At 53.7% G+C, this 128,633-nt stretch overlaps 3 protein-coding genes across 4 annotated transcripts; 2 read left to right on the forward strand and 1 right to left on the reverse strand.

Moving 5' to 3' along the window:
- The first annotated feature begins 1,675 nt into the window (after window positions 1-1,675).
- Window positions 1,676-94,991, forward strand: KCND3 (potassium voltage-gated channel subfamily D member 3). Of its 2 annotated transcripts, XM_059867557.1 has the most exons (7): window positions 1,676-2,848; window positions 67,498-67,660; window positions 80,980-81,081; window positions 84,142-84,234; window positions 86,662-86,718; window positions 87,515-87,762; window positions 89,621-94,991. In XM_059867557.1, the coding sequence occupies exons 1-7, from the start codon at window positions 1,740-1,742 to the stop codon at window positions 89,808-89,810; spliced, it is 1,962 nt and encodes a 653-aa protein (XP_059723540.1). In that variant the 5' UTR covers window positions 1,676-1,739; the 3' UTR covers window positions 89,811-94,991. The 2 variants fall into 2 exon arrangements, with proteins under 2 accessions (XP_059723540.1, XP_059723541.1); XM_059867558.1 differs by lacking the exon at window positions 86,662-86,718.
- Window positions 94,992-96,122: 1,131 nt separating this feature from the next.
- DDX20 (DEAD-box helicase 20) lies at window positions 96,123-101,598 on the reverse strand. Its single transcript, XM_059867556.1, has 11 exons — window positions 101,392-101,598; window positions 101,224-101,318; window positions 100,892-101,060; window positions 100,583-100,697; window positions 100,359-100,501; window positions 99,740-99,878; window positions 99,430-99,488; window positions 99,003-99,085; window positions 98,391-98,496; window positions 97,807-97,908; window positions 96,123-97,448 (listed from the first exon to the last, which is right to left on the reverse strand). Exons 1-11 carry the CDS (start codon window positions 101,573-101,575, stop codon window positions 96,310-96,312), a joined length of 2,334 nt encoding a protein of 777 aa, XP_059723539.1. The 5' UTR covers window positions 101,576-101,598; the 3' UTR covers window positions 96,123-96,309.
- A 6,570-nt stretch (window positions 101,599-108,168) lies between these two features.
- On the forward strand, window positions 108,169-119,323 carry INKA2 (inka box actin regulator 2). The gene is made up of 2 exons (XM_059867666.1): window positions 108,169-108,512; window positions 117,503-119,323. Exons 1-2 carry the CDS (start codon window positions 108,477-108,479, stop codon window positions 118,463-118,465), a joined length of 999 nt encoding a protein of 332 aa, XP_059723649.1. The 5' UTR covers window positions 108,169-108,476; the 3' UTR covers window positions 118,466-119,323.
- The last annotated feature ends 9,310 nt before the right edge of the window (window positions 119,324-128,633 follow it).

Raw genomic sequence — 128,633 nt, forward strand, 5'->3', positions numbered from 1 at the left:
CCCAGGGCTGAGCTCTGCCTCTTCACGCAGTAAATCCCTCTCTGGGGGGACAGAAAAAGTGGTGGTGCTTTGTGACACCGAGCAGTTCTTTGGAGGGAAATCCTGTGAGATGTTTGCTCCAGGGCCGTGCAGATAAGCAAAGTGTCTCCTCGGGATGAGCAGCACTGGGGGTTATTTATTACACGTTCTGTAATTACCAAAGCTCTTCAGCAGCAGCAAGATGCTCGCACGAGGGATCTCAATTGTCCTTTAGACAGTAAAATTGCATAGGAAGATGCTCCACATTAAGGTGATGAATGTTAATTTGTCCTGAAGAGGGAGAGCATTTCAGTGAGCACTTCAGGCATTTTCACCACAGACTCATTCCATCATTTTTTATTCAGTATTTTGATGGCCCATTGGAATCAATAATGCTGCAGCCTTACTGGCTGGAATGGCAGCTTTCATGGAAGTTAAAAACTTCAGAGTAAAACTGCCTACAAGGATACAATTAGGCTTTGAGGGCCTGAGTCAGTGGAATCAATGGAATTTCCATTGATAAATTGACTTTTGATAGGGCTCCTAATGCATCTTATATGATAATGGCACCTTTCTTCAGATAATTTCATGGTAGAATTAGAAAAGCACTGGGGAAGTGGAAGTAAAAGCAAGTTAAAACAAAAGTTAAAGACTGTAAGAACTCTGACCAAAGACCAAACAGATAAAACAAATTCACGGCTAGATCAGAACACAGAAACTACCCAAACTTCAAGAGATTGTTGGCCTCTGGTAGCTGAGGATCTGGACAACTTGGGATATTCTTCATCTAAAGCTCCAAGAATGCAGTGAATGTATTCGGTTTCAACCTAGGAGTCCTTCAGTTCTTCAGCTGAAAGATTCTGCCCCTGTTAGCCAGGAAATAAGTAAAGCATTTTCCTGCTGGGAAGAAATTCTCCAGCTTTGGGGCCTTCCTTCATTCCGATGTTCTCGGTATCTGGTAGCTTAATCCATCAGCCTTCACACCTGGGACTGAAGCTTACTGGTGCTCAGGTATTCTGAACAATGTTTCCCCAAAAAATCAGAATTTTCCTCTGGTCCACTGGAGGGCTGCAATACAAACCCCACCTCTGAAAGAAAGAGAGCAGCAGAAAATGACTGCTGGGGCCAGGCCATGCATTAAAGATGGACAAGAACTGCTGAAAACCAGATAAAAATTTCCATTTCTTTCCACTAGAGATGTTCTTAGGGCAAGATTCAGAACATCCTGAACTTGTCTAGGACTGGAAATGCAGTTAAGCCCAGTCGTGGCTCTAGTGGTGTGTGATTCCACTGCAGGCTGATTCCACTGGAGTTCCCAGCTCTTTCTTGACAGCTGTAGTTAAACTGATGAGCACGGGAGGCTTACACCTGGGGAATTATGGATTAGTCTTGTTTGTGAGGAAGCAAATATAAATTACTGTGTTTATGCTACTTTTAAAATGCTTTTAATGAGGAATGATTTGCTATTCAAAGTTTCAATCTACAATAATGCCATAACCCCGCTGAGCTGATGATCAGGTGCCCTGTTCAGCATCACTCTCCCCCAGTGGTTGGGAACTCTCGTGTCCGTGCTGGTCCTGGGCTCCTCCACCCACCGGGGCAGGGCGTGACCGTGTGCTGTGTTCTCTTCTCTCCTGTGTTCTAGATGGAACTGGTGTGACTCCCAGCAGGTCCCAGCAGCCTCCCCAGCCCCATCTGCACTAACACGGCCCGGGCTCACCATGGCAGCAGGAGTGGCAGCGTGGTTGCCCTTCGCCAGGGCGGCTGCCATAGGATGGATGCCAGTGGCCAACTGCCCCATGCCGCTGGCTCCCACGGAGAAGAACAAGAGGCAGGATGAGCTGATCATCCTCAATGTGAGTGGCAGGCGCTTCCAGACCTGGAGGACTACACTGGAGAGGTACCCGGACACTCTCCTGGGCAGCACGGAGAAGGAGTTCTTCTTCAACGAAGACACCAAGGAGTACTTCTTTGACCGGGACCCCGAGGTCTTCAGGTGCATCCTCAACTTTTACAGAACTGGCAAGCTGCACTACCCCAGGTACGAGTGCATCTCCGCCTACGACGAAGAGCTGGCCTTCTACGGGATCCTCCCCGAGATCATCGGGGACTGCTGCTACGAAGAGTACAAGGACAGGAAGCGGGAGAACGCGGAGCGGCTGATGGACGACAACGACTCGGAGAACAACCAGGAGGGCTCCATGCCCTCGCTGAGCTTCCGGCAGACCATGTGGCGCGCCTTCGAGAACCCCCACACCAGCACCTTAGCCTTAGTCTTTTACTACGTCACCGGGTTCTTCATCGCCGTCTCGGTGATCACCAACGTGGTGGAGACCGTGCCCTGCGGCTCCGTGCCGGGGAGCAAGGAGCTGCCCTGCGGGGAGCGCTACGCCGTGGCCTTCTTCTGCCTGGACACGGCGTGCGTGATGATCTTCACCGTCGAGTACCTGCTGCGGCTGTTCGCGGCGCCCAGCCGCTACCGCTTCATCCGCAGCGTCATGAGCATCATCGACGTGGTGGCCATCATGCCCTACTACATCGGCCTGGTGATGACCAACAACGAGGACGTCAGCGGGGCCTTCGTCACGCTGAGGGTTTTCAGGGTTTTCAGGATTTTCAAGTTCTCCCGCCATTCCCAAGGCCTGAGAATCTTGGGCTACACTTTGAAGAGCTGTGCCTCCGAGCTTGGCTTTCTCCTCTTTTCCCTCACTATGGCAATCATCATCTTTGCAACTGTGATGTTTTATGCGGAGAAAGGGTCCTCGGCGAGCAAATTCACCAGTATTCCTGCTTCCTTTTGGTACACTATTGTAACCATGACAACGCTGGGGTGAGTATTACTTTTCCTTTTCCTGAGCAGCAGGCAAGCGTGTACGGGGAGCTTGGCTTCAGCTCCTCCTCAGCGTTTTCCTGGGTGCATGTTCGAGAAGGGGCTGGAAGTGTTCAGGGCTTGGTTATTCTTTGCCTTACAACTTCTGCAATTTGTGTGCGGTTGTATGAACCAGAAAAAGCTCTCACACCCACTTGACAAATGCCAGGCACCACGGTAAAGGAGTGCAGGAGGAGCAGAGTGCTGGGTAGCAGGTTCTGATTCGTTCCTGCAGGGGGAAAAGCTGACCCCAGTGCAAGGGGCTGGAGAGGAGCTCTGCTCTCTCTGACATTGGCTCCAGCCATGCGTCTCACACAAAGCTGCTGATGGCTCTCTTGTGTCTCCTTGCAAGGTCAGCCCTTGTCTCTCCCCTTGACTTGCCAGGAGTTACAGATTTGCTGAATTCAGGTGGATGTTGTAGGTCACTGTACTGGAATACTCAGTGGTGGGCAGGAGGTGATCTGGTTTTCACTCGGCTGAGCAGGAAAGAGCTTCCTGTCTGTGCTTAGCTGTGAGTTTGAGAACCCAGCGGGCTGTGGCAGCTGCAGTGGAATTTCCAACATTCCACGGACAGGTACAAAGATAATGAAATCAAAGCAGGGGGAATGCAGCCTGGAGGGCTCTTCCCCCCTGGAATTCCATTTCTGTCTCACAGATGTTGCGACTGAGGTTATAGATTTGTGCTGCTGCTGCTCTGAACTAAAACCCCTGGGAGCAGAATGGCCAAACCCTCACCTTGACAAGGCTGTGTAGAGGAAAGGGGGCACTGCAGGCTGCTGCTTGGGGCACACACAGAATCAGGATGGAGGGCAATCTCCTCATCCCACACATCACAGCAGGACAGGAAATCTAGAGTTACTTTGCAAAGAGTTTTCCCACCGGAGAGTTCACACGGTTTAATACCCAGATGGAGACAATTCTCCTCCTTGTAACGCAGCGACCACTTTTTCTCTAAACTGCTTTTGATTTTAAACACTTCTCCGTGCCTATTATACATGAACAGGCTCACAGTAGCACTTTTCAATTATTAAAATCATAATTCAGCTGTCAGAAAGGCGCCGAATCTGGGCATATGACAACTGGAAGTCTGAATTTCTTCATTAAGTGCAAGTGTAGAACCTGTTTGTCATAGTCACCTAAAGATCTCTTATTCTTCCTTTTTAATATTGAAGCAAAGTTTGCAGGTTTATGGCAAAAGCTGTTCCTTCCCCCAGGGAAGGCAAAACTTAGAAATCAAAGCTGGGCTTTGCATCCCAGCCCTGCCCCAGCTCAGCTTTCCACGTTCTGACTGGTCCATACTGGTCAGCTCCCCCCTCCTGTCCCCACCTGACCAGGGACACCTGCCTTGGGGGGCTCCTTCAGGTGTCTCTGCACAAGGGGAGAAAATCCAGCTCTGTTTCCAGGCTCCCCTCAATAATCATGGCATGGACACAGACTGCCCCCACTCACACTCGGGCTGTCACATCTTTGTGACAGGAGCTGGGGTCAGGGGCTGGCCAGGGTGGGCTGGGAACAGCCCCAGGATGTGCAGAATATTCTGGAGAGCAGCTGGGGCTCTGCTCCCCCCGGGGCTGGGCTGGGTTTGGGTCCCTTCCCTCCCTTTCTGAGCGCAGGGACAAACCCAGAGCTCCCAGGGACCTCAGTGCTCTCAGTTTGCTGCAGAAATCACAGAGGAACGGGTGCTGGAAATGAGCTGACATGGATTTGAGAAATGAGACATTTAAACGTGGCTTTGAAAGGGTTCACTGGGAAGGGACCTAGAAAGAGCTGTAAAGTCTGAAAGCTGAGCCTTCTGGTACTCCTGATTTGGGACTTCCAGGTTGTTTCCACCTTCCTGACTCCCCCTGTGTGGGGTGGGGAGTCATCAGCCCTCCTGGGGGAGTTCACCCTCCAGGGCTAACCCTCCTGGCCCCCTTCATCTCCCCAAAAATCCTTCCAGCTCTGACAAACTGGCACTTTCAGACAATATTTCATATACACCTCTCTTCAGAAGTCTTTTCAATCTGTTTGGAAGGATCTGGTTGCTAATGAGAGTCCTGGCAATTCCTCCTGCAGAGAATGCAGCCAAGGTCTCCAGCGTGCTCCCAGTCCATCAGCCTTGCCCTCCTCAGTGCTGGCCACTTCACTGCTTGGGTTTCAGCAGCACTCAGAGCTTTTATCCAGATCCTAAATATTCCCTGCCTTTTGCCCTTAATAATTCAGCCAGCATTTAAAACAAGAAACTACGAAGCACGACAGTTTTTAACTCAAAATCATATATATATATATATGTATGTATAGTTTGTTTTCACCAGCAGTTCATTTAAACCCAGATAAGTGCAGCTTTCCCTGAGGCTGGAATCCCACCATTGCTGTGCCTTAGAGGAGTGATCTGGAAGGTGCAGGATAACTTTTTTCCTGTTCCTAGGATTAGCTCCATTTGTGTAAAACCAAAGTTTGCTTACAACAAACAAACAAAGCCAACAGCAGACCATTAACCCTCCCCTGTCCTGTGCACCAGCTGCTCTCCCAGATTCCCAAGTGTCTTTGGGATTCAATCACATTTCCAGACTGACCCATAAATAAAATGCAATAAAAGTGCATTTCTCCCTGAAGGTGAAGCCCAGCACCAATAAATGAGCCCTGGTTTTGGTGGGGTTGCCATGCAAATCAGCTTAGAGAAATCCAGGATGACCTGCAGGCTCCTTAGGCAGTTACCAGCCCAGGGAGACAGGTACAGCAGCTTTTCTGGAGTGGGAAACAAAGCAAAGGAATTAAATTATCCTGACCCTGCATCTCCAATCCCTCTGCTGTGCTCATCAGCCCTGCTTTAGCAGGGGCTGTTTTTAATTCAACACAATTTAAATTTTGCTCAGGAGGTTTTATAATGAAAGCATTATTCTTGGGTGCATCTTAAATCAATCTGAATTACTGAAACAACTACTCAAAATTAATTCAAAATCAGCTCTCCAATTCATGCAGAAACACTCTTCTCAAGAGGCCAACAGCTCCCCATCTCCTCTCTGGTCCCTGGGCCCTTCCTGTGTCCTGCAGGGGGCTGGGACCCTGCCCCAGCTCAGGAATGCAGGTGCTGCCAAGAGCCAGGACACCCCAGCCCCTCATCCTGTCCTGGCTTTTGGCCAATTCAATGTGCAGGGCGTTCACATCTCTGCAGGACTGGGTGAATCAGTGACCTTGGCTCCTTGGTGCAGTGCATTGGTTCCCATGGAATCACAGAACGGGTGGGGTGGGGAGGGACCTCAAACCCAGCTCATTCCAACCCCCTGCCATGGGCAGGGGCACTTCCCACCAGCCCAGGCTGCTCCCAGCCCCACCCAAAATTCAGTTTTATTCACTTTTAGGGAGCAGTACGGGTGGGGAAGCCTCAGCTTCTCCATCATGTGCAGCACAAACACGAAACCTCTGTCCCCCACTAAACCCCACGCCAGTTTTGCCCAGAGAAAGTGTTTTTCTAAGCTTTTTACAGCTGTTTTCATTTAATCTGACAGCAGCAGTACGTCTCAGACTCCTAGGCAGTGTCCATGACCTGCAGCAGAGGCATCAAATTGTAGCTGTGAAAACCTGAGTGCCACAGAAATCTTCCTGCAGCTCCTGCTGGGCACGGCAGCCAGCCTGGGAGGGAGCAGAGTCCTGGGGTGGGGGCCTGGAAGGGACCCCCGAGCCCCTCCAGAGCCATGGCAGGGACACCTCCCACTGCCCCAGGTGCTCCTCAATGTCCAGCCTGGCCTTGGGCACTGCCAGGGACCCAGGGGCAGCCCCAGCAGCTCTGGGCACCTGTGCCAGGGCCTGCCACCCTGCCAGGGAACAATTCCTCATTCCCAGAGTCCCATCCAGCCCTGCCCTCTGGCACTGGGAAGCCTCTTCCCCTTGCCCTGGCAGGCCATGCCCATGTGCATTTGTTGTATTCAGTGCAATACAACAAGAATTGTCCTGCATTTCAATTTCAGCTGGTTTAAGGAGCTCTCTTGGAGCTCCTGTAGGCACAGGAAGGTGCTGTAAGGAGGGAACACTCCTGAGGGAATTGTCCCCGAGACCTTAGGGCCATTTCTGCCCAGAGAGCAGCAGTGCCAGGAGGGCAGAGGCTGGTGCTGGCCTTGGTTTGTCCTGGGGGATGCTCTGTGCAGCTTCTCTTGCCCAGAGAGGCTGAGCTCCCCCAGCCTCAGGGTGCTCTGGGGACAAGCTCTCTGGCTGACTGTCACCCTCACAATTTGCACGACCATAATGGCCTGGAGGGCACTCTGGCCCTTTCAGGGCTGGCTGCTCTGCCCAGTGGCTTTGACAGACACAGCTCAGTGCACTTGGACAACACAGGCCCGCCTGCAGAATTCATTTAAGGAGCCAGCTTAACACGGGCAAGTCAATAAACCAGCCCTGCTGGCCTGCTTATGTCAACAGCCGGGCTGGAAGGGCTGCAATCTCTTAGAGGGTTTATTAGCTGAGTGTGCAGGGAGCAGGGGTCTGGGGGCAGGGTCTGTCTGGGTTGTCTTGGCCCGGCTTTGCCTCTGCCAAGGTGGATCAGAGGGGACACGAGCTGGTGGCACTGAGCACCCGCCCTAAAGGCCATCAGTCCCTGTACTGCTATAAACCCTTATTCCTGGGCTTTTCTCTCTTTGTGGGTGTTCAGGGGTGGCCAGGAGGGGGATGGAGTGTGAGCAGGGCCGTGGCACGTGAGGGCTGAGGTGGCAGAGCCGTGCCAGCCGGGCAGAGCCCCGAGCCCGCCAGGGCAGAGCAGGTCCCTGCACAGCCAGAGCCCTGGGACTGCCAGTAACCTTCATCCACCCTCTTCACACACACCAAGAGCACTCTGCAAAGGCAGGAAAATAATAAATCATCTCTGGAGCGCTGCCATTCCCGGCTCCTCGGGAAGGATTGCTGTTTGGGCCAGGGGTGCCTGTGCCTGTCAGGACTCTGGGAGCTGCCACTAAACTGGATCAGGAGAAGCTTCCCGATAGAAACACCACTTTGCAAATTTAACATCACCAGTGGGAGGATGGATGGGATGTGGGGAGTTTCCTTTGTGAAGGAAGGGGCTGGAATTTCACCGCTCTCACCATCTCCCACACAGTCAATTCCTCATGTCCACGGGCCAAAGAGCTGCTTGAATTTAATGCACTGAAAGTCCAATCAAGCCAGGAGCTGATGGAGCTACACAAAGAGGCCATTTCCTTGAGCTTTCATTCTCGTCACTGCAGCCTCATCTCAAACAAAACCTGTATCAGTTTTCTTCTCCTAATGGATTTACAGATATTGTGTGCGAAATGTCTTTGTATCAGAAACTACAGATGGAACCTCTTCCCTTCACTATCTCGATATAAATCTCAGGCAAGCATCTCATTTTTGAGCTATTTGTATTCACCAGAACCCCAGAAGTATTAAAATACCTTTATTCATTCTTAGAGCAAGTAGAATTCAGTGGATTTTTTTTTTCTTCTCTTAAAAAAAAATTATCCGTCCTCACGCTTTTTGTGGCTTTGGATATTTGTAACAGTTGCACGTATGTGCAAACGCACCATTTTTAATGTGCAAGACAAAATAACTTGCCTTTAGGGTAACTCATTGTGTGAGAAGTGAATTATTTTGAATAAGGCTAAGAAATGGTGCTGACTAAAATTGTAACGTGACTGCTAAATTTACCAGTGGAAGCCTTGGCAGGGATGCATCTATAGCAACTGATCTACAGATTTTTTTTCTGATCTCCTCTTTCTTTTTTCCCCCCCTTTTCTTTCTAACCTGCCTCACAGTAAGTGCCTGAGAAATACAGATTAAAGATAACATTGCATTTTCATTGGAGATGAAGGGAAGTGATTGGCGTGCTGACTGGATCTGGGCTATTTTTAGTCTCATAAAAAGATAATTTCATAACGGAGCTGACCCAGTAAAAGTAATCAGTTTACAGACATCAGCTGACAATAAGGGACAGAGTGGCCACTGCCAGCCAGAGAGCAGGGAGGGGGAAGAGAAGGAAAGGCCCTGAGACAAATTGGCCCAAACTAATTAGGCTCCTTAGCTGATCACAGCCCACGGGTGTGAGCAGGGGGAGCTGCTGGGTGCCCGAGTCTTGGCAGCCCCTCTGGCAGGAGCTGGGTGCTGCCAACACCCATCTTCATCCTCACAGGGGCACCTGGGCACCACATCCTCACCAGCCCTGCTCCCCTGGCACGGGATTGGCACGGGCCCCTGGCCAGGTTTGAATGCCAGGAAAATAACAGGAGCTGGTTGTGCTGCCATTTCTTAGGGGATCTGTGCTTTCAAGGATGGAGCGACTGGGCAAGGGGGAATGGCTTCAAAATGCAAGAGAGCAGGTTTAGATTGGACTTTGGGAAGAAATTCTTCCCTGGGAGGGTGGGGAGGTCCTGGCAGCTGTGGCTGCCCCTGGATCCCTGGCAGTGCCCAAGGCCAGGCTGGACAAGGCTTGGAGCAGCCTGGGACAGTGGGAGGTGTCCCTGCCATGGCAGAGGATTACATCAAGATGGTCTTTAAAGTCTTTTTTCCACCCCAGAGCAATCTGTGACTCTGGGAACGGGGATAGCTGTGGCCAAACCCAGCCTGCTTCCAGGCCCCTTCCCAGGCACTGTGATGGAAGCACCTTCAGCCAAGCTCTGCCTTTCCTGGACACACAGCACCTGCAGAAACTGCTTGTGTCTATTTAGCTGTTTACCACTGCTCCATTAGAACACGCTCAAGGGCTGCAATTCACCTCCTAAAGTTACAACTAAGTGTGGAAGAGTTATTTTAAAATCAATATCTAACAGAATGCCATTGTTCCAACATTTAAACCTGCTGGGAAATTACCAGGAGGTATGTGGCAAGTCAAATCACTGCCTGCCAGAGGAGGAAACAATTCATTACTGCTGCTAAAGGTGCAAGTTTGCACTGCCTTTGCATGCAAAGGTGCAAGTTTGCACTGCCTTTCTGTCCTGCCTCAGGAGTGACCCTGGGCAGGCTCAGAGCCCTTCCTGGGCAGGCTCAGGCTCAGAGCCGTGCCTGGGTAAGCTCAGAGCCCTTCCTGGGCAGCCTCAGAGCCCTTCCTGGGCAGGCAGTGACACCCTGCTACCCCTGGCAGTGACCCTGGCACCCCTGGCAGTGACAGTGACACCCTGGCACCCCTGGCAGTGACAGTGACACCCTGCTACCCCTGGCAGTGACCCTGGCACCCCTGGCAGTGACAGTGACACCCTGGCACCTCTGGCAGTGACACCCTGGCACCCCTGGCAGTGACAGTGACACCCTGGCACCCCTGGCAGTGACCCTGGCACCCCTGGCAGTGACACCCTGGCACCCCTGGCAGTGACACCCTGCTACCCCTGGCAGTGACACCCTGGCACCCCTGGCAGTGACACCCTGCTACCCCTGGCAGTGACAGTGACACCCTGGCACCTCTGGCAGTGACCCTGGCACCCCTGGCAGTGACAGTGACACCCTGGCACCCCTGGCAGTGACACCCTGGCACCCCTGGCAGTGCCCCCAGCCCCATCACCTGCTGGGCACTCTGAGCAGCTCCTGGCAGCCCAATCCCCCTCCCAGCACTGGGGGAGCCCTGGGCTTTGTGTTCTGGGCCATTGTTTGTCCCTCGTGCTCCTCGCTGCGTGCTCAGGGCCCTGTGGCTCCCTTTGCCATCCAACAGGCACAAACTGCTGCTGTTTTTCTCATCCTGCCTGTAGATACAGGGTTCCACATCAGATGGGAAAACAGCAGATGATAAAATCTTGAGTCATTTTCAGCCTTTAATATGCAAATGTGCAGCCTTGATAACAAGATTGTACCCCACCACCAGGCAGCCCGTTTCCCCCCTTGTGTACCATGGAAAACACTTCTTACTATTATTTAATTTTGCTTATTTTCTCATGTAGTTAGAATCATGGAATCCCAGAATGGTTTGGGTTGGAAAAATCTCATCAGTTCCCACACCCTGCCACGGGCAGGGACACTTTCCACTGTCCCAGGTTTCTCAGAGCCTTGGGCACCTCCAGGAGTGGGGCCACAATCCCCAATTCCATCTCTGCATGCTCCACGTCCACTCCTGGGGTGTGACTGGAGACAACATGTGCACATCTCCCTCTGTATTTGTATGATCTGGAGCACAAGGGAGCCATCCTCCTCAAATATTAATTACAGCCACTGTGCTGAGAACAAAAATAGCACTTTATTTTTCAATGGGAAAGGACTGAGCAAGCCAGCTCTTCTCACAACCTGGGCAGGAATAAGCTGGCTTCAAAGGGAAAGCTGGAGTGAGGGAAAGCTGCTCTGAGCTGCTTTCTCCTGAGTCCTGAGACTCTGGGGCCTTGGCTGGGATCAGGAATGCTCTGTGCAGCAAGGCCAGCCCTGTGTCCCTGCTGCAGTTTGGCTCCCAGAGCAGAGCACGAGGAGTGACCCCTGGGGATGGAACGCCCTGGCAGGGGCACTGCAGGGCCCCCAGTGTGCTCCCAGTGCTGCTGGGCACTCGGGCACTGGGCCAAACTGGCCTCCAGTGGCTCCTGCCAGGGGGTGCAGGGGTGCCTGGCCTCTGCTCCTGCTGGCCTGGCAGTGCAGGGAGAAACTGATCCTTCCCTGCCATTGAGCTCAAAACTCATTCTCAATCACAATCCTGCTTTAGTGGGGCTTCTCTGATGTTTACAATGTTCCTTGGGCTTTGTCATCAATATTAATGTGAGAAAAGCTCTGCTTGCTTCTCTGTGCCTCTTGTGAGGGAAGATGGAACAGGCTCTGACAGCTCCCTTACTCCACTGCAGCAGAGCCTTTTCTAGTAATCAGTGTCTGCAATGAGTAGAAACAGCACCTAAATTTACCACGTTGAGCACGAATCAATGGAGCATTATTGCCAACACACATTCCTCACTGTCACACATCTCACTTGTGCTGCTGCTCCGGGAAGATTTAAAACCCTGTCTCCCACCCAGCTTTGCACCTGAGGTACCCTTCCTCCCAGCCTCACTCTCTTAGCCCTGCATAATGAACCAAAATATGAAATTCCCAGCTGCTGCCGTGCCTGGGTGTGCTCAGACCTTCCCCCAGGAGCTCAGGATTGTGTGCAGATGGGCAATCACGGGCAGGAGGCAATCACAACTTCTCCTTGGTGCCTCTTTGGTTCTCCTGCCCACCTGCATCTGCCCAACCGTCTGTTCCTCAGTCCTGGAGCATCCAGCACGGCGCAGGATGAGTCCCACTGAGTCAGACACTGCTTCAGTTCATGAAATGAGCTGGCAACACATTCCAGCCTTGGCACACTCCACACAGAAGATTTCAGCCCTCTTAGATGTTTCCCTGCTAGAGAGGAATGGCAGGACAGATGAAATAATAGAAACAGCCATTCAGCAAGGCAGCTGTTGAATGAAAACATGGGAAATGGATGAAATTAGGTGAAAGTCATCCTCTAGCCAAGGGTCAGGGCGAGCAGTAAGCTGGGCTGAAGGGATACAAGACTTTGGGCTGCAGAGGGCTGAGCAGGATGAATTCCACCACTAATGAGCTTAGTGAATAAGCTCATTACCTAATGAGCTCTATTGAACAGGCTGGAATTCCTGCCTGGGGAAAGCCCTGCCTAGCTCCAGCATAGGTGAACAGCTCCAGCAGTTTGCTCACACAGGCTCCTGAGGCTCAGCAGCAAAGCCAGGGTCACAGCAGAGCCTTTCCCCAAGGTGTGGGTGTCAGGAGGGATCAGCAGAGAGCAGAGGCTCTTTTCCAGTGCTGTCCTTTCTGCACAGTTTGGGATCTGGACGAGGATGCACCGACACGACTCGTCAGCTCTCACACGTCCTGGTAACTTTCCTTCAGCATTTACATCAGGTCCCTCCCCCTAAGGCTCTGCAGAGCTGGGCTGGGGATCCTCCAGAGGACCAAAACTGTATCAAAAACTGCTCCTGAAATGGTTCATCTCTGTGAGTCTCCATCTAAAACCCCGGCCTTGCCTTGGTGCCTGGGGAGATCTGTCAGAGCAGATGCCAGTTCTGAGGGTTTGGAAAAGACCCAGAGGAAATCTCACATGCCCACTGCCCCGTGGACAGTTTATTACCCAGAAAGGCAGGAGTGCCTGCAAGGAATGGCCCCTCAGCCCCACCAAGTGAAAGCTTGGTGCAGCTTTCACTTCTCCTGACTTGGAAGTGAAAATGGAAAATGAGATTTCAGAAAAGGAGAAGAGATCTACAGATGAAATCTTCATTTGACTTGACATAGCAACATTTACATTTATTTGGAGCATTTCCTCTTAGATTTTCAGCACATACTGAAATATTGTCTAAAGCACTCATTTCCTGTAGTTGTGCCACTCCAGAACCCTGGCACTGTCCATCATTTGTCTGCTTCCATCTGAGCAGGGCTAAAAAACATTGGAGGAAGAAAAGGGAAGGAAAATCCATGAACTTTCCAGTAACATAGAATGGCTAGTTTGGTGGGAGATGAAGATTTTGAGTAGAAAATCGGTGTTCAGGCTTTAAAAATATCAATCTTTAAAGCTCTGCATGTCCTGAAGTGCAGCCCAGGGTAAACAAACACAGGCAGCTCGTTGGACTTGTCAGGAGAGATTCACACGAGTGCAGCAGGAAAGTCTGGCACCAAATGTACTGTGAACTGAAAATGAATTTCAGCAGCTTTTGTGATCCCTTTTTTGTCAGAAACAAAGGCTGTGGCTGGAGCTGCTCGTGTGCCATGTCCAGGGGCTCCTGCAGCACAGACCCTGCACTCAGGAGAGGCTGTGGCTGGGTGTCCTTCTGGGGGTTCTGGGAACTTTACAACCAAGTCATCACCAGTGCTTAGGACACAGACAAAAAGTTGCTCCTGAAGTGCTGACACCCTCCAAGTGTGATCTGAGAGGGTCAGGAAGCCCTCAAGAGGAATTCAGCCCCTCTGGCAGGCACCTGTGCCTGGCTGGGCTCTGTGAATGGACAGGTCTGGACCCTGCCCTGGGCAGGCACTGGGAACACATCAGACCCCTCAAGGGCAGCAGGAAATGAAGCCTGGTTTCCAGAGGTTTGGCTGATGAAGAGATTGCACTCAGCTGTCAGTGAGAGGCCTTTTCCTGCTCCTCCCCACGTGCCCACAGCTCACTCAGCGGTGTGGCAGGAGGGCTCTGAACTGAAGGGAAATTGGCTTTTTGCCCACTGTGACTGATAGGCTTTGTCAGGAATGATCTATTTAAAAATTGAGCCCTGCCCAGGGTTGTCTTTCAGACTGACAAAACTGTTCTTGAGGCATCACTGTGGGGCTGGAGCTGCCAGCAAGGCCCTGGTCCCACGCAGAGGGGGCTGGGGATGTCCTGGGCTTGTGGCCATGGCCACGGACCCCCAGGGCCAGCCCTGCACACTGCCACGCTGCCATCAGCATTGCAGGGACTGGGGACAGGGGGAGAGCACGGATGTTAAGGACAAATCCCTCCTTCCCTTCCCCAGATCCTGTCACTGCTCGGGGAGACCTCTCTGCTCGCTCCCCACCCGTGCTGTGCTCAGCTCAGGATTGGCAGGGGCAGGGCAGCTCAAAGCTCTGTCCCACTCTGCTGCTCGTGCCAGTGCAGGCTCAGCAGGCTAATTCCTCACTCAGTTTTAGGGAGATAGGGAAGGAAAGAGCTGCTCCAGAAAGAGAAGAGCCTCCAAGGGCTCGTTGTTTCTGCTGCCTCTCCTGCTGCCTCTTTTCATGATAGGCATCCTCCCAGAATGGCATTCTGTCCCTCCAAGGCACACAGGGGTTTTGTGGTGCTGTTTTGGGGCTGGTTTGGAGGGGCAGTGACCCCAGCAGCTGCCAAGGCTGTGCCCTGGGACAGCTCCAGCTGCCAGAGGTGACTCCTGAGATGATGTTCTGCCAGCTCACTATTGACACACGGGCTGGATAAATGAGACTGGCTTTGGCATCTCATTCCCTTCTCAATCCATCTCCTCTTGTGCTTTTCTCCCCTCCAGCACATGGAAAGGTCAATCAGTTTAATTACAGATGTGGGACACCTCAGCACCATTTGCAACCCCAAGTGAGCTCATGCAGCTGGAGCTCCTGCACACTCTCACTCACTTTTGCACCAGCTATAAGAGCAACAGGTTCCTTTGCAGTCAAGAAACCTCTCCACATATCACTGGACTGATAACAAAAGAATAAACAACTGCAGAGAAGTGAATTTTAATGACATTTCTGTACCAAGTCTGTCAGAGCACGCTACAACCATTTATTCAAGTTCACTGCCTTCCTAGATAAACACTGACATCTCTATTTTGCAGGTGCAAAATCCCAGTCAGAGAAAGGCTGAACTTCTCCTGCACAGCCCACACAATAAAGAGTTCCCTGCACATCTCCCAGTGGAGCAAGGGGCCTGTGCACTCCCTGAGAGTGCAGCTGCACCAGAGCCACAGCCTGAGGCAGCTCTGATCAAAGCATCCCCTGCTTCCAGAGAGACCTTGATGTCCTCAGAGGGTGACCAGAGCAGGTCACCTCCTGCAGACAGGCCAGGGGTGGCACTGAGATCCTCTGATGTGTGTTCAGAGGCTCGGTCTGGCACCTCTCCAGCTGTAACTCCCTTGCTCATCTCTGGAACATCTGTAGGTTCTGCTGCCCAGGTGGGTCACTGCAGTTCTGTTCTCCCACACTCACAACCCTTTGAAGAGCAGAGGCACAAATCCATTCAGGAGCTCTTTATTGGGGTCACAGAGACTGGTGTGCTGTTTCTACCCCTTTAGAGAAGCCCACAAAATTCTACAGGGGCCAAAACAAACAGGAATCCACAACCAGCAGCTGCCTCAGCCTTCCAGAAGGATTCTGTGGCATTCCAGGAACTCGCAGTGCACTGTAAACTTCACTTTGAAATAAAGGACACTGGGATTTTTAATTGCCTCCTAACCTTTCATTAATTGGGCTTTATGCAGTGAGCAACACCACAGCAGCAGGGCTGCTCCCAGTGCAGGATGCAAATGGGCCACAATGAGGGGAGGGCACTGAGTGTGCCCCCCCAGCCACACGGGAGCTCCTGCTCTCACCCAGCCCAGCAGAGGCTTCCTACTGATCCAGGGGCCTTTGTTTCACTGGAATTACTTTCAGAGCAAGCAGCCTCTGAGAAGCACTCCTGACACACCACAAATGTTGGCACTTGCTCCTCGGAGAGGCACAGGACAGCTCCACAGAGTGATGGCTTTCTGCAGCTCTGAAAAGTCACATTTGACATTTATTTCCATAATGAGTCTAGGGAACAGTTTTGTCAGAAAGACTTATTTGCATACCTGCCATTTATGTTTTCATGTAGTTTCTGAACTTCCCATAAACAACAGGCTCTGTGGTGATAGAAGCAATAATCCCAAGGGCAGGAATTTGTGGATGGCCTCAGCTCTGTGCTGCAGCTCCCCAGGGCTGATCCTTCCCTGGTGGCCATCTCATCCTGCCCTTCCCGTGCCCTGGAGCAGCTGCTGGAGCCCCTCAGGATCAGGATATCTCAGGACTGGGATCCCCTTGGGATTGGGATCCCCTTGGTGTCGGGATCCCCAGCCCAGCCCGGGGTCTGGGGGCAGCCAGCCCCTGCCAGCCCCCCAGGCCCTGCCCTGCAGAGGGGACACAGCCCCTGTGCCCAGCAGCAGGCTCAGCTGGCCTCAGCAGGGCTGAGGGTCCCAGAGCCCCCAGGTGCAGCAGCAGCACCTGAGCCCTCTCCCTGCTCTCCCCGCAGGGCCTGGCTGGAAACATCTCCCAGCAGAAGCCTGGTGGTGTCTCTGGGGGCTCACAGTGCCATTTGCTCTAATCCTTGTTGGCATTTCATTTCACACGCTATTAAATGACCCCGTCAGAAGGATGGAACAGAAATTTGCTTTAGAAGAGAGAAAAAATAATGTGTGCTTTAGGAGAAAACAAGCTCCTGCTTTATTTCCCAGGTGAAGTTACCACGTGTGGTGCAGAGCAGCCAGGCAGCCTGACCCAGGGCTGCTGTGGGCCACAATCTGTATGTGGGGACTGTGGCAGTCTCTGATGTCACAGCACACTTTCTGCAGTTAGTGGCATTTTCACAGCACCAAGCTGCTCCTACCCAAACAAATGTCTGCCTTTGTTTGTGGGCAGGGCTGAAAAGCTCTCTGTGACAGCCAGGGTGGTACCTGCAATTCCACAGTGCTGGATAACACAAGGACAAGTGTGAGGAACTCCTCTGGAGCGTTTTTTGTGAGCCGTTCAGCAGTGACACCTTCTGCCAGTCACCTCAGGGGGGCCGGGGGTGGGCAGCTCCCCTGACACCTTCTGAACCTTTCTGTGAGGGCTGGGAAATGACCCCAGCAGAGGGAACAGGGCACTGAAGGTGCAGGTGAATCTTTCTGTGGGTGAGGAGGAGAGTTGGTCCTGGCATTCAGGGGACAATGGGGACAATGGCTCTGGGAGCTGCACACTGAGAGCAGCCCCGAGCTGATGTGAGCAGAGCTGGGCACACAGGGAGAGAGAAGGCTCCTGTAAAACACCTTCCCCTGCCTTTCCATGGGCTTTGGCTCCCAACGTGCTGCATTCATCCTCTGTGGTGATTAAAGCTCAGCAAAGTTATTAACACTGAGATTTCCCTCGCTGTGTCACATTCAGCAATAGACTTTTTTACTTGTTTTAGGAAGATAACCCCCTTTCCCAAACAGGCTTTCCTAGGGGAAATGCAATACTGAAACCTTGTGAAGGAGTCCATTTGTTTATGGCCAACCAACAATTTAACGAGTGCAGGAAAAATTCAATTTCTGGGGATAAACAGGGGCCATTATTGGCAGCAATCCCACAAGGCCATGATGGGATGCCCTGGAGCAGCTGCAGGGGACTCCCTCAGCATCAGCCTGGGGGCTGCAGGGGGAGGGAGGGGTGGGGCTGTCCCCACCACACCTGAGCTGAGGCAGGGGCACAGCAGGGCAGGGCTGGCACAGCAGGGCAGGGAGGGCACAGCAGGGCAGGGCTGGCACTGGGGGGCTCTGAGGTCCCTCCCAGCCCATTCCCTGAGCTGTGGCTGTCTGGCTGTGCCAGGCAGGGGCACAGCAGGGCAGGAAGTGCCACAAACCCACCCCGGCCAGAGGACAGAGCCATTCCCAGAGCAGTCACTCTGCAAAACCCAGCCAAGCTGAGGGATGACCTCCAGACAAATCAAGCTGTCAGGACTAATTAAAATGCTCTTTTTCTCTCCCTTCTCTCTGCTGGTCAATAGGATAAACACGGGCCAGAGGAGCACAAAGAACAGGCTCTGTGCACTCTGCTCTCCCAAAGATGCTTTACAGCCTTAGACAGCAGCCACAAAAGCTGAGCTGATGGGTTTCACTCCTGGGTGAATGTGTGTCCTTCTGCTGCCACTTGGAAGAAAACAAATATGCTTCTGCCTAGACATTCCAGAATGGCCACAGGACTTAGAGCAGGTCCTCGTGAAAAGATTTGCAACCCTGGCAGGAGAGATGCCCTGCAGCCTCTCTGGGGAGGTGGGAGAGCCCTTTGCAGTGAAACCTGGGATGCTGGAAGCTGTGGTTGCCCTGCCATGAGAACAAGGCACCAGCTCTCTCCCTGCTGGGTCCACCTGGGTGGGTTTAACCCTGCTGCCCCCTCCCCAGCCCCGGGACAGCCCTGCTCAGCTCTGGCTCCAGCTCTGCCCTGGTGCCTGCCCAGGGGCCAGGCAGGGCAGGCTGCTCAGAGCAGTATCGTGTGCTCCCCCAGGAAACCAAAGTGCTCTTGTTGGAGCCACTTTCTGCCACGGAGGGTGAGAGATGCTGCATTAGCAGTGAAGTGTGAGAGGCTGTGAAATATGGCTGTGCTTTTGCAGCTCCTGCCCAGCTGAAGCTCCCTCTTAGCTCAGGGTAACCTCCCAGTCTGCTCCTACGTTTGCTTTGCAAAGAAAAGGAGAACATTAAAAAAATAATGGAAAAGGCCCTTCCCCCTTTACTTAAGTATCACCTGAAGGTTTAAATGTAGTAATTAAAAGTCCCTCTATGCTTCTGCATGAATTTTTAAATATAGTCATTAAAAATAAAATAAACCCTTAGCATGATCTGCCTTACATAACTTCCTCCACAATTTAAAAATAACTTGTACAACTTTCTAGTACTCAGTGTGCATCACAGCAATTAGAGAGAGGCAGGTAACAGCCAGCTCCAGCCCCCACCAGGAGGGCAGGATCCCACAGGGGGGAGGATTTGGGATCAGATTTTGGCATCTCACTGATGATTTGGGGAGAGACCCCAGCCCCAGAGGCACACGGAGCTGGGGGGCTCCTGGTTCCATGCTGGTCCCAGGCTGGGGAGGAGGCAGCTCAGCTGCACATCTGGAGTGTGGAACATCTGGAGTGGGGGATCCCCTCCTCCTGCAGGCACAGAGCTCCTGAGCCTGAGCACAGCCTGGCTCTGCCCCCCTGCGTGGCCAGGGAGCCCCAGATCTTGTGTCACAGCAGAGAGTGAGGGCAGGGAAAAGCTGATTAAAGGCTGATTGAGAGCCCCAAGAGTGTAAATACAAACCAGAGCTCTCTCTGGAATCACACAGCACATAAAACACTCTGTAAAACCTCCCTGCCTCGGCCCATCCTGCTCTGAATCTGCTCTGAACCAGGCCAGCACAGTCTGAAGGCTCTCTTGGTCCAAAGTTCCTGAGAAATCCTCAGGAGCAGCAGCAGCTGGAAGCCACTCAGAACTGCAGAGGGGAAAGGAGTGACCGTGTGAGAATGATAAATGTGCTGGAAAATAAGGAGAGTGAGGATATAGATCAACACAGGTCCATAAATCATGGCTCACATGATGAATTTGTTATGCCAGCTCTGCCTGTTGAACTGTTAAAGCAATGCTAAAATATGATTGAGGCACATGTGAGAAACTCTAGGCAAGTCTGCCAGGCCTTCAGCCCTGTAAGTTATTACAGCTGTACTCACCTAAGTTTACATTAAATTAGGATCCAGCCAGTTTTAGCTACAGAGAGAATTATTACTGAGCATCCATCAGGCACAGCAGCACCAGGGACTGGGCACGCAGCTATTCCCCATTTCCCAGCTGCATTCCATCCCTAATTTATCCACTGCCACAAGCTTTCTTCCCCCAGACACACCCACACCTGCCTTGGGCTGCAGGAGGAGCCCAGGTGAATTCCTGGGCTGCTGGATGGGCCCAGCAGGAGCAGGGAGCAGCCCCAGAGGGCACAGGGCAGGGTGGGGCCCTGGGACCCCCAGGGCTGGCACAGCCTCCCTGGGCAGCCCCAGCCCTGTCCCCCCCGAGGGGACCCAGGGATGCTCTGGAGGCTCTCCCCAGGGCTCCCCCAGCCCTGTCCCCCCCGAGGGGACCCAGGGATGCTCTGGAGGCTCTCCCCGGGGCTCCCCCTGCCCTGTCCCCCCCGAGGGGACCCAGGGATGCTCTGGGTGCTCCCCCAGCCCAGGCTGTCCCCAGGCCAGTTTGCTGTGTCACTGCAGGGCTATTTATAGTATTTACAGAGCCAGGCCTATGCAGGGAGCTGGGGATGTTGACTACTATTCACCATGAATAAAACATGGATATTTTCCTGGCTGCAGGAGCCAAGAGCTGCTTTGGATTTAATGTTTCACTCTGTGATCAGACTCAGCTGCTGAGGAAGCCCCTGGTGCTCCAGACACAAAGTGGGATTTGAGACTTGGACTGAGAGAAAACCTCACAGGAAACAAACACGTTTGTCAGGCAGCATCAGGCCTGGCAGACACTGCATTCTTGCAGATTTAAATCAGAGATTTGGGAGGAATTCCTGGCTGGGAGGGTGGGCAGGCCCTGGCACAGAGCAGCTGGGGCTGCCCCTGGATCCCTGCCCACGGCCAGGCTGGACACTGGGCTGGAGCAGCCTGGGACAGGGAAGCTGTCCCTGCCATGGGAGGGGATGAGCTGAGCTTTAGGGTGCCACCAGCCCCAGTCCAGTCTGGGATTCTGTGGAGTTAAGGGCATTAGAGCAATAATCCTTCAGGGCCTCCTGGAGCAGCTCCATGGCAGGCAGAGAGAGCAGGCAGGACATTCAGCAGCCTGGGAATGACCTCTCTCTGTGCTGACCAGCACAAACACACATCCTGTCACCTGCAAAGCTCCACCCTGACCCAGTCCCTCTCTCCCATTAAAAATGAATGCCAAGATTCCTACAGTGACATCTGAGCTGTGAAGTGGCAGAGGGAAGGTCAGAGTGGTGGCTGTGCTCCTCCATCCAGCTCTGAAGTAGGTCAGGTAATGTAGGACTTGGCATTGCTCTCAGAGTAATCAGAGCTGGAATTAAATTTAGATTTCAATAATGAAGGTGCTGGAAAAAGTCAAAACTCCAGGCCCGTTTCTGTGGCCCCCCTTCCCTCCTGCAGGAGCCCCCTGTGGCCCTGGAGTCCCCTCTGAGGAGCAGGAGCACACAGATCGTGCCAGCTCACCCAGGAGACTTTTAACTTTGTGCAGAGTTTTTGTCAGCTCCCCTGGACACATCGTCCCGTGCTTATGTAGAACACTTTCACTGTCAAATTTCAGATTATTTATAGCAAACATAACCTTAGAGTGCCTCTGCAGATGAACAAACACCAGCAGCCTCTGCTGCTGCAGCTTGGGAAGGGACAGGAGTGCCCAGCTCTGCTCCAGAGTGACTCAACAACCCAGAGAAAGCTCAGGATCTCCTGGTGCTTAAACCTTCATTACTCAGAATATTTCCCTCTCAGGTTCAGAAAGGCTTGGGTTTCATGTATATTTGTCATGGCTCACGAAACTGCTTGGTTTCAGTTGGATTCGCAATAAAAAAAAATTAAAAACAGTGCAAGAAGTTCATTTCCTAGAGTTTCACCCATCCTGCATCAGAGAAGCTGAGAGCAGAAAGCCTGACCTAATGAGATTAGCCAGGTTACTATTGCAGAGCTAACTGCTCTTGGGAAGAACAGAAAGAAAAGCCCATTACTGACTGATAAATAAAATAAAACTCATTTTTCCAATGTATTCTGTAAATCAAAACACTCAAAGAACCTCTAAGGCTATATTAAAGCCAAGAAAAACGTAACATGAAATCAATGTTAAAGGCCATCTCAACATCCTTTTATCTAACCAAAATTGTAAACACACTGCTCCGTTCCCAAAGCACAAAATCCATTTACACTTTGCATACTTGAAAAGAAGTCTAATGCATTTTGAAAACCACAGACTTAACTGCATGTTTCTCCCATTTAATACAACGCAGCTTAATAAGATTTGCAGGAGGCACAAAAGGCAAATTGAGCCCTGGAGTTGAACACCCGATCTCAGGTTCCCAGCAGAGAGGCAAACCTGTGATGGGGAAAATGCAACAGCAAAGGGATCAAAGCAGGATCAAGGACGACCAGAAAAGGGAGGGAAAATCAGGAAACAGGTTCAGCACCCGAATTCTTGCAATGCTCCTGTGAACACTTGGCAGATGATTTGTGGCAGTGACAGAGTCAGATCCAACCCAGCTCCCAGAGGGATTTGGTTTCTGGTGGATAGCTGCATTCCAGAGGCAGGCAGAGAGGCTGGGGAGAGGCTTTGGCTGCCCAGGTCTGTGCTGCTCTCCCCAGCCCCTCCAGCCATCCTCAGGCAGATTTCCACTTCTCCCTTCTGCTCTGGGCACTGACACCAGGTCAGACTTCTACCCAGTACTGCAGGCTGAAATTTCTGAGCATGATAAGAGAAAAACCACCCAGGCATGAGCTTAGAAGGACAGGTCTGAAACATCCAAGGCCTGCAGCTGTTTGAAGTCATCCCTGGAACTGGCCAGGCACCATCCCTGGGCACGTCCCTCACAGTTATCCTGTGCCTTTTGATCTCTTCACTGGCATCTGTGTGTCCTGCAAGGCTGCAGGAGCACTCAGCAGGGAGTTTCTCATCTTAAAATCTTAAATTGCCCCTTGATTCCCCTAAATTCTGTCCTGCTCCTGTCCCTGTTCCTGCTCACACTCCACAGCCCTGCGCAGCCCCTGATGCTGAAGCACGAGGCCAGGTGACATTGTTCCCTGTGCTCAGAATTAGAGAGGCAGACATTAAGCTGGGTTTAAAGTGGTGTGTGCACAGCAGAAAGCTGAGAGCTTATCCACAAGTGGTCTGAGGCATGGCACAAACTCAAATGACTCAACACAACAGATGCTCTTTATACCTGTCTGACTCTCTGCACAAGGAGTGCTCTGATCCAAAGCTTTTATGGCAAAGCTGGAGCCAAAGCTCGCTGGGAAAACTGAGTCCTGAGGACTCAGGAACCCCAGCCTGGGTCAGGCTGTCAGCTGGAGGAGCTGAGCACTGCTTTGGGGTCAGGAATGTAAGGTGTGCGGGCTCGAAATTAAAAATATCCCTCCTGTGCAGTCACTGTGATGACTGATGTCAATTCTCCCCCCAAAAACACCTCCTAGCCCCGGGCTGGGAGCAGAGAACCCGCTGGGGAATCCCTGCAGGTGGCTCTGGCCCCTCCGGACATCCCACGGGGCCAAGACCATCCACAAGGAACGAGCCCTGCTCTGGCTGCAGGAGGAAAGGGGAAGGGGTGGAGTGGGCTGGGAGCAAATTTCCATGAAAAAAATCAGTGACTTTGGAGGAGGCAAGGAAATTAGCAGGGATAGCATTTGTCCTTTTCCCCCTTACTGCAATGTGCCCACTCCCTGGTTCTGACACAAAGTTCTGCACGGTGCCAATGAACCCCCAAACCCCGGGGTCCCTGCTGGGGACAGCAGCTGCTGGGGCTCCTCCTGCCCTCTGCCTTTCCAAATAAACCCCCAAACCCCGGGCTCCCTGCTGGGGCTCCTCCTGCCCTCTGCCTTTCCAAATAAACCCCCAAACACCGGGGTCCCTCCTGGGGCTCCTCCTGCCCTCTGCCTTTCCAAATAAACCCCCAAACCCCGGGGTCCCTGCTGGGCTCCTCCTGCCCTCTGCCTTTCCAAATAAACCCCCAAACCCCGGGCTCCCTGCTGGGGCTCCTCCTGCCCTCTGCCTTTCCAAATAAACCCCCAAACCCCGGGCTCCCTGCGGGGGCTCCTCCTGCCCTCTGCCTTTCAGCATCCCCAGCATTTCCCTCTCTTCCCCATCTCCATCCCGTCCCCAGCAGGTGTTCCCATGGCAACGCCGTGCAAAGCCATCCTTCCCTCCGACACCGGAGAGATGGGGAATGGCTGGAGAGAACCGGCTCGGGAAAACCTGGAAATTCAGCTAAAAATAGCAACGGCAATAATGGAAGGTGAAGGTGGAAAAGTGCCCGGGGGCTCCAAAGCCCTGCGGGCTCCCGCTGCAGCCAAGTGCAATTCGCAGCTTCTCCTTCCTCGGTGAGAGGAGGCAGGAGCTTTGTTCCCTGCTCAGAGGTGGAGCAGCCCTGGCAGCTCTGTCCCTTCATTCCCTCCTTTGAGCAGTAATTCTCCTCACTCCATTTTATCACATCGGAATGCTTCTAAGGGGCCCAGAGAGCAAGGAGTGAGCAGCAGAGCCCCAGATTCCCCCCGAGGAATGGCTGCACTTGAAAGCTTATAACTCTTCCAGTAAATCAGGGTAATTTGTGCTCTGATGTCCTGCACGGCTTTACAAGTGACAAATCAATCATTATCCAAACACCCTTTGATAATCAGTGTGGTTCCATTAATTATGATAAATGCTTTCAGCAGCTACAGTATGTGGATGCAATGTGTAATTGCTTGGGAATTGTATTACCCTACTTTTCTGCTCACGTCCTCAAGTACAAAGTCTCTGAGAAAGTGCCACACTCCAGCAGCTGAAGGCAGAGTTTACACAATCCGCCCTTCCAAGTGTTTAATTGGAGCAAATGCACAGTCCATTAGTATTACTGTTATTAAATATTAAGTAATATTCCTTGAAAAAGACCCATTACAGCTTTACAAATTACAAATGTGCAGGAGGAGTGTCTGAGTCTCCCGGCCCTGGGGATTAATTGCAGCAGTTGTTGCACAGCAACGCAGCACAGGCCACCAGGACCTCACCCAATGAGTAACACTGCATGCAATTGGAATTGCAGGGAAATGGAGCCTGGCAGGAGGCAATTACCCAGTTCCAAAGCTGGCTGGGCTGCAGCGCTGCTGTGTGCTTGGGAAGGGCATCTGGAGGGAGTGGGGAAGGGATGAGGAACTGTAATTCCCACGGGTCTTAAAGACACGACAGGAGAGGGGCTGAGAGGCTTCAATCCCAGTGACAATCTGAACAAACAGATCCATGGAAGCATCCCCACGGACAAATTCAGTGACAAATTGATCAAACAGACCCATGGGAGCATCCCCACAGGACAGTCCTGGGGATTCAGGGCCACAGCACCTCTCTGGGAGCAAGAGCTCTGCTGCCTTTTCTGAAAGAATCAACACTGCCCCCAAAACCAGAAGCTGGTGTCAAAGTAAGGCAACACGAATTTAGAAAAGGTTATAACTCTTTTGAATTCATAGGGAAATGGCCCTGCTGGCAGGTTTTCACTTGCTCGGGGTCTCTTTTTTGGAGCCATTCCCATTTGTCACTGGGACTGACAGGATGCTGAACTGGGCAGACTTTCCAAGCCATGCCTGTGTTTACATTCCCCCAGCCTCATGATCACAAGGACTCCGATCTTGGATTTACAAGCTTTAAGGGAGTTTTCCTGGGGATTTTGGTAAAGCAGAACAGCATCATTAATTGTCTGGGAAACCAAAAGCACATGTTTGAGAGCTTGTACAGCATCTGTGCTATTCCTGCAGGAGCTGCTGCAGGGGAAGGAGCTGAAGGTCAGCCTTAAGCTGGAAAGGTCTTGTTTGTTGGAAGAGTAAAAACAGTGGGCATGGAATAAATATTTGGACAGGCTAAAGCAGCAGGGAGGAAGGGAGGGAGGTGTGCAGGAGCAGGGCAGCTCCAGCTGCTCCTCACCTGGCACGGGCAGGAGCAGAGAGGATGGAGCAGCCTCACAGGAGCCTGGGGATTTCAGCATCGCGGGAAATCAAGGCAGAGAAAGGTGCAGGAGGGGGAGGAATGGGGACACAGACCGCCCCACCAGGCAGGGCCAGGAGGAGCCCCCACAAGGAAAATCCTGCAGTGCCCAGTTCAGCCCGGGGCATCCTGCTGCCTGGCAGCGAGCACAGCCATCAGCACCGAAAGAGCAATCTTTAAAGCATAAAGATAAGCAACAGCTCTGCTTAAATGACTGCTTAGAGAGGATTTCCCCCCAGAATTTGACTTTTAAAGACAGCAGTTTTCATTAAAATAATGAGGGCTGTTCAAACTCTGAGTCTAAACATCCCATTCCCAACCTTTGTACTTCAAGAGTTCCATTTTGCAGGAAAGGATCTGTGTTTGATGCACATGAAAGGTTTTGCAGGGGGACACAGAAACACTCATGTTTGTGTTTGCAGAACAAAACAAACCACTTCAGAATGAAGGAGCCTGAGCCCGAGGAGGCTCCTGAGGCACCTCCAGGGGTCCTTTCTGCTGCCTTTCACCACTTCACCCCTCAGGCTCTGGCCAGAGCCTTTTCTTGCCTGCTTTACACCAGTCCTCCCGAGGAATTTGTGCTCTCGGGTCCCCAGTGACCCAGCAGTCCCTTTCCTGCCCCAGGGATGTACCTCAGCACAGCTCTAAGAGCTTTCTTAGCAAAGAGGGGTTTAACCCTGTGTTTTCATCAATTTTCCCTAAACCTCTCGGCATTAAAAGATCTGAAAATAAACCCCCTTTTCTATTTGGTGTGGTTTTGGAGTCTAATTTAGAAATGGTTTGAGAAGAGCTTTTTTCCTTTTTAGCCTTTATATCAGTCATTTTATCTGATATATGATAAGCTCAGATGAGTTTAAACTGATTCATCCTATTTTGTAATGTTTAAATGTACTTTGCTGAAGCTCCATCATAATGTCACACACTTTTAAAATGAATAATTCATCCTGCCCACCTTTTCTGAAATGCCAAAAGGATACTGTGCCTTTCCAGAGAGAAGCAAATACCTCCACTAAAGAGTACACAAGGAAACAAAATCATTTAATAGCAAATAGCAAGGCCAGCTGCAGCCCTGCAAATCTCAATCCTGTGGCTCCTGTGGGGTAGCACCTGAGCCCAGCAGGGAGGGGGCAGCCCGGGGGGCTCTGGGCAGCCCTGGGAGATGAAGGAGGGTCTGAGGAGCAGCCCAGGACAGCTGTGCCCAGCCCTGGGCAGGGATGGCACTGATCTGATCCCAGGCTGGCTCTATTCCAGGAAGAGCTGTGTCTATATTCTATATTTACCTGTGGTTATGCACCTCACTAACAACCAGGTAGGGATTTGTCAGTTTGGAGCCCAGCAGGGAGCAGGGAAGGCTCTGCAGTGAGTGGCACTTTGTGGGGAGCAGTGTTTGCCAGCCAGAATAAAACCCGGGTGGAGTGAAAAGAAACCTGGGGAACAGCAAAGGCAGGAGCAGATCCTGTCCCAAATGGGGAACAGCAAAGGCAGGAGCAGAGCCTGTCCCAAATGGGGAACAGCAAAGGCAGGAGCAGATCCTGTCCCAAATGGGGAACAGCAAAGGCAGGAGCAGGGCCTGTCCCAAATGGGGAACAGCAAAGGCAGGAGCAGGGCCTGTCCCAAATGGGGAACAGCAAAGGCAGGAGCAGATCCTGTCCCAAATGGGGAACAGCAAAGGCAGGAGCAGAGCCTGTCCCAAATGGGGAACAGCAAAGGCAGGAGCAGATCCTGTCCCAAATGGGGAACAGCAAAGGCAGGAGAGCCTGTCCTAAATGGGGAACAGCAAAGGCAGGAGCAGATCCTGTCCCAAATGGGGAACAGCAAAGGCAGGAGCAGAGCCTGTCCTAAATGGGGAACAGCAAAGGCAGGAGCAGGGCCTGTCCCAAATGGGGAACAGCAAAGGCAGGAGCAGATCCTGTCCCAAATGGGGAACAGCAAAGGCAGGAGCAGATCCTGTCCCAAATGGGGAACAGCAAAGGCAGGAGCAGAGCCTGTCCCAAATGGGGAACAGCAAAGGCAGGAGCAGATCCTGTCCCAAATGGGGAACAGCAAAGGCAGAGAGCAGAGCCTGTCCCAAATGGGGAACAGCAAAGGCAGGAGCAGATCCTGTCCCAAATGGGGAACAGCAAAGGCAGGAGCAGATCCTGTCCCAAATGGGGAACAGCAAAGGCAGGAGCAGGGCTTGTCCCAGCTGGAGAACAGCAAAGGCAGGAGCAGATCCTGTCCTAAATGGGGAACAGCAAAGGCAGGAGCAGATCCTGTCCCAAATGGGGAACAGCAAAGGCAGGAGCAGAGCCTGTCCTAAATGGGGAACAGCAAAGGCAGGAGCAGATCCTGTCCTAAATGGGGAACAGCAAAGGCAGGAGCAGATCCTGTCCCAAATGGGGAACAGCAAAGGCAGGAGCAGAGCCTGTCCTAAATGGGGAACAGCAAAGGCAGGAGCAGATCCTGTCCCAAATGGGGAACAGCAAAGGCAGGAGAGCCTGTCCCAAATGGGGAACAGCAAAGGCAGGAGCAGGGCCTGTCCCAAATGGGGAACAGCAAAGGCAGGAGCAGGGCTTGTCCCAAATGGGGAACAGCAAAGGCAGGAGCAGAGCCTGTCCCAGCTGGAGAACAGCAAAGGGAGGAGCAGATCCTGTCCCAAATGGGGAACAACAAAGGCAGGAGCAGATCCTGTCCCAAATGGGGAACAGCAAAGGCAGGAGCAGATCCTGTCCCAAATGGGGAACAGCAAAGGCAGGAGCAGAGCCTGTCCCAGCTGGAGAACAGCAAAGGGAGGAGCAGATCCTGTCCCAAATGGGGAACAGCAAAGGCAGGAGCAGAGCCTGTCCCAAATGGGGAACAGCAAAGGCAGGAGCAGAGCCTGTCCCAAATGGGGAACAGCAAAGGCAGGAGCAGAGCTTGTCCCAGCTGGAGAACAGAGATTTCTGCTGGGCCTGGAGGGGCTCCAGGAGAGCTGGACAGGGACTGGGACAAGGGAGGGAGAGACAGGACAAGGAGGGACAGGACAGGTCCCTGCTTTGGCCACAGCCACTCACCTGCCCAGCAGGAACCCAGGAGGGTTTCCTGAAAATGTCCAATAAATCATTTTGCCCCGGGGTAGCACTGAGGGAAAGGCAGGAGGAGGGAGCAGGGCCTCTGCTGGGGAGGCTGCAGCAGAGCCAGCTCCAAAACACCTGATGGGTCTGGGAGAAACCAAAACCAAAGCAAACTAAAGCCCCCAGAAAACTCTGTAGTCATTTTCCACCAAGAGGCCCCTGCTGCTCATCAAACATTGAAGAGCAGTCTGTGAATATCTGTGAAAATGACCTCACTGCCATTCTTCAAACCTTCCCTTGGAGCATGGCAGCTGCTGGTGCTTGCAGAGGAGCACCAGAGGAGTCTGGAGCCCTGTGTCTGCCCCTTCCCCAGGCTGGTTCCAGTGCCAGCTCATTGGTTTGGTGTGGCAGAGCTGCAGAGGGGGGCTGGCAGAGCCCCTGCCCCTTCCCCAGGCTCCTTCCCAGGCAGCTTGGGCAGGGAAAGGGAGCAAAGAGGCAGATCCTGCTCACCTCAGGGCTGTGCTGGCTCTGACACCAGCAGGGACCCTCCCTCTGTGCCAGGCTGCCCCAAACCCTGTCCAGGCTGGCTCTGACACCAGCAGGGACCCTCCCTCTGTGCCAGGCTGCCCCAAACCCTGTCCAGGCTGGCTCTGACACCAGCAGGGACCCTCCCTCTGTGCCAGGCTGCCCCAGCCCTGCCCAGCTGGCCACGGGCACTGCCAGGGCTGGGGTCACAGCCTCTCTGGCATGGATCAGCCCTTTGCAGTAGTGAGCTCCTGTAAGTGATGGGAGGAGAAATTGCTGAGCACCCAAGGAGCCCCTCGGGGCTCTGCAGCCCCTGTTCCAGGGGGCAGGGCTGGTCTGGCCCTGCTCTCAGTGAAAAATGAGCTGTCTCATCCCTCGGAGGGCCAGGACACCCCTGGGAGGAGAATGCAATCTCTGCAGCTCCCGTGGGAGCACAGCCCTGCTGCACAGCTCCCGTGGGAGCACAGCCCTGCTGCACAGCTCCTGGGGCAGCTCAGCCCTGCTGCACAGCTCCCATGGGAGCACAGCCCTGCTGCACAGCTCCTGGGGCTCCACAGCCCTGCTGCACAGCTCCCGTGGGAGCACAGCCCTGCTGCACAGCTCCTGGGGCTCCACAGCCCTGCTGCACAGCTCCTGGGGCTCCACAGCCCTGCTGCACAGCTCCTGGGGCTCCCTACTGAGGAGGGAAGCTCTGGGGACCTGACTTCTGTCCAGGAGTCACAACTAAAAGCGACCATCTGGTGCAGATTTCAGCATTTGGCTTCTGGTTGAGCCTGGGAAGAGGAGGCTGCAGAGAAGCTTTGGATGCCAGGGAAAGCTCAAGGCCCAGCCACAGAAAATCCAGTCCTGGGGAATAAGACTTATTGAATGTAACTGAATTACCCTTCCCCGGCTTCACATTCATTGGAGGAAATTGTGTGTGATGTTTATCTCTATCTCTGTCCATCTGACTGACAGTGTTCCTGTAACCCAAACCTGATCAGTGGGAGATGTCCCTTCCCTAGGAACCCATCCCTCAGAGCCCAGCACTGGGGTTTGCAGCTGGGGCTGAGGGAAATTGATTCTTTTGGGATGTCTGGCCAAAGCCTGGGCACCCACTGGGAGCAGCAAGGCAGAATAATCACCTGTACATAAACAGAAGGTGCCCATGGGGGTCAGGAATTCATTAACAGCTTTGAGGGCCAGAAGGGAAATTGTGCTCACCCTGGGGCTGGCAGAAGAGCCAAACACCCAGGGACTGCAGGTCTGGCACACCCAGCACGAGCTCATGATCCCTCTGCTGAGTCTGGAAATCAGGATTGTTTTCTATGGAGCTCAGCCCCCTTCTACCATCATTAGATCTTGGGTGACTCAGGTGACTCCTTTTGTCCATAGAAGGTTTCCAGGGATCTCTTCCATGGTTTCCAAGAGGTATTCTCTGCTTTGAAAGCCCAAGGGGCAGGAGGAGAGCATTTAGGAGTGGCAGGGCCCCACTGAGAGATGGAGAATGGGCCCCAGGCTCTGAGGGCTGAGTGTCTGAGCTCTGCAGCACAGCACAGCAGCCCTGCCTGGGCAGGCTTACAGGAAAGCTCCAGAGCTTTCCTGGATGATGGCTGGACATGAGGGCCTGCATGGATCCAGCCCAGCACTTCCCTGTGGCACTTCAGTCACTTTTGTTACATTTTGCCATCATTCTGTCACTTTATGAAGAATAGCAGGCTTTATCTCTTACTGGCTGGCTGCAAAACGAAGCCAAATAAAACTCCTTAACGAGGTCTCAGTGATGAAACCTTCCCACAGTGCCACATTTGGGCCCCTTCGACCTCACATGCCCATAAAAATGTCCCTGCCCCCAGCTCAGGGCTGTGCTCTGGTACCACTGAGTTTTACACCGCATTCTTATTCCCTGGAACACGACTTAGAGCTGAGCCAAGACAAGGGCAAAAGGTCTGAAAAAATCCAGTTAGAGCCTCTTTGTAATGATGATTCCATTTAAAAACTAGAAAGTCTATTCATGAGAGAATAAAAGAGCCCCTCCATGGGAACACACAAATTTAGAAAGGGGACACAGTTTCCCTGACTCACGGGAGGATTTACCATCCCTGTGGTCTCTTGTCACACCAGTTTAAGGCTCATCTGTTGCTAATGGCTCCAAATTCGATTTTTGGGGTACAGATAGGCAGGAAATGAGCCCCAGTGCCAAGGCAGGCTGTGAGTGGGAGCCCAGGCTCTCTGCTAGGAGCCTCGCTGAGGTCTGTGAGTCACCCAGCTGCTGCTGGGGTGAGTTAATAACAGAGAGAGGGCAAACATCCTGCTTTGTTTTAATTCCTGTCATTGACTAAGATGCAGCCCAATTAACCAAGCCCTGTCCCTGTAGGACAGTGTAAAACACAGATTCACAGAGTGTCCTGAGCTGGGAGGGACCCCAGGCAATCCCCAGAGCAGCTCTGGCCCTGCACAGACACCCCAAAATCCCACCTGGGCATCCTTGGGCTGCTCCAGGAACTCTGGCACCTCTGGGGCCGTGCCCCTTCCCTGGGAGCCTGGGCAGTGCCCAGCACCTCTGGGGGAAGAATTTTGCAGAACTATCCAAGCTGGCCCTGCCCTGGCCCAGCCCCAGGGTTCCCTGTCCCTATCCCAGAGACCAGAGCTGCCCCTCTGCTTCCTCAGGGCCATTAAATCCTGCTCTTGTTACTACACAGACATTTTTACATTTTTGCAGCGCCACTTTTACAGTGCCACCTCAGGAGCTGCTCTGCTGTCAGTGGTGTGGCAGAAATGGCCCAGCCGAGGTGGGCAGAGCCTGATTCACCCCTGACTCTGCCTCCCTCCCTCCCTGAGCCCTCAGTTGTGCCCAGGCGGGGTGTGTTCAGAGCTTATTCCTGCTGAATCATTCTAAGGCTTTTTCCTGCCTCTGAGTTATCTCCACCCAGCTGCTGCTGCCACCGGCACCAGCCCACAGCACTTCCCACCCAATGTGGAGCTGCAGGCCTGCTCTGGGCCTGGGCCTGGGCCCTGCTCTGGGCCTTGGGGCCTGCTCTGGGCCTTGGGCCCTGCTCTGGGCCTTGGGCCCTGCTCTGCGCCTGGGCCCTGCTCTGGGCCTGGGCCTGGGCCCTGCTCTGGGCCTTGGGCCCTGCTCTGGGCCTGGGCCCTGCTCTGGGCCTGGGCCTGGGCCCTGCTCTGGGCCTTGGGCCCTGCTCTGGGCCTTGGGGCCTGCTCTGGGCCTGGGCCCTGCTCTGGGCCTGGGCCTGGGCCCTGCTCTGGGCCTGGGCCCTGCTGCCAGCCCTGCTGAGGGGCAAGGGGACAGCTCTGAGCACCCCTGAGTGCCACAGACCCGTGGGACACACACTGGACTGGAAGGGACCCCAAAGGCCCTGCGGTGCCCCCCTGGCATGGCAGACACAACTCCCACTGTGCCCCCAGCCCTTCTAGCTTGGCCCGGGCACTGCAGGGATGGCCAATACTGCCCAAACTCTGTCCAGAGTCCACAATCCCTGCCCAGAGTCCACAATCCCTGCCAGCATTGACAAACCCCACCTCAAACAGCCCCCTCAGCAGCCTGGGGCAGGTGGGAGCACCTGCAGAGGTGCTGCAGTCAAGGAGAACATCTCAGGGTGTCAGGTGCTTTATCTCAGGGTGTCAAATGCTTTATCTCAGGCTATTAAATCCTTTATCTCAGGGTGTCAGGTGTTTTACCTGCTGCCCCCCACTGCCAAGGGGGTGCTGGGACCTGCCAGCCCTGCCCCACCAGTGACATGAGGGAAAATGGGGAAAGAAGGAAGGAAAAAAGGCCCCACAGCAGCCAAAGCAAGAGAGGAGAGGAGGTTTTTGTGCTCCCAACTAATGAATAATCATCCCCAATTCCCTGCTCTGCCCTAATCCCCTGCTGAGTCACTGGTCCCTGCTGGAACCCGGGCTGGGTGACTCCTCTCTCCCAGCCTGCCAGGGAATTCTGCCAGATGGCAACAAGATTTGATTAGTTGACTGTTTCCTATTTGTTTTAATTAGTAGTTTATTAGCCATATGTTGAATTGCACATTTCAGCCACTCTGCAGTGCTGCTGGAAGTCAGACTGGATCTGGATGGGTTTTGCTGTCTCTGAGCCATGTGGGGTTCGCTGTGGGTGTGAAGCCACCTGGGCAGGGCAGGGCTCTGTCCCTTGCTCTCCCCGCCTGGTGCCATCTGATCCCATCTCTCCTCTGGTTCATCCCAGGGGATTACCCACCTCTGCCAGTGCCAGCAGCTCCCAGAGCCGCTTGTCACCCCAGCCTGCCCCTGGCACCCCCAGGCTCTGGAGGCCCTGCTGGTGCTGTCATGTTTTCTGAAAAATCTCTTTGCCCAGGATTTCCCTCCTGGGAAGCTGAGAAGCCTCAGAGAAAAAGGAAAACAGTATTATCTCATTTGCTTCTCCTGTGTTTTTCTGCTTTGGGATGTGGTTAGAGATTGTTTATCCAATATATGAATTGTTTTACTCTTTGGCCAACTGGGGCCGAGCTGTGTTGGACTCTGGAGAGAGTCCCGAGTTTTCTTTAGTATCTTCTGGCCTTCTCTAAGTGTCCTTACTGTATTCTTTAGTGTAGTTCCGTATAGCATTCTTTAATATAATACAGATCATAAAATAATAAATTAACCTTCTAAAAACACAGAGTTAAATTCATCACTCCTTTCCTCCCGACGACAGGAGTCCCTGAAGGTACACCACCCTGCTGAGCACAGGGACCCCCAGGGACCCCCGGGAGGAGCCCCCTCCCCTCCCCGAGGACGGTGTGGTGCTGCTCGGTGTGAGAGGCAGATCAGCAGAGCCTGAGAGCTCGGTGCTAATCACCCTTTGTGATTAGCACACCTCTTTGTTCCTGCACAGCTTTGTTCTGCACTCCCATCAATCAGCCCAATAAAAGTTAATGGGAAATAGATAGAGAAGGTCATAAACAGCAACAGCAGAGATTCATTTCAAACCTCACTACAATATCCACAAGGACCTGAGAGCAATTTTCCCCCAGCACAGGCTTTGATTGCAGATTCTGGCACCAAGGGCTGCTGCGTGTTCCACAGCACACAGCTCCTTCTAGGAACAGCCAGCAGCTCTTGAACAAACCCCAAACACATCCTGCTTCTTGAGGGGAGCCACTGGAGAGGTGCTTGCAGCAGGTGACTGAAAACGCCAGCAGAAAACACTGGGCAGCTCAGGAAACACCCCAGAGCCACCAGATTGCACAGAAACATCCTTACACGAGGATTTCTCGATTCCCATGAGTTAGAAATGCAGGTTCCTGGGTGCTGGGCTGATCTTGTGCCCTTTCTTTCCCATCAGCTCAGGGTCTAAGGGGCAGTAACTCCCCTCTCCAGTGTGTGTTTCATCAGCACCTCGCTCCCATCCCCTCCATGCACCTGCTCCATCTGCGGGCTCACATCCATTTTTAGATTCTAATGAGAGGCACATGTTAAAAATAACATTTCAGCAGCACATTTCCACCAGCTCCAGGCACAGATCTGCAGGTGCAGGTGGACACAGCCCCGACCCTGTGTGCCCATCCTGAGCTGGGAGCAGGGGAAGCTCCAGCAGCCTGCAGCAGCCCTGGGGCCGTGGAGATGCCTCCTGCTCCCAGGCAGCCCCAGAGCCAGGGATGGAGCACAGCAGGGCTGGGAAAGCCCTCCAGGCTCCCAGGCCATGGGATGGAGCACAGCAGGGCTGGGAAAGCCCTCCAGGCTCCCAGGCCATGGGATGGAGCACAGCAGGGCTGGGAAAGCCCTCCAGGCTCCCAGGCCATGGGATGGAGCACAGCAAGGCTGGGAAAGCCCTCCAGGCTCCCAGGCCATGGGATGGAGCACAGCAGGGCTGGGAAAGCCCTCCAGGCTCCCAGGCCATGGGATGGAGCACAGCAAGGCTGGGAAAGCCCTCCAGGCTCCTCCAGCCCTGCCCTGGTGAGTGCCACTGTGCCCAGGGCAGCAGCTCCAGGTGGAACTGAGGTTTTGGGGGGTTCACAGGCGCAGAGCACAGCCCAGCACAAAGAGAACACTCCCTCCAGGAAGGGATGAGGAGCTCCGTGTTTACCCAGGCTGGTGCACAGGGATGATAATGTCACTGCTCGTTAGTAAACACTGACAAATGTGACACAAGGAGGGGCTGATCCTCGGAGCTGCTGGAGCCAAGCACTCGGATCTGGTAACAAGTACAGATAGAAACATGCTCCCCGGCCTCCGTGTAGTATATCAAATATTTAAAGTTACTTACTGAACACACAGGCTCTGAACTTGCAGCTGATCACTGGAGCAGGTTCTGGGCAAGGATGTGGGAATGCAGCCATGCCAGCAGCTCCAGCTGGGAAGAGCCACCCTGCAGCTGGAAAGTGAGACAAATGAGACTGGCTTAGGGCATCAGATAAGAAAAGATGTTCCCTTTATTAAAAAATAGCAGTACATTCTTTACATTTAGCATAAAACCTGCTGTAATTACCTAGCAGTTGGAAAGCAATTTGCAACAGGCTTTATTGTTCAGCATCTGAAGCAAATTCTCAGGGAAACATCCACCAGGGAATAAAGGAAAATGAGATGTGCCACAGTAACTACAACATTCAAACGCTTGCACAATGGAAATTTCAGGGAGCCTTAAACGAGCTCCAGTGCAATTCCACTTCTGTGCTTCTGTTTTTGTTTGTTACTTAAAGGGCTCTGGGTTTGACTGCAGCTTTTTCTGCCCTGTGTACACACACCCACCAGGACTGCCATAATCCTCACAGAACAGAGGGGTTGTACTACAAAAGAAATATAATTGTCAAAAGAAAAACCAAGTCTTTGAAGCCACAGGAGAAGAAACACTCTGGCAGTACCACCCCAGGACTCCACTGCTGATCAAGCACCAACCTCTTTGGGTTAAATCTCCACATTAAAGGGAAAAGGCAACGACTGATGGCCTGCAAATCCACCACAGCATCCCACAGCAACTGCTCAGCCAGGGGGAAAAGTGGAGCTCACACAAGGTTTTGGGGATGAAGGAAGGTACATTTCACTCCTGCTCAGCCTGGAATAAATCCAGCCTCACTTCCCCACAAGTGGGAGAGTCGGGAGAGCTGTGATGGAAATAAATCACTCCAAGTTTGTACTAGTCTTTAAAAAAAGACAGAAAAAGTTCAAGTTCTGCATCATCCTGGGGCAGGAGCTCACAGGAGCTCTGGCCCAGCTGCTCACACCTGGTTCACACCTGGCCATGCAGGGGGGACACGAGGGGACCTCCCACTCCACACAGGGAGAGCCAGGAATTTATCAGATTCCTGGTTATTCCTTCTTTCTTTCCTTTCTCCCTGATTAAAGAACATTCCTCCTGATTTCATTTCAGACCATCAAATAAGACAGGAATGTGTCTTTGCAAGGAAATATTCTGCTCTGCTCTGTTCCAGCCCAAGCTGAAGAGCAGAAGCAAACCCATCCCTTTGGTTAGAGGAGTGAGCCAGAGTGCTCAACCAGGACAATTAACCAGTTCCTGGGCAGAGTTTAACCAGTTCCTGGGCAGTTTACCCAGTTCCCTGGGCAGTTTAACCAGTTCCTGGGCAGTTTACCCAGTTCCTGGGCAGAGTTTAGCCAGTTCCTGGGCAGAGTTTACCCAGTTCCCTGGGCAGTTTAACCAATTCCTCCCATGCAGAGTTTCAGAGCTCTGCCTTGCTGGCTGCCCTGCCTCTCCCTGAGCCCCAGGCAGGTTTTATTCCCTCCAATGCCCAGGATTAGATGTGCACATCTTTGTTTTGCTGGTGTGGTTGCTGGGTGCAGCTGAGAGCAGGGCTGGCCCAGCTGGGGACAGGACCCTGCAGTTTGCTGCAGCTGCCTTCTGATGGAGGTGGTCCCACACCCAGAAGTGGATGGCCGTGTCCCCTCTCATCAGGAAAATCAAACCCTGCTCCAGCAGGGAAATCAAACCAAAATCATTCCCTCATTCAAGAGAGAAAAAGAGAAATGAAGGTGACGTTCAAAGCAGTGGCACGATCAGCGAGTGAAGGGGGGCAGAGCAGATGTGGTGACAAGAGGGATGAGGCTCTGTGCTCTATGGGCTGGTACAAAAGCCAGGCATAATAAAGAGCAGGGAGGATCAGACAGACATTTACAGAAATCCTAGACTTTATTCAATGAATTATTTAAAATCTATTTCTGATCTGGCACAGGAGGTCACTCTGGAAGGGAGCACGGGAGCCCCATCACTTCTGCCACCCAGAGCACTGATGAGCAGAGCCAGGACACACAGGGCCACGCTCCCACACAGAATTCCAGGGGGAATCTGGGAACACTGGGATCCCAATGCAGTTCTACAGCCCCAAGATCATCCTCCCCTCCTGCTGTGCTTCAGTGAGCACTGGCAGACGAATGGAGAACATCTCCCGCACCCTGAGAGCTTCCCAAACCTGCCAGCCCCATCAAGAGCCAATTCCCAGCACCTGAGGGAGGGCAGAGCACCTGCACAAAATGGAAAGTGCATTTCAGGAGCGAGGTTAACACCTGCAGCCCAGTTCTCCTGGTCCTCTGGGTGAGGAGGGATTGGTCCCCACCCTTCCTGAAGTCATGGAGGTGTTGATTCACTCTCTGTCCATCCTCTCTTTGCATCCCTGTCCCACAAACCCCCTTGATCACAGAGCTTGTTGTCAGAGAGGGATCTGAAATCCTGCACTGGTTTGCCTTGTTCAGCACAGTGCCCAGGCTGGGGCTGCCCTGGCGTGCCCCGAGTGCCAGAGGAGATGAGGGGCAGTGTGAGATGAGGGCACACAGCCTGAGCCAAGCCCAGGAACAGAGCTCTCCCATTCCTGCTCAATGGCAGCAATTCAGGGCTCTGGGAAGAAGGGAAAAAGCTCCAAGCATGGGATTACTACATTTTGTACATTACACCCTGATAGCAGCTAAAAATAGCCTCTGACGGTTGCTAAGTGCGTTCCAAATGGCTTTCCTTGGAGTAAAAATGGGATTTATTTGAAAAAGCAGAAGGTGGGCTTTGTAACATCACATCTTGGGAAGGAGCTGAGCATTGGAAGGAACTGTGGGAAGGGAAGGAGCTTTGCCATCCCTTTTCTCTGGGCAGGGAAGGCAGGAGGGGCTGGCAGAGTGTCCGGGGCTCCTGGGCACTCTGTGAGGAACACCTGGGAACTCCTGGCACCCCTCACCCCTCCCTTACACAGAGCCTCAGAGCTCCTCCTGCCCCAGCCTAGGACCAGGGAAAGTGCTGGCAGTGCCTGCAGGACCAGGGAAAGTGCCTGCAGTGGCTGCAGGACCAGGGAAGATCCTGCAGTGGCTGCAGGACCAGGGAAGATCCTGCAGTGGCTGCAGGACCAGGGAAGATCCTGCAGTGGCTGCAGGACCAGGGAAGATCCTGCAGTGGCTGCAGGAGTTTCACCCCGGGCAGGGAAGGGAGCACAGGGCCCCCAGGAGCCAGTTCCCCTTCCTGCTCCTGCTGGGGGCCCTGGCACAGGAAAACTCAGCTCTAGCAAGGCTGGGGCTGGAGCTCAGGGGAGCCTGGACCAGGCTGGGAGCATCTTTCAGCAGCCACTCAGAGCAGCCCCAGCCCAGGATTCCCTCCTGGTGTCCCTTGGCACCAGCCAGGCTGGGCATGCAGCTGGCACAGGGCAGGGGAAGCCTCCTTGCCTTTCCCAGGGTCTGAAACACTGCACGGCCATTCTCATTAGAGCACCCTGGTTATCATTTCCTAATTAAGAAAATGAACTGTTTTTATAAAGATGAACAGTTGTAATTGAAAGACATCTGATGTCAGAACAATTTTTGAGACACACTCCAGGTATTGAGAGAGCCATTTCCTGCAGCAGGACTGAGCACTTGCTAACAAACCTCCTTGGAGGGAAATAGCCTCGAGATGATTGGAATTACAGCCCTGCAAACAGCACCAAGATGCTGCTGCAAGGTTTGGGTGCTGCTGAAGCTCCTGCAGAAACAGGCACATGCAGACAGGGAGGGATGAGCTGGGGAAGGACAAGAACCAGAAGCTTGAGCATCCCAAGCACACTTTGGAGCATCAGATTTCTCTGAGACCTCACAGCTCCTAAAAATGAGAATTACTGTCCGAGGGGGATTAAAATGTGGAGAAAAGTACAATAATGGTTCAAAGAAAACAGATGTTAAATTAATAGGTACTTATGCATTGATGTGAGAGCCCACGTGCTGAAGGAAAAAGGAAAAGATTAGAAACCTCATTTATTTTCCCAAATAACTTTTCCATTACAAACTCACTGTGTCCTTATCAAGACAATTTAAAAAAAAAAAAAAAAAAAGCCCATTATCATGGCTTAGAAAGGAAGACTATTTTTAATCAATTCTGTCAAGGGAGAGAAACTTGGTCAGGTTTTTTGCAGGTGTGGCCAGAGAAGGAACCAGAGAAGGTACCAGGTACCTTGTGCCAGGTGTGACACCACAGCTGGACTGGCAGAGAGCAGAGGGGGTTTCAGGGACTTGCCCTGTGCCAGTCAGAGCTGAACTTTCCCTTCTCAGCTCCTGCACCCTCACTGGCACCTCGGTGCCATCCCCCTCCCACTGGATCCAAAACACCATGGGAAAAGAGAGAGGAAAATCTATTGCCACAAAATGAGTTTGCCTCCAAGCCTCCCATTATCAGATCAGATTTATAAAAGAAAAGCAGGCAATTAAAGCCAACTGAATGTTTCACAAACAAAATCAGCCAGGTTCAGAATTGGCTTTAAAATGACAAAACCCAGGAAATTACAAACTTGTGAGTGACAATTCATCCCAAGCACCTCTGCACAGAGGCCTCCCAGCATTATTAATGACCCACTTTGTCAGCAACTTCCTCCTCTTGAACACACTTTCCTCTGGTGTTTAGAATTTGGGGCATTTTCTGTGGAGCAGCAGATAAATCTCATCAGAGGAAGGTCAGAACGTTGAGGGGGAGGGCAGCCGTGTCTCTGGGGCAGGTCCTGCTGCCCCGGGCTCCAAAGGCTCCAGGAAAACCCCACTGCAGCAGAGCCCAGGCAGCCTGAGAAACCCACTGATATTTATTTTTTTATTGAGAGAGAAAAGCACGGTTACTTTTCATTCCTGACAGAATTCTCCATTTGCTATGCAAGTCAGCAAATGATAAAATAGCAGAATATTCACCAGTGTCAAACAGAGGATTTCAGCAATAAGCTCCAGTGCAATGTGAAATATTGTAACAATTATTCCTTGTGATCAGGATGTTAATCTTCCTTTTTCAAACCAAGTCTGAGGTTATCCAGTATGATCTTGCCAGATCTTCTCAAAAACGTCCCATTTTGGGTCCCTGTGTTCACTGTGATCCAAAATCTGTGACATCATTGAGCTCAGAGCCTCCCATTTCCACTCTGTGCAGCTTTCTGACTAAACAAAATCAGAATCTGTGGGTGTCTAAAGATGCCTAAGCAATATACATATATACATAAATATATATAAGTGTGTATGTGTTTGTGTCTGTAGGAATATGTACAAGCTTACATCCAGAATCATGCAACAGTTTGGGTTGGAAGGGACCTTAAAGCTCATCTCATTCCACCCCCTGCCACAGAAACACCTTCTGAATAGACAATAAATGCAAATTTCATGTAAAAATGCCATGGAGCACATCCCCAGCTCTGGTTCCTTAAACTGCAGGTACTTGGGGACAGTGACAGGACTCCTGCTTAAGCCCAAAGCTGTAAGAAAAATACAAATGTTTCAAACATGTCCAGAAATAAATACAGATGAAGAGTATTTTTACTGTTAATACCTCCTGCATCTGGATTTCAGAGTCTGGATAATGTGATGAATTATTAACATGCTAATGTAAATGTAATCAAATCTCCTGACTCGAGTGTACAGAGATCACCACAGGGAAATAAATAATGAAATGTTTCATCTTCTCTGCTCTCAAGTACCTGCTCTGCTGCTGGGGTGTGGATCAGGGGGGGACAGGAGACTCTTTGGAGTGGATGTGGAGAAACAGAGAGAAACCAGCGTGCTCAGCCTTGGCTTCCCAGCCTGCAAACTCTGCCCAGTCCTCCAGAGAGCACAGAATGGACAGGGCTATTCCCAGAGCCTGGAGCTGCCCCCATCCCATCCACCCCATCCCATCCATCCCATCCATCCCATCCCATCCCATCCCATCCCATCCCATCCCATCCCATCCCATCCCATCCCATCCCATCCCATCCCATCCCATCCCATCCCATCCCATCCCATCCACCCCATCCATCCATCCCATCCCATCCCATCCCATCCCATCCCATCCCATCCCATCCCATCCCATCCCATCCCATCCCATCCCATCCCATCCATCCCATCCATCCCATCCCATCCCATCCCATCCCATCCCATCCCATCCCATCCCATCCCATCCCATCCCATCCCATCCCATCCCATCCCATCCCATCCATCCCCTCCCATCCCCTCCCATCCCATCCCATCCCATCCCATCCCATCCCATCCCATCCCATCCCATCCCATCCCATCCCATCCCATCCCATCCCATCCCATCCCATCCCATCCCATCCCATCCCATCCATCCCCTCCCATCCCATCCCCTCCCATCCCATCCCATCCAATATTTCTTTCTGGAGCCTTTGATGACCCGTTTCAGTGCAGTTCAGAAGTTTTGGCACAGCAGAAGCACTACAGAGCTCAGCAGAACTCGTTACTCCTTTTATCCCTCTAGTTCCACGAGCAGCCCTGCTGGGAATGCCCAGGGCCAGCCTGCAGGGAGGGGATGCTGGGCCAGCAGCTCCTGGGGCACAGAGCACTTCCCAAGGCCCCTCAGGAACTCCTGGCAGAGCACTCTGGGCACACTGAGAGCTCCAGAGTCACCCCAAGCCCAGAAATCCTGCTCAGGGCAGGAAGAACAAGAAAATCTCTGTTTGTGGCAGAGCTGAGGAGATGTTTGCCCCTGAACTTTGAGCACTGCCAGACACTGGAGACTCTCGTGGCACAGACAATGGATGGAGGAAGGGGGGAGCTGGAGAGAGCCCAGAAGATTTCACATCTCAGTAAATCCCTGCAGGAAGTGGTGACTGCTGTGTCAGTCTGTCCTGTCAGCACTTTGTGCTGTTGCCTGGCATGGCCAGGAGGAGCTGGGGCTTTCTGTGAGTGCCATCCCTGCCCAGGCAGGGGATTGGAGCTACAGGAGTCCCTTCCAACACCAACCATTCTGTGATTCTGTGCTGGGGGAGGTGAAATCTCTGCAATCCACCTCTCTGGCTGGGAAACTGCTTTTCTGCAGCACCCCTGGCCACAGGTTCTGCTGCCCCTGTGTGTGCCCCTCATGGCAAATCAAAGAGCAGTGGTCACACGGATGAGGAGGTGATGATAACACACACAGAGACGGAAATGCAGAGTTTCCAACACCCCCAGTAATGCCTCAGTCCTGCCTGAGGCTCAGTGAGACGTGGCAGGACTCACATTCTGCTCAGGCTGCCTCCCTCCTTGGAAGGACAGAGATTTGGTACACCTCACAAGGGAGGTGCAGCAGAGCTTTAAATAACCACTTACAGACTCCTTCCAAAGAAAATAACCAGTCAGTTAATGCCAAGAAATCCCAGGCTAAGATTGATAAAATAGGACTGCCTTCTGCACTTGTGGGAAAGGAATTAAGGAGCAGTGGAAGTTTTTGGCAGCCAGGAGGAGAGGGAATTCTCACTCCTGCTCCTGCTGAAACTGCTCCCAAAGCAGGAGCCATGGTGGGTCCTGGGATAAGACAGGAGACACGGTTTGCTCAGGGTCACATCCAGTGCAGTAGGAAGAATTCAGCACAGGGGCTTTAGAGCCAAAGGCTCCCCCTGAATTCCTGAGGGAGGTGAATTTTCCTGCTGGGTCACAGCAAGGCTGGAGGACGTCAGGGTTCAAATCAGGTACCCACAGCTGCTAAGACATTTCACCTCTCTTTGGCCAGTTAATTTAAAACAGGATTAATATTTCCAGCATGATTAGAATTTTATGAAGCTTAATTAATTAAAGGTCATAAAACACAATGAGACCAGCATATGACAGAGCTCCGATAAATTCAGACTCTTAGTGTGGAAGTCCTGCTGTGTTTGAGATGTATAAGCAGCTCTGCAGGGCTGCAGTGGGGTGGGGGCTCAGCCAGGAGCTGAGAGCCCCCAAAATAATCCAGAGGGGAGAACAGGAAACCCGCAGAACCAAAACAAGGATTCCCAGTGGGAATGAGCACAAAACAGGGGCCAGTCTGATTCCTGAGGAGTCTCCCAGGACCAGCCTGGGGCCAGGGTTTAGGGTGAGCAGGGCAGTGCAGGCTACTGGCTGGATTTCATGGTTTTAAGGCTTTTCCCACCCTACTGAGTCCATGGTTCTGTGAGTGTGTGGGCACAAGGAGCTGTGCACACACATCACTCCCTTCAAAGGAGCTCACTGTTCTCCAGGACCTTTAATTACTAAAAAATGCAGCAAATCCCCTTCAATATTCCAAATTAGGGTGGGCAGAAGGGGCTGTTTGGGATTGAAGGAGGATAAAGAGAATAAAATGCAAATCTCCCAGCAGTTTATCCTTATGACTAATACCTATCACAACAGATTCGTTTGGGAACTCGCCTGTGACGTTCAACTTGTCAATCCTCCCCACCTCTCCCAGCTCTGCTCAGGGACAGCCTGTGCAGCTCCAGCTCTGCCCAGCACTGCCTCAGGAGATGCTGCATCTCCCCAGCTGTGGATCCTGTGGTGGGAGTCAGGGAATCATGGAATTGTTTAGGCTGGAAAAGACCTTTGAGGTCACCCAGTCCCAGCATCAGCCCAGCACCACCACGGTCACCACGGAGCCGTGTCCTCGAGTGCCACATCCACACCTTTCTGAGCACTTCCAGGATGGAGACCCCCCCACTGCCCAGAGCAGACTGTTCCAATGCCTGACAGCCCCTTATGTGAGGAAATTTTCCTGAAAATCCAATCCAAACTTCCCTGGTGTACCCTGAGGCTCGAGGTCCTGCTCTGCTCCGCAGAGGGGCTCTGGCTCAGCCCATCTCCTGTTTAAAGAAGCTCCTTGGTTGGGAAAGGCTCCAAACCTCTGAACAGACCACTTGTGTCTCAGTGAAATTATCAGGAAGGATAAGAGTGCAATTTATAACTATAAAACCAGCCTGCATTTGAATAAAGCCGAGCCAAATCCATGGCAGTGTGGATTCCCTTCCCCAGGCCAGGTAGCAATGGGCATTTGGGCATCTGCTGCACTACCAACCCTAAAAACAGCTCCAATCCTGTGAATCTCTCTAAGTACATTAGCCAGAGAATGAAAACCTCATTGAGATTAGGTTTCCATCTCCCCACATCCCCGCACACGGCAGCTGGGATTAGTAAATGACCAGAGCACTGAAGGAGGGAGGAGGATTAACAGTGGGAATAAAAAAGGTCGATGATCAGCGGCAGCTCTTTGGAAAAGAGACTTAGGACAAATGGCTCAGGCGGCTCCCGTGGATTGCCTTGGGCAGGGAGAGCTGCAGAACACGAAAATGGAAGAACAATCTTGCCCTAATCTGGGGGGGCAGCAGGGCCAGGCCAGGCCATCATCCCCAGCCGAGGGGAGCCCTCTGCAGAGCCCCTGCCAGCTCCAATCAGCCCAGGGCCCCAGGCTCAGAATCCAATTCCAGCTCCAGCTATTATTGCAGGAGTTTTAATCTCGGTTCTTATGCAAACAACTGGAGGGACTGATGGACAGATAAATAAAGAAACAAATGAATAAAGCCAGGCTGACACACAGGAGCAGCACACGCCTGCACGAGCCTGCCCATGGCAGTGGGGGGAGATGAGAAGGACAGGGGTCACCCCTGCTCTGACCAGCTCAGATCAGCTCAAATTTGATATTCCAGACTCAGCAGCACAGAGGCAACCACTGCTGTAAGAGTGAGCACAAATGTAAGGGGAAAACGAAAAAGGAGCTGTTCTTCATTGGTGTTCAGACAAAGGAGATGTGACCCATGAAAAACTTCAAAAAACATCAAAACTTCAGCTGGAGATTCCCAGCACAGCACTGGAGGAGGGAGAGGTTCACCTCTATTAAAATTAAAATCCGTGTTCAGTCTGCCATCTGCTAAACCTGTGTTTAGGAGAGTGCAACTCCTGCACTGATCTGAATCCCGTGGGAAGGAGATCCATCTTCCCCCACTCCCCAAATACCCACGAAAGCCTCCTTTGGAACAGTCCCCCCCAGAGTGCCACAGCACGGATAGAACAGGAGCTGCTCGGTTTGCTCAGCTCATGGAAGGTGCTTCCCGGCTGTCAGGCTGGTACCTTGCTGATATTAAATCATTTCCTGCACCAAAAGGAAATTAAAGATTATTTTATGCTATTAGCTTTTAGTCCATTTACAACTTTTCTGCATTAATATTAAGATATACAATCTCATTTTTGTTCAGGCTGTAAAAACTACATGAATACAAGATATTTGAAAATTATTTAAGAACTGTGCCCTCCGAGCAGCTCCCTCAGAAGGTGAACTATGAGGTCTTGGCCTCCCATTCGGAGCCCTGTCGAAAACGCATTTGCTGCTTGTTAGCAGATTAACAGATGAGACAGAGGGGAGTTAAACACGGCCAAGGTGTGAAAACTAATTACAGGCTGCTGCACCAGGCTGGCAATAAGAAAAGGCAGTGTTAAGTGCCCGTCCTAAGAGGTGATATCCATCTCCGGTGCAGGAGGAGCAAGGCAGAGCTGAGCCTGGTTTAACTCCAGGAGCTCACCTGAGCCTGGTTTAACTCCAGGAGCTCACCTGAGCCTGGTTTAACTCCAGGAGCTCACCTGAGCCTGGTTTAACTCCAGGAGCTCCCCTGAGCCTGGTTTAACTCCAGGAGCTCACCTGAGCCTGGCTCTGTGTCTGCGCTGAGCAGAGCCCACCCGGGCTGCAGGCACATCCACTCACTGCCCTAAAGTCGCCCTTTCTGGGGCAGCATGTGCAGCCAGCTGCAGCACGAGCTGCTGGAAGTGTGAGCCCAAATAATAAATATTGTTTATTCACCAATTCACTCCCAGGAGTGAAGCTCCCCACCCTTCAAGCCCTTTGAGGCACAAACCGCCCTGGGTGAAGCCCTGAGTCTTTTCAGTAGTTTGAGCAAGGGGAGGGAGCTGCAGCACACCCAGGCAGGATCCCTGGCAGGATCCTCTGGAATTGGGAAAAACACCAGTGGGAAACAGGTCCCAGCTGTCCTGGGGCTGCTCCCTGCTCCTCCTCTTTGTGTCTCCTCTTGTGCTGTCCCGAGGCAGCAGCTGGAGCTCTGTCTGGCTGAAATCCAGGTGTCCTCAGGGCCAGGGGGGTTTGTCCCATCCAGAGGCAGCTGCTCCTCCCCTGGGTTGGTGCTCCCTGTTCCCCTCTAGGATCCCTGGGCACCCAGCACTGCTCCTGCACAGGTAACAGCCAAGGATGGAACATTACAGGCCCTAGACTGTAATTTTCTTCATTATTTACGGGCTGGAACAGGATTTTGTTGCTGTGAACACACCAGGAATGGCAGTGTCTGTATCAGCCAGTAATAGTGCTCAGAATTTCTCCATCTGTTTCAAACCTGCAGAAAGAACTGCACAAACTGCAGAGGGTGGAAGATCATTCCCTCTGGGGCTGTCTTCCTTTCCCTGAGCCATCCCTCTGGTTCCTCAGGGACAAAGCTCTAGTGTAGGAGCTGTGCACCAAAGATCAGAAATAGAAGAAAATGGGGTATTTCCCTTTCTTTTGAGCACCCCAACCTCAGCAGCATTTCATGATGACAAAGCCACTCCTGCCACAGAGGTGCAGTAGTTTAGCACCTGCAATTCCACCCCTCAGAGGTCAGCACTTGTGCATTTTTGGAGTTCGGGGCTGATTCTTGTGCATGCACAGGAGGTAATTGCATCCAAGAGAGCTGTGTGCCTGTTGGTCTGGAGGTGTATTGCCATATGTCTGGTGTATACTCAATTAACACAGCGCAGCTGCACTGCTTCCATCTGCATTCCAGATCAGATTCCCATTCCAGACCCAGGCAGGAGTCCCACAGTTTGCAGTTACTGAAATCATTGCCCCAGGATTTAGGTGGTTGGAAATACTCAGTCAAGCAGCCCAGCCTTGCTTTGCAGGAGGAAAATGATCCAGCCAGGGAGCCAGAGGGAGTGGGATGGGGACTTGAGGGGCTGCCACGTGCAGGCTCAGCCTGCAGCCAGAGGTTAAAGCAGAGCATTTCTTCCAGGGACTGCTTCTCCTGCTCTGAGGTTTATTGAAGTGTGACTTGCTGGTGTATTCATATTCACCATCAGATTCAGGGCTTTTTTTAGCTCCCTGCAATCTTTTTCTCTAGGCATCGGAAATTTAATTTTAAAATTAGTTTTGTGTAATGAAGGCCTTGGTCTGGAGTGTGTGTTTCTGAAGCACCTGTGTTCAAAACTCATCTGCCTGTGAAAATCATTACAGGTGTAGGAGCTGAGTAAAGGTGCAAACTGCACAGATGGATTTCAGTCAAGTTTCACTGCCAGGGTCTCTTTCCCTGCTGTACAAAGCAGCTTGCAGAAAAGCACCAAAAATACACCGAGGTACCGGAGCACAGGGAATGCAAACACAAACACACAAATACACAACCAGGTGTGACCTAATGGCAATGTTTACATCCAGGACCTAATCACAACCTCTCAGGAGACAAGTACAAGGGCCCAGAGGTGTGGCTGGGTGTGATAAGGAGAGGACATTCAGCATTTTCTGTGAATGTTCTTGCCTTGTGCAGCCCTGCACTGAGGCAGCAATCTGACTAATTAAAGTCCAAATCTGGGCAATTACAGACAGACACGCGAGGCTGAGAAATAATCAGATTTACTTCTGTCCATTCATGAAAGCACCAGCAGGGCTGTGCAGGGCTGGTTCAGACCTGCCCGAGGGCAGGGCCAGCATACAGCCAGAGCTGCTGCCCAGCCCCAGGTGCCCCCTGTCCCCAGGCTGTCCCCAGGCACTGCCAGCCCCTCAGCCAGGCTGAGCTGGCACCAGCTGGCACTGGCACTGATGGCACAGACCCTGGGGCTCCGTTCCCTGCTGAAGGGACCAGGATGGACTCCCCAACCCAACCCACTCTGGGTTCTCAGCCAGGCAGGGCTTATGGGAGCTGTGGGACTCCCAGGGCAGGGCAGGCAGCAGCAAAGAGCATTCCCTGCTTCCCTGTGTGGATGCCAGTGCCCTGACAGAGCAGCCCCAGGTGCTCAGGGCTCCAGGACCTGCAGCAGGTGCCCGGAGCAGGTGTTGGTGCTCACAGCAGATCCGTGGGATCCAGGTGCCCCCGTGCCATCCTGTGCCAGGACAGACAGACACCCTCTTGGCCTGGCTGGGCCTGCCTGGGAGGGGCAGAGCCCGGCGTGGGGGAGTCCCTGGGGCTTTGTCTGGCCCAGGAACAGCAGCTGGGGGCAAGCAAAGCCTGCTCCCCCTGGCCACAATTGTGCAGGGCCAAGTGTCACCAGGGCTGTGAACCTGGGACACTGGGGGAGCTGGGGGGAACTGGGGGGGAACTGGGGGGGAACTGGGGGGGAACTGAGGGTCCCCTTGAACCAGCTGCTGCCACAGCCCTTCTGTGCTCCTTAGCACAGGCATTTCAAACTGTCCAGCTGGAGAACTTGGCTGGTTTATGGCTGGATTGGAATTGGAATAGCCCTGCTGTTACAAGGAGGGCAGAGAAAGGGAGGGGGCCAGGAAATGTGCTCAAAGAGCTCACGGATTTTCTTCTTGGGGGTTTTTTGCCTGCTTTAAGGGGGCTCTCGTTGGAAAACAGTGAGCACAGCAGCAGTATTATCAAAAATGAAATGGAAACTCCAGGAGAGGAGGCAAGAGAAGGAACATGGCAGCTTTTGTTTGAAAAGTTAAATGCAGTTGCATTGATCCATCCACAGCTCAGAGGCTGCTTTGTGCATTTGAGCTTTACAAAAATCTCCAAATCCTCAGGAGCAGGCTTAAGGGACTTGATCCATGTGTCAAATCCCCAAGCTGGAGCAACACCCTGACAGGCCTCAGTTATCCTGAACAGCACACAGGGTGGTTACTGTCACCCCAGACGGCAAAAGCAGATTTGGAAGGAATAATAATTTAAATGTTTTTCATCCGCCCCCTGCTCTGTGCAGACACCAGACACTGCAGCAGCAGCAGCTCAGGAGCGAGTGCTGCTCTCTGGACCAGAGGGGTGGGCAGGGATGTGCTGGGAGCCAGAGCATTTCTGGGCTCTGTCCCTGGGCTCTGCAGCAGCTCTCTGGGGCTCTGGGGTGGATTTTTGGGTTTTGTCTTTGCTTTCACATAATTCAATGCACATCAGCAGCAGAGCAGTAGAAACCTGCAGCCTGGTGTGCCAAGGAACTCCAGTAATTTGGAGTGCAAACTGAACCCTCCCCTCTGGGGCAGGTCTCTGCTCCCTGGGCTCCCACAGGCAAGCAAACAGAGCAGGCTGGTTTACACTGTCATTAACTTGCCATTTTAATGAACTTTTCAGCCTTTAACCATCCTGGTGCTTGTACTTGTGCACTGGCAGAAGCAGACTTACATCTCACAGCAGCAAACAGAGATTTGCAAATGAACCTAATCCTTTCAGAGCTCTCAGCACAGGGACACACATTCTCTTGCTGGCCAGTGGGTTGGTTTTATACCTGAATTCTCAGGAAACTCAGAATCCTGGTAGGAAATTTCATGCTGCACAAAGCTGCTTATCAGCATCCAAAGAACCAAACTAAGATGGCTGGGAGAGGGAAGAAAAGAAATAAAAATGTTTTTCAAGTAATGTTTCTGTTCCACTAAAGGAGCATAGGAGGTGGTTTTGCTTTTCAACTCCAGGAGAAACTGCTCCCCTTTCCTGGCCCCTTTGAAGTGCACCTGAATCTCCAAGGCTGAGGAGGAATCACTTGGCTGTTTGTACACAAAGAAGTGCCTGGGAAAGTTTATAGCAGTAATCAGCAGCTCCTGCAGGATGCTCAGCAGAGCAGCCTTAATAAACATTAAAGAGGAGTGTAGGCTTGGCATCTTTCTAATTAAGAGTGGAGCAGCCTGGAGATGAGGTCAGTGCCCAGATGGGGTTGAAGGGCAGTGTAAGCTTGAGAGAATAAATTCAACGTAAAGGTCATCTATATGGATTAAATGATCTGAACAGCCAATTCCAGAGCCCTCTTCTGCAATTAATATTTAATTAAAAATAGAAACACTATAAAGTTTAGCTTTTAACCAGCAAAATTATTTCATGTCCCATAAAACCTTTAAATACCAGAGCCTGCATCCTCTGTGTGCCCTGTTCAGAGCAGCTGTGGCTGTGAGTCCCTGGGAAGGGCATTCCAAGGGCAGCACCTGTAAAACACCTGGGATCTGTTCCCAGAGACAGCATTTGACAGCTGAAGGTTCTTTCCATTCAATGGAGAATTGAATGCAATTTCTAATCAAATCCAAACACATCATGAATTAAAGGACTGGGTTAAGCCGTGGTCAGCAGCAATTCCATGTTTCAGAGGGGAGGGGGATGGAGAAGAGGCACTTGGGGGTGGTCCAAGGGCAATCTGCTGATCTCCAGCCCAGCCAGGCCCTCCCCAGGAGCTGCAAACCAGCCCAGCAGCAGCAGCTCCCAAAGCCAGTGGTGCCTTTTCCCTTTGCACATCTCCCTGGGCCTCTCCTGAAAGTGCCTCCTGCTCTTGTTCAGTGGGATTTGAAATGTTTGTCTCCTCTGACTTTGCTGGCCCAGAACTAGGCCACCAAGACGTCACCAGAGGAATATTTGTTCTTCAGCACTCGAGTCCTTTGTAACCTGCTTTGAGTGTTTCACCGACACCACCAGCAAGGAGCTGGGAAGGCAGGTTCAGGCTGAGAATTCATCATGTGAATTCTCACCTTTGGAGAACACAGGGAAAAGTCACTTTGTTTCTACAAGGTCCTTTCACTGGGCTGAAGCTGGAGAAATTTGGTTCCCAACCCTGTCTCCCATTTCCTGCTTGCTTTTCCAAAGGCTCACACTCTCCCAGCTTCAGTGCCCTGGAAGTGCAGATAGCACTGACTTGTTTTCATATGAGCTGGAGATATTTTTACAGTGCTATGAAAATAAGAAGTAATCCAGTTCAAAGACTTGTTTTTGCTTCCCTCAAAGTCAACCATAAAATTCCCTCTTCTTCAGTAGTGCAGATCTGCAGGTTTTTCTCTAAATGTTTGATAGAGCTTCCTCCCTTTATTCTTGGGACTTGGGGCCCTCCTGTTTATTTTCACTTATTGCAGGAGATTTGTTTTTGTTTTCAAGGGTACAGAGGTGTAAGATCTGATTGCCTGGAGCTCTGTGCCACCCTGCTTTGGAGCAGCATTGCTGGGAGCCCTGACCTTCCCCAGCCAGATTTTCTGGTCACCCACAGCTCAGCTCAGGGACACTTCTCAGAGGAGCCTTTGGCACTGCAGTGGTTATTCCCTGGCTTGGGAAGGTGTTGTTAAACCTCTCTGAACCCAGAGCAGCAGCCTGGGTGATCCTCTGTGGAAGGAGGCAGAATCCTCCACTCACGGAGCATCCATCCATCCATCCATCCATCCATCCATCCATCCATCCATCCATCCATCCATCCATCCCTCCATCCATCCATCCATCCATCCCTCCATCCATCCATCCATCCATCCATCCATCCATCCATCCATCCATCCCTCCATCCATCCATCCCTCCATCCATCCATCCCTCCATCCATCCATCCCTCCATCCATCCATCCCTCATCCATCCATCCATCCATCCATCATCCATCCATCCATCCATCCATCCCTCCATCCATCCATCCATCATCCATCCATCCATCCATCCATCCCTTCATCCATCCATCCATCCATCCATCCATCCATCCATCCCTCATCCATCCATCCCTCCATCCATCCATCCCTCCATCCATCCATCCATCCATCCCTCCATCCCTTCATCCATCCATCCATCCTCCATCCACCCATCCACCCATCCATCCATCCATCCCTCATCCATCCATCCATCCCTCCCTCCATCCATCCATCCATCATCCATCCCTCATCCATCCCTCATCCATCCATCCTTCCATCCCTCCATCCATTGTCCATCATCCATTATCCATCCCTCATCCATCCATCCCTCCATCCATCCCTCCATCCATCCATCTCCCATCCATCCCTCCATCCATCCCTCCATCCCTCCATCCCTCCATCCCTCCACCAGGAGTGAGAGCAGGCAGGCAAAGGCAATCAGCTTTCCTCACTCTAATAAGGCAGCACAATTAATCTCTTCACTTCTTGGCCAACCCCTGCTGCATGTATAAATTGAATTAGCAGCCATATACATTGAGATATTATATATATACAGATAGAGATATCATATATACACACAGAGGTGTGTGAAATGCCCCCTGGCTGGAATGGCTCTTCTAACCTGGAGGTAGAAGGTAAGAGGTGAAACTGCTGAAAATCTCAGAAAACAGCACGTCCCCATCACTCCTCCTGTGACCCAGGGATGGTTCCCATGCAGTCACATGCCTGTAAAAACCCTTTTGAAGTCTCTCATATTTTGTTACTAATTCTGGTTTGCAAACAAGTGCCTGGTGTTACTGCTGAAATATGTCAGAGCTGTTAAATGCTTGTATAAATAATAAATGGGAGGGCTTGTACCAGGACTAAGGTCTCTCTGCATCAAGACCTAGACTGTGTTATGTTTTATTAATAACCATTTGCAAACCACAGTGAAGCAGGGAAATGGCTGCTGCGCCAGGATTTTAAACCCCTGGTTCACAACCAGCCCAGCCCGGAGGGTTCTCTGCGTGATCCTCACACCCTGAGCCCCTCCCTGAGGTGGGGAAGGTGCAGCCCCTCCCTGGGGAGCAGCAGCACGGCGGTGCCAGCCCCTCTGCTGGGCTTTGCCACCTTCCCCAGGGCTTTGGCTGAGCTGGCACCCCTGTGCCAACTCAGTGTTCTGATTCTGCAGAACTCTAAAATACCAACTTTCCATTCAGTCTCTAGGACAGCTGTAAGAATCATCCTTGATTTCTATCCGTGGGTAATTGTGCTACAATTATGGAAAACAACACAGTGTCATGGAAGTGCTTACGGTGGTTATTTCAGCAGAAGCAGCCTCGTGCATTTCTAAAAAAGCATTTTCCAGCCCCTTTACGTACAATGGGCAGTGACAGACGGAGCAGATTTACATAAAACCACACCAGCGGCGAGTTCTTTTCAAGGCGGCCAAAGACTCCGGAGTGGCTGCAGAGCAGCACCGTGGGCAGCGCCCGGAGGGATGCGGCAGGAGGTGTGTGCCACTGCCAGGGGCAGGGCTCCTGCACCTCTGCCCTCCCAGGTGAGCCGGGACCCTGCCCAGGTGGGCCTGCAGAGCAGCCAGGTTCCTAAAAACAACAGGTACAGCATGGTCTGAGCACTCAGCCCTGCCCAGGTGGGCCTGCAGAGCAGCCAGGTTCCTAAAAACAACAGGTACAGCATGGTCTGAGCACTCAGCCCTGCCCAGCTGGGCCTGCAGAGCAGCCAGGTTCCTAAAAACAACAGGTACAGCATGGTCTGAGCACTCAGCCCTGCCCAGGTGGGCCTGCAGAGCAGCCAGGTTCCTAAAAACAACAGGTACAGCATGGTCTGAGCACTCAGCCCTGCCCAGGTGGGCCTGCAGAGCAGCCAGGTTCCTAAAAACAACAGGTACAGCATGGTCTGAGCACACAGCCCTGCCCAGGTGGGCCTGCAGAGCAGCCAGGTTCCTAAAAACAACAGGTACAGCATGGTCTGAGCACACAGCCCTGCCCAGGTGGGCCTGCAGAGCAGCCAGGTTCCTTGTGCTCCACCTGGTCCAGAGCACCAGGACTTGGGGACAACTTTTGGTTTTTTTTTGGCAACCTCAGAATTGAAAGATTCCCACCCACGCAGCAAACCTGCAGCAGAGCAGGTGGAGGAGCAGGTTTTACAGCTGAGGAAGGTTCTGGGCTTGTCCTGCCATCCTGCCCTGCACACTGTGCATCTCCACATGCACAGAACTCGCAGGGGCAGCTCCCAGCCAGGCACCCCCAGCACACACCCTGAGCAAAATGTGAGTTCAGCAGCACCAAGGCCAAACCCTGAGCCTCGCTCCAGATCCCCTCTCTGTGAATCCAAACACCTCTGTAAATCTAAGCACCTCCTGTGGCTGTGAAATAGGGACTGCCAGACAGCTCATGAATAGAAATGCACTTTGGAAATTGCCCAGCTGAAGGCCAGCCCTTACTGATCCAGAGCTGGTTATGTGTGAAAAATCACTGAAAGTCAAACTAGTCCATTTGCTTGCCCAGAGGACCTTACAGGAGTCTGCATCTGAAACAGCTCTGAACTAACACCTCATGAATATTAAAGAACCCCCAAACAACTTCTTCTGCCCTGCTGTAAACTGGAGAAGTGAAACATCAAAGCAGCCTCCAGGGAATGAATTTCGTTGACATTTTACTTCGATTAAAAACCTGATCTTTGTTAAGCCACACCTAATGTTGAAATACAGCAAGTGTGAAGGCAGAGAATGTTACACTGCCATGCCAAAGGAAAAAAAAAAAAGGAAAAGAAAAATAAAAAGTCTCAGAGAGATTTGAGCTGGGTCTGACTTGCCCCCAGCCCTGCCCTTCAGAGGAGCTTGCTCAGGTGAGACCTGGGCTGCTCCTGGATGCAGCACATGCTCCTGTTCCAGAGGGAACCTGCAGCTCCTGCAGGCTGTGGGGCTCTGTCCCTGCAGCCCCTGCAGGGTTTGGGGCTCTGTCCCTGTAGGGTTTGGGGCTCTGTCCCTGCAGAGTTTGGGGCTCTGTCCCTGCAGAGTTTGGGGCTCTGTCCCTGCAGGGTTTGGGGCTCTGTCCCTGCAGAGTTTGGGGCTCTGTCCCTGCAGAGTTTGGGGCTCTGTCCCTGCAGGGTTTGGGGCTCTGTCCCTGCAGGGTTTGGGGCTCTGTCCCTGCAGAGTTTGGGGCTCTGTCCCTGCAGGGTTGGGGGCTCTGTCCCTGCAGGGTTTGGGGCTCTGTCCCTGCAGAGATTGGGGCTCTGTCCCTGCAGGGTTTGGGGGCTCTGTCCCTGCAGGGTTTGGGGGCTCTGTCCCTGCAGGGTTTGGGGGCTCTGTCCCTGCAGGGTTTGGGGCTCTGTCCCTGCAGGGTTTGGGGCTCTGTCCCTGCAGGGTTTGGGGCTCTGTCCCTGCAGGGTGTGGGGCTCTGTCCCTGCAGGGTGTGGGGCTCTGTCCCTGCAGGGTTTGGGGCTCTGTCCCTGCAGAGATTGGGGCTCTGTCCCTGCAGGGTTTGGGGCTCTGTCCCTGCAGGGTTTGGGGCTCTGTCCCTGCAGGGTGTGGGGCTCTGTCCCTGCAGGGTTTGGGGGCTCTGTCCCTGCAGGGTTTGGGGCTCTGTCCCTGCAGGGTTTGGGGCTCTGTCCCTGCAGGGTTTGGGGGCTCTGTCCCTGCAGAGTTTGGGGCTCTGTCCCTGCAGGGTTTGGGGCTCTGTCCCTGCAGGGTTTGGGGCTCTGTCCCTGCAGGGTTTGGGGCTCTGTCCCTGCAGAGTTTGGGGCTCTGTCCCTGCAGCCCCTGCAGAGTTTGGGGCTCTGTCCCTGCAGGGTTTGGGGCTCTGTCCCTGCAGCCCCTGCAGGGTTTGGGGGCTCTGTCCCTGCAGAGTTTGGGGCTCTGTCCCTGCAGGGTTTGGGGGCTCTGTCCCTGCAGGGTTTGGGGCTCTGTCCCTGCAGAGTTTGGGGCTCTGTCCCTGCAGGGTTTGGGGGCTCTGTCCCTGCAGGGTTTGGGGGCTCTGTCCCTGCAGTCCCTGCAGAGTTTGGGGCTCTGTCCCTGCAGTCCCTGCAGAGTTTGGGGGCTCTGTCCCTGCAGGGTTTGGGGGCTCTGTCCCTGCAGGGTTTGGGGCTCTGTCCCTGCAGCCCCTGCAGAGTTTGGGGGCTCTGTCCCTGCAGGGTTTGGGGGCTCTGTTCCAGCTCTGCAGGACAGACCCCCCTGCTCACTCCTCTTTTTGCAGCCCAGCCAAACAGGTGGCTTGGGAGGAATGAGGGGATATTAAATTAAGCTCAGGTGAACCTTCTGGGGAAATTCAAGGGAGCTTAATTGCAGCGTATTTGCTTTTACCTATTTCTCCCTTTTTATTTGGCAAATGCTTATGAGCCAACTCTGTGTTTAATGAGGAGGAAAGCACTGATGAAAAGATACATTTTTTTAACATCTTTAATCTGAATTCCTGCTGGTGCTGCACATTTTCCCCACAGAATGCTTACAGGTGATGAGGTTGTCCTGCAATTTTTACTGATTACACCCAGACTAAATCAGATGCAGGAGGTAGGTGTACAGCTATGTACCTATGCAGGGATGAAAACCCCCAGATAAACACAAAACATTCAGCTCAGCCAGCAGAGCCCCAGCCCCTGTGTGGTTTGAGAGGGCAGTGCACACGGATTTATGGCAGCAGGCAGAGAGGAGCCTTGCTTCCAGGGGCACTGAGCACCTGACCTCCTGCTCCGAGCCCCAGTTCCTCAGGGGGGTGCGTGGGGGGAACCTCAGCAGTTCTGGGATGGAGCTGGGGCTCCCTCCCTGAGCAGCCCGGAGATGGAGCCCTGCTCCAGCAGGGAATCCCAGCAGGGAATTGCTGCCACCCTGGAGTGGCTCTGGGAGGAGCAGCCCCTGCTGGCACTGAGTGTCCTGCCAGGGGCTGCCAGAGCATCCTGGGGCTGGGGCCTTCCCCCTGCAGCCTCTGCTTTAACCAGGAGTGAGCAGAACCCTCGGTGCAGAGTAAAACCCTCCTCCCCTGACAGGACTGGCTGTGTGAGGAACACCTCTCAGCATTCTGTGCCAGCCATGAGCAGCCAGGTACCCAGCAGCTGATATCAGCACTGATAAATATAGACACTTCTTATATAAGGAGGGACAGTCAGGTCGCTGAATTTTCAGGAAGATGTTCTCATTGATTTCCAATAGGAAATTCTGATTTTAAACGTGGTATAAAATGGCATTTTGGTATTATTAATGCCATGTTCTGGATAATATGAATGCTTAATCTAAGTGTAAATAATGACTGTGGAAATAGTGACTGGGCACTGTCAGTGCAAAGAGCAGAGTCCCTTGGACAAAGAGCAGGAGGAAACTCTGGGGATAGGGCAGCAAAGGATTGCTCTCACTTCCAGCTGAGACTGAGGAGGAGAGAGCTGCCCAAGGTGACACAAAGAGCTGAGTCCCATCCCTCAGAGCCTCCCCCTTTACCTGTGACACCTGCAGGGCCCCTGTGCCAATAAATCCCCAGGCAGAGGGAAGAGGAAGGAGTGGGAGCAGCCCTGGGGCTGAATCCCCTGCTGGAAATGACAGATGAAGGACAAAGATGTAACATTTATCAACGGAATAAATATTAAAATAAAAGGATTTGGGAGCCCTGTCATGATCTCAGTGCTTACATCAGGCACAGGCTGTGCCTATCTTCACATTACAGCTACGGGGAGGAAAACAAACTGGATTACCAGGGCTTAGAGCTTAAGCAGGCTGTTCCCCCAGCAAGGCAAGGAACTTTGGCTGTTCTGCTGCTACAGATGAGATTTAGACAGGACAGAGACAAGGATCAGACCATTTTCCTGTTCAAGCACAACGATTACACTAAAGAAATGAAATAAAAATCACAAAACCTTCCCAGCTCATCCTCAGAAACGCCAGCAAGGCTGGGGGTACGTGAGCTCTGTGAAGTCAGCCCGAGTTCCACCCTCATTTTCCTGCTCCAACACCAATCCTGCCAGGGCACCAATCCTGCCCCAACACCAAACCTGCCAGGGCACCAAACCTGCCAGGGCACCAATCCTGCCAGGGCACCAAACCTGCCAGGGCACCAAACCTGCCAGGACACCAAACCTACCAGGACACCAATCCTGCCAGGACACCAAACCTGCCCCAACACCAATCCTGCCAGGACACCAATCCTGCCAGGGCACCAATCCTGCCAGGGCACCAAACCTGCCCCAACACCAAACCTGCCAGGACACCAATCCTGCCAGGACACCAAACCTGCCAGGACACCAATCCTGCCAGGGCACCAAACCTGCCCCAACACCAATCCTGCCAGGGCACCAAACCTGCCAGGACACCAATCCTGCCAGGGCACCAATCCTGCCAGGACACCAAACCTGCCCCAACACCAATCCTGCCAGGGCACCAATCCTGCCAGGACACCAAACCTGCCAGGACACCAAACCTGCCCCAACACCAATCCTGCCAGGGCACCAATCCTGCCAGGACACCAAACCTGCCCCAACACCAATCCTGCCAGGGCACCAATCCTGCCAGGACACCAAACCTGCCAGGACACCAAACCTGCCCCAACACCAATCCTGCCAGGGCACCAATCCTGCCAGGACACCAAACCTGCCAGGACACCAAACCTGCCAGGACACCAAACCTGCCCCAACACCAATCCTGCCAGGGCACCAATCCTGCCAGGGCACCAATCCTGCCCCAACACCAATCCTGCCCCAACACCAATCCTGCCAGGGCACCAAACCTGCCAGGACACCAATCCTGCCAGGGCACCAATCCTGCCAGGACACCAAACCTGCCCCAACACCAATCCTGCCAGGGCACCAAACCTGCCAGGACACCAATCCTGCCAGGGCACCAATCCTGCCAGGACACCAAACCTGCCAGGACACCAAACCTGCCAGGACACCAAACCTGCCCCAACACCAATCCTGCCAGGGCACCAATCCTGCCAGGGCACCAATCCTGCCCCAACACCAATCCTGCCCCAACACCAATCCTGCCAGGACACCAAACCTGCCAGGGCACCAAACCTGCCAGGACACCAATCCTGCCAGGGCACCAAACCTGCCCCAGCACCAATCCTGCCAGGACACCAAACCTGCCCCAACACCAAACCTGCCACTCTCACTGCTGGCCAGGGGAGCTCTGCCTCTCTTTTCAGGGGACAGAGCTCCTACAGGAGGTAAAGCTATTGATCACAATGATGGGAATAAGGCTCATTTTACTGGGAAACCTCTGGTTCCATTAAAGCCTGAACCCACCCATTCATTTTAACAGGAAATTATTTCATTTTAAAAACAAAACCAGCAAGAAAACTTCACTCCCAGCAGAGCAGCAGTTGGGAAGCACTGCCCAGGTTCCTGCAGCACCAGAACCAAGCACAGGGCTTCATCAAGGCTGGAAAAGAGCCCCAAATGGAACCTTTTAGGGACAAACAGCTGTAGCTGCACCAGTGCTGGATCCCAGCCCTCCGTATGGGATGATTGGTGTGGGCTGGAAGGGACCTGGACATTCTGGGGTTCTGGGGTTCTGTCCTGGGCTTCAGCAGCCCCTCAGCTGGGGCAAGGACATCTCCTGTTCTCCTCCTGTCTCCCTCAGAAGCAGGGCAGGGTGATTCCCCTGGGACCTGCTCACGTGGGAGATATTTTTAGGAGGCATTTTTGATCTAGCCCTGGATAAAAGAGGGTTTAGACTTGCAGGGGCTTAACTGCCCCCGGGACACAAAAGGCACAAAATGTGCCAAAATCAGAGGAAATCTGTGAACTGAATCCAGCAGCTTAGAGCTCAGCCACTGCTTGTCCTGAACCAGAGCAGTGAGAAATCTGCTCTGCTCCCCTTTACTGCCAGCAGTCTCTTCCCCCAGGGAAGGGGCCACAGCACCAGAGGAAACAGCCTCGGGCTCAGGCAGGGGAGGGCCAGGCTGGATCTCAGGAAGGATTCCTCAGGGAAGGGCTGGCACGGGGCAGGGCTGGGGTCAGCACCCCCGGGGTCTGGAAAGGTGTGGGTGTCACCTGGGCTCTGCTGGACTCAGGGTGCTGCTGGCTGCTGCCTGCTGGGGCACCCTGCAGATCCCTCCAGCCTCAGCCAGCACTCTGCAATAAACCCCCAAGCAGAGAGCAAACCTCTGGCACTCTGCTCTCCCTCCCTGGCTGCCTGGCCAGCCTGGCAGGGGCTGCCTGTGCCCTGGGCCAGGCTCGGGGGTCTCAGAGCTGTCACCAACCTGCAGGAGAGGGACAGGAGCCCTGAGCTGGGGAAGGGGACCCTGACCCCCCTGGGGTGGCACCAGAGCCTGGGACCGACCCCCCTGCAGGGCTGGGGGACATTGCTGGGGCTCAGCTCAGGGTCCCTGACCCCCCTGCAGGGCTGGGGGACATTGCTGGGGCCCAGCTCAGGGTCCCTGACCCCCCTGCAGGGCTGGGGGACATTGCTGGGGCCCAGCTCAGGGTCCCTGGGACCCCCCTTTAGGGCTGGGGGACATTGCTGGGGCCCAGCTCAGGGTCCCTGACCCCCCTGCAGGGCTGGGGGACATTGCTGGGGCTCAGCTCAGGGTCCCTGACCCCCCTGCAGGGCTGGGGGACATTGCAGGGGCCCAGCTCAGGGTCCCTGACCCCCCTGCAGGGCTGGGGGACATTGCTGGGGCTCAGCTCAGGGTCCCTGACCCCCCTGCAGGGCTGGGGGACATTGCTGGGGCCCAGCTCAGGGTCCCTGACCCCTCAGCAGGGCTGGGGGACATTGCTGGGGCACAGCTCAGGGTCCCTGACCCCTCAGCAGGGCTGGGGGACATTGCTGGGGCTCAGCTCAGGGTCCCTGACCCCCCTGCAGGGCTGGGGGACATTGCTGGGGCTCAGCTCAGGGTCCCTGACCCCCCTGCAGGGCTGGGGGACATTGCTGGGGCTCAGCTCAGGGTCCCTGACCCCCCTGCAGGGCTGGGGGACATTGCTGGGGCTCAGCTCAGGGTCCCTGACCCCCCTGCAGGGCTGGGGGACATTGCTGGGGCCCAGCTCAGGGTCCCTGACCCCCCTGCAGGGCTGGGGGACATTGCTGGGGCCCAGCTCAGGGTCCCTGACCCCCCTGCAGGGCTGGGGGACATTGCTGGGGCCCAGCTCAGGGTCCCTGACCCCCCTGCAGGGCTGGGGGCACCCAGGGATGCTCTGGGACAGACCCAGCCTGGGCAGGGCTGCACTGGGAGCAGGGCAGGGCTGCTGAGGGCTCCAAAAGGGAATTTTGCACCCTGGCATGCTGCCTGCATCCTGCAGGAGGAAGGAGCAGAAAACAGCTCCTGACTGGTAGCTCTGGGGTGACACCATCCATCACTGCAAACTTCCACAACTCCGCCTCATTTCTGCTGAGAGTGATAAAACTCTGCAAGGGAGAAGAAAATAACAGGGACTTCCAGGCAGGGCTATTTTTCTTCTTGATTTTCTTTCTATTTGAAAGAAAAATCCTGCTAAATCTGAGGTGGTTTTAATCAAATACAGACAAAGGAAACTGAACTATTCACAAACCAGCCTCTGCTCTCCATTGGCTTTTGTTACTTTCACTTCAAAAGTTGGTGGTGCAGGCCTGGCCAGGGGAATTCTCCATTCCTTTTCTGTTACCATCTGAGGACAAAGGGCACATTTTTGGGATCACTGTCCCTTCCAGGGACAGAAGTAAATATCCAGGGAATATGAAGACCTTGCAGTGCATTTTACATCCAGGAAAGGGAAGCTTGAATCAGCTCTGTGCCAAACTCACTGGAATTTTCTCATTTCCTCAGCCCTGGAGTGCAGTGAGTTCCCAAGGTCTGGAGAAACCCTGGGGCAGGGGCCTGCCCAGGGACAGAGGGACAGAGGTTTTGTCCTCTCTGATCTACCTCAGGAGGGCTGCAGGAACCTGACAAGGGACCCAGACTTTGCGTGGCTTTTCTCTGCATGACAATCACCTTTCTGTCTCTGTAATTTGTTCTGTGCTCTCTGCCAGTGCCTCTCCTGCCCCGTGCAGAGGAGCCTGGCACTGCAGTGCTCTCTCACAAATGCTCCATTTCAGCTCACTCCCTTTTCTCCCAGCCACTCCTTCAACTCCTTGGAAACTGATTCCAAGTTCAACTTTCCCAGAGCCTGAAACTTTCAAAAAGCCAATTCTTAAAAAGCTAATTAGTTCCCCATAGGCTTTTATTTTTTTTTTTTTGGACTCAGTAAATATTTCTGAGATTGCTTTTTGTATAATCAGTGTTAGCAGCTCATTAAAATGCACAGTATGTGGATCATTTGGAATGTGACATGGCTCAGCATGGACACTCAAGCTGCTTAAAAAGACAGAAAAGCAAAAGATGAGGATGAAATGAGAGCCAAAAGCCAGCATTTCCTTTAAGCTGACACCACAGTTAAGGATTTAAGACAGGGCAGGGAGCCTTCAGCCCTGCTATTAGGAGAAACTCTAATTGCTCAGTGCTCTGCCTGCCCTCTCCTGCCTGTGTGTTCTCCAAAAAGATTCCTTTTACAGAGAGCTAAGATGCAAAAAAAAAGGGTTCTCTGAGCAGGTAATTGAGTAAGGTTTTCACTCTGAGTAATATGAGGATTCTTCTTGAATTAATAATGAATGAAGTAATTTAAAAGGCCTTTAGAGTGTGCAGCCAGAAATAAATAATGCCTTAATCTGGGACATTTTATTTTCCATTAAAACAAACACTTTTTAAGAAGTGGGCATTACTGAGCAGCACTCAGGTCTCTCATGCCAGATGCCTGCATCAGATGGACAATAATGCCCAGGACTTGTCCTCACCCTTCAGGCAGGTTCTTGATGGGCTGTGCAAGGCAGGGGGCCTGAAAGCATCCCTTTGGGTCACCAGGGGAAATTCCAGCTGAAGGAATGCCAGGACTGGGGTGGGAAGGGGCATTCCTGGGCTGGCCCTGCAGCCTCCCTCACCTTTGGGTAAAACAGAAATAACCCCCAAATTACCCCTCACCTTTGGGTAAAACAGAAATAACTCCAAATTACCCCTCACCTTTGGGTAAAACAGAAATGAACCCCAAATTATCCCTCCCTGACTGGATAAAACAGAAATAAACCCCAAATCAGCCCTGGGGTAAGACAGGGAAACAAACCCCAAATTACCCCTCACCTTTGGGTAAAACAGAAATAACCCCCAAATTACCCCTCCCTGACTGGGTAAAACAGAAACAAACCCCAAATTATCCCTCCCTGACTGGGTAAAACAGAAATAAACCCCAAAGAGCCCTCCCTGACTGGGTAAAACAGAAATAACCCTTTGCCATCCCTTCTGCAGAGGTCTCTCTGATATTTCTTCCCCTGCTCTGTTAATGAATGGTAATAGGGAACACTTGATTAGGAGCCTTTCATCATTTTAGGACTAGGGGCTTTAGCTTTCTGACCTACTTTTGCTGCCAGTGAAATTCCATTTTTAGCTTCAACTCAAGGTCTGAACGTTACCCAAATTCAGACCATCTGTTTTAACTGCCCTCGGGCCGAGGGGCGGGTCCGAGCCAGGAGGAATAAATGGAACCAGTGCTAATGGATGAAGTGTTCTCCACCCTTTGAGTATTAAATAACCCACTTAGTTTGTTCCTGAGTCCTCACAAACATTCCTTTTCCTTGGGCAGGGCCTGCTGCTGTTGGAAGGAACTTTCCTGCCACCAGTTGCTCCCAGGTCACTTTCTCTGTCCAGCCTAGAGCTGGCTCCAGGCTCAGCTTATCCCTTGGTCTGGCTCTGCTGAGGGCTGGTCCAGCCTGCCCTGGGAATCCATCAGGGAATGACCTTCCTCCCTTCTTGATGCTCCCCACTGCAGAAGCAACAGAACTTCCTTCTCCTCAGAGGAGGGCAGTCCTGAATCTATCTCTGTCCTTTCATCACACAGAACTCAGTAAGAAATATGGATTTATAAACCAGAACCATATCAAAAAAGGCAACTTCACCTGGAAAACCCCTACTAAGCAACTGCTGACCACAGCTTTGCTGAAAATCCGGGTGAATCCCAGTGCTGGAGATGAGCTGCTGCTGGAGCTGATGGGCACCCCCAGCCCTCATCCCTCACTGCCTGGCTGAGGGCTGGAATTGCAGCACAATTTCCAGAGCATCCATGAAAACATCACCAAGTGAGTGATGCCAGGGAAAAAGAAAACAGGAGTGGGAAAGGATGCCAGATCTCACAGCTGAATGCCCAGCTGGGGAAGTGCCCAGCTCCAAACAAGGCAGAAAATAAGGATATTTAATGTAAAAGAATCCTAGCATGAAATAGGCTCTGTACTTCCCCAGCCACGGCTGATTTGCTGCTCGAGGCTGGCGTTTGGCAGCCTGTTTGCAGATTCTCTGCCTCAAAGCCACCGTGGCTCTGTTTGCAGCTCGGGTCCCAGCCCAAACCAGTCTGTGCTTCTGGGATTTGTAAAACACAGCTGGACCCCCCTGGGGACATCCCAGGGGAGAGCACGGGGCTCTGAGCAGAGCAAGGAACCCTGGAATGCTCCAGCTTGGAGGGAGCTTAAATCTCATCTCATTCCACCTTCCCCCAGGTGAACCTTCCACTGAATTCAGCAGTTGGAAATGGCTCAGTCTGTTGGGATCTGAGTGGATTCCTGGCAGTGTTGGCAACTCCTGTTGTGCTGTGCAGCTCAAACACCCCTCAGACCCTCTGCATTAATCATTAATCATTAATCATTAGCCAACTCCTCCATCCTCTCGCTGCTCTAATCAGATTATTGATGAATTACTTAAAATGCACTTTCTGTAGGAGTTTTTTAGATGACAAGTTGCCTTTTACTAAACAAATTAATGGGAAAGTTGGGTTCTCTCGTTCCAGTCTGGGGAAAGTTTGGGGTTTGGAATGCCCAGTTAGCAGTACCTGGAATCCAGCAGCTGAGCTCGCTGGCCCTGCAGCTGATCCAAACATGCCAGGGGGCCATTAGTGCCCTGTGGTGGCACCAGGACAGAAACATCTCTGCAGCAGTGAGTAGTGCAGGGGCTGAGGAGGCAGTGGAGGAGCAGAGCAGCTGCAGCTCCAGAGGCCCTGGCAAAGTCACAGGGAGCTCTCGGGCAGTGCCAGGGATGGACGTGGAGCTCCAGCTGCCTCTGCCCCCAGCAAACAAAGCTGAGACATTCCCAACCTCTGGGCTGACGATTGCTCCTCCCAGGTCAGCCCAGGGGGCCACAGGAGATGTCCCAGGTCAGCCCAGGGGGCCACAGGAGATGTCCCAGGTCAGCCCAGGATGCCACAGGAGATGTCCCAGGTCAGCCCAGGATGCCACAGGAGATGTCCCAGGTCAGCCCAGGGGGCCACAGGAGATGTCCCAGGTCAGCCCAGGATGCCACAGGAGATGTCCCAGGTCAGCCCAGGATGCCACAGGAGATGTCCCAGGTCAGCCCAGGATGCCACAGGAGATGTCCCAGGTCAGCCCAGGGGGCCACAGGAGATGTCCCAGGTCAGCCCAGGGGGCCACAGGAGATGTCCCAGGTCAGCCCAGGGGGCCACAGGAGATGTCCCAGGTCAGCCCAGGGGGCCACAGGAGATGTCCCAGGTCAGCCCAGGGGGCCACAGGAGATGTCCAGGTGCCTGGTGTCCCAGGCAGCAGAGGGGTCCAGGAGAATCCTCCAGAGAGCTGCAGTGGCCCCAGTGCCAGCAGGGCCAGGGGCTGTCCGTGAGCCCCAGGCTCTGCAGAGCTCTCAGGGCTGCTCCTCTCACAGGAGGTGTGCAGAGGAGCTTCTCCATCTCCCCTGCCCCAAGGGTCTGATCTCTCCTGGAGCTGTTTCAGAGCACTTCTCTCAAGTCCCAGTAATGAGGTAACTCTCAGTCTGCGTGTAAGAACAAAACTCCCTGAGCCAGACTGTGAGCCAGACACTTCTTATTACCCTCTCTGCAGATGCACAGAAGGGCTTTTTCTCCGTGCTCCAGGTCACTGAGATCATGTTTGAGGCATATGATTAATTTTCAGCCTTATTGTGTTAAGGGCCAGCAGGAGGAGTGAGATGCTTTTAGAGCAGTGTTAAATGAGGTAGAAGAACTTGTCACTCAGCAAGAGCTTTGAAATGATCTTTGCATAAAGCAGCAGCTAGGAAGTTAATAGACATGAGGAGCCATCTATTGATTTGAGGTGTTCTGAGGGGTTTGGGTGGGGGTGAAGGCAGGAGAAGGATTCTGCTTGGGGTAAAGAAGCCTTGCCTGAAGCATTTAACATGCAAGGAGTCCTGCTCCTGCTCAGCCCCTCGTTCCAACAGGTTCTTGCATGGGCACGGGAAGTGCAGCTGAGAAAAAAGGTGTTTTGAAATGTTTGGTTTTCCTCTTGGGCGTAAATTATTCTTAGCTCAACTCTATTCCCCTCAAAGCTCTTTGCTGGTCACAGACTGACATCACACCTGAAAATAAAGCCTCAATTGAAATAAATCATTTCTCCTTTCAGCATTTGCTGCTCCCGGCACCAGAACATCTCCAAGATAACCACAGAAATCCCTGAAACCATCTGATAGCAGCCAGGGGCTTGTCTAGATTTCAATTTCCAGTTTTCAGATTTTCTCCAGAGCAGAGGGGCTCCAGCCCTCAGAGCATCCCGTGGCCTCCTCTTGCCCAGCTCCACAGGCTCTCTGTGCACCACAAATTACAGCAGGAGGTTGTTGGGTCCCACCCAGTGCAGAGCTCTGTGTGAATGTTCTTCAGCTGGTCTCATGTCCCTGAGAATTCTCCTTTTACAGAATGCAGACTTTGAACAAGCCCCAAATTTCTGACTGTGCAGATGGCAGGGAAACTGCTGGGGTTTGGAATGGAAGTGTAAATCAGTCCTGATTTGCACCTGGATACCAGGGAATGACAGTCTGTGGCCTGCTCCCCAGCAGAGGCAGAGCTGGGAGCTGGCTGGAGCTCGTCTGCATGGAGAGGGGGGCACAGAGTGAGGATGGGGATTCCAGCCCCCAGCAGCTGCTGGGCAGCACTTCTGCTCTGCACAGGGGGCCTGAGCTGAGCTGAGCTGAGCTGAGCTGAGCTGAGCTGAGCTGAGCTGAGCCGAGCTGAGCTGAGCTGCCAGGCAGGGCAGGGGGCTGTGCCCAGCACAGGGTGGCAGCAGCAGGGGCTGTCCCTGGCACGGGGCAGAGTGGCAGTACCAGGGGCAGGGTGGCAGCACCAGGGCAGGGTGGCAGCACCAGGGGCAGGGTGGCAGCACCAGGGGCTGTCCCTGGCACGGGGCAGGGTGGCAGCACCAGGGGCTGTCCCTGGCACGGGGCAGGGTGGCAGCACCAGGAGCTGTCCCTGGCACAGGGCAGGGTGGCAGCACCAGGAGCTGTCCCTGGCACAGGGCAGGGTGGCAGCACCAGGGGCAGGGTGGCAGTACCAGGGCAGGGTGGCAGCACCAGGGGCTGTCCCTGGCACAGGGCAGGGTGGCAGCACCAGGGGCAGGGTGGCAGCACCAGGGGCTCTCCCTGGCATAGGGCAGGGTGGCAGCACCAGGGGCAGGGTGGCAGCACCAGGGGCTCTCCCTGGCATAGGGCAGGGTGGCAGCACCAGGGGCAGGGTGGCAGCACCAGGGGCTGTCCCTGGCACAGGGCTCCGAGCTCCGGTGCCAGCCCAGGGGCTGCCCAGGCCCTGGCGAGGCCCGGGCTCTCAGGGAGGGCTCTCTGTGTCTTTGTGCCCACAGCTACGGGGACATGGTGCCCAAGACCATCGCGGGGAAGATCTTTGGCTCCATCTGCTCGCTCAGCGGGGTGCTGGTGATCGCCCTGCCCGTGCCCGTCATCGTCTCCAACTTCAGCCGCATCTACCACCAGAACCAGCGCGCCGACAAGCGCCGCGCTCAGAAGGTGAGGGAGGGAGCCCTGCCCGTCTGTCTGTCCGTCCGTCCCCCTGGGCTGAGGGCCAGGGAGGGCACTGCGGGCACAGAAGGTGAGTGAGCCCTGTCTGTCTGTCTGTCCCCTCCTGGGCACTGAGGGCACAGAAGGTGAGTGAGCCCTGTCTGTCTGTCTGTCCCTCCTGGGCACTGAGGGCACAGAAGGTGAGTGAGCCCTGTCTGTCTGTCTGTCCGTCCCCTCCTGGGCACTGAGGGCACAGAAGGTGAGTGAGCCCTGTCTGTCTGTCTGTCTGTCCCTCCTGGGCACTGAGGGCACAGAAGGTGAGTGAGCCCTGTCTGTCTGTCTGTCCGTCCCCTCCTGGGCACTGCGGGCACAGAAGGTGAGTGAGCCCTGTCTGTCTGTCTGTCCCTCCTGGGCACTGTGGGCACAGAAGGTGAGTGAGCCCTGTCTGTCTGTCTGTCTGTCCCTCCTGGGCACTGAGGGCACAGAAGGTGAGTGAGCCCTGTCTGTCTGTCTGTCCCTCCTGGGCCACGGGCACTGCGGGCACCCCCACCCTGTGCAGGCCCTGCTCGGTCCCTGCATCCCCAGATAATCCCCTCAAAACCAGCCCCAAACCAGTCCCACAGCGAGGCCAAATCCTGCCAGTGCCCCCGGGGCTCTGGGGAAGGGACAGACAAACCCCCAGCCCCCAAACCAGCACAAACACACAAAGGAGGGGCCCAAACTCACACCCTGCCCCACCCACTGCCCCAGAGCAAGGGCAGGCACTGAGCTGCCAGTGCCCCCAGAACAAAACACACACCCCAGAACAGAGCCAAGCATGCCCAGGGATTCCTGCTTGGCTTCTCTCCAGGGCCTGTGGTCTGCAAAGCCATTGTTGTCAAATTTCAGCTGCAGAACCCCCCACATGTGCTCTAATGTTCCAAGGGCATCCAACTCTGAGCCATTTCACACCAGGCAAGTGTGGAAACCTCACACACAACTGGATAGATTCTTGTACAAAATACTCAAAGTTTTATGACATTTTATGTCATAAAATTACACCCAGATAATGACTTACCCAGCCACATTTCTAGCACAAGCAAAATAAACTCATATGATCCCACAAAATTTGAACACTGGCTGACCCAAAGTCCAACCAGGATAATTTACACATCCCACCTTGGAAACAGAACGTGCTCCCACCTAAATGCACCCCAGCCCTCACCCCTGCACCTCTGTGCCGGGGTATTTTCAGCATCAGGAGCAGCAGGGCTGTCCTTGCTCACCTTTCCCACATCCTGTCTGAAGCAAATCGATGGCTGTGTGCACAAAACCCCTGAAATCAGCCCCAGGAGCTGTTTATCCTCCTGGCTGCTTCGCTCCTCGCTGTCTCTCTGCAGTTTCAAATACACCCAAGCAGCAACTCGCACTGATCAGCACAGAAACCCCTCAAAGCTGGGACTGAACACTGGGAATACACAAAAGCCCCTGGAAATGTGAAGGGATTACTGAGTATTCCAAATTCTGAGCAGGTTTTGCCAGTGGAAGCTCACTGAGTCACTGAGAGAGTAGAACAGATTTACTGTATCTCTATTTCAATCTGCTAAATCACACCACAGCCAGAATCAGGTTTTTACAACTGCAACCAAAGGCCTGAGGTTCTTTTTCTCCCCATGGAATGCTGTCTGCCAGAAATGCAAGACTCAGGGGACCTGATGGAGAACAGTAGTAGAAAAATGTGTTATTTGTGCTTCAGGCAAGCATCTGGGCCGTGCCTACTTCTAGCATCTCAGGGAGCTGACAGCAGAGAGCTCAGATACAAGACCTACAGAACCACAGCGTTTGGCAGGCACAACACAAGAGGGGAGTAGCAGAGAGGCAGAATGGTGCAGGAAGGAGCTGCAGCCTCAGCTCTTCACTGCTGGGCTGTGCAAACCCTGCCCGAGGCTGGACAGGGCACACTGAGGCAAAGAGGGCACAGGAATGGCACAGCCCACTCTGTGCCCTGCTCTGCAGCTGGCACTGGGATCCAGAGGGGATCAGGGCAGCCTCTCAGTGAATTTCAGGGGCTCAGAGTTGTCTAAGTGAGGCTGCAGCCAGGCACGAGGACCTGGATTTCACCTGGCGCAGGAGCAGGTGAGGTGTCAAAGGGAAGGACAGGGATGCCCAGGGAGGGCTGTATGGGGACAGTGCCCAACAGCCCAGTCAAGAACTGAAGCCTCTGGCAGAAAGCTCTGGCTCTGCTGCAGCAGCACCCACACAGAGCCAGGAGCTGCTCCAGCCCAGGCACAGAGCAGTGGGCAGGCAGGGCTTGGGCATAAGCCAGGGCTGACTGCAGGTCTGGGCTCCTGCACAGGGCAGCCCCTCTCTCCAGGAGCAAACCAAGGCTTCTTCCTCCAGTTCCACTTTTCCTTTGGCCTGTGATCCACTTGGTAACAGGGAAAAGTCCCAGCACCTTGGATGCCAATGATTGATTGCAGCTTTTATAAAGCTTTGCTGTATTGACACACACAGCGTATAATTTCCCCCCATTTGAATTTCTAATTCCCTTGATATTGGTGGAATTTCTCAGTTAAGAAACTTTTCTCAAGTCAGAAGTGTGAGTAATTTTCACATGATCAGCACTGCATGAATACTAAAAAGCAGGAAAGAGAGAGAAGCACATCAGTGGCAGTCCCTCTGGAGCTGGTCAGGATGTGCAGGGGGCATTAAGGATCTGCTTTGATACCACGCTGGTTCCAGCATCATCCCACACTGAACTGAATCCCATCTTCAGAAACAGTTAAAACTCTGCCCCCATCTCACTGGAGTTACAAAGACATTTGCATGGCTTTTTCTAGAAGGTTGGAAAAATCTCTTTGCTCTCTCAGCCCCTGAATGAAGAACCCCCAGCAGAGGCTCCTTGTAGCAGAATTTAGGAGCACACCCGGAATTTAGTGAGTTCTTGTTCTCTTTGAAGGGAAGAGCAGTTTCTTGGACATGTGTCAGGATAAATGCTTTGAAAGTTCTGCTTAGTTTGAGAATCATGACTCTGGTGATGTACAGGCAGATTTCAAGACAAGGCTTTAGACCTTATTAACTTTTTGTGTCAGCTCAGACTGAGGTTTCCAGTGACCAGTAACAAAGGCAGAAGTCCTGTGTGAGCACCGGGCTGGCTGGGCTGACATTCCCAGGGGCTGCACGCAAAATCCAGAGCACAGCCCAGCCCCTCTGGCTCTGCTCAGCCCTAACTTTGCCTCCCAGCTGTTGAGGGGGCCCTGGTCTAGCAGGAAGAGGTATTTAAGTAACGTGAATAAAATACCAGGAGGTGGCTGTTACTCATCAGCAGCTATTCTTCAACTAACTGAGGAGAAATGTTCCTTAAAAAGAAAAAAAACCCAGTAAAACACAGAACCCAACTACCAGTGATCTAATAGCTTTAAAGATAAATTATTCTTTGCCAAACCTGGGCTGTGAGACAATTAATTACCAGGAGATCTGGCAAATCCTAATTCATTGTGCTGTGGTATCAAATTCTGTCCTCTGGCATGCAGCAGGGAGCAGGTCAGCGGGACTGGGAGATGAATTGATCATTTCTGACAGGGTTCATTTTGGTAAAATTGTTGTGTTTCTTTCCTTCCCCAACGACTTTCCCCCCCCACCCCTTTTTTGACTGATGTGCTAAGAATAGACATCCCTGACTTTGAAACGATGCTGTTCTTCAGTGAATGTCACAGCCTTGGATTTAAAAGAGAATGTGACACTTAAAAGGCTTGACAATAGAATGACTTTGTAATTCAGATGATGCTGGAGGAGCCCCTCTCTGTGCTCAGCTTGCAGCAGGAGGAGAAGGAGACAGGAGCTGTGCTGGGTGGGGGACAACACCTCCCACTTGCCCACCCCGGCAAGAAGAGGCAGAGGCAGCTGCTGACAGCTCCTGAGATGCTGCTCCTTTAGCAGCAGAGGGGAGGGAGAGCAGCTCATTGTTCGGGAGCTGCAGAAGGGGGAGCAGCCCCCAGGCACAGCTCAGTGTCCCCAGCACAGTGACAGGGACAGGCAGGGCTGGGGGTGGCACGGGGGACAGGAGAGCCCCGAGGGTGAGAATTCAGCAGGGCTGTGGGTCCCAGCCTGGGTTCAGAGGGCAGCCTCTCACACAGCAGGGTCCCCACGGCAGCAGGAGATGGAAATGCTCAGGGCTGTGGGCAAAGAGAAAAGCCCAGCCCTGCCTGCAGCGTTTCTCGTGTCAGAGTTGGATTTGCTGAATGAGCCTTGCTGCTGGAATTGCTGATCATCCCAGGGGACTGGCACGGCCTCAGTCCCACGGGGCTGCTCGGAGGCTGCCAACAACCCCAAAGCCTGGGTAATCACAGGGCTGGGTTTCAAGCCTGCAGGAAATGTGCTTTTGACAACTACAGCCTCGGAGGGTGTTCAATTCATTTCATTTATTATCTGGTGCCCTTTGGCTCCCTGAGAACAAGAATGTACTGCACAAGCCTTGAGGCAGGCTTCTCATTCCATCCCGAGGCTCTGAGCTTCCAGGAGAGAGCCAGACACAGACTGAGGCAAGGCAGGGACTACCAGGACAGAGCAGTTCTGGAGAGCTGCTCCCACCTAAAGCTCCAATATCGAGCTGAAAGCTGAATAATGCCAGGCTGTGGGAGAGCAGAGGGGATGCACGGGGCGAGGCAGGCCAGGGGACACCTTGTCTGGGGGAGGGAGGGAAGCATCCATCCCAGAGCAGCTCCAGCAGCAGGGAGAGGCTGGCACGGGGAGAGGAAGGGATGGAGGGAGGTTCTCCCATGGGGGAGAGGAAAGGATGGAGGGAGGTTCTCCCATGGGGGAGAGGAAAGGATGGAGGTAGAGGATGGAGGGAGGTTCTTTCATGGGGGAGAGGAAGAGGATTCAGGGAGCTCCTTCCATGGGGAGGGAGGGAGGGGATGGAGGGAGATTCTCCCATGGGGGAGAGGAAAGGATGGAGGGAGGGGATGGAGGGAGGTTCTTTCATGGGGGACAGGAAGGGATGGAGGGAGATTCTCCCATGTGAGAGAGGAAGGGATGGAGGGAGGCTCTTCCATGGGGGAGAGGAAGAGGATTCAGGGAGGCTCTTCCATGGGGAGGGAGGGAGGGAGCTCCTTCCATGGGGAGGGAGGGGGGCTCTCCTGTCTCCTCAGGAGATGGTGGCTCGCAGGCAGCCCAGGAAGAGGTAACTATGGAGATGCTAACAAGGGGCTCCAGCCAAAAGGAAGGAAGAGCAGGGACACAAATGCCTGATTGTTCCTCAGGAGGATGCAGGAACAGCCTGTTCCAGACCCCCGGGAGCTGCAGCAGAGCTCGGAGAGGGGAGAGGTGCTGGGGAAGGCTGAATCTGGGTTTGTGTCATCCCCTGCCCATGAGGAAGGCAGCCCACACAGCTGTCAATAACCAGGCCATTGTAATCATCGATTTGCTGCAGAGCAGGGAGTCAGCTCTGAAATGTTCTGGTTTTCAGCTGACACCCTAAATTTGGGAGGTGGGTTACTGAACTTCAGAGGGAGGCCAGGAAGAGTGACTGGAGCTGTCTAGGGAGGGCTCAGCAACAGAACATGACTCAGTGCCAGCAGGGGATGGGGTTGGGAACTTAGGGGGAGAGAGAAACAATAAGGTTAAAACTGGAGCTGGCTGACATTTAAAGAACATGTTTTTTTTAACAAGAATGAATCTGTATGGAACATGTTTTTGTTGTTGTTGATATTTAACAGTCTTTGACAGGGGGGAAAAAAGCTCTTTTATTATTTTTTTAGAAGATATTTCATTTTTGCTGGGCTAGGTACCTCTTTCTCTGTTTGTCACATCCCTTAATAGAGTTCAGGGGAAAAAAACCCAAACAAACAAATTAGCCAACCAGGAATCCTTCTTCTTTTCTCTCATATCATTGAGGAAAGCAAAATAACATTTTCCATCAGTTCAGCTATTCCAAATTCCCCAGTCCCAAATTGTATAAGACAAGGAGCTGTCTCCTCTGAGAGGAAGGGCTGGAATCAGCGAGCTCCAGTTTATGGGTTCAGCTCCAAAGCAAGCCCTTACATCCAGGTGTTCAAGGCTGCTGTCAGCAGTGGCCCAGTGCCCAGCTGGACCCAGCAGCTGCTCCACGTTTGTTTTCATTTCACATCGTGTCTCAGTGGCAGCCAGAGCACAGCCTGGGCTGTGGAGGCACCCCCAGGCCCTGCTGGGTCACCCCAGCCCCGGGCTCCCTGTCCTGGCCCTGCCTGCCCAGGTTGGTCCAGCCAGGACAGGTGGCCCTGCCCTGTAGCACAGCTGGAGCAGCTGCAGTGCCTCGTGCTGCCCACTCCATCCCAGAGGTCAGAGTAAATGCAGGCTGAAATGCCCTCGCCAAGGAGCCCTGGATCAAAGCACTCAGCCAAAACCCCTCTGCTCAGCTGGGGCTGAGATCTGCCCCGTGGAGAAGGGGATGGAGCTGGGGTCAGCCCCTGGCTGTGCCAGCAGGGCCCTGTCCCCCAGGGTGACCCCCCTGAGCTGCCACAGCCCCACACCATTAATTAGTGCTCATCCATCAGGGCCAGCACCTGGCACGAGACACCAGATCCAACTCTGCTAATTCCTCCAGCCCTGAACACCTCAGAGCTATGAACTGGGGGAGTGAGCTGGGTAAAAGATGTCATAGAGTGAGCTCTGAAAACGCAGAAAAGGAAGGACAGACAGATAAATCACAGGCAGACAGCTGCTCATCACGCTTGGCTTGCAGTGGAACACAGCTTTAATTTGAACTAATGCAGAACAGCAGCATCCCTATTCATGGTGCAGAAAACATGACTTTTCTTGTGATTTTTAAGTGATAAGTTTCCAGACAAGTTCTGACACCCTGATTTACACCCCATAACAATTCCAGTTATTCCAGATTATCCCCACTACAACTGGGCACCTCTTTAACGACCTCCTTGGAGCAGTTCTGACCCAAGCTCTGAAAACCTGTTCCAGCATTCACACGATAAAAAATGTAGGTAGGAATTTATTTTGTGGCTATTTCAAGAAGGGAGAGAGAAGGGAAGAGGTGTTTTTGTCACTCAGCTGGGCTGCTGCTGCAGGAGCTCCAGCAGGGAGGAGGCTTTGAGGTGCAGCCAAGTTGCAGCAAAGTGTAAAACAAAATTCAGCCAAGGCAGAGCAGCCCCTAAAGTCAGTCCTTGCACAGATCAAGGTGTGGCCGTGAGCCTGGCTGGGTGGATGAACACACACACACAGCTGGAAATCACCAGGAACTTTCTAAACAGAACTTCTGAAACAAATGTCCCACAGGAGTGAGAGCTTCACCGAATGTGAGCCAGGGCTCGTTGAGCTCAAGGAGAGAAGGAACAAAAAGGAGTTTACAAGAGGAGGGGAGCCGTGCCCCAGGGCTGCCTGACCACCCTGCCAGCCCTGCAGAGGGACCCTCTGAAAGCTCCCTGTTCCATCAGGGATCTGTGACTGGGAGGGGCCCAGAGCCATTAAACTCCAGATTCTGGGCATTGTTCTATAAATAGCCTGCACACGATGTTCCTCAGGGTTGGAGCAGATTAAACGATCAAGTTCATTGGAGATGAGGTTCTGTTGCTTTAATGGTGCCAAGGGTAAGGTGGCATTAAAAGGAGAGGCACAGAGGAGGAGAGGGGAATCTTTCATCTCTGGAAAGTAATGAAGAGGCCCAAAATGAGATCAAGGTCTGACTGCAAGTGGTTCTGTCAAATTATATAGGAATATAATGAGTTCTACACTGCCTGATTTCCATATGCAGCTCTCTGACATCTCCCCCAAAGCAAAAGTGACAGAATAGTTGAACTTGGCTCAAAAGCCACGTAATGCAAAGGTTTGAGAGGAAGTAAAACCCAAATGTGCACACTTTGTTTCTTAGAGAGAATAAAAGGGGTGAAAAGGAGAAGAAAAAGTTCCTCTTAGATCCTGCAGCAGTGTGTGCTCTGTTCAACTCTGCAATCTGCTGGTCAGCTTCTCCACCTTCCAGAATCAACCAAGGATTCAAATCCAAACCCCAAACAAGCAACAGATGCAGACAAAAGCAAGAAAATAATATATATATCACAAATAATATTTCATATTTCACCTTGAGAATAAAACCCAGATCCAAAGCACTCCACTGTTGACTTTGGAGAGCAGCTTCATTTCAGCCTTAAACACCCAGTGCTGCTCACCTACTGCAGAAATCACCAATAACATTCAAACTATTAATTATTGAGGAAATTTGCATGCAAAGCGTGGTTAATTACCTTGAGTAGCTTCACTTTCTTCCAGGAAACCTCGTGGTGTGGTTTTAGCAGTAAAGGGAGATGGACAGGGGCAGAGGATCTCTCACGTGAGGAAAGGCTGAGGAGGGACAGGGACAGCTCAGAGGGAGCTGATTAACGTGTGAGCACCCTCAGGTGTGCAGGTCTGGAGAGACCCAAAACCACCTGGACAAAACCACCTGGAGATGGGTGGAGACCTCATTAATGGATAAATACCTTCAGGTGTGCAGGGTTTGGAGCTGTTCCAAACCACCTGGAGATGGGTGGAGACCTCGTTAATGGATAAATACCTTCAGGTGTGCAGGGTTTGGAGCTGTTCCAAAACACCTGGACATGGGTGGAGACCTCATTAATGGATAAATACCTTCAGGTGTGCAGGGTTTGGAGCTGTTCCAAAACCACCTGGACATGGGTGGAGACCTCGTTAATGGATAAATACCTTCAGGTGTGCAGGGTTTGGGGCTGTTCCAAAACCACCAGGAGATGGGTGGAGACCTCATTAATGGATAAATACCCTCAGGTGTGCAGGGTTTGGAGCTGTTCCAAACCACCTGGACATGGGTGGAGACCTCATTAATGGATAAATACCTTCAGGTGTGCAGGGTTTGGGGCTGTTCCAAAACACCTGGACATGGGTGGAGACCTCGTTAATGGATAAATACCTTCAGGTGTGCAGGGTTTGGAGCTGTTCCAAAACCACCTGGACATGGGTGGAGACCTCGTTAATGGATAAATACCTTCAGGTGTGCAGGGTTTGGGGCTACCCAAAACCACCTGGAGATGGGTGGAGACCTCATTAATGGATAAATACCTTCAGGTGTGCAGGGTTTGGGGCTACCCAAAACCACCTGGACATGGGTGGAGACCTCATTAATGGATAAATACCTTCAGGTGTGCAGGGTTTGGGGCTACCCAAAACCACCTGGACATGGGTGGAGACCTCATTAATGGATAAATACCTTCAGGTGTGCAGGGTTTGGGGCTACCCAAAACCACCTGGACATGGGTGGAGACCTCATTAATGGATAAATACCTTCAGGTGTGCAGGGTTTGGAGCTGTTCCAAAACACCTGGAGATGGGTGGAGACCTCATTAATGGATAAATACCTTCAGGTGTGCAGGGTTTGGGGCTGTTCCAAAACCACCTGGAGATGGGTGGAGGTGGCTCTGCACAGTTGCAGCAGGTTTGAGCTCTGATTTGAGTCCAGGGGGCCTTTCCAGCCTCATCCTGAGAGTGGTGGTGCCAAAACAGCTCCAGTGCCCAGAGGGACGAGGGGCTGCAGAGCTCCTGCCTGCAGGTGCTGCACTCCCTGCTGCTCAAGGACAGAGGATCTGGAAAGCTGAAGTTGTCTGGCTAATATGGAATCGTGTCATAGCTTGTAGCTTAATAGTTTCTTATCCCACATAAATCAAGCGTGAGCGTTCTCTCCATAAGAACTGGATGAAAATCATTAATAAATAATAATTAGCTGTTTCCTGAGCCCGCCATCTGGTAAGCATTTCTCCCAGCCAGCAGCTCCTGCTCCCTGCACTTCTGCAAAAAGCAACAGGATGAACTCAGGCTCTCCTGTCTCCTCTGCCAGTCCCTTTGGGAAGTGCAGACCCCCAGGATGCTGCACCCTCCCCACCTGTGCAGGTCTTCACTGCCCTCCTGCTAATTCTGAGCCCCCCGTTCCTGAAAAACCAGCAAAGCCCAGAAGTTCCTGAGCCCTGCCTTCCATCCTGCTCTGAGAAACACGTGGGCTCCAAGATAACCAAATTAATCATTCTAACCTGTAAGTGGCTGTCATTAGTATTATTATTTTCATCATATAAATTATCTTCCAGATTAGGTCATATGCATTTTGAGATCCTGTGGTCTCCTAGCAACTCCTCTCCCCATCTCCATGCAGACACAGTGTGCCGTTTGCTTTTCCTTTTTTAGCCTCCTGTGCAGGGGTTATTTCAGTCACAGTGAGCTCAGGCCCGGCCCTGGTGACCTTTAGTCTGCCACATTTGGGGGAGAAGATGCAGAAGACAGCCATCCCCCCCGAAATGATGTTTGCAGCACACGGCCAGAGGACACAGGGCAGCACCTGCCCATCTTCAGGGCCCAGGCCTGGAGCTCTTCAGGTCAGGGATGGCAAAAAGATCACCTGTGGAAAAAACTGGCAGAATTTGGAAGATCTCAAACCTTTCTGTACTGTCAGGCTTGATCCAAGTGCCAGAGCCCACGGAGACACAGGACAGGTACCCAAGGGCCAGGCAGAGCTCGTGCCACCAGCAGAGCTCTCAGAGAATTCACATTTGCACACTCACAGAGAAACCTGAGCTGTTGTTTTAAAGTTGTTTCTAGTCCAATGGAGGAAACTGTCTGGAGGGCCAAACCAATTTCAGGCACCAATTTTAATTAACTTCTCTAGCTGAGTTAATCAAGATATCTACCAAATTTAATCACGATGGGGACCAGAGTTGGGCGCTGAGACCATCCCAGCCCATCCTTTGTGCAGGAGAGCAGGATTAACTTCTGTCCTGCCCCACTGACATTTTTTAAAATAACAAGGTCTGTTCTAAGCCACAAAAGCTGTGGGGCTTAATTATTGAGATAGCAAGTGGCCCTGTTTCAAAAGGAAAAGGGAGCAGGCCTCAGAACCATCCCCACTCCACACGGAGTACAGCTATTAATATTTGATCCCCTGCTAGCCTGGAGGCAAAGGGAATAATGTTCATTACAACAGCCCGAGACTGAATCCACTTTAACAATTGACTGAGAGGGAGATGAGGATGAACCTGCCCTGCTACAGGTGAGGTAAGCTGGGCACTGCAGCTCCTCCAGCAAAGGAGCTGATATTTTATCAGGCATAGAGGGAAATGGGAACCTTCAGAGGAACCATCAGAGCACCCCTGGGAAAACCAGCACTGCCCCCAAAATCCACTCCTGACTAGAGGAGAGAGATCCCTGTGACGTGCAAGGAGCAGACACACCAAGGTTCACTCTTGTCTTGAGGAGAAACACTCGATGGCCACGGAATTCTCCGGAGCAGAGGGACAATTCCATGGCCCTGGAAGAGGAAATATTGCTCCGTGCTTTCTCCCAGCTCTCTCCCACTGCCCCCATTCCACAGCAGCAGTCCCCATGGGTCTTGGTGCAGGTCACAGCCCAAGTCCTTTCAGGGCCTGGGGCAGCCCAGCAGCTTGGGAAAGGCTCAGAAAAGTGCAGGGCCAGTTCCATTTCTCAGGAAAAGTGCAGGGCCAGTTTAATCTCTCAGGAGAAGTGCAGATCCAGTTTAATCTCTCAGGAAAAGTGCAGGTCCAGTTTAATCTCTCAGGAGAAGTGCAGATCCAGTTTAATCTCTCAGGAAAAGTGCAGATCCAGTTCAATCTCTCAGGAAAAGTGCAGGTCCAGTTTAATTTCTCAGGAAAAGTGCAGGGCCAGTTCCTCACTGTGCTCTCTGGCCCCTGTCCCAGGCAGCTCCTTGGCCCAGCACAGAGATCCCCCTGGTCTCACACTGATCAGGAGGCTCAGCATTAAAATGGGACAAGGAAATCGAGGTGAGGCAGAGAAAACAAAGCCAATTTCAGCTGTCCCCATTTTGGGGGGTCGAAAGCAGACCTATTTCTCAGCCTGGGCACAGTCTGTGTCACCCAGTTAAAGCTGCCAGCTTTACCCCTGGGTGTCTCCACCTGAGAAATTGTCTGCAGGGCCACAGGGTCTTGAGGTTAAAGAAATACTTAAATATTTCCAGCACTGAGGGCCAGAGTGGCTCACACCTGGACGGGGGCAGAGCTCCTGAAATGGCTCCACTCTCTGGACCCACTGCAGATTTTTGCCTCCTGCCTTTCCTCTTCCTACAGCATTTACCCATTAGCACCTCTAATTAGAAGGGAAAATCACGAGCTCCATGTTATTTAAGGGATTATGCAGCATTTTAAACTACAGCACAATGTAATTATTTTTTAATAGCTGCAGCTATTTAATGTATTTACTTTTAATGGCGTTTGAGTCATAAATTAACAGTAGAAAAGAAAAAAGGCAAATCGCTCGACAGAGAAGCAGGCAGCAATTGAAAAGAAAAACGAAAATGCTAAGAGGAGTTATCAAAAAGGAAGAGGTAGGGTCTTGGTTTTTCCTGTTGGCTTTATTCTGGACTGCTTTTATCACCTGTCTGGTCCCCGTGGAGGTGTGTATTTTTGGACAGCTCTTTGATCAGATGCCACAGCTGATGAAGCAGCAGTGCCACTGCAGGGCCCTCTGTCCCTGTGCTGCTGCAGCCCGAGCAGAGCAGGGGACAAGGACAGAGCTGAGACACAAAGAGGGGTTGGAAGGGCCCAGGCTGGGGGGAGGTGAGAAATGGAGGCACCTCACGTGCAGAGCACCTGCAAAGCCCTAACCCCATTGTCCCCGAGCCCTAACCCCACTGTCACTGACCCCGTGTCATTGTCACTGACCCCGTGTCTCTGTCCCTGTGTCTCTGCCCCGACCCCTCGCTCTATGACCCCGTGTCCCTGTCCCTGACCCTGTGTCTCTGTCCCTCTCCCTGTGTCACAGTCCCTGACCCCTCAGCCCTGTCCCTGACCCCTCAGCCCCTGTCCCTGACCCCATGTCCCTATCCCTGACCCCGTGTCTCTGTCCCTGACCCCGTGTCCCTGACCCTGACCCCTCAGCCCCTGTCCCTGTGTCCCTGTCCCTGACCCTGTGTCCCTGTCCCTGACCCCTCAGCCCCTGTCCCTGACCCCGTGTCCCTGTCCCTGGCCCCGTGTCCCTGTCCCTGACCCTCAGCCCCTGTCCCTGACCCCGTGTCCCTGTCCCTGACCCCTCAGCCCCTGTCCCTGACCCCGTGTCCCTGTCCCTGGCCCCGTGTCCCTGACCCCTGGCTCTGTGTCCCTGTCCCTGACCCTCAGCCCCTGTCCCTGACCCCGTGTCCCTGTCCCTGGCCCCGTGTCTCTGTCCCTGACCCCGTGTCTCTGTCCCTGACCCCGTGTCTCTGTCCCTGACCCCTCAGTCTCTGTCCCTGACCCCGTGTCCCTGTCCCTGTCCCTGACCCCTCAGCCCCTGTCCCTGACCCCGTGTCCCTGTCCCTGGCCCCGTGTCCCTGACCCCTGGCTCTGTGTCTCCCGCAGAAGGCGCGCCTGGCGCGGATCCGCGTGGCCAAGACGGGCAGCTCCAACGCCTACCTGCACAGCAAGCGCAACGGGCTGCTCAACGAGGCCCTGGAGCTCCCGGTGAGTGCCCCACACCTGCTGCCCCTGCCCCTGCCCCTGACCCTGACCCTGACCCTGACCCTGTCCCTGCCCCTGTCCCTGCCCCTGCCCCTCTCCCTGTCCCTGCCCCTGACCCTACCCCTGCCCCTGCCCCTGTCCCTGCCCCTGTCCCCATCTCTGTCCCCATCCCTGTCCCTGCCCCTGCTGGAACAGGGACAGCTGGGACAGGAGCTGGGACAGGAGCTGGGACAGGAGCTGGGACAGGAGCTGGGACAGGAGCTGCCTTGCAGGCAGGAGCAGGTTCTCATCTCTGCTCAGAGCCAGAGCTGCTGGGCTGGGCTGGGTGCCACAGCCCTGACCATGAACACCCCCTGCCCTCCATTTGCTCCTTAGGAGGCTGATGTGCACTCTCTGCTCGTCTCCACCGGGCAGGGAAATGTTCCCTGGCTCCTGCCTCAGGCTGCCTGGTGCTGGGTTCATTTTTACAGGCCTCCAGAGGCCTCTGGCTGCTCAGCAGGAGGAAAGTTTTAAGTGCTCAGATTGCTCAGCAGAACCAGCAGACACGAGAGGAGGTTATTACATTAAGGCTGATCAACACCAGAGCAGGTATTAGCACATTTCATGGATTTCTTTCCCAATAAATCAGCCTGTCGTGCACGTGGGGAGCAAAGAGAGAGAGATGAAGAATGTCTGAGCCCCAGAGCCACCCAGGACTCGTTTGTGCAGCCTCACTTGGGATCCAGTCCTCAATTCCACTCTCCCTGGGACACAGCCCTGCTTCTGTGCCCCGGGAGGAGCAGCAGAGCTGGGACAGGAGCAGGACGAGTTCTCTGAGGGGCTGGGGGGCTCCAGGGTCCCCACCCGGGGCCTGCAGCAGAGGGAAGGGAAGGGAAGGGAAGGATTCAGCCAAGGACAGCAGCAGGAAGGAGCTCAGCTTCCAGCAGGCTCGTGCTCCACAAACGTGTGGATTTGTGGCATTTGCCATCTAGACACGAAGTGCTCAGACTGTTTTCTTCCCATTTGGAGGTTTTTTTAGTGGGCTTTATGTCAGAAGTGCTCGAGGGATGGTGAGATCCTTCCCATGGAAGCAGCCTACATATCCTCTTAGCACTAATCTCCTTGTACAGCTGAAATTCCCTTTTAGCTGCAGTGCCAGGAGGTGAATGCCCCAGGAACAGAAGGCTGGGAGCTCTGGTGCCTTTTCACAAGCCCCAGATAAGCACTGGGCAGGGCCAGCCCAGCCCCTGGACCAGCTCACCAGGGCCCACTGATGGAGCACTAACATCGAGGTAAAGTGGCAGAATTTTGGGTTTCAGAGCTGACACCACAGCGTGCTGCAGCCTCGCCCAGGCACCCTCAGCTCCCTGAATGTCTTCCAGGAGCAAACTGGATGGTGACTGGCATCAAAGCCTTGCCAAACTGGCATCCCTGCTCCGAGAGCAAAGCTCTCTGCCCCCAGCTCCTCACTGCAGCCAAAGCCCTGTGCTGCAGACCCAGATTTATTTGCCTGCAGCAGCCCGGGATGCAGAGCCCAGGCCTGCAGATCCCCCCCTCAGCACTGCTCCCCAAATGCCAGGTGCCTGGGGTGCTGGCCCTGGCCCTGGCCAGCACTTCTGCAGTCTGGTGCCCGTTTCCCACCTGGCATGGCCTCGGGGCTCCTGCCCAGGTGCCCGTCCTGAGCCTCAGCTCCCTCCTGGCACTGCCAGCCCCGAGCCCAGCCCTGGGCTGGGAGGCAGAGGGAGAGCCTGGGCTGTGCTGCCAGCCCTCAACAACGGCCTCGGGTCTCCTGCCAGAGCTGGGCAAGCTCTGTCTGGGCTTTCAGATCCCACTTTGATTTCCTCTCGGGCAAATCCTCATACAGAGATCGTGTTTGCAATATCTGCTCTTCCTCTCTCTTCTCCCAGAGTTTTAGTGCAGCATCATCTCTGCTCTAGGGCTCCCAAGGAGCTCCCTGGGAACCATTCCAGCCTCCAGTGGAGTCAGTCATCTCAGCAGGAGCCAGCAGGGCCTGCTGGATGTGTTACCTCATCAGGAGGATTGGTAATAACAAAAATTGAACTGATTTTTTTTTTTTAGGCCACTTCTAAAAATACGTCTGGGAATGTTCATCTTCCAAAACAACAGCAACAAAAAACCCATAAGCTGCCTGAGCTGCATTCCCACAGGAATCTATTAATTCTGTGCTCAGGAAGTCAGCTTCCCTTCAGCTGTGCTCTGGCACCTGCCAGACTCAGTTATTCCTGCACTTCAGGATCCCAGCAGCAGCCTGGGGGTGGCACCCCGAGCAGGGCAGCAGTGGGCACAGATTTACCAGTCTTTGCTGTGGGCTGTGTTTAACTGCAATGCTTTCACCAGGCTGGCCTGGAGCCCCCCGAGGGCAGCAGGCAATGTCCTGGCAGGACGTTCTGGCTCCCGTGTCCTCTGCTGAGCAGCAATTCAAGCCATGCACATCCATTTTCCCTCTCAGATTTAGGCACTGCAGGCCCCCCTCAGTCCTGAGGCACTGCAGGCATCTTAGAGCACCTGGCCCTGCTTTCTGCCCCTCCCTGGCTGTGCAGGAGCTCATCCTGCCACAGCACAGCCCGGCCTGGGCTGGGTCACAGAGCAGAGCTGCAGAGTGTCCTGAGCACCCCGAGAGCCCCAGCTCTGCCCGTGCCCGGCTGTGAGCCAGAGCTGGGGCAGGGGTGCCAAGGGCCAGCCCTGCCCGGAGCAGCAGCACAGCCAGGGCAGGGCTCCTGCTGCCATCCCAAGGGCAGGGCAGGCTCGGCAGCGCTGCTGTGCCCGGGCAAAGTGCAGCAGCACAGGCTCCTCTTCCTTTGCCCGCTGGCCCCCGAGCCTGGCAGGGTGATTCAGCCCCTCGGTGTTTCCTGCCCTGGAACACCCCGGAGCACACAGGCTGGGAGCCACACCTGAGCCCACCTGGCTGCACGAGAGAGAACCTGGGAGGCAGGAGAGAAACCCGAGAGCTGGCAGCGCTGGAATTGTCCTCACCCCTGTGCCAGCCCCTTGCTGCCGGCTCCGGCTGTTCTCCTGGTTCACACCTGTTGGGGTTTTGTTCCTCCTCTTTCTGTGCCTGCCCAGGGATCCACCGAGGAGGAGCAGCACATGACTAAAGGCACCTCCTTAATCGAGAGCCAACACCACCATCTGCTGCACTGCCTGGAAAAAACAACCGTAAGTACAGAACAGCCTCCGGGGGCTGGGGGGGACCCCTGGCACATCCCCTGGCACATCCCCTGGCACACCCGGGGCTGGCACCCCTCCCTGGCTGCCCAGAGCAGGCTGCAGGGGGTGAAAGGCACTTTTCCCTCATTGTCTGTGCAATGAGAACAGGAATTCCTGAGCACAGGGACAAAGATGGGGTTATCTGCTGCCAGCAGCAGCTTCTCAGCCTCTGGACTCACAGAAATGTCAGCCAGGGCTTAGGGAGGTCTCAGAATAAGAAGTTTCATTTTTTCCAGCGCTCCTGAGAGACCCAAAGTGCATTTCCACACATCACACCCCCCAGTGGGGCTGAGCAGCACCGAGGGACAGCTCTGCTGCCTTGGGGGAAGATGCTGCTGGGGACCCCCAGCCACAGCCTGGTACCAGTGCCCAGGGCTGGGAAAAAGAACCTTTTTTTAGCCCTGAGATGGCTCAGAGAGCATGAACTCCGTGCCAGGGCTTGAAGGTTGCACACATCTCTCCTCATCTCTGGGTGCAAGGGCAGGTGATTTATCTCACAGGCAGCTTTACAGCATGACTGCTGTTTGCATCCTGGGAGGGAGAGCTTTGTTTTGCATTAGGGACTGACTGTGTAGCACAAGTCTTTGGGAACATTTCAGAGATTCCTTTGATACAGATGTTTTGCTTCCAGGTTGATAGAAAAGGATCTGCAGTAAAGGAACACATTATCTGTACCATGATTCATTCTAGGGAGAAAGGAGAGAGGTTAACACTTGAAATATTCATGCCTTTTTCTATCTGCACCCATCACCAAGTGTACTTTTGATTTCTGACTTGCAAGGGTTTCTTTTAGACAAATCACCTCCACTTCCATGGTTTGGCTAGTGCTGGAAAAGCAGCACTTGGGCCTCAGAGAGCCACTGGAAGGAGCTGAGGAATTACTGACAGTGAGCTGAGCCCAGGGAGCTCAGAGGGTCCCCGGGCAAGGGCAGGGACTGATTCCTCCTGTACCAACGGCTCCTGAGTTTGTTTTACACAGCTCATCCTTTATTTCAGTGTTACATTGCCAGCAGATGTTCACAACCTGACTCTTCAGTTTGAAGCTTTGTGCCTGAGCCCCTCGGAGCTGTGCCCACATTTCACAGCCCCACGGGCAGCAGGGGCTGAGCCCTGCCTGCAGGGTCTGCCCTCCTGGAGAGGCAACTCTGCCCCGTGCAGGGGCAGGTGAGCATCACTCACCAGCTGCAGGAACCAACGGCGGCCCTAATTAGTGGGTGTGGCGCCCTAATTAGTGGGTGTGGCGCCCTAATTAGTGGGTGTGGTGCCCTGGCTGTGCCGGCCCACCACACTGACAAAGGCTGGCCACCTCCAGCTCCCAAACCTGCTCGGACAGTGAGTCCCAGGGACTGTTCCAAGTGCTCCTCTTTTCCAGCAAACAACGGCACGAACAGAGACACTTGAATTTGGGTGAAAACTCAGAAGGAGAACCTGCACAAAGGGGTTTTCCCTCGTGCTTTTCAGCCAGTTATTGCCCTGGTGCAGCACCAAATCAGAGCAGGTTTGGATCCTGCTCTGGAATCACCAGGCCAGAAAGTTCAGTGGCTTTGTGTGCAGATCCTGTACTAATCTATTAAACCACGGTGCAGCAGGACATTTAAATTGCAGTAAAAGCATTTCTGAACACTGAAGAGTCATTTTGTGAGCAAGTTGCAGGAATGGAATGAGGAATGTACCATGGTTGCAAGCTTGTTTCAATGGGCAATTCACCCTTCCTGAAAGCAGGCGGAGGATGCTCAGAGTACATTATTTATTGGCCTGGCCTCTGGGCTGTCACTGGCACACACTTCCAGCTGAGTGGCTGTGAATGGCCCCAGATCTGCTGTGTCAGATGACAAAGTGACCCTGGAGTGCTTGGAGCTGCCACCACAGAGATTACTTTGTCATATTCCCACAGCAGATGGAGTTGGCTCAAACAAGGGGAGGTTTTTGCCCTCCCATTCCAGCTCCCAGACTGAGTCTGGACAGTCACAGGCTGTGTTTTCTCCAAGTGCTGAGTGCCTTGAGCCCGGCCCTTCAACCCAAACCCTTCTTCTGTGCTGTCACAGTTTGATCAGAGCCCACAGTCCAGAGGTGACACAACAGCAACACAATCCCAACCTGTGCTCTGTGGATCAGAGCTGAAACCTTGTTTGCCTTTGGCTCTCAAAGGATCAAAGCAAGAAGGTTGTTCTGGTTTTGCCTGTCCCCATGAGCAGAGCACTCAGAGGCTGAATTGGCAGAAGGGTTCTGGTGGAGGGGCCTGAGAGAAGGTTCTGTTGCCCATTCAAACTTGAGCTGGAATGCTGAGGCCAGAGATGCAGTGCTGGGGTTAACTTCTGGATGCTGGAATGGACAATGAACTGTGTTTTTATCTTCTGTTGGCATGTTGTCCCGTAGGGATTGTCCTATCTTGTGGATGATCCCCTGTTATCTGTACGAACTTCCACCATCAAGGTATTTAATCTGTTTTCTCTGTGGTCTCTGTGACGTGTCTGGACAATGTTTGCTTACTTCTCCTTCTGCTCCTGCCCTGGGGGTTTGTGCTCGTGGCTCCCTCTGGCTTTCCAGTGCTCTTGTTCCCTGTGGGAGTTGTGACTTGTCCCAGTGGGATCTGGTGGCTGCCTTCAGCATGGTTGCTTTTGTTTCCCATCTCTTCTGAAGCCTACAGGGACTGGATGAGGTCTGTTCACCCTGCCTGGGTGTTCTCAGCCACACATGAGAGTTCTTTCTTTCAGGATTTCTTGTTCCTTACCACAACTGCTCCTTACAGATTCAGCTTCCTGATTTCCTTCCCCCTCCTCACTGCTGTGTTATTGCCCCAGCTCGTGCACTGCAGGGATGCTTTGGACCCTCCAGCCAATGCAAGCATTAAGTTCTCTGGCCAGGTGATCCCCCAAGTAAAACACAGTCCTGCCCCCAGGCATAAAGAAAAGGAGCATGAGCTCCTTTTGGGTTTCACAGCCATGTGGCACTCCAGACTTTTTGAGGCCGTTCTGGAATGCAGCAAAAGATGAAGAGAAATTCAACCCCCCAGAGTGGCCGTGTCAGGCTGTGTGAGCAGTGACGGCCTCACGCCTTTCTGCCTGCCGCAGCTCCTCTCGTTCCCCTGCGGGCAGCCCGGGCAGGGCAGGGCGGCCCTGGCTGCAGAGGCAGATCCTGTCCTTGGGCAGTGCCCGGGCAGACACAGCGAGCATCTCCCGCAGGGCAGCGCTGCCACCCCCCGGCAGTGACGGCTCTGCTCTCCCCGCAGAACCACGAGTTCATCGACGAGCAGCTGTTCGAGCAGAACTGCATGGAGAGCTCGCTGCAGAACTACCCCTCGTCGCGGAGCCCCTCGCTGTCCAGCCAGGCGGGGCTGGGCGCGTCCTGCTGCTCGCGGCGCCACAAGAAGAGCGCGCACCTGCCCAACTGCAGCGTGCCCGCCACGCGGCTGCGGAGCATGCAGGAGCTGAGCACCATCCACATCCCGGGCAGCGAGCAGCCCTCCCTCACCGCCAGGTACCGGGGCAGTGCCAGGGTGGGGCTGGCAGGGCTGCGGGGCATGCAGGAGCTGAGCACCATCCACATCCCGGGCAGCGAGCAGCCCTCCCTCACCGCCAGGTACCGGGGGATGGCAGGGTGGGGCTGGCAGGGCTGTGCCCAGCTGTGCCCAGCTGTGCTCATCTGTGGGGCTGTTCTCCAGCCAGGGGCAGGGCCTGGTGGCAGCGTGCTCATCTCCCCCCCAGTGATGACCCAAGGGAGGTGGCTCCTGGCTATCCTGGCAAGGAGCAGGTTAAAGCTGGCCCAGAGCCCGGGCAGCCTGGAAGGTGGAGGGCAGAAGAGGTTCTGCCCCAGAGGGTGGCAGGCTGGAAGGTGGAGGGCAGAAGAGGTTCTGCCCCAGAGGATGGCAGCCTGGAAGGTGGAGGGCAGAAGAGGTTCTGCCCCAGAGGGTGGCAGGCTCAGAACAGGCTCCCCACCAACGGGCCAGCAGCAGCCAAAGCTCTTGGGGGACTGAGGTGCTCCCACAGGACCCTGCACTGATTTTCATTGTCCAAAAGCCTAAATTGCCACTCTAAGGATTGCTGGAAAGCAAATAAGAGGAATTTCACAAGGACACAGGTAAAATGTCTCTTAATAAAAAATGGCTAAATTTCATTTTATACATAGATTGCTGAAAAAGAATCATTTATTCACCATGTAATTCCTGCAAATATTAAATTACTTTCTAAATCCCCCTCAGCCCATTAAGTTTTTTGAGCACCAGGGCTGGTTTTGAATGTCCCATTCCTCTTCTCCCCACTCCTATCAAAGGGACTAGAAACCAAAACAAAGCTGCCTTTAGGGCAGCAAGTGATTACCTGGTGCCTGAAGGGCATTTCAGAGCATGAATTATGAATGAGAAAGCACAAAACAAGTCTCCAGCTATTTCAGTTTCAATATGACAATGTTTTAAACCAGCACCTGGAGCAGTAATTCAGGGGAATGTCAACTGTTCTGGGTGCTAAATCAGACGCCGGTGATATTTTAAATGTCAACACTTATTTCACTTGCTTACCAAACTGGGCAAGGATGGAGAGAGGAAAAAAACCTTTTCAGTTATATTTCGTGTGGAATGCAACCAGCTGGGTGGGCTGGTTACCACTGCCAGGAGCAGCCAGGCCCTGGGGCTGCCCACTCGAGGCATCGGGGTGGGATCTGCCCCTGGATGTTTGGGGGATCAGAAACCATCCCGGGTGAGTCACCCCGAGGGAGCAGCAGCAGCAGCAGCCCCCGGCTGGGAGCTTTCCACTCTGAAAGGACAGGCCTTGTGTGGAAAATGAACACGTTGGGCTGGTAATAGCAGACTCCTGTAGCTGTGCAGATGCACAGAAATCAACCTATCATTTTCCCCCTGTAATTAATTATAGGATGCAATTGATGCAGATCTAATAAGAATGCTCCCAGCTGTCACATCCTTGAAACTACTGCAGAGAGAAATAAAATAGAAAGGATCAGGGGATGGCGAATGTGAAAGAGGTATTTGAAATGCAAGAAAGACCTCATCTTTCTCAGAAAGAACTACCTGTGCTCTGAAAAGATGCACTACACAGGCCAGTGTATTTAGATGTCCTTTTAAATAAACCAGAATTATGCAAGAAGGAAATGGAAACAGAGCAATTTGCCCTGTGAGAAGCTGTCTCCTAACCAGGGGGAACATTACCAAAGCTGGGTGTAATCTGTGTAGACATAAATGGTGCCTTGCAGGAACAGGGGCATGTTTAAATGGAGTCTTTGAACATTTCAGCTGAATAAGATCCTGATTAAGAGCCACAACCGTCCCCATCCTTTCCACCGCCTCATTCTGAGCAACAAGCCAAGCACTAAATTTGTTTTCCAGTCGCTCCAGCCTCAACATGAAGTCGGACGACGGGCTGAGACCGAACTGCAAAGCCGCCCAGATCACCACAGCCATCATCAGCATCCCCACGCCGCCGGCGCTGACGCCCGAGGGCGAGAGCAGACCCGGCCCGGGCAGCCCCGGGCCCGCCACGAACGTTCCCAACATCGTCAAGGTCTCGGCCTTGTGAGCCCAGCCCGGGCTGGAGCCCCCCGAGCGCCGGGCAGGAGCGGGCACCGCGGCCCGGGCACCGGGGAAGGGCTGCAGGAGGAGCCGGCTGTGCCCGGCCAGCTGTGCCCGGCCAGCTGTGCCCCGCACGGCCGGCAGCAGCGCACAGCTGGAGCCAGAGCCGGCACGGCGAGTCTAACACTGTGTATCGCAGCACCTTTTTAAAGGTTTTTAATGGATAATATTTATTCACGAGGAAATGACTGAAAAGGTGAAAAACAATAGATTTTGTGATTTTTTTTTTTTTTCTTCATGGAGCAGGAGCAGAACCTTTAAACCAACCAAAATTTCACTGTTTTTTTTTCTTTTATAGGAAAAGATTTAGACAAAAGAAGCCACCTGTCACAGCAGCCCCCTGCATGGCTGTGTGTGTGAGGGTGAGTGGGCAGAGCCACAGAGGGCACGACCCTGCCAGGGAGGTGCCAGCAGGAGCCCAGGTGTGCCAGTCCCTGCCCACACACGCCCACACACACACCTCCCTCCCTGGATGCCACCCCCGATTTAGACTGTTTTGTACCCGCCTTTCAGGTCAATACAGTGCAATTGCAAACTGTGTTTGTCTGCTAATTATTGTCTGTGGAAACATATTTGTGGAGAAAAACAAAAACAACAACAAAAAAAAGAAGACAGGCTTTAGTAGAGTTTTAGTCCCACCTGGGTATCTGCTTTCTATTTTTGTTATCACTTACTTGTAGGAGTGTGACTAGACTACAGTTCTGTATTTTTAAAAAGGAAAAAAAAAAGGTAGGATTCTTTTTTAATACTGTGCACACAAATGGCAAAGAATGAAAGCACTGAACTCAACGGCATCGAGCGTTCCTGAGTCTAACAGAGGTTCCTTGTAATGTATGCCCATGATTTCACTTTTTACTTTTGGTTCCTAGAGAGAAATTCCTTTGCTAGCACTGGACGTGTAACCCGTTGTAAATAGTAGCCAAATAAGGTCTGGATTTATACTTGATAATAATTAACCCCAGAGCCAAATATCTTGCATGGACAGAGAGGTGTTTGGCTTTTTCCCAGTCTGAGGGCTCCAGTTGTCCCACCCGTGGCTCCTGGGCTGCTTTGATTTTGGGGATAGACAAGGTCAGCAATTTTGGTTCTCCAGGCCCAGCACAGGACCTGCCAGAGGAGGGGGAGCAGGGCTGGAGTTTGGGAACATTTGCTAAGGTGTGGTACAGACAGCATTTTCTACTCACAGTTCTACACTTAGTTTGGGAAAAGTCCAATCATGAACTAACAGCTAACCAAAAACTGAGAACACTGTGTGGTACCCCAGGTACCTCATCCTGGGCCTGAGCCGTGCTCAGTGCTGGCACCTCCTCTGACTCCCTCCTAGGAAGGATTCCTCACAGGAAATCCACGGCCTGAAACACAACTGGTCCCTCTTTCCTGCCACTCTGCCCTCCGGGGGTCCCTTCCAGGGGGATCCAGGGAGGGCAGAGTGAGGAGCATCCCCTCCCTGCTCCCCTCCCCAGCCTGGCTGAGCCCCTGCTCGTGCACAAACCTCCCAAGGCCAACTCTGTCCCCAGCAGCCCGGGGGGAGCAGGGGAAGGTCCCAGCCCCCTTCTGAGCAGGGATTTTACCAACTTCAGAGTGGAAGGAACGGCTCAAAGAGTGCTTGAGGCTGGCTCAGCAGAGGGATGATGTTTTTGTTTAACATCTCTCATAACCTCTCCCGGTGTAATATTTATCTGCACATATACACACACATATAGCTAATTACAGACACATACATGTATAGATAATTAATGCTGATTGCACATAGGAGCTGCACCCTGCTTTGGCAGCACTCCTGCTGTGCCTGAGCCATGGCTGCTGCATTAACTCAGTTAGAATCCTTCTAACCCTCCTTAGAATCCTGCAACATCCCAGGACCCCCAGGGCTATGGCTGAGCCTCCAGTAGCTGCACCAGCTTCCAGTCATTTATTCCAGGGCTGTGATATGTTACCCAAAACGATGTTTAGTCCTGTTTTAAAAGATTAAAATGCTCTGCCTTTTGCTGCTTCCTGTAGGAGGTTATACTGCAGTTAATCTTACCATTAGTGAGGCTTTTTTCGATGCTTTAATTTCATTTTTGCTTTATTTTCATTAACTGTCATCATCTGAGCACCCTGCCCTTCTAGATCAGAGGCCTTGCTCTCCACCACTTGCCACCTTTGCAGCCTCATCTCCACTGGCACAGAGTGAGGGTGAAATGCCCCGTGCTGACAGGGGACAGGAATAAAAATTACAAAGAGTCAGGGATTCCCCATGGATTCTTGGTGCTGCCTTTCTTATTCCTGATTCAGCGTGGAGTGCTGAACCAGGCACTTCACATCTCTGCACCTGTAAATAGCCCTCGTGGCAGCCCTCGCCCTGAGCACTGCTGGGGCTTTTAATCACTGTCAGTCAAACCTTTTGGAAAAGGGACTATAACACTCAATTTTAAGAGGTTAGAAAGAAGGAGGAAAACCAGTTCCAGGAGTTTCTGGCTGGCTGCTTGTGCTCTGATTGCCACGGCCTCTGTTTTCTTCCACAAAACAGGAATTGTTATCCTCGCTGGGAACCACGGCTTTGCCTCTGCCACGAACAGAGCAGGTGCTGCCCACGCTGTCAGTTCCTCAGCACAGGCTCTCAGGGGATAAAAACACACAGAACTAAGGAAGTCTGAGCCTAGAGGAACAGGCTAAAAGTATTTTTAGTGAAGGCATTAACTCCCTTTATCCTCTGAAGTCGCCCAAGTAAAGCGTCCGAAAGCACCTGGAGCTGCCTTGTGGAAAACCTGGGTTTACCCCAGGAGAGCACTGTGCACCTCTGGGGGCTGCAGGGACAGGGATCCACCCTGCAGGGACAGGGATCCAGCCCTGCAGGGACAGGGATCCACTCTGCAGGGACAGGGATCCACCCTGCAGGGACAGGGATCCACCCTGCAGGGACAGGGATCCAGCCCTGGAAGGACAGGGATCCACCCTGCAGGGACAGGGATCCAGCCCTGGAAGGACAGGGATCCACCCCTGCAGGGACAGGGCAGGGATCCATTCCTGGAGGGACAGGACAGGGACCCCACAAAACCCAGCACCTGGCACTGCCCCCGGGCAGGGGCTGCTCCAGCCGGGCCCCTCTGCAGGGACAGCGCCGGGAGTGGCACCGGGGGCAGAACCAGGGACAGAACCAGGGACAGCACCGGGGACAGCACCGGGGACAGCACCGGGAGTGGCACCGGGGCAGCACCGGGAGCAGGGCAGGCTCTGGAACAGCCCCGTCAGCCCCAGAACACCACCAGAGCTGTGCTGGCACTGCAGCTCCTTCCCCCTCCTCTCATTCCTTACGACTTTTTATAGTTTTAGAGAAGCTCCTTTAAAAGAGGCAAAAATGGATTCTTTGTACCAAAAGCAAGTGGAAGGGCATTATTTTTTCAGATTTTCCTAAAGCAATATAAAAATATCAAAGGAGCAACTCCTTTTTCTGAGCATTTCCTTTCCAAAGGTTTTTCTGGAAAAGGAAAAATATTTTCACCGATTTTCAGCCCATGCTATCAATAGATTTCCTCTCTTCTCACCTGGCATTGAGCTGCTCACAGGATTCACACCCAGCTGGCAGCAAATGATTAAAAATACTGTCACACATGGGCTTTGACTTCCACTGACTCTTTCTAAAATCCACCTTTTCCTTTCAGTTTCCTTAAGAGGACAACCTAAGTAACACACATGGCTTTAGTGCAGAATAAACCTCATGATAATCCAAAATACATCTTTCTTTAATTGGCCAGAAAGACCAAATTTCATCAATGCCACTTGTTTAACCTAAACCTGTTGCTAATACTCCTGTACTGTAACCCAGCATTTGTCATTCCAGTCTAAACAGCTCAAGGTGCCTGCATGAAAATCAGATTAATACCAGCAAAAGAATGCAAATTTCCTTCGAGAGTTTGCTTTTTTAAGTAAAGAGGTTGCAAACATTGCATCTTACATTATTGTAAAGAAAACCCAGGAAATAAAAATCACATTTAATTCATGTGTTGCAACACCCCTTGGACTTTGTAATATTCTAATCTGTTGGACTAAGGCAGAGTTACAGTCAGCACTCGTGGAGAGCTGGTGAACATCAGGAGCTTTGAACTGCAAACTTAATTCTGCTTTTAAAGCTGGGTGAATAAAGCACCTTTCCCACATCACTCACACCTCCAGCCCATCTCAATATTTTGTTTTAGAACACTTGTTTTTCTCCCACACTTGGAGCCAACTGCAGTAGATCTATGGGTTTAGAGCCCAAGTTTTAGGCTTTGTATTTGCCAAAAATGCTGTCCACGGTGATTTTCTAAAAGTGTCAGAGCAGAGGGAAGGCAGTGAGCATCAGGAGCTGAGCATCAGCACCTGGGCTCTGCTCCTGAGCTCCTGGGCAATCACTAAGTGACCTCGAAGAAGTCATTTCACCTCTCTGGCAATCCTGCAGAGCAAGGAGCACCTCCTCGTGCACGGAGTGGAGCTCAGTTCCTGACAGCCCAAAATGCCACAGGGAATTCTGGAGACAGAGCCAGAGCTGCTGCTCCTGCTCAGGGAGCAGAACCCGTGCCAGAAACGCTTCAGGTGGAACAAAAGAGCAGGTGACAGAGAGCTTGTGAAAGTCCCTCCTCCTGTTCCCAGTCAGGTCTGTTCCTCTGTGTGTGTCCGTGTGTCCCTCCCCTCCCTGGGTGAAACCAGTGCTGCTCCAGAGCCTCAGCTGGGGAAGGTCCCCCCCACACCCAACGCTCCTCCCCACTCCTCAACCACCTCTGGGAGCTCCCGGGGCTCCTTGGACCAGCCCAGTCTCTAAAACGGTGTGATGGTCTATTTTTGATAAACCAGTAGGGCATTCCAATGCAATGGTGTTTTCCTTAGGAGTTCTATGTTGTGAGAAGCTCTCAACCTGATTCTTTTCTATTTTCGTACTTGAAATGGGCTTTGCTTTACAAACGTCAGAGGACAGATCCGAGAGGTACCAGACACAACTGCAGGTAGATTCATTTGAGAACAACTTTCTAGAAGAACCAAGTTTCCTGTTGTCTTCTTTTGGAATTGTAGTGCATATGTTGAAACTTGTATATCATTTACAGTATTGAGTCTTGTGCCACTGCTGTACCTGATGTATCCAATCCGGATTAAACAGAGTATGTGCCACAAATACCAACAGCATGCTGTCATTTCTTCTCAAAACCTTCTGGGAGGCTTTCCTGGAGTACTCTGGGTGTTGACCGAGGCCACTGGAGTTGCATTTAATGCTAATTAACTCTTCCCTAAGCAATCATTAAGGAAATCAGTGAGATGTCACAGGACAGCAATAATGCAGATACTGAAGTGCATCCCTTACAGGGTCCCCTCTGTGAATGTTACCAGTTGCAAAAATTCATCTTGGAAACACAATCATGCTGTCTTGGCCTTTTCCAACTATGCAAAGGGGAACCCCTTCCCTGGAGTCATTTGTGACACAAAGGGAGTAAGGCAGGAACAAAGCACAGAAAGAAAAACCTCCAAAACTATGGCAGTGGCAGCCCAGGGTCAGCTCCTGGAGCCAGCCAGCACTCCCATCTTTTCCTGCCCCAGGACAGCTCTGTACAAGCCAAACAGGAAATATCAATTAGTTTTAGCACTAATGGGTAATTCCATTTCTAATTAAAGCATTCCTGTAAGTGTGGGAAGTCTGATACTGTTGCACCCAGAGGGACAGACCAATTATGACTGCTGCACATTTTCTACATAATTAAATCCTCCACCACACAGCCTGCACACCTTGCTATAGAAAAGTTATTTATACAGTGTTAATTAACTGGATTAATTTAGCAATACAGGCATTGAGATGCTCCTTCCACTCTGCCACTTGGCTGGGATATAATCAGTGCCTGGTGTTTACCAAGAGAACCAGGGAAAAGGGGATGATCACCGACTTGGAACAGACCATGGAGCCTCACAGGGAATCCAGCTGCACCCAACAGCCACAGGGAAGGCGAGGAGGCAGGAGGGTGGCAGGCCCTGGCACAGGTGCCCAGAGCAGCTGGGGCTGCCCCTGGAGCCCTGCAGTGCCCAAGGCCAGGCTGGACAGGGCTGGGAGCACCTGGGACAGGGGAAGGTGCCCCTGCCATGGCAGGGCTGGAACAGGGTGAACTTTAAGGTCCCTTCCCACCCAAACCACTCTGGGATTCCATGAAATACAGCTGGGATTTTTTTGTATTTTCTCCTGGCATTTCTTATGTGGGAATGGCTGCTTTTTATAATCCTTTTTTACTTTGGATTGTAAGGATTCCAACTGAGCATCCAGCTTTCTTTTCCTTTTATTAACAAACTGTAACACCATCACTGGACCTGTGTAAAACATTTACCAGACACAGCTGCTTATAAAAAGACACCATTTTCTCCATCTCAAACATCTGTCTCTTGGCAGGGTCCTTCAGAGCAGCCCTGCTGTCACAGCCCTGTCCAGCCCTGGTCCCAGCCAGCAGCAGACATCAGTCCCCATCTCTCAGCAGCTCCTGGAGATAGACTGAGTTGGTGTGGTAGGCACTGAGGCAGCTCAGGTGCCAGTAACTCCTGCTGTAGTGGGACACTGCTGAGCAGTAGCTCTGCCAGGCCTCGTAGTAACATCTCCAGTAGTGCTCAGGGCTCCAGCCCTCGTGTGCAGCATCACCCCAGGAGCTGCAGCTCTGCTCCTCCTCAGCTCTGCTCGTGGCAGGACTGCAGAATTGATGCCCGTGGCTTTTCCTGGGTTTAGCATTTTGTTTTGGGACTTTCTTTGTCACTTCCTTCTTCCTGGGACCATGGGATGGCTCCCAAGGCTTCTCTGGTGTGGGACAGAAACCTGGGGGGTCCCAGTGTGCTGGGGACACAGGGCTTGGCTCCTGGGTGTCTGAAAAGGCCTCAGAGCAGGAGTTGTTGGCCCTGGTGTCAAAGGAACCCCTGGAGCTCCCTGAGCCATTGTTGGCCCTGGTGTCAAAGGAACCCCTGGAGCTCCCTGAGCCATCGCTGTCAGCAGACACCTCCTCTGCTGCTGTCTCTGGGTGATGCTCCATCTCTTCCCACTCCACATCCCCATTTCTGGGCAGCCCACGCTGCTCTCCTGGGCCTGAGTAACTTCTTAAAATCTCCACCTCTCTCTCTGACCCTTCTTTAATGAAATAATCATAATCTTCAACAAAATCTGAGAAGCTCCAGGGATTGGTGAGTTGGGTTTTGAAAGAAGACAAGCATGGAATTTTGGGAAGATTTTTTTTTAAGGCCTCCTCATCTGGAGCCTGAGTGCTGTGCTGTGCATCCCTCCTGGAGATGGGTTTGACTTGGTTCCTCTGTTCTGTGCGACAGCTGGAAGTTTGGGGGGTTCTATTTTTCTCTACATTTGCAGGATTTGTGCACTTTTTAATCTGTTTTGGCTTCGGAGTCTTTTTTGGCCTTTCTACAGAAGAATTATCCCTTGGAAGATTAGAGGGAGGCTGAGGTATGTCTGGAAAGCCATTCTGGACAGGCTGCAGCACTGGTTGCTCTGCTTTAGGACACACAGTGTCACAGTTCACCACAGGACCCGTGGGTATTGCAGGTTTAACTTCCACCTGCCCATCCTCAAACTGCTCCATCATTCCAGGGGGAATTGGCTCTGCACAGAAGAGAAACAAGCACCACTCAGTCAAGGGCATCCTTCCCTCTGGAGCTCACACGAGTACCCAAGGGAAGCTTCTCAAAGCTGCATGTCAGACATCAAGTGAGGCCCACAAACCAACCCCTTCAATTCGCAGAAGAGTTTAAAGAGCCACAACATTTCCTTCATGGGAGGCACCAAAGGCTGCTCAAGACAAACAACGCTACATTCCTTGTTAGGAGCTGAGTAAGAAGAAGGTGGGCTAAAAGCAAAGCAGCCCCAGCAGAGAAGCCACACACCAGCCCTCTGGGCTTGTCTGAAGCTCTGACCAACAGGAAACCACCAAGCCCAGCTGCATCCCCAGCACAGAGCCCACCTGGCAGAGGAAGAAGCTGCAGGTTGCACTTCTGAGCAATTTTCATCATGGTGTTCTCCTCCTCCCCACGGCAGCAGTAGGTCACAGCCAGCCCCAAGGTGCCTGTGGGACAGAGCAGAGTTAATTGCAGGCCCAGCAGGGTCAGGCCCAGCAGGGTCAGGCCCAGCAGGGTCAGGCCCAGCAGGGCTGTCCCACCAAAGCGCCCGGCGCGGCCGATGTGGTGCACGAAGGTCTCCCAGCCCAGCAGAGCTCAGGGCTCAGGCCCAGCAGAGCCCAGCCCAGCCCAGCAGAGCCCAGCCCAGCAGAGCCTGGCCCAGCAGAGCCTGGCCCAGCAGAGCCCAGCCCAGCCCAGCACAGCAGAGCCCAGCCCAGCCCAGCCCAGCAGGGCTGTCCCACCGAAGCGCCCGGCGCGGCCGATGCGGTGCATGTAGGTCTCCCAGCCCAGCAGAGCCCAGCCCAGCAGAGCCCAGCCCAGCAGAGCCCAGCCCAGCCCAGCAGAGCCCAGCCCAGCCCAGCCCAGCCCAGCAGAGCCCAGCCCAGCCCAGCCCAGCCCAGCCCAGCCCAGCCCAGCAGGGCTGTCCCACCGAAGCGCCCGGCGCGGCCGATGCGGTGCATGTAGGTCTCCCAGTCCAGGGGCACGTCCAGGTTGATGACCAGGTTCACCTTCTCAGCATCAATTCCACGAGATGTCTGCAGGAAGGGAGGAGGAGAAAAGGGCAGTGAGAGCTGAGCAACTCCCCAGAGCTTGAAATGAGCCCAGAACCCCTGGGAGGCTGGAAGGGACCGCAGTGGGGTCAGGTCCAACCTCCCCGGTCACCCCAACATGTCTGGCACTCACAGCACGCTGCCTCTCCAGCAGCTTTTAGCTGCAGAGCAACAGATAAACTGACAACTATTTCTGAGCCAGATCACACAATGGGTTGGGTTGGATGGGCCCTAAAGTATCCCCTCATTCCAGCCCCTGCCATGGGCAGGCAGATGAGGAATGGGGGTGGTTTCTAAACTGCACTGTGACAGTAAGTCACAGCCCATGGGGCTTGATCAGCACATTTATGTTCTCTCCAACTCCAAGCCAAATCAAATCCTCTGAAGTAACTTTATGTGCAATACTCCTGCATGCTGTAAAATTTGCAGAGCAGTTAATAAATTTGAAGTAGAATCTGTAAGAAGCTTGTTTGAAAGCAGTAAAAGCTCACCAAGTCTGTGGAAATCAGAACTCTGCAGTGGAATTGCTTTAATTTAGCCATGGCATCAAGTCGCTGACTTTGATTCATGTTGCCTAGGAAGATAAACATTAGAAGCAGGTTCCATTCTTCATCTTTATGCCCCTCACATTCTAGAAAACGCTGCTTTGTATCATCAGAAATAAGTCAGAAACTTCCTCAAACATCAGCCCCAAATCAGTAAAGAAGGAACAAGCAAAACTGGAAAACTCAGCTCACTCATTACAAAAATAATTCTTTTCCTTGTAGATTGAGTTGTAAAAGACCAATGAAGATTCAAATGCTATTCTCAGCCATTTAACTAGAGGCCCTGCAAGGCAAAATTTAAGATATATTTTCCTACTTTAGGTCACATTTATGGACAATTTCAGTGGAAGCAGAAAACTGTGAATGGATTTACCTGAAATGCACTCAGCAGGGAAGCCTCTGGATGTCAGTATTTCAGCCAGATGTTGAGCCCTGAGGGAACACACACACACACTTAAAACTGGAAATAAAACCAGGCCTAACAACACCTGCCAGTCCTTAGGTTATTCTCTACAGCCAGGGCCTGCATTCTGGTATGTTCAGTATTTCACACTGCACTCCTCAGGCTGTATTTCAGAGCTGAGGTTTGCAGACTGCTCCGAGACCTCACAGGTCCCATAAAAGGATGGACACGACCAGCACTGCTCTCAAACAAGCTCTGGCCAGGTGTTATTGCAAATTACCTGCTGTGCAAATTTGAGAAGACCAAGGCTTGGTTGAAAGGAATCTTGCTGAACAACTCCTGCAGGTGCTGGGTTTTTTCCTCAAAGGTTTTATGTGGGAGGGGATGGGAATTCACGATTTTGTAGTACTGCTTCAGCCCTGAGCAGGAAACCAAAACAACAGATTAGGGGCTGCCATAAAAACATGCACAGAGCTCTGTAAGCATGTGAAACTGCAGCTGAAGGGAAACTGCAAACAAACACACATGAGAGCCTCCAGGAGAAGTTTTTCTTAAAAGGCTGAGATTTTTTGAATGGAAAGAAAAAGCAGAGAGCTCCATTTATCACTGGTATTTTAAAAATACAGAATCACAGACTGGTTTGGGTTGGAAAGGCCTTTAAAGACCTCCTCATTCCACTTCCAGATTCACAACATCAACACTGGGAAGCAATATTCATAAACTGAGTAACTTAGATAGGGAAATTCCTAGAAAAATTCACAGAAATTATGAATTATTGTCATTCATAAATTCATAGAAATTGTGAAAAATGATGCATTCTAAAGGCACACGTTTTGGCTTAGTGCCCTCCTCCTCACCTATTGCTAACTGTGCCACTGTCTCTGCCCTTATGTGCTTACCAAGAAGGGCTGGGTCCGTGGGGTTCAGCCTGACAAACGTGGGCTCCCTCATGTACCTGGTGAGAGCAGCAGCCAAGGACTCGGGGTAGGTGGCTGAGACTGCCAGCATCTGCTTATTGACAGGCAGGCAGGAGTAGATCCAGCTGGGAGACACAACCAGGGCAGTTACCCACAGAAGGCACCTGATGTGAGCACACAGCCACCAGGGGAGGGCTCGGCCTTACTTGACCTGCTCCTGGAAGCTGCCCTCCTCCAGCAGCTTGTCTGCCTCGTCCAGCACCAGGAGCCGGACGCTGGCCGTGCTCAGGTAGTCCAGCTCGATCAGCTGCTTGATCCGCCCTGCAGGGGGGGACAGCACAAACAGCTCCGGAAACGTCACCCCGAACTCTCTAACAATGAACTTTTAAAGTATTCTTTAACCTCTGAGGCTGTGCCCCACTAATGACAACAAGCACAGCCAACCCAGCGCCCCAGGGCCGGCGATTGAACCGTGCAGGGTCACAGGGACCCAGAGCACGGAACGCTGCTCCCACCTGGGGAGCCCACAGCGATGTGACACTTCTTCAGCCTGCTTCTGTCCTGGCTCAGAGGAGTGCCCCCAATGAACACGTGGCATTCCAAGCCTTCCATTTTCATGCCAATCGTCGTGATCACGGCGTGGATCTGCACAGCGATCTCCCTCGTGGGAGCCAGGATCAGGATCTGTGCGGGGCAAGGGTTAAACGGGAGGCTCAAAGCCGCAGGATGGCGCTGAGAGCGCGGTGATTTAGACAAACCGCGGTGATTTAGACAAACGGCGGTGATTTAAACAAACCGCGGTGTCTCCCGGCCCTCGGGGCCGTATGCCCTCTCCGGGCCGGCTCACCTGCGTGGCGGGGCTCTCCAGCAGCACGGCGTCCAGGGCGATGGTGGCGAACACGCAGGTCTTGCCGGTGCCAGACTTGGCCTGCACGATGAGATCTGCAAAGAGCGGCCACGGCGGTCAGGGCAGCCCCGGGAGCAGCCCCGGCCCGCGCCCGGCCCGCCCGCTCACCCAGCCCGCAGCGCCCCAGCGGGATGGCCTTCAGCTGCACCGGCGAGGGCCGATGGAAGCCGGCCGCCTCCAGCCCCGCCAGCACCGGCGGCGACAGCAGGAGAGAGCCGAAGTCGGAGGGGCCGCCGGGCAGCAGCACATCCCGGGTGCGGAACCTGCCCGCCGCCTCCATGGGCGCCGCCATCTTGGCGGGGCGGGCGGGGAAGTCTCGCGAGAGGTGCCGTAATCTCGTGCCGGGCGAGCGCCGCCAGGGGGCGCCGTGAAGGGAACATGGCGGCGGCTCCGCCTGAGGGCGAGCGGGCGGGCACGGAGCGGCCCCGGTTCGGACGGGCCGGGCCGGACCCGGCGAGCTCGGTACAACCGCGGAACAGCCCAAATCGCCGCTGACTGCAGCTGCTGGCCCTACATGGACACCCCACTCTGTGCCTGGGAGCGCTGTCCCAACGTGCCCTGAGCGCCGGCTGCTCTGGGGCCGTGCCCTCCCCGAGTAGAGCACGCAGCCCACAGAACACACGGTTTAGGAGCCTACAAAGAATTCCTACCAAAAATCAACAGCACAGTATTCACTCAATAGAGGGCAAATGTGTTAATCTGTGTGTGCGTTACTTACTACCCTCTGTAGGCCACTTATTTGAAATCGTGGGTGGGTTTATGAATATCAGCTTTTATGGTAGCGCCTCAGAGGCTCTGGACGTGCAGCTTGCATTCATTGCAAGGGGATTTGGAAAATCTCCACAGTGGCTTCTACTGTACAAGCACATACACTGTGCCATTATTCTTACAGGGCCGGGCAGCCAAAATGAATTTTAATGGCTTTGGTGTATCACAGGCTTGGTCACGCCTTTGAAATTCCTCTTGTCTGTATTCCTGATGGGGGAGAAAAGTCTGTCAGATTCTATTCAGTTATGTTTTAGTGTGATGATATTGTCCTGTGAATATCTGAGTAGCAAACACTTAACCCTGCAGGACAAAGAGCAGTTCCAGTTTGGAGAGCACACCAGCTGGTTGGGGCTGTGCCCCAGAGCACAGGTAACAGGAGCTGCAAACATGCCGCTGTTCCAATCATTTTCTAATTTTTAAGTGGATATTCTCATTGGTCCTCAAGGGGAAAGAGTCTCCAACACGAGATAATTGTGTCTGGATAAATCTGGGAAAGGAGACGGACAAAGACACCTGGACGTAACAAACATTTGATTAAATAGAGCCTTTCATAACCCTTTTAAATTGATGTGATTTGAACAGACAAGAAAGAGCAGTGAGGAGGGACTGTTCCCAGGGGGGAAGGGCAGCGAGGAGGTGACAAAACAGCCCCCAAGAGCCATTGCAGGAACTGCTCCCTCTCTGTTTCTCTCACTTACTCCTTTCCTCCCAAGGTTTCATGCAGGCTGCCAGACAGCCACGGTGATCTGGGGACAGACATTATTCTCTGAGGTGCCTTAATGAGACACTCAGACACTGCACGGTCATTCACAACGATGCTGCTGTTTGTTATTTCATTTTCCTTCAGCCCTCCACTGCAGACACTCCACACCGTGTCCCTGTGTGTGAGACACCCTTGGCAGGTTTGTTGTCCCTCTCCCGCTGGTTTTGGCCCTGACTGAGGGGCTGTGTCACATTCAGGCTCCTGCAGCTCTGTCAGTCCATCCCGTGGAGGGTTTTGTTTTAACCCTCATTCCCGTAGTGAATCCTACCTGCTGCTGCTCCTCGCTTTGCTGTGAGTCACAGCCCAAACAGGAATCTTCTCCCTTCAGCCTTGCTTTACCTCAGTGACTCTGGAGTGCTGAGTTCCCATTGCTGACCTCCACATGTCAGCCCCGCCAAGAGCAATCTGCAGCTTTGCCCTGGCATGGCTGTGCTTCTGCTTGCAGTAAGAGCCAAAGGAAGAATTCCTGCTCAGAGCAGCCTTTGGAAAGCTTGACATTGAATCTGAATACTCTGAAGGCAGAATAGGTCCTAGGTTAGTAAAAGAAGCAGATGAAACATCCTTCAGAGCTGGAGTATTACTGAAATAACAGGTTCTTTTGAAGGGATATAAACTCCCTAGCTCGGGGTCATAAAAATCCATGAGGTTTTAGGATGTAGGAAAGCCCTGCTAGGGAAAATTCTTCCTCCCATATACACTGAGAGCATGTTTTATTCCTCCAAGAAAGTGCTCACCACATTTTTGTCCCTGCCAGAAAATGCACATCACATATTTGGTTTAATTCCATGCAGGACCCATTTTCCCCTGAATCTGTATATCAGTGTGTCAGCTTTAGGTAAGTGATGTTCTACGACACCTCTGAGTGATGCTGCTGATGCTCCAGGTCGGGTGGTCACCATTTCACACTATTTCACACTATTTCACACTATTTCAGAGTATTTCAGCCTAACACCTGCAATACCAGGACTTAGGACTTGTACTAAATACTTCCCCCAAATTTATCCATCTCCTCCTTTTCTTATAAATCCACTCTTCATTTCCAACACTTAAATTCTTGTTGTGACTCTTTGAAATACTTAATTGAGGTAAAATGCTCATGGATAGTTGGTATTGGCTTCCAGAACTGTTGGGCTATATCTATTTTAAGAATGTATTCATTATTGATTTGGACATTGCTACTGCAAACAGGCACCAGCCTTGCCTTATTCCTTTGCCTCCAAAGGATTTGTCTTTCAGGTCTGCCAAGACATGGAATTATTCAGAGCAAATCTGGTTTACATAATATTTGTAGAATATTTTGAAAGTGAGATAATCTCATCCTCCTCTCCCAGATGTTTTCAGATTAAGACAGGGAAGTTTCTCAGTTCTCTGCAGCACGTGTGAGTCACTCTTTGGAGTGTGGGCTGTATTTGTGTTTACCCTGCCATGGAAACTGAGTTTGCTCTCTGTACAGTAGAGCCCAGGACAGTGAAAGGGCCATTGATCCAGCAGAGACAGTGACTGCATATTCACCACCAAAAACTGACTCTGAGCACCCTGCACATTCACTTGCTCTCTGGAAAAGAAAGCTGCGTGGCAAGTTACCAAGGAGCAGCAAGGCTTGGGAGCAGCAGAATCCTCTCTGTTCCTTCAGAAATGACAAAGCTGTGGGCTCTTCCCAGCGAGTCTGGTGCATGCAGTTGTCATAAAAAATGACAGGGAGGAGGAGGATGGTGATTTCTCACAGCCATCTAAGGCTCATTTCAGTGCCCTCCTGCAGAATGGATTGGGTTCCTTGTCAGGCCCATTCTTCACAAGGATCAGGGAGAACTCCCCAGATTTCAGATGGAATCCCAAGTGCACGGGGGAGTCAGCACAGGCACATGCACGGATGCAGCTGCAGATAAAAGCAAGGAGACCTAAGGGATCGGGTCAGAGCAGCAATTTCAGAGAGAAATGCCAGTATTTCACTCCTGTTGTTTTCCTCCAAATAAATAAACATCATCCCAGTTTAATCTTAGATACCAAGATTTGCTAAATTATTTTTTGAGCTCGTATGAGCAGGATCTAGGTCACGGAAATGCAGTGAGCCGAGAGGAAATCCAGTAGATGTTCAGCACAAGGCAGTGCTGCACAAGGAGCTGCCCTGGTCCTCACTCCTGCACCCCAGGGCAGGCAGAGCAATGCCAGCACCTGGAATTTGGCTGGAGCAGCGTTAAAAGTTTGTATTTTGAGGATGGGGCATAGTGAGGCTGGGGCATGTCAGAATTTCAGGCCACAAGTGCAGAGACTGTATGCACCAAATTAGACTTAATGGAAGGAACAGGAATATTTTCAGGGCTATTTTATCTCTTTGTGCACAAATATAAAACCAGACAAAGTTCTGGCATTACATCCTTACCTATGGTGGCTGGGTGTTTCTGCCCCAGTGGGTTTAAACAAGGATGGATGCAATTCAGGTCATGCTGCAGCTGAAGTGGGAGGAAATTCTGAAAGGTTTGTCGTCAGTGTGCAAGAAAGTCGAAAGGAAAGAAAATTCAGCGATAACCACGCTTGTTAGTTCAGCAAAGAACAGTCACGTGGGAGCCTGGAGAAACCAGATCAATGAACTGAAAGACAACAAATGAGATGAGCCTTCAGCTGTGAAGGGATGGATGTTTCCTCAATCGGGAATGAACGAGGCAGTTCATAGAAGTGGAATACTCCACTCTGAAGGAGTATTCTAATTTTTGCCCAAGGATCTCAGTTTTTCTTTTTATCCTGAAATAAACCATGTAGCGTTCTGCTTCAGGGAGTTTTATTCTTGGCTCTGTATTTTCTCGGAGATCTGATTTTCCAGTGCACTGCACCATCTGCTCATGGTTTACACCACGACAGAGCGGAAGGAGTGCAGGGCCTGGCATGAGGTGTCGGTGCTGCTTTGAACCAGTTGTCTACACGCAGGAGAAAAATGCTGCTTAGTAAGGAAATCCTACTGAGAAAATAGTTCAGATTTTTCTCTTCTCTTGCAAGTTCCCAGGAGTTTGGAGCACATGAATATTCTGGTCTTTTCTTTATTCTGTGCTCATGAACTCCTTTGTCAGTCTCCTGGGACAGGAGCAGCCCCGGAGGCTGGAAAAGGGATCAAAAAGATGTCCTTAGCAGAGCCAAACAGAGCCTAGAAACTCTTCTGTTCATCTGCCAGAAGATCACAGAATTTGGTGTCTTGTAGGAGGCACAGGAGCTTGCAGCATCTGCCACTTGCCTTGTACACGTGCAGGTGGCCTCCTGAATCCTTGACATGCGCCGAAGGTAAAGCATTGTGTAAGTTCAGCTGGGTCCTTCCCACAGCCATGGGTATCACTGGCACCTCTGCTGTACTGCCACAGCCAAATGGGACAGCAGCAGTTAAATTCAGTGCTGGGCTGGCCCTTCTCCCCTGTCAGGGACACTGCAAGGGACAGCATCAGTTAAATTCAGTGCTGGGCTGGCCCTTCTCCCCTGTCAGGGACACCGTGAGGGACAGCAGCAGTTAAATTCGGGAGGGGATCAGTGACCCCGTGCTGGGCTGGCCCTTCTCCCCCTGTCAGGGACACTGTGAGGCCTGGGGGTCACTCCTGCTCAGTCCCTGTGCCCCTGGAGCTGCCCAGCCGGGGCCATTCCGGCTCCTGGGGCCATCCCAGCTTTCTGATCTCTCACTCCTGCCTGGCTCCCCGCCCTGCCATATGCTGGGATGGGCTGTGGACATCCACACCCGACCCTGGCCCGTGGGGAACAGCCAGCTGGCCAACCAATCCTGCCAGGTTTCAGGGGAAAGATCATGGCTGGGCTAGCTGGCTTAGTCTGTAAGGAAGAGCCGGGACTGGCAAGTACCCACTCACATCATGGCATGGCCTGTTGGAAGGGATTCACTTTTGGATAAGGTCATGTCTTCAATAAATTAATATCTTTACTGCCCCACATTCTACAGAGCCTCGAAGAGAGATGCTGTTCCCATGCTGAACAGATGGGAAATGGGAACCCTGAAATGAGCGAGGAGACAGGAAATTTTGACCCATAATAACCCAGACGCTGGAAGAATCAATAAACATTAACTCTGGAGTGTTTCCCAAACACATGTGAAAGGGCAGATCGCAAATTTCCCATTTAAATTGGATTTTGACACAAAGGTCAGCTTTCAAAAACACTGAAACTGATTTCTGTAAGCAAACAAGCAAACAAACAAAATCCAATTAATTTCTATAAAAAATGTTTTCCTCCAAAAATGAAGACCTGGATAAGCAAAAATTTTAGCCAGTCTTTGTGAAAATTATGGAAAAAACCCAAGTAATTACGTTTTTAATCCCAACTTTGAAAACACAAATAGTATTTCTCCTTCTATCAAGTTCTTTAGCATTGCAGAGCAACTCAGGCTAAATTATCACAGGGGACTCAGCATTTATCATCTAAACAACACATTTTTCAAATAAGGTGAGAATAATATTTATTTGTGAGAAACACTCAAAACTTCAAACCCTTTCAAATTCAGTGGTTATGCAGTCTGATGATTCAAAAGTGTTTGTATTTTTTTCCCTGCTCGCCTGTCCATCTGTTTGGTGTCCTGTGGTGAGAAGCAATATTAGAGGCTGTTGATCTGAGATAAAAGAATCCTGGTCTTAGAGGGGCTCATCCGTGGCTCCGACATCCCCACACCCGGAGTCCTCCAGGTGCTGCTGAGTGCGCAGAGACTGGCACGGCTGAAACAGCGCCTGTGCAACAGCGAGAGGAAAAATAAACCCCGCTCAGGCACTGTCAACACCTGTGAATACCTGTGAACACCTGTGAACACCTGGCCCTGGGCCCTCCGCGTGCTGGCCCTGGCCAAGGGCGCTCGGACACCCCCACCGGACCGTGTGTCCCTGTCCTTCCCGGTCCGTGTGTCCCTGCCCGGTCCGTGTGTCCCTGTCCCGGCCCGGGGCACCGCCACGTCCCCCGCACTGGCCGGGCACAGCACGACCAACCCGGCCCGCGGTGAGGACGAAACGGGGGCACCACAAATGGGTGGCTTTGCAATTTCTCCCGATTAAGGCCATGTAGGTTAATCCGTGCTTTTGGAGGGGTGCTCCGCGCCCGCCGAGCGACGTGCAGAGCGCAGAGCGCACCAACTAAAGCGCCCAACTTCGGCGGGGAGCAGGGCCCGGCGGGGCGGGCGGAGCTGGGGCTGGCTCGGGAGGAGCGCCCGCCGCCTCCAGCAGCGCGGCGGCCGCCGGGGCCGGGCGGGGGGATGCGGCTGCCCCCGCCCCGCCGCCCGCACACGCGGCCCCGCCGCCGCCGCGCTGCGCGCCCTGCCCCGCCGGCAGCCCCGGACAGCCCCCGGACAGCCCCCGGACAGCCCCCGGAGCCGCCCCCCGGACACCGGGCAGCCCCCGGACAGCCCCCCGGAGCCGCCCCCCGGACACCGGGCAGCCCCCGGACAGCCCCCCGGAGCCGCCCCCCGGACACCGGGCAGCCCCCGGACAGCCCCCCGGAGCCGCCCCCCGGACACCGGACAGCCCCCGGACAGCCCCCCGGAGCCGCCCCCCGGACACCGGGCAGCCCCCGGACAGCCCCCCGGAGCCGCCCCCCGGACACCGGACAGCCCCCGGACAGCCCCCCGGAGCCGCCCCCCGGACACCGGGCAGCCCCCGCTCCTCCCCTCCCGCGCGGCCCCGCGCCGAGCCGGGCCATGGAGCAGCACCTGCGGCGCCTGCGGCAGGAGCTGGTAAGGGCCGGGGGTCGGGGCACCCGCGGGGCGGCTGTGGGGGGCCCGGTTATGGGTCGGGGGTCCCGCCGCTCCCAGCGCTCGGAGAGGGAGCAGGTCCCGGTTATGGGTCGGGGGTCCCGCCGCTCCCGGCGCTGGGAGAGGGAGCAGGTCCCGCTTATGGGTCGGGGGTCCCGCCGCTCCCAGCGCTGTGACAGGGGGCAGGTCCCGGTTATGGGTCGGGGGTCCCGCCGCTGCCATCCCCGTGAGCGCGGCCAGGTCCCGGTTTTATGGGTCGGGGTCCTCCCGTCTATCGGAGAGAAACCGCGGCGGGGGCGTGCGGGGGCTTTAGGGACAAGCTGCCGGCACAGGTCAGAAATCAGGGAAGCAGCCGCAGAGATGGATAGGAACAACTTTCTGGGAATCAAAAGGCTGTAAAGGGAGCGCGCTGGCACCTCCGGTACCCTGTGAAAATACTTCTTTAATAGGAAAGCCTTTGTCAGACACGAGCGGTGTTTTCGCCCTCCCGCCGCTCCCGCTCGGGGGTAACCCCAGTCCCGGGGCTTGCTGGGGCTTGTCCGGCAGCCCGAAGGTGCTGCTGCTGCTCTGGGGCTGCCTGGGGTGGTGGGGAGGAGGAACTGATACTTCCCAAAATAGGGTTCCAGCGGGTCTGGCTCGGAGTCTGCGTTATCCTGATAAATAGATAATGAGAACAAAAGGGGAAGACAAGGCAGAGCAGGGACGGGTGGGTGAAGTTTCTGAATGCGAGAAGCTGCCGGTTTGCACTGGAGGGAGGTGATTTCAGCTGGGTTCGTGCTCCCTGGAGTTCTGTGCAGTGCCTGCGTTGCAGGAAGCACTCTGTGTGTAACCCAGTCCCTGAGGAGCAGGCAAAGTTCCAGCTGTGCCCAGGGCAGGAGCAGGGCTGGAGAGCCCCGTGCTCCTCCAGATCCCGGTGTCTTGTGAAACACGGGCTGGGGCAGTGGCCTTTTGCTCTGGATAAATGTGGCAGCAGTGACATTTAGCCTGCTGGCATTCCCAGCGTTTCCCCAGCAAACACAGGAGGTGAAAGACAAACTAAAACAAAGGAAAATGGGAGTCACTGGTGTGCTGTACCCTGAGTGTGATGAATGAAATGCCAACTGCCAACCAGGACATGTACAGAATAATCTGACAGCCCTTGAAAATCTGAGCTGGGAGAAGGAATAGCTTCCAGAAAAACATCCTAAGAATTAGGTTCCTAAATCAATGTTTTGTCTTCTAACCAAATCAGTTGTTATCAGAGCAATATTTTTGCAGAGGAGCCTAAACATTGCACCTCTGAGTCTAAAACATGCCTGTTTTGTAGTGCAAAATATAACTTCTGAAGAGTCAATATAATAACAGAAAGGGAGATCCCTCACACTTAATGTGAAAGCCAGAAAAAAGTACTTTAAATGAGAAAATTCTGGCTTTGTTCAGTCCTTGCTATAATGCAGGAGTTGATTTTTTCAATTGTAAAAATGCAACAGTTTTTATTATATTAATAAACCATGACTTAGCCTGCCATAAATATGTCTGTGCTTGGCTAAAAACGCTGGGAGGGGGCAGTTGTCACCTTCAGCTGGACAAGTTGTGACTTGGCCGAGAGCAGCCGGGTCTCCACACGTTTGGTTTTCAGCAGTCACCTTGGATCCCCCTCCCACAGCCCGGTTTTTGTTGTTCAGAACTTCCTTTCACACGCGGTGTGAGCGCAGCTTGGGGGACATCCGCAGGGTGCAGCTGGACAGAGCCCGGCCTCTCCTCCTCCTCCTCCCCCCTGGCTGAGCCAGCTGCAGGGACAGTGGGAGCTGCAGCAACTGGAACACCCTCAGTGCTATCCTGAGCAATTCCAGCTTGTCAGAGTCACTTCTGTCCCTGCAGCCTGGAATGAAAATAGAAGAGTGTTTCTGGAAAGGGCAGCGAGCAGCCCGAGGGACAGCTGGGCCCATCTGCACCTCGGGCAGTGGGAGCTGGGCTGTGCAGCTCTGCCCCTGCCTCCCTGCTGGGCAGCTCCTGCCCAGCCTTTGGCTGCTCCAGAGCCACGGGGCACGGGCAGCAATGCTGAGAATGGCTTTGGCCACCTGGAGCCAGGGAGCCACCGGGGTGGGGCAGGGGAGTCTGGCCCTGGGCATCCCCACGCTTGTAGGAGCACAGCAGGCTGTGTTGGGGCCAAGGAGCAGCCCTGGTGTGCAGGGAGGTTCTGCAGAACTTCCCTCGGTGAGGAGCCAGGCTTTTTAGGGCTGCTCAGTGTCACATGGCAAGGTTAGAGACTGTCCCATTAGCAGAAGTTCAGTTTGTCTCAGTGCAAGCAGCCTCTGGTTTGGTAAACCAGACTTTTGGCCAGTTTTGAGGAGAGGATTTTCTCAAAAAATAGTGGATGTTGGCACAGCTCCCAGTTCCCAAGGAAAGGTTATCTTCCAGTGCAACTCAATCCCCCAGCAGCGCGAGACGGGAGGATTCCAGCTCTGTTTTTCCTTTCCCTTGCTTTGTTGATTAAAAGCACATTTAATTGCTGGTGTGCTTGGCTGGGGCTGCTCAGGCCCCCTGTGTCACCTGTGCCCTGAGAGCACAGCGAGCTGTGCCAGGCAGCGGGCAGCGAGGTGGGGCATGCCTGCCCTGCTCTTCCCATTTCCTCTGGGAAAGCTGTGCCAGGGCTCCCGAGGGTGAATCTGACCCCTTTCAGTCAGCGAGGAGAGACCTCCCGTTGCAGCCGCCTGTTTTCCATTGTAAGCTGATCGTTCCTGGCATGTGTGGTGTCCCTTTGATTGGAATTCATTCAGAAGCTTCCACACGCAGTGGCTGGGGAGCCTCAGCTGACACAGCCATTCATCCCCGGGGACCAGGGCAGCTCTGCTGGGGCTGGCACCCTCAGCCCGGGCAGCCTTTCCCCACAGCCTGTGCCAGCTCTTTGCTCCTCGGCCCCGGCTGCAGGAAATGCGTGAGACTCCTTCTCCTTGGGCAGCCCCTGGAGATGCGTGGATGCACTGCGGGAACGTGCCGCGCTGGTTTCCAGGTCTGGTGTGGGATGGGCTGTGCTGCTGCACTCCTGTCATCTGTCCTTCCCGGGGCACTTGTGAAGTGTGCCCCAGAGCTTGGGAGGGTGCCATTCCTGCCATTAATCCCCATCCTCAAAGCCCTTTGCCTGCACTCGGGATCTGCAAACGTTGTCCTGAGGCACAGCAGAACTGTGCTGCCCCAGAGTCAGAGTTACCTCAGCTGAAAGCTCAGATTTAACAGGAGTTGTCTTCTGGGGAATTGGCAGAGAGGAGTTTCATTTCTGTGCTGCACATGGCAGTGCCTGCCTGCACTCTCAGACACCAGGACAGGTTGCACTGGTGTGCAGCAGCACCACACGTGGGCCGTGGGATGGGGGCTTGGGGTTCTCTGCAGGTGGAACAAATCATTGTTTTCTGTCTGGGGACTGCTGAGTCCGTGGGGCAGATTCATCTGGCACTTGGGCTTTGTGTGGCTGTAGCAGGCCAGGGGGCACAGCCACGTTAGCTGGGCCTGTAACCTTACTTGGCTGTGCTTGCAACTTTACTTGGCATGTTTTGGTCTTGCAGATGAATCCAGGATATATCTGGGCTTTCTGTTGCTTTCTTCTGGGAGGAGAAGTATTTCAGTCACCACTCTGACTGGAACTTTTAATGTTCTTCCTGCACATTTGTCATAAACGCATGGAATTACTGAGTTTGATAGAGTCTGACTCCCTTCTTACATTAATTTGTGTCCTGGTAGACAATGTTTCTTGCTATGAATATCCTGCAGGAATAGAACATTCGGTCCGAGTGGAAACGCAGCCAATTATTTTTGCTCTTTGTCTGACACTGGGTCCTATTCCGGTAACTGTGCCACGCTCGAGGGGACGCGCTGTGATTTCAGTCCTGCTCTCTCTGAAGGGGCAGCTCGGGTGCTTTGCAGTCTGCCAGGCACAAGTGACAGCCCTGAGGGTCTGCTGCCCCTGCTGCAGCTCCAGCAGGTGGGAGCAGGCAGCTCCAAGTGTCTCAGCTGATGCAGGTCCCTTTTTGGGTGGCTTCACCCTGGCTGCTGCGGGCAGTGCCAGGAGGGTGGGCGGTTGTCACACATCTCACTCCTGGATGCTCTCAGGGGAAGGTGCAAGGGAGGGACTTGACAGCAGATGTCCTGTCATGTTTAACTGGGGACAGAAAGCAGTCACAGGCTTTGTCCTCTGGGTTATTTCCAGAGCAGTCGCCTAAAGATGAGGATGGATTTTTCAGACTCCCAGTTTCACATAATCAGGAATATTAAAGAGCAGATTCCCAGGACAGCAGGCCTAGGCTGAAAACTGACACTTTGAACCACCATCTTCAGTGGCCAGTCTGTCCATCGAGGCCTGTGGTCTCTCTTATCCTGGGTTGTGAGTGAAATCTGAAGATTGGGGTTATTTTTGGCCCATTTTTATCCTGGTTGAGTAAAATTGATTTTTCTGATTTGCCTTTAAACATGGGGAGTGTGATTGGGGAGCACAAACAAAATCCTTGCAGTGGGAAGGAAGGTGGGTAGTGGAGTGGTGTGAACCACGTGTGTCATGGTTAACATCTCCTCAGGAGCTTGAAATTGTTTGTGAGGGGGAGTCTCTGGTTCAGTTTCAGCATCCTTCCTCTTTCAGATAAACTGTGAGCTCACAGCATCCTCATGCACACCTACCCAACCCTGGGAAGACAAGAGGTAAAAGAGACACCTGAAATTATTGTGATAAAATGCAAGGACAGAAAGACAACTGCAGGGCCTCGGCATGCTCCAGGGAAGGAGAAGAAAGGAGGAATGAGGGGCTGGAGAGAGCTCTGTGTGAGCTCTGTGTGCAGCAAGGCCATGCCCAGCCACAACTGCAGGCTTGCAGGAGATTAATCCAGTTAGTGACCCAAAGGGAAACACAGAAACAATATGATCAGCTCAGCAGTTCTAAAATAATTTCAGTCTCTATTATGTCATCTGCTTTAAATACCAATTGTTTGCTGCTGGCTCTCTTGCCCATCAGAACTATTATAAAGAACTATTTGCCATTTGTACTTTCCTGTCCTCCTAGCAATAACTTCCTCTGTGTGCTTTTCTCTTACCTAAGAGCTGGACATCTGTCTTCCTCCTGGTTGTGACAAACACACCTGGGGCTCTTCTTCCCAGCTGATGCTCAGCTGGAGCCGGGCTGTCTGGGCTTTTCCTTTCCATCAGCACCACAGAGCTGCTGGCCCTGGGCAGGCAGAGCTGGGATGGGCTGGGAAAGCAGAGAGCTGTGGCTGCTGGGGCTGGAGCTGATCCTGAGAGCTCAGAGAAGGGAGATGTAACAGGAGAACATCAGTTCCAAAAGGGGCTGGGAAAAGTTACTGATTTACCTGGGAAGGGGGAAGGAAAATCTCCCGTGTTTGTGGATCTCAGGTGTGTGGGGCTGAGTTTGGTGAAATGCCAGTGACTGCTGGAGGAGGTTCCTTGGGCCAGGCTGTGTTAGTCAGTGGTGGAAGATCAGTGATTTACCAGCTGTGAAAGCAGTTGTGGGTTATTGTTTGGGGGTGAGGAGATCGTGGACAGGGAGGCTTCCAAAGCAGTTGGTGCCTTTGCTGCTCAGGATGGTGCACTGCCAGTGCAAAAAACCCTCTATATGTGAGCTCTGGCAGCTTTGTTTGGTTCCCCCCATGCTGAATATTCCCTGATGATCATTAGAAAGTGGAATTTTGAATTTTGCACTTCAGTTTTCAGTGCTTGGGGGGGTCTCTGGTGTGAATGAGCTCTGCTTTGGAGGAGCACTGAGGCAGAGCTGCCTGGGTCACCCTGCACAGGAGGGCTGAGCCAGGCAATACCTCAGTGCTGGAGAAAGGAACCTCTCCCATCACACACCAGTCCCAGGCACCGAAGGGGAGCACAGCCCTGTGAGTACTTGTCTTGCTGCAAAAGGCATGAGTTGGCTTGTGCAGAGTTAGACATCAAATTTTTCATGCCAATTTTTAGGGATTGCAAAAGTTTCAGGAATAATGAGATCCAGTTTGAGGCATCTGATTTTTAACTGGTTTATAGAGCTAGATTTGGATATCTACAAGTTGTTGTGGTTCTGAGAGGGCTTTTGTTTGAAGCAGAGAAGCCAAACCACCACTTCTGTTGAAGGGCTGAGTGTCTGAGATGAGACACCTGGGGACACAAATCTGAGTTCCTTCTGCATGAAGTTGTGACCCAGAGCCAGTGGGGCTACGAGGGCTGTCCCTTCAGCCTGGAGTTCCCATCACCTCCAGCCGTGCATCCATTTGATTTCCAGCCCAATCTGCTGAAATTTTGCAGAATCCCTTTTTCTTCTCACAGACCAGGTAGTTCAGTCCTGACCCTCTGCCAGGGAGGTGATCTCTCTTCTCTGGGACATTGTTCTTTTTCTGAAGAGTCTCAGAGAAGCTAGTCTGAACTTGGGAGAACTGAGATCTTGGCATGGAGGAGAGGCTGGCAGTTAGACACTGGGGAAGGTTTATTTTCCCTCCAGAATTTTCTTTCCGAGGTGAGTACTCTTAATTGCAGGTGGATGGAATCCAAGCCCCACAGGCTGTTCGGTCACCAGGCAGTGACTTCACTTTGGGCTGGGCTTCCCTCTCTCTCCAGTTCTGTAAAAGACTGAGCAGATACCAAGAAGAGCAAAAGATAAAGCAGAGGGGCTTGGTTTGCTTCGTTTTTAACTTGCACAACCCGAAATCACAGCAGCGTTTGCCAGCAGAGTTGAAGCCTCAGGATGTCGAGAGCTCGGTCGCTGCTGGTGGGGTTCACATTGCTGGAGGGACTGGAGGGTGGGGTTCCCATCACTGGGGCTGGAGGGTGGGACTCCCCCTCCCAGGGCAGGGAACCAAGGGGCCACAGCCCAGAGCCTCCCCTCCTCCGCTGTGCTGCCAGGGGCTCAGCCCAGGACCCCCACTCGCGTTCACAGGAGAGCCTTTCCACCCAGGAGAACACCCCCTCTTCTTCTCCAGGCTGGTGCTGGCCCCAGGTTTGGCAGCCCCAGGTGCTCTGTTCAGGAGGAGAGGTGCTGCCTTTGGGCTCAGCCTGTTCCTCCGGGGGCAGCTGGCTCTGCCTGTGAGCAGCAAGCCCAGCACTGCCCAGCACTGCCCAGGAAGGGTTAATGCTCCCTGGGCTGGCCTGGCTGAGCCCGGCAGGGCTGCCCCAGCCCGGGGCAGTCCCTGAGGCCGGGGGGATTGCAGGGCAGGTGCCAGGGGGGTTGGAGCAGCCCAGGGGGTTGGAGGAGCCAGGCAGGAGCTGCGCTCCCCAGGGCGCGATTACTGCGCCAGGGGATTTGGTGGGAAGTGGCCAATGAGGGGCCAAGCTGGCTCCAAATCCAGCTTTTTCCAAAGCCCCAGATAAAACAGGCTGCCATTAATAAGGCAAGGAAGGTTAGGACGAGCAGCATCTAGCAGATCTAGAGAGGTAAGGTGGCAGTTCTGCCTGAGGCTGGCCCCAGCTCGGAGTGGGAACCAGGAGCGTGGTGGGGCTGCTCTTGGGACATTATTTGGACAACTGCAGCAGGAGTTTATTTGCTGATGTTAAGAAATGCCATAGCTGGAGCTCTGGGTAGTGGAATCAGGAAGCTGAGCACAGATTTTCTGTATCTTTGTAGCTGTGTGCTGATTCTGGGTGATATACAAGTTTCTTGAGAGGAAAGCTCTGAATGTAACCTGCTGGTGAGTTCAGTTCTAGGTTCTGGGGTTTGAAATGGGATTTGTGGTCAGAAACTGTGGAGCAGTTTCCCCTTAGAGAGCTGGGTTGTCACAATTTTCTGATGGCTGCTCTTCCTCGCTGCTCAGCTCCACGTACAGGGATGGAAATAGAGCGAGTAATCAAACCAGCTTAGTTAAAATGAAAGAGATGTGGAAAATAAAGCTTGGGAATGTAAAGCTGAACATAAGAATAAAATAAAAAGCTGTCCTTTTCCACCCTAATCTTGAGATCTGCTGCTGTACAAAAAATGGTGACGAGCTTTTTAAACTGCTGGTGACAGCATAGGCTGGAGCTTCCCCGGACGGGGTGATCTCTGCAAACCACCTCAGCCAGAGCGACACGGCCTCACCTCCAGCCCTGCCAGCCCCTGCTGTTCCTCCCCTCTCCTGCCCCTTCCCACTCCCCCTCCTGCTAAAAATGACTCAGTGGCAGCTGTTGGGAAGTGGAGCCCGTTTGCTTCCTGGTGCTGCTTTGGGAATGTGATCCAGATCCTGCGTGAGAGAGAGCAGGCAGCGGAGCGAGGAGAGGGGGAGTCGGGAAGCTCTGGAGAATAACTTGCTTATTTTAAGCCTGGCGTAGAAAGTTCAATCTTTGTAGTGAGGTTCAGGGATGAAGCAGAGCTGCTACTAAAGGTCCTCGCCTGGGAATCAAAGAATTCCTGGTTGAATGTGAGTAATCCTGGAGTTTGTTGGTGGTTCTGTGCAAAATTTCCAGTGCACTGAAATGTCTTTGATTGTCCTCTGGCGAGAGGTGCCCGTGCTGAGGGCATTGAGAGCTGGAGATGGGTTATGGAGTAACAATTTAATTCTTCCTGGGGTTTATTTTTAATCTACTTGAGCACTTCAGGTAAGGAAGCAATGCTCTGTTCTGGTTCTGATTTCAGCTGGTGACAGGGCACAAAGACTCAAAAGCACAAGAATATTCTAAAACTGGTGGCAGCCAAAACCATTCATAGCTCTACACCTTGGGCTTCTGCCAAGCAATAATGGAAACCCAAACTCTTTATTTTTGTTGTCAGGTCAAACAATCCACTTCTGTCAGCTCCTCTTCCTCCTAGAGGCACACTCCTACAAAAATCTAAGGAGAATGGGGGTGCTGTTGGCTGAAGTGGAGGCAGTGCAGGTGGGATGGGTGGCAGGTGTGGTCAGGAGGGAGGGCATGGCCCAGAGAGCTGCTCAGCCCTGCTCTGCTGCCCCATCCTGCCCTGGGGACCCTGCTGGGGACCCTGACCCACGGGGACCCACGGGGACCCTGACCCACGGGGACCCTGACCCGCTGTGCTCTTCCCTCCGCAGCTCTCCATGAAGGAGGTGGGTGACGGGCTGCACGAGCAGATGAACTGCATGATGGGCGCCCTGCAGGAGCTGAAGCTGCTGCAGGTGCAGACGGCCCTGGAGCACCTGGACCTGTCGGGGCGCCGCAGCCCCGCGGAGCAGCGCCGCTGCTGCCGGAGCAGCGCGGGGGCCGGGCAGGAGCCGCGCCCGGGGGGGACCCAGGGGTGCTGCCCCCCACCCCTGGCGTGTCCCGGGCCACAGCCAGCCTGCGTGTCCCAGCCTGCTGCGTTCCCAGAGAGCGACCAGCCTCGAGACAGCCCCTGCTCCTCGCGGAGCCTCTGCGGGGAGCGCGTGTGCCCCCCTAAAGGACCTTGCTGGGCGCCCGGCAGCGCGGGGCACGGCCGGCCCCGGCCCCTGGAGGCCAGCCAGGGCACAGCCGGGGCATGGCCGCTGTGCCAGGAGTGCCCGGGCTGTGACGATGGCCACGACTGGACCTCGTCCCTGATGTCGCAGAGCAGGAACCGGCAGCCGCTGGTGCTGGGGGACAACATCTTCGCAGACTTGGTGGGGAACTGGCTGGACCTGCCCGAGCTGGACAAGAAGGGGGAGAAGGGCGAGGCGTCCCTGTCCACGAGCAGGTCCCAGGAGCTCTGCAGGAAGTTCTCCCTCACAGCCAACATCTTCAAGAAGTTCCTGAGGAGCGTCCGGCCGGACCGCGACAGGCTGCTCAAGGAGAAGCCCTGCTGGCTCCCTCCCGAGGACAAACAGCCCGAGATTTCCAAGAGGTCCAAAAAGATCAACAAACTCAAGGGGACGTTTTACCTGCCCCTTCACGGGAACCTGCAGAACCATCACAGCAAGGCAGAGAGGTGCCCGAGGGCAGAGGGCCGTGGCGAGCACCCCAGAATGGGCACCAGGAAGGTGCCTGACACCAGAGACTACAGCCAGGCAGGGTTTGACATCAACACGGCCGTCTGGGTGTGAGCCTGCCCTGCCCAGCATCTCCACACCCACCACCGGCTGGAGGCCACTCACCTGCTCAGGGCACTCCGAGCTCTCCACAGGGATCCTGCAGAACGTGCTGCAGGCTTCACTCGCCTGCACACGGAACTTTCTGGAGACCTGCGACTGCCTGAGCAGCAGCTCCACGTGGGGAGACCTTGGGGACCAGTGTTGGTGAAAATAGTGCAGATCTTTAGCAGCTTTAGGGTGAGTGGTGCCACAGGTGAGCAGCTCCTGGTGCCAGGCCCGTTCCATCATCTCCGGCTCAATGGTGCAGCACAAATTCCACGGTGTGCATGTGTGTGTATGAGTGTGCAAATATATATATATATATATAGTTTTGTTAAAAAAATCTATTCCTGCTTGTGTGCACTTGAAACTGGGTTACAAACCAGGCATCCCAAGCCTTGTACCTGAAGCACTTGTTATTTAAATGGAAAGAAATAAGTTTGAATTTATAAGACTTGAACAATTGCTGAGTGGGGGCAGACCCCAGCTGTGGGGGGTTTCCCTTAACCTGTATCCCTGGTGCCCTGCCAGCATCTCTCCCTCCCCTGCCAGTCAAACCAGAGGGGCACAAGGCTCCTTACAGGGGGGTTGTGACCCGGGGGTCTCGGTGGGTTTGCCCCCTCCCCTCCCCTTGTCCCTGTGATCTCTCCAGGTACAGCACTGCTGAAGTTCATTGTTGGATTTTCTCCCAGATGCAAAGTTCAGTCCCCCATCTCCTGTTGTGTTCCCTGTTGCCGTTGTACAAACCCTGCTTTGACAGAACCAAGTTCTTCAGTGTCCGACTCTCCGAGAGTTTCCAATAAAGTGGGATTGTCTCCCTCTGCTCTGGGACACCCTGGCTCTGTTCTCTCACTCGGGGGGTCCCTGGCTGTTCCCGGCTGGGGCTGGGCAGTCTGGGGGCAGCCAGAAGAGTTTCCATTCAAGGAGAGGCTGTAAGTCACAGCAGAGCTCCCTGCCAAGGTGCCAGCCCTGCTCCAGAGGCACAGCCCTGCTCAGCCCTGCGCCTCCAGGGCTGCTGCAGCTCCCCCGTCCGTCCTGCCTCCCCCAGCAGCAGCACGGGCAGGGGGCAGGGCTGGGGCTGGGGGACAGGGCTGGGGCTGGGGGACAGGGCTGGGGCTGGGGCTGGGGCTGGGGCTGGGGCTGGGGGGCAGGGCTGGGGCTGGGGGACAGGGCTGGGGCAGGGGGACAGGGCTGGGGCTGGGGCTGGGGCTGGGGGACAGGGCTGGGGCTGGAACAGGGGGACAGGGCTGGGACCGGGGCTGGGGGACAGGGCTGGGGCTGGGGCTGGGGGACAGGGCTGGGGCTGGGGCTGGGGCTGGGGCTGGGGCTGGGGCAGGGGGCAGGGCTGGGGACAGGGCTGGGGCTGGGGGACAGGGCTGGGGCTGGGACAGGGGGACAGGGCTGGGGACAGGGCTAGGGCTGGGGCTGGGGCTGGGGGACAGGGCTGGGGCTGGGGCTGGGGCTGGGGGACAGGGCTGGGGCTGGGGCTGGGGCTAGGGCTAGGGCTAGGGCTAGGGCTAGGGTTAGGGTTAGGGTTAGGGCTAGGGTTAGGGTTAGGGTAGGGCTAGGGCTGGCACTGGGGCTAGGGTTAAGGTTAGGGTTAGGGCTAGGATTAGGGTTAGGGTTAGGGTTAGGGCTAGGATTAGGGTTAGGGTTAGGGTTAGGGTTAGGGTTAGGGCTAGGGTTAGGGTTAGGGTTAGGGTTGGGAGAGAAGCTGCTGCAAGGGAAGAACCTCAGAGCCATCCAGTCCCTGGCTGGAGGAGAGGGACAGAGACAGGGACAGGGACAGGGGTGCTGCCACAGCCACGGGGAGCACAGAGCCTGCTGCTGGCCCTGCAGCCCCGTTCTCTCAGCCCAGAGCCCCAGCAGGTGCCCTGTGCCCCAGCAGGGCTGTGCTCCCAAACCTGTTCCCCTCACTCCAGCTGAGTTGTGGCTCGTGTCAGAGCAGGGCCATTCTATTTTTTAAACACCCTGCTCTGCTCCTGCTGTAACTTCCCGGGGCTGAGAGGCCGGTGGAGCAGAGGCGTGGAGGCAGAATTCTTTTTCTCCTTTGCAAATTAAATATAGGCACAAGGCAGGCCCTGCTCGTGCCCATACAAGGAGAGGAGCGGGACAGCACCCGAGCTCAGCACTTCTGCAGGAACCTGAGCAAGCTTTTGTCCTTCCTCCTCGTGGGCCTCAGGGCTGCTGCTTCCCCCTTCCCCGTTTCCCTGAATGCTGAAGGGCTGCCTCTGAAGCATTTTGTTTTCCTCCTCTTTTATCAGTGGTTCATCCTGTTAGTTACCTCCCCTCTCCTTTCCAGAGGGTCACCAAAGAGAAGGAGTTTTCCAGAGAGAGGAGCAGCTTTGCATTAAAATAGGATTTTCCAGGGTGTTTGCAGTGACAAATCCAGTGTTGGTTAGGCTTCAAAAGCTTGGAAATAGCCAGAAAATGCAGCTGCATCTCAAAGTTCTTAAGAGAAAAAATATTTAATAAATATTCTTTATAGACATTCAAATAATGAAGAATATCACCCAAGCCAGACATCCTCCCTAATTTAGTCTCCAGAGCAGGACCTGCTAATAGATCAGAGCTGGATTTGTGAATTACCATTTCACTTCTCCAGGGACTTCTCCTGAAATCATAATGGCTTTTGCTCCTCTTTTTTCTTCACGAAATTGTTCTCTGTTATTAGGTATGAAACCCACCTAATTAGCACCATGGCAGTGTCTGAGGAGGCCCTGGCTGTGTCCTGCAGGGCTGAGAGGAGTGGCTAATCCCCAACAGGACAATGATTAGAGGAGGAGGCTCCCCACGAGCCTGCCTGGGAGGGCGGCGATGGCAGAGGCAGCCTGGGCCTTGGGGTTTGTTGGAAATCTCTGGTCAGCCTCAGCCAGGGGCTGGGTGAGCAGCACATCCCTGGGCTCCCAGTCCTGAGCAGCACATCCCAGTGCTCCCAGTCCTGAGCAGCACATCCCAGTGCTCCCAGCCCTGAGCAGCACATCCCAGTGCTCCCAGCCCTGAGCAGCACATCCCAGTGCTCCCAGCCCTGAGCAGCACATCCCAGTGCTCCCAGCCCTGAGCAGCACATCCCAGTGCTCCCAGCCCTGAGCAGCACATCCCAGTGATCCTGGCTCTGAACAGCACATCCCAGTGCTCCCAGCCCTGAGCAGCCCATCCCAGTGCTCCCAGCCCTGAGCAGCCCATCCCAGTGCTCCCAGTCCTGTGCAGCCCATCCCAGTGCTCCCAGCCCTGAGCTGCACAGCCCTGGGATGGATGAGTGCTGCCCTGGCCCATATGGCCTCATGGGCAGAGAGGATTTAGCTCTCAGCGTTAATCGAGTGCTTTTCCAGGAGCTGCTCCTGCTCCCTGGGCTTTCCCTTGCTGGAGCCCACACCCTGCTCTCCTGGCCAGATGGCCTCCAGAAGGCTCCCAAATGTGCCTGTAATTAAAAAGCCTTGATTTTCAAAACCATTTCCCAGCTTGCTCTTCTGACAATAGGATGGGGCTTCCTGGGCTGCTGGGGCAGGAGGAGAGGCACACAGGGCTGGCTGCCCTCGGGGGTTTCTGTTCTCTGTTCACTCTTTGTGCAGGGGCAGGACAGGGGCAGGGGCTTTACCCTGGAAGAGAGCAGCTTTAGGATATTGGGAAGAAATTCCTCCCCGTGAGGGAGTGAGGCCCTGGCACAGGGTGCCCAGAGCAGCTGTGGAGCCCTGGCAGTGCCCAAGGCCAGGCTGGACAGGGTCTGGGCCAATGGAAGGTGTCCCTGCCCAGGGTAGGGGCTGGAATTAGGGCATCTTTAAGGTGGGGTGGCTCAGCTGCAGCTCTCCCGAGGTTCCTGCTCAGAGCTCCCCCCTCCCCTGGGCTCTTTCTGCTCCAGCCCAGTGAGGGGCTCGGGCCCAGGGCAGCCAGCCAGGCACTGGAGCTGCAGCTGCCTGATCTGCATTGCTCATGCTAATGCTGTGGGAGCCATTCAGGGCCGGCTTTGTGCTGAGTTCCTGTGCCCTGAATGGAGCTCTGCTTGGAAAAACGAGACACTGGTGCTCTGCATTGGGCATCACTCAAGAGGGGAGCTCTCTGTGCTGCTTACCTGGTTTGCAAAGGTGTGGCTGATGTGATGCTGTTAGCAGCACGGTCGGAGCTTTGCAGGGAATTCACGCCTGAAAGAGGCAAATAACAGAGAAATTCTTATTTATTCCTAAGGGGAATGGGAGAAACATTCTATTTGCAGCTACAGAGTATTGGGAAATTCTCTGGAGATAAGCTGCATTGCCAGGAAAGTCGAGCAAAAGTCCTCCTGAGCAGGGGTTCATGGCAGCTGTAAATCAATCAGATGGATGGGATAAGGCACCTCAAAGAGCCAAACCTGCCCCTGCCTCCCTGCCCCAGCCGGGCTCAGTCAGGGCTCTCTGTGCTGAAACCTCCCCAGGACAGCCTGTCACCCCTGCAGCCCCTCCAGGGCGAGATTCCTGTGTCCCCACCCCAGGGGACTGTCCCCAGCAGGGGTTCAGGTCCTTTGCCATGATGTGATTTCATGGGACAATTCGATGTGACACGTCTTGGCAGCCCTGGGCAATCACAGAGGAGCTGAAGGCTCAGCAGGACACAGAGCCCCTCATCTCTGTGGGCAAGGCAGCTGGAAAAAATAACCCCAGGTGAAGGACTTTGCAGCCCTTCCTCTGGGACACAGCAAGGTCCCGAACACCATCCTATAAATTAATTATTTGGATTCCAGCCCTGCAATGAGAGCCATCTGGCCAGATGCCTCCACCCTTCCCAGAGCCCCCAGGAGCCCTCAGCCCTCCAAGCTGGAGGAGAGAGCTCTCCACGTGTGTCTGAAGCAGAAGTGGAGCCAGAAGGACTCTCAGCACTCGGGTTCCTCAGCCATTCCCTTCCCTCTGCAATGGGGCAGCCCCTGGAGCCTGTGAGCTGTAGGGAGGTGCTGTTTGTCCCTGGGGGCCTGGACTGGGCACTGGGAACTGCCTGGACCTGCAGGGACGGCTCAGACAGCTCCTCATGCACCTCAGACAGCTCCCATTTCCATTTGTGAGGCTCAGGGGCAGGAGGGCCCTGCTCTCCTCTGCCAGCTCTGGGCATCCAAAGGCAGCTCTGTGTTCACAGAGGGTCAGCTGTTTGTGGCTCGGGTCTGGGGCACTGCCAGCGTCCCCCACATAACCCAGGCATGGGGGCTGTGGGGAAGGGCAGCCTCGGGCTGCAAGAAGCCCTGGAGGAAGCAGTGGAGGCGTTTTCCTGGCATGACCCAGGGGAGCCCTGCCCGCCCTTGCCGGGAAGAGCCAAGAGGGAAAAAGTTAAAAGCTGTCTCCAGGCAGGAGAACAAAACCACCGTGGCACTCATCTCGCTGCTGTGCTCATCTCATTACGTTGTTTAACAGGATACCCTCTCATTGATTTTAATTACTGACATAATTTGGGAAGTAATTCACAGCACATCCCTGCAGGGTGCAGGAGTCTGAGCCGGGAACAATGTGCTGGAGCCTCCACCAGAGGAGGGAGGGAGGGAGGGAGGGAGGGAGGGAAAAGAGCCTGGCCCCCGGGCCAGGGGCACCTGGGCACCTGGGCACCTGGGCACCTGGGCACCTGGACACCTGGAACCTGGGCACCTGGGCACCTGGGCACCTGGACACCTGGACACCTGTCCCTGGGAAAGGCTCCCTGGGGAGCACGGTGACAATATCGTGTCCTGGGGTACAATATTGTCACCCACGGTGTGATACTGTCACCCTTGCTATGATATTGTCACCCACGGTATGATATTGTCACCCAGAGTCCCATATTGTCACCCTTGCTATGATATTGTCACCCACAGTCCCATACTGTCACCCACAGTACAATGCTGTCACCCATGGTCCAGACTTCCCTCACCCAGATCCCAGAGCTGCTCCCAATCCCCAGCACCGTTAATCAAATGGCACTGGTGGCTCTGGTCTGGCACTGGTGGCTCTGGTCTGGCACTGGTGGCTCTGGTCCCAGCTCTGGTGGCTCTGGTCCCAGCACTGGTGGCTCTGGTCTGGCACTGGTGGCTCTGGTCCCAGCTCTGGTGGCTCTGGTCTGGCACTGGGGGCTCTGGTCTGGCACTGGTGGCTCTGGTCCCAGCTCTGGTGGCTCTGGTCTGGCACTGGGGGCTCTGGTCCCAGCACTGGTGGCTCTGGTCCCCAGCACTGGGGGCTCTGGTCTGGCACTGGGGGCTCTGGTCTGGCACTGGTGGCTCTGGTCCCAGCACTGGGGGCTCTGGTCTGGCACTGGGGGCTCTGGTCTGGCACTGGTGGCTCTGGTCCCAGCACTGGTGGCTCTGGTCCCCAGCACTGGTGGCTCTGGTCTGGCACTGGTGGCTCTGGTCCCAGCACTGGTGGCTCTGGTCTGGCACTGGTGGCTATAAAAATTCTTTCAACCCCAGCCCTGCCAGTTTCCCGAGGTTTTTGAACACAGTTGCACAAGGTCCAGTGAAATTGCACCCCCAGCCCGCACTTGTTTGGTTTCTTCGCTGCCTTTTGTAAGTTCCCCTGCTTAATTAGGATGCAAACAATCCCGGGGGAATGTTTAATTAATATTATAAAGCAACAATGGGATGATTAAGCAAGTCTGGGCAGCTGCTATTTATGCACAGGACATGTGGCACTTGTTGGGGGCGAGCACAGATCTCTTGGTGCAGTTTTATTGCTTGTTTTAATTGTCTGGTTCAGGCCTTTTCTCCTCTTTGTGCTCGCTGAGGCAGAGCAGGGGAGCCGAGGTTTAGCTCAGTCCCTTGTTCAGCTTAATTGCAGTGAAAGCTTTGAGCAGCCCTGCCCAGCCTCGAGGGCTCCCCAAAGAGCCAGGCCAAGCCTGGGGCAGTGAATGCCCCAAAAAGGGCCAGGAGCAGCACCTGGGCACCCCTGGAGCACAGGAACATCCCAGCGTGGGGACAGGCTGGGAGAGCCTTGCCAGGAGCAGCAGCACCCGCTGGGCTCCCCAGCCAGGGCAGGGCTGGGATGGGGGGCAGAGATCACCTCCCACCCCTCAGAATCCAGGGGAGGGGTTGGAGGGCCCCTCCAGACCCTGCTGCACCCCCTGCCCTGGGCTGGCACCTGCTCTGGGCTGGACTGCTGCTCAAGCAGCCCCCAGTGCCTCGTGGTGGCTGCTGGGTTTGGGGCATTTTCTCTTTGGAAACGAATTCTCTGCAGCCTCTCCGAAGGCTGTGCACAGCCTGAAGTAATTGTGTTTGCCTTGGGTTGAACTCTTTTGGCACTTTCTAAAAATAAACGCTTGATTTCTTCTCCTTTCCCTGGAGCTGCCTCTGCTGGGAGCAGAACCAAACAAACTGGTAAAAAATTAAAGGAAGAGGGAAATCCAGCAAAGGGACACGGGATGGCAACAGCACAGCCCCAAGAGTCTCAGGAGCATACAACCCTCAGCAGACAGTGGCAGAGAAACCCAGGGATGGTCCTGGCCAGCTCCACACGCTGGGTGTTGTCCCTCCCTCCCTCCCTGCTCTGCCCTGGCACAGATGGGGCAGAATCCCAACCCTGAGGTGCTCCAGGGCAGCAGGAGCCAGCCCTGAGCCAAGCACCTGCAGCAGCAGGACCTGGGGAGCTCTTCACCCTGCACAGCCCCCCGAGAGCTCCATCCCTGGCCCTTACCCCCAAATTCTGCCTCTGGCAGCTCCAGGGGCTCAGTCCCACCACGGCAGCAGGGGAGACACCCAGGAGCCTTTTCCTCCAGCCCGAGAGCAGCTTTTGCTCTGACTCACCGTGCCTCATTCACCACCTCACACTTGTGCAATTATTACTTCAGCCCCGCTCTGGGAAGCTTATCTCACACCAAATCCTTCTCAGTCAAGCCCTAAACGCTGATTGTTTCAGAAGGAAAGGGCCAAAAGCTGCCTGTTGGCTGCTAATCGGCCTCTGCAGGGCGGGGGAGCACCCTGAGCTCTTCAGGCAGCAAACCCAGGTCCTGCTCCTGCCCAGGCTGGCAGGGAAGTGCCTCCAGCTGTGCCAGCTGCTCCTGGCACTGCGAGCCACAGCCTGAGGGCTTGGAGCAGCCTGGAAGGAAGGGGCAGCAGAGCTGCAACGCTGCTCCCTTTCCCTCAGCTCCCCCATCACACACCCCAGACGGGTGCAAGGAGCTGGATTTGTGTGTAAAACTCCTGCAGGGAAAAGGCAGGCTTGGGGGTCGCCCGCCTGGGGCAGAGGACCCGGCTGGGGGCTGCTGCTCTCCTTGGGGTGGTTCTGGAGGAGAGCCAGGGGCCCCTCGCGTTTCTCGGCTGGAAAACTCCTGGAGATCAGAGCTGGGAGCCGCCGGCAGCGCCCCCGAGCCGGGCGGTCCCGATCCGGGGTCCCCAAAAAGCCCCGGTGTCCCCGCCCAGCCCGGGGTCCCCATAAAGCCCCGGTGTCCCTGCCGGGGTCCCCAAAAAGCCCCGGTGTCCCTGCCCGGCCCGGGGTCCCCAAAAAGCCCCGGTGTCCCTGCCGGGGTCCCCATAAAGCCCCGGTGTCCCTGCCCAGCTCTGGGTCCCCACAAAGCCCCGGTGTCCCTGCCCAGCTCTGGGGTCCCCATAAAGCCCCGGTGTCCCTGCCCGGCCCGGGGTCCCCATAAAGCCCTGGTGTCCCTGCCGGGGTCCCCACAAAGCCCCGGTGTCCCTGCCGGGGTCCCCATAAAGCCCCGGTGTCCCTGCCCGGCCCGGGGAGCCGCTCCCCGCTGAATCTGCGCTTTGTTGGTGCCTCTGGGCGGCGGCAGCAGCTGGCCCGGGCTGGGCACCCGGAGCATCCTCCCTCCCTGCCTCCCTCCTTTCCTGCCTCCCTGCCTCCCTCCCTCCCTGCTGCACAAGGGCTCCTTGTGCCCCGAGCCGCCTCCGTGCCAGCCCGATCGGGGCTGGGGCATCAGGGAAATGCCGGGGATGTTTGACCTCGGCCAGGGCTGGCCGTGGGCTCCTCTGAGCCACCCCCGGTCCCCAGGGCTCCAGGCCAGGGCTGGCAGGGCCCAGCCAGGACAGGCAGCTCCAGCTCAGCACGGGGCTGCACCTCCAGCTCTGCTCCCCACTGCTCCAAAATCTCGGGCAGATGATTTCAGCCTCCTCTAGAGAGCATCCTGCTGGAGAGGGGGACAGAGGATCCAGGAGAACGTGGGTGATGGGGTCCCACCACAGCAGGAGCAAGCGGAGCTCCCTTGTGCAAAGGGAGGACAAAAGGCTGCTTTCAGTCCCAGGACAGCACAAGCACTGCCTCCCCATTTCCTGGGATCAGGAGAGCTCAGCCACAGGGGCAGAGCTGTGCCAGGGCTGCTGGCAGGCTGCAGCATTGGCAGCTGGCCCTGGCTGGGGGCTACTGAGCCCAGAGCCCCCCACTCCTGCTCCTCTCCCTCCTCCTGCACAGGGTTTGTCTCCAAATTTGGGGAGCTTCCTTCCAGGAGGAAAGACAGAGCTGTGGCTGAAAGCCAGAGCACTGACCAGCTGCTGCAGGGAAACCAGTGCCAGGGCCCAGCCCCAAACAGGAGGGTGGGAAGGATGCTCAGCCCCAGCCAGGAGGGTGGGAAGGATGCTCAGCCCCAAACAGGAGGGTGGGAAGGATGCCCAGCCCCAAAGAGGAGGGTGGGAAGGATGCTCAGCCCCAAAGAGGAGGGTGGGAAGGATACTCAGCCCCAGCCAGGAGGGTGGGAAGGATGCTGAGCCCCAAACAGGAGGGCTAGCACGTGCTGGTTATTCATCAAGTGGCACCTGGGCCTCTGGAAAATCCAATTTCATTCCTCAGTGCCTGGTCCTGGTGAAATAAAGAACACGTTCATTAGTTTTGGTGATTTTGCCAAGGTTAATGGTGACTTTAATGTGAATTTTCAGGTTGCTCTGGTGGCTGCAGGCTGCCCACGTCAGCCACTGCAATGGCAGGAAGGCAGCTCAGAGCCAGCTGAGCAAGCCTGGATTGGAGCAGCCTGGGAAGGTCTCCCTGTCACTTGGGGCAGCATCAGAGCCCAGAATTGAACCTTCCCAGTGGGGCAGGACGTGTGGGGTCATTCCAGCCAACCCACACGGGAGGGAGGGGGAAACATGACTTCAAATTCCCTTTAGAAAACGCTGGAAGTGACCAGCACAGGCTGGAAGTGAGAGCAGCACATGGCAGAGACGCCAGGACTGTCTCTGGGGGAACTGAGCACACTCACAGAGGAGCTGGATGGCTCC

This window comes from Haemorhous mexicanus, chromosome 25 (genome assembly GCF_027477595.1).
Source record: "Haemorhous mexicanus isolate bHaeMex1 chromosome 25, bHaeMex1.pri, whole genome shotgun sequence".
Taxonomy (NCBI): domain Eukaryota; kingdom Metazoa; phylum Chordata; class Aves; order Passeriformes; family Fringillidae; genus Haemorhous; species Haemorhous mexicanus.

Excerpts from the sequence above, each read along its gene's own strand:
- KCND3 (XM_059867557.1), top strand. The coding sequence starts at position 1,740 with ATGGCAGCAGGAGTGGCAGCGTGGTTGCCCTTCGCCAGGGCGGCTGCC. Across the intron at positions 86,719-87,514 it reads TACGAACTTCCACCATCAAG|AACCACGAGTTCATCGACGA; the intron begins GTATTTAATCTG and ends CTCTCCCCGCAG. Across the intron at positions 87,763-89,620 it reads CAGCCCTCCCTCACCGCCAG|TCGCTCCAGCCTCAACATGA; the intron begins GTACCGGGGCAG and ends TTTGTTTTCCAG.
- DDX20 (XM_059867556.1), bottom strand. The coding sequence starts at position 101,575 with ATGGCGGCGCCCATGGAGGCGGCGGGCAGGTTCCGCACCCGGGATGTG. Across the intron at positions 99,879-100,358 it reads CACGGACCCAGCCCTTCTTG|GGCTGAAGCAGTACTACAAA; the intron begins GTAAGCACATAA and ends TTTCCTGCTCAG. Across the intron at positions 97,449-97,806 it reads GCAGCTTCTTCCTCTGCCAG|AGCCAATTCCCCCTGGAATG; the intron begins GTGGGCTCTGTG and ends TCTTCTGTGCAG.
- INKA2 (XM_059867666.1), top strand. The coding sequence starts at position 108,477 with ATGGAGCAGCACCTGCGGCGCCTGCGGCAGGAGCTG. Across the intron at positions 108,513-117,502 it reads GGCGCCTGCGGCAGGAGCTG|CTCTCCATGAAGGAGGTGGG; the intron begins GTAAGGGCCGGG and ends TTCCCTCCGCAG.